General features: G+C 38.3%; 2 protein-coding genes across 2 annotated transcripts in view; one reads left to right on the forward strand and one right to left on the reverse strand.

Moving 5' to 3' along the window:
- USH2A (usherin) overlaps positions 1–32,207 on the forward strand; it is a 795,295-nt gene extending 763,088 nt beyond the window's left edge. The window contains exons 70-71 of the mRNA XM_068538548.1: positions 30,257–30,478; positions 32,118–32,207. Coding sequence (XP_068394649.1) covers positions 30,257–30,478; positions 32,118–32,207 — 312 coding nt within the window. The remainder of the gene's footprint in view (positions 1–30,256; positions 30,479–32,117) is intronic.
- Positions 32,208–39,524: 7,317 nt separating this feature from the next.
- Positions 39,525–102,753, reverse strand: KCTD3 (potassium channel tetramerization domain containing 3). Its single transcript, XM_068541820.1, has 18 exons — positions 102,604–102,753; positions 98,816–98,869; positions 98,524–98,569; positions 96,812–96,885; positions 91,635–91,693; positions 91,283–91,363; positions 90,161–90,301; positions 89,612–89,702; positions 76,993–77,183; positions 66,813–66,928; positions 58,059–58,146; positions 57,809–57,925; positions 55,741–55,911; positions 51,634–51,789; positions 46,234–46,330; positions 42,209–42,393; positions 41,983–42,121; positions 39,525–41,233 (listed from the first exon to the last, which is right to left on the reverse strand). Exons 1-18 carry the CDS (start codon positions 102,684–102,686, stop codon positions 40,672–40,674), a joined length of 2,451 nt encoding a protein of 816 aa, XP_068397921.1. The 5' UTR covers positions 102,687–102,753; the 3' UTR covers positions 39,525–40,671.
- Positions 102,754–144,179: the final 41,426 nt, after the last annotated feature.

The raw sequence follows: 144,179 nt of genomic DNA on the forward strand, positions 1-144,179 counted from the left end.
AGTGGTTTAAATTGCCGAACTCTTAATATTATGAAAATGCATCTCCAGATAGTATTAATGTGTGGGTATGATAATACTGTCCTTGGAGAAACATAAAGAATTTGGGTTTGGGGTTTTTTTTTTTTTTATTTTATTGAAGTATAGTTGATTTACAATGTTGTGTTAATGTCTGCTATAGAGCAAAGTGATTCAGTTATACATATATATATTCTTTTTCATATTTCTTCGATTGTGGTTTATCAAAAGATATTGAATATAGTTCTCCTGCTGTACAGTAGGCACTTGTTGTTTATCCATCCTATACACAATAGTTTGAATGTGCTAATCCCAAACTTCCAATCCTTACCTCCCCCATTGCCCTGCCCCTTGGCAACCACAAGTCTGTTCTCTGTGTCCTTGAGTCTGTTTCTGTTTCGTAGATAAGTTCATTTGTGTCATATTTTAGATTCCATCATAAGTGATACCATATGATATTTGTCTTTCTCTTCTGACTTACTTTGCTTAGTAGGTTAATCTCTAGGTCCATCCATGTTGCTGCAAATGGCATTATTTCATTCTTGTTTATGGCTGAGTAATATTCTCTTATATAAATATAGCACTCTTCTTTATCCATGCATCTGTCAATGGACATGTAGGTTGTTTCCATGTTTTGGGTATTGGAAATAGTGCTTTTATGAACATTGGGCTCCATGTATCTTTTCGAATTAGAGTTTTGTCCTGATATATGCCCAGGAGTGGGATTGCTGGATCATATGGCAACTCTATTTTTAGTTTTTGAGGACCATCCATACTGTTTTTTATAGTGGCTGCACTGATTTACATTCCCACCAACAGTGTAGGAGGGTTCCCTTTTCTATACTCGCCCTCCAGAACTTGTTATTTTTAGACTTTTTAATGATGACTAGTCTGTCCAGTGTGAGGTGGTACCTCACTGTAGTTTTGATTTGCATTTCTCAAATAATTAGTGATGTTGAGCATCTTTTCATGTGCCTGTTGGACATGTGTATGTCTTCTTTGGAGAAATGTCTACTGCGGTCTTCAGCCCACTTTTCAGTTAGGTTGTCTGTTTTTTTTATTATTAAGTTGTATGACCTGTTTGTATATTTTGTAAATTAAGCCCTTATCATTTGCATCCTTTGCAAATATTTTCTCCCAGTCCATAGGTTGTCTTTTCATTTTATTTATGGTTTCCTTTGCCTATGCAAAAGTTTATAAGTTTGATTAGGTCCCAATTAGTGACTTTTGCTTTTATTTTTTTTAACATCTTTATTGGAGTATAATTGCTTTACAATGTTGTGTTAGTTTCTGCTGTATAACAAAGTGAATCAGCTATATGTATACATATATCCCCATATCCCCTCCCTCTTGAGTCTCCCTCCCACCCACCCTATCACACCCCTCTAAGTGGTCACAAAGCACTGAGCTGATCTCCCCATGTTATGCAGCTGCTTCCCACTAGCTATCTATTTTACACTTGGTAGTGTATATATGTCAATGCTACTCTTTCACTTCGTCCCAGCTTACCCTTCCCCCTCCCCATGTCCTCAAGTCCATTCTCTATGTCTGTCTTTATTCCTGTCCTGCCCCTAGGTTCATCAGAACCATATTTTTTTTCTAGATCCCACATATATGTGTTAGCATACGGTATTTGTTTTTCTGACTTCCTTCACTCTGTATGACAGACTCTAACTCCATCCACCTCACTACAAATAACTCCATTTCGTTTCTTTTTTTTTATGGCTGAGTGATATTCCATTGTATATATGTGCCACATCTTCTTTATCCATTCATCTGATGATGGACACTTAGGTTGCTTCCATGTCCTGGCTATTGTAAATAGAGCTGCAATGAACATTTTGGTACATGACTTTTTTTGAATTATGGTTTTCTCAGGGTACATGCCCAGTACTGGGATTGCTGGGTCGTGTGGTAGTTCTATTTTTAGTTTTTTAAGGAACCTCCATACTGTTCTCCATAGTGGCTGTATCAATTTACATTCCCACCAACAGTGCAAGAGGGTTCCCTTTTCTCCACACCCTCTCCAGCATTTACTGTTTCTAGATTTTTTGATGATGGCCATTCTGACCGGTGTGAGATGATATCTCATTGTAGTTTTGATTTGCATTTCTCTAATGATTAATGATGTTAAGCATTCTTTCATGTGTTTGTTGGCAATCTGTATATATCTTCTTTGGAGAACTGTCTATTTAGGTCTTCTGCCCATTTTTGGATTGGGTTGTTTGTTTTTTGTTATTGAGCTGCATGAGCTGCTTGTAAATTTTGGAGATTAATCCTTTGTCAGTTACTTCATTTGCAAATATTTTCCCCCATTCTGAGGGTTGTCTTTTGGTCTTGTTTATGGTTTCCTTTGCTGTGCAAAAGCTTTTAAGTTTCATTAGGTCCCATTTGTTTATTTTTGTTTTTATTTCCATTTCTCTAGGAGCTGGGTCAAAAAGGATCTTGCTGTGATTTATGTCATAGAGTGTTCTGCCTATGTTTTCCTCTAAGAGTTTTATCATGTCTGGCCTTACATTTAGGTCTTTAATCCATTTTGAGTTTATTTTTGTGTATGATGTTAAGGGAGTGTTCTAATTTCATAGTTTTACATGTACCTGTCCAGTTTTCCCAGCACCACTTATTGAAGAGGCTGTCTTTTCTCCACTGTATATGCTTGCCTCCTTTGTGCCAGAAACGGGATGAAGACCTAATATATATCTTTCTCATTATAAATCAGTTATCACAGCAACACGCAAATAAAGCACAGAAACCTGGTCAAACTGCTTAAGTTTCAATACTTCAAAAAACAGAGATGAGGGAACGGTAGCATTGTCCACCTTCCGTATCTCTTCAGTCTTCAAGGACACAGCAATGACAGAGGTCAATGCCGTGATGCATCTGTATTGTGGCAAAGTAGCAGAATAGGTGGGGGCATGAGAGGGCAGCCGTTCCTCATAGACCCATGGACTGTGGTGGATGCAGAGGCAGCCGGGGAAAAGTGACAGGGTGGCGGGGAAGCAAGGAAGATGCCAGCCACGTCCCTCAGCCTGGCTCCCTCGCCGTCCACATCTCCCCCTCCACTCTCCTGGCTCCGTCCTCCAAGGCTCCTTCCTCTCTGAGCACAACAGGCTCCTCCTGCGGGGCAGCTGCTGAATGCAGGGCTGTTGAGTGGGCAGTTCAGGCGCTGGGGCCGTGTGCTTCTGTTCAGGGGAGAGCCCTGAGGAGGCTCTCACTGAGGGGCTGACACTGCAGAACTTTCCCTTGTTGGAGAGGAACGTTCTCTCTCCGACGAGGCCGTGCTCTTAGACAGAGGATGCACCACTGCTGGAGGGAAGTGCATGGAAGAGCCAGGCAGGCCGGAGAGGTCTGTTAGGTGATCTGGGAAATGAGTTAAATCAACCCTGCGGTGCATCGAGTGTGTGGAGAAGGTGAATGGGATCACCTGGGTTTATCGACTCTGTAACATGACGTCCAGTTACAGGAAACTTACCCACAGACCAGTAGCATCCAGGACTGGGTTCAGTGATCAGTTCTGTCCCTCCACCCATCGCTACAGGCCAGCCCCTCTGCCTCCTAGACCTTCGTGAGGAGGAATCCAGTTTTGCCCGTTTGGTTAGGTTAGTGATCAAGAAACAAGCAGGTCATCCCTGTGGGCAAGTTACACTCGACAGTTCCCTTGCTTGGAGTTATCCTGAGTCTTGTTAAGCTCTGTTTTGTCAAAGTGAGGCCCCTGAATATTGGTATCAGCATCACATGGGAGGCTGACCTGAGTCTCAGAGGAAGAAACCTGAGAGTCTGCCATTTCCAGCAACCTTGGGAAGGCTGATGCTCAGTGAAGTTTGAGAACAGCCCTGAATGAATGAAAAGATAACACAGTTGCTGTGAGCAGTGTGTACAGTCCGATGACCAATAAAGCCCGATTGGGGGTGGTGACTGCGTGACTCCACTTATATGAGGTATTTAAATAGTCAAACTCAGGGAAGCAAAGACTAGAATGGTGGTTGCCAGGGGCTGTGGGAGGGGGAAATGGGGAGGGAGTTGATAATGAACAGGTGGAAAGTTTCAGTTATGCAAGATGAAGTTCTAGAACTCTGCTGTACCACATGGTCCTACAGAGAACAGTGCTGTATTGGTGAAAGGGTAGATCTCTTACTGCAAGGCAATAAAATTAAATTTAAAAACAAACATGTGAGACTGCTGATGAGTCCTTGCAGTCCTGACAAGATCCAGGCCCAGCCCCCTGTGGGCCCGGACATAGGCTCCAGCTGGGAGGAGCAGGCAAAGGAATTCAAATTCCCTCCTCCTCTCCTCCCCTGACCACCCAGGCAAAGCAGAATGGCACCCACCTGATTGACCTCTGCCGAGGGGCCAGGACAGAGTGAGGAGGGGAAGGGGAGGAGGCTGGCTGGCTATGGGGGCTCTGGGCCCAGAGAAGGGGCTGGTCATCAGAAGGGAGGGTGCTACTTGCAGGCCCTGGAGCATTCCCAGAGGTGAAATCTGGCGTATACCTGGGTGCCAGGCAGTGTTCCCCAACCCATTGAATCACAGTTTAACTCTACCCAGTGGACAAAAGTTACATACAAGCTTGCTTTTGTAAAACCTCTTTGAAACTAAACTGTTCTCACAGTGTTGGAGAGCTGGATGATTATTAGCAAAGGTTAGTCAAACTAAAGAGAAGACACTTTGCATTAATAGAACAAAAGGAAGAGCTGATGTGGATGTCCGTGGGCTCTGGAACCTGCAGGTATGAATCTGAATAGGAGCAAGCTGCATTCACCTGCTCTGTTTCCCAGACTGACTTTCTTTTCACTTGAGTAGGTCAATGCTAGCTACCCCTACAGCGCACACACACGCGCACACACACACGCGCGTGCGCACACACACACACACACACACACACACACACACACACACACGGTCATCTGACAAGCCCTGGTTTCAGGGCTGCTGTAAACCTGTCCCAGGCACTCCTGTCCTCTGAACAGGTAAGATACTCTTTAACATCAGAGACAAATTGGTAGAAGGCTTTTCAGCTCAACCCTGAACAGAGAAAAATGGGGCAGAGGTGCCAGAGAAAGGGAGAACTTTTTCTATTGTTTAATTCTAAATGTGTTAACGTTTTCAAGATCACTCAGCATAAATTGAGTCCAGCTAAGTTTAAGTGTAGGTTTTACTTGTACAGTCAGCCCTATGAGTCTACACATTCCACACCCAGAGACACAGAAGGCTGATTATGGGACTGGAACATCTTTGGATTCTGGTACCCATGGCGGGGTCCTGCAGCCAACCCCCCTTGGATACTGAGAGACAATTGTAATGTAATTACTGGCTTGCAGATCCTTTCATTCTCTGCAATACTAAACAAATAATGCAATGTTACCGTGGTACTAAGCACTTAGTTTCTACTCACCGAGTAGTTTAAATTGCAGAACTCTTTATATATATGAAAATGCATCTCCAGGTAGTATTAATGTGTGGGTATGATTATGCTATTCTTGAAGAAACACGAAGAATTTGTTTTCATTTTTTTAAAATTTTATTGAAGTAGAGTTGATTTATCGTGTTGTGTTCATTTCTGCTGTACAGCAAAGTGATTCAGTTTTATACACACACACACACATTTTTTTATATTCATTTCCATTATGGCTTATCTGAGGATATTGAATATAGTTCCCTGTACTGTAAAGTAGGGCCTTGTGGTTTATTCATCATATATAAAATAGTTTGCATCTGCTAATCCCAAACTCCCCATCCATCCCTCCCCCACGCCCCTCCCCATTGGCAACCACAAGTCTGTTCTCTATGTCTGTGAGTCTGTTTCTGTTTTGTATATAGGTTCATTTGTTTTGTATTTTAGATTCCATCATAAGTGATATATGGTATTCGTCTTTCACTTTTTGACTTACTTCGCTTAGTATGATAATCTCTCGGCCCATCCATGTTGCTGCAAATGGCATTATTTTATTCTTTATTATGGCTGAGTAATATTCCATTGTATAAATATACCACATCTTCCTTATCCACACATCTCTCCAGGGACATCTAGGTTGTTTCCATGTCTTGGATATTGTACATAGTGCTGCTATGAACATTGTGGTGCATGTATCTTTTCGAATTAGAGTTTTGTCTGGATATATGCCCTGGAACGGGATTGCTGGATCATATAGCAACTCTATTTTTAGTTTTTTGAGGAACCTCCATACTGTTTTCCATAGTGGCTGCACCAACTGACATTCCCACCAAGAATGTAAGAGGGTTCCCTTTTCTCCACACCCCCTCCAGCAGTTGTTATTTGTAGACTTTTTAATGATGGCCATTCTGACCTTTGTTAGATGGTACTTCATTGTAGTTGTGATTACCATTTCTCTAATAACTAGTGAATATGAGCATCTTTTCATGTGCCTCTTGGCCAGCCGTATGTCTTCTTTGGAGATATGTCTATTTAGGTCTTCTGCCTATCTTTTGATTGGGTTGTGTTATTTTTATTTATTTAATTATTATTATTATTATTTTGTGTGTGTGTGTGTGTGCTGCATTGTGCAGCTTGCAGGATTTTAGTTCCCTGACCAGGGATTGACCAGGGCCACAGCAGTGAAAGCACCAATCCTAACCCCTGGACCACCAGGGAAGTTCTGGGGTTGTTTGTTTTTTCGCACTGAGTTGTATGAGCTGTTTGTACATTTTAGAAATTAAGCCCTTATCGGTCGCATCATTTGCAAATATTTTCTCCCAGACTGTAGGTTGTCTTTCTGTTTGGTTTATGATTTCATTTGCTGTGCAAAAGCTTATAAGTTTGATTAGGTCCCATTTGTTTATTTTTGCTTTTATTTCTATCACCTTGGGAGACTGACCTACAAAAAAATCAGTATGATTTATGATTTTAGGTCAGAAAATGCTTTGCCTATGTTCCCTTCTAGGAGTTTTTTGGTGTCGTGTCTTATATTTAAGTCTATAAGCCATTTTGAGTTTATTTTTGTATAGGGTGTGAGGGTGTGTTCTAACTTCATTGATTTACATGCAGCTGTCCAACTTTCCTGACACCACTAGCTGAAGAGACTGTCTTTTCCCCATTGTGTATTCTTGCCTCCTTTGTCGAAGATTAACTGAGCATAGGTGTGTGAGTTTATTTCTGGGCTCTCTATTCTGTTCCATTGATCCATATGTCTTTTTGTGCCAGTACCACACTGTTTTGATTACTGTAGCTTTGTAGTATTGTCTGAAGTCTTGGAGGGTTATGCCTCCTACTGTTTTCTTTTTCCTCAAGATTGCTTTGGCAAGTCTGGGTGTTTTATGGTTCCATATAAATTTTAGTATTATTTGATCTAGTTCAGTGAAAAATGTCATGGGTAATTTGATAGGGATCGCATTAAATCTGTATATTGCTTTGGATAGTATGACCATTTTAACAATATTAATTCTTCCAATCCAAGAGCATGGAATGTCTTTCCAATTCTTTGAATCATCTTGAATTTACTTTATTAATGTTTTGTATTTCTCAGCATGTAAGTCTTTCATCTCCTTGGTGAGGTTTATTCCTAAGTATTTTTTTTTTTTTGATGCAACTTTAAAGGGTATTGTTTGTCTACATTCCCTTTCTGATATTTCATTGTTAGTGTAAAGAAATGCAACCAATTTCTGTATATTAATTTTGTATCCTGCTACCATGCTGAATTTGTTTATCAGTTCTAGTAGTTTTTCTGTGGCATCTTTAGGGTATTCTAGATATAGTATCTTGTCATCTGCTTATAATGATAATTTTACCTTTTACCTCCTCCCTACCAATTTGAACACGTTTTATTTCTTTTTCTTGTCTAATTGCTGTGGCTAGGACTGGCAGTTCTATATTGAATAGAAGTGGTGAGAGTAGGCATCCTTGTCTTGTTCCAGATTTTAACGGGAAGGCTTTCAGCTTTTCACCATTGAATATTATACTGGTTGTGAGTTTGTCATAAACAGCTTTTATTATGTTGAGATATGTTCCCTCTATACCCACTTTCATAAGGGGTTTTATCATGAATGGATGTTGAATTTTATCAAAGGCTTTTTCTGCATGTATTGAGATGATCCTGTGGTTTTGTCTTTTCTTTTGCTGATGAGGTGTATCACATTGATTTGCATATGTTGAACTCTCCTTGTGACACTAGGATGAACCCAAATTGGTGTGGTGTATGATCTTTTTTATGTGTTGTTGGATTCAGTTTGCTAGTATTATATTGAGAATTTTTGCATCTATATTCATCAAAGATATTGGCCTGAAATTTTCTTTTTTGGTAGTGTCTTTGTCTGATTTTGGTATCAGGGTGGCATTGTCTTCATAGAATGTCTTTTGAAGTGTTCCATCCTCTTCAATCTTTTGGAAGAGTTTGAGAAGGATCAGTATAAGTTCTTCTTTGTATGTTTGGTAGAATTCACATGTGAAGACATCTGGTCCTGGAGTTTTGTTTGTAAGGAGTTTTTTGAAATTACACATTCTGTTTCACTTCTAGTGATCAGTCTGTTCAAGTTATCTATTTTTTCTTGATTCAGTTTTGGTGCATTGTATGTTTCTAGAAACTTGTCTATTTCTTCTAGTTTGTCCAATTTGTTGGCATAAATTATTCACAGTATTCTCTTATGTTTCCCCCCCACCCCATGGTATCAGTTGTGATTTCTAGTCTTTCCTTTCTTATTTTGTTTCTTTGTGTCTCCTCTCATTTCTTCTTGGTGAGCCTGGCCAGAGGTTTGTCTATTTTGTTTACTATCTCAAAGAACCAGCTCTTGGTTATATTGATTTTTTTCTATTGTTTTTTAATCTCTAATTATTTCCTCTCTGATCTTTGTTATCTCCTTCCTTCTGCTGACTTTAGGTTTTCTTTGTTCCTTTTCTTTTAGGTGGTGGGTTTAGGTTGTTTCCTAAAGAAGGCCTCTATCACTATGAATTTCCATGTAAGAAATGCTTTTGCCGCATCCCATAGATTTTGTATGGTTGTGTTTTCATTGTCTCATTGCTTCAAGTATTTTTTAATTTCTTCTTTTTCTTTCTTTCTTTTCTTTTTTTTTTTTTTTTGGCTTTCAGGGGAAAGTTTTTATTTTACTTATTTATTTTTTTATTTTTTATTTTATGTTGGAGTATAGTTGATATACAATGTTGTGTTTCAGGTGTATAGCAAAGTGATTTAGTTATGCATATACATATATTTATGCTGTTTCAGATTCTTTTCCCATGTAGGTTCTTACAGAGTATTGAGTAGAGTTCCTTGTGCTATACAGTAGGTCCTTCTTGATTATCTATTTTATATATAGTGGTGTGTATATGTTAATCCCAACCTCCTAATTTATCCCTCGTCCCACCCCCACTTTTCCCCATTGGTAACCATAACTTTCTTTTCTATGTCTGTGAGTCTGTTTCGTAAATAAATTCATTTGTATCATTTTTTAGATTCCACATATAAGTGATATCATATATTTCTCTGACTTACTTCACTTAGCATAATAATCTCTAGGTTCATCCATGTTGCTGCAAATGGCATTATTTCATTCTTTTTATGGCTGAGTAATATTCCATTGTATACATGTACCGCATTTTCTTTTTCCATTCATCTGTTGATGGACATTTAGGTTGCTTCCATGTCTTGGCTATTGTATATAGTGTTTCAATAAGCATTAGGGTGCATGTATCTTTTCAAAGTATGGTTTTCTCCAGATATATGCCCAAGAGTGAGATTTCTGTATCATATGGTAACTTTATTTTTAGTTTTTTAAGGAACCTCCATATTGTTCTCCACAGTGGCTGCACCAATTTACATTCCCACCAACAGTGTAGGAGGGTTCCCTTTTCCCCTGACCCTCTCCAGCATTTATTGTTTGTGGACTTTTTAATGAAGGCCATTCTGACCAGTGTGAGGTGGTACCTCATTATAGTTTTGATTTGCACTTCTTTAATAATTAGCAATATTGAGCATCTTTTCATGTGCTTTTTGCCCATCTGTATGTCTTCTGTGGAGAAGTGTTGATTTATGTCTTCTGCCCGTTTTTTTTTATGGTGTTGATTGTTTTTCTTAATATTGAGCTGCATGAGCTGTTTTTATATTTTGAAGATTAATCCCTTTTTGGTCACATCATTTGCAAATATTTTTTCCCATTCGGTGGGTTATCTTTTCGTTTTGTCAGTGGTTTCCTTTGCAGTGCAAAAGCTTTTTTTTTTAATTTTTATTGTAGTAGAGTTGATTTACAATGTTGTGTTAGTTCCACATGAACAGCAAAGTAAATCAGACTAATTATATCTTTTTTTAAAATTTTTATTGGAGTAGAGTTGATTTACAATGTTGTGTTAGTTTCACATGCACAGCAAAATAAATCAGACTAATTATATATATATATGTGTGTGTATATATATATATAATATATATGTATATTATATATATATAATATATATATATAAAATCTCCATTCTTTTTCAGATTCTTTTCCCATACAGGTTATTACAGAATATTGAGTACAGTTGCCTATGCTATACAGTAGGTCCTTATTGGTTATTAATTTTATACATAGTAGTTGGTATATGTTAATCCAAATCTCCTAATTTATCACTTACCCCAACACTTCCCCTTTGGTAACCTTAAGTTTGATTTCGAGATCTGTGAGTCGGTTTCTGTTTTGTAACTCACTTCATTTGTATCATGTTTTAATTAGATTCCACATATAAATGATATCATATGATATTTGTCTTTATCTGACTTAATTCACTTAGTATGATAATCTCTAGGTCCATACATGTTGCTGCAACTGGCATTATTTCATTCTTTTTTTAAATTTTTATTTTATATTGCAGTATAGTTGATTTACAATGATGTGTTAGTATCAGCTGTACAGCAAAGTGATTTAATAATACATATACATATATCTATTCTTTTTCAGATTTTTTTCCAATATAGGTTGTTACATGGTATTGAGTGGAGTTCCCTGTGCTATACATTAGGTCCCTGTTGATTATCTATTTTATATATAGTAGTGTGTATATGTTAATCCTAACCTCCTAATTTATTCCTCCCCCCACCTTTCCCCTTTTTGTAACCATAAGCTTGTTTTCTAAGGCTGTGAGTTTGTTTCTGTTTTGTAAATAAGTTCATTTGTATCATTTTTAGATTCCACATATAAGTGATATCATATGATATTTGTCTTTTTCTGTCTGACTTACTTCACTTAGTATGATAATCTCTAGGTCCTTCCATATTGCTGCAAATGGCATTATTTCATTCTTGTTTATGGCTGAGTAATATTCCATTATATATATGTACCAGTCTTCTTTATCTACTCATCTGTTGATGGACATTCACATTGCTTCCATGTCTTGGCTATTATAAATAGTACTGCTGTGAACATTGGGGTGTGTATATCTTTCTGAATTAGAGTTTTCCTCTTTTCTGGCTATATGTCCAGGAGTGGAATTACTGGATCATATGGTAGTTCTATTTTTAGTTTTCTGAGGAACTTCCATACTGTTTTCCACAGTGGCTGCACCAACTTACAATCCCACCAACAGTGGAGGAGGGTTTCCTTTTCTCCACACCCTCTCCAGCTTTTGTTATCTGTAGACTTTTTAATGATGGTCATTCTGACAGGTGTGCAGTGGTACCTTGTTGTATTTTTGATTTGCATTTCTCTAATATTAGCGATGTTGAGCATCTTTTCATGTGCTTTTTGGCCATCTGTATGTCTTCTTTGGAGAAATGTCTATTTACATCTTCTGCCCGTTTTTTGATTGGGATCTTTGTTTTTTTGATATAGAGCTGCATGAGCTATTTGTAAATTTTGGAGATCTATCCCTGTCGGTCGCTTCATTTGCAGATATTTTCTCCCATTCTGTGGGTTGTCTTTTCATTTTGTTTATGGTTTCCTTTGCTGTGCAAAAGCTTTTAAGTTTAATTAGGTCCCATTTGTTTATTTTTGGTTTTATTTTCATTACTCTAGGGGGTGGATCCAATAAGATGCTGCAATTTAAGTCAAAGAGTGTTCTGCCTATATTTTTCTCTAAAAGTTTTACAGTATCCAGTCTTACATTTATGTATTTAATCCATTTTGAGTTTAGTTTTGTGTACAGTGTTAGAGAATGTTCTAAGTTAATTCTTTTATATTTAGCTGTCCAATTTTCCCAGGACAACTTCTTGAAGAGACTGTCTTCTCTTCATTGTAAATTGTTGCCTCCTTTGTCATAGATTAATTGATCATAGTTGCCTGGGTTTATTTCTGGGCCTTCTATCATATTCCCTTGATCTCTATTTCTGTTTTTGTGCCAGTACCATACTGTTTTGATTACTGTAGCTTTATAGTATAGTCTGAAGTCAGGGAGCCTGATTCCTTCAGCTCCATTTTTCTTTCTCAACGTTGTTTTGGCTATTCAGGGTCTTTTGTGTTTCCATACACATTTTAAGATTTTTTTGTTCTAGGTCTGCAAAAATACCAGTGGTAATATGATAGGGATGGCTTGAATCTGTAGACTTCCTTGGGTAGTATAGTATATTCATTTTGACCATATTGATTCTTCCAATCCAAGAACATGGTATATCTTCCTTTCTGTTTGTGTCATCGTCGATTTCTTTCATCAGTGTCTTATAGTTTTCAGAATACAGGTCTTTTGCCTCCTTAGGTAGGTGTAGTCCTAGGTATTTTATTCTTTTTGATGCGACGGTAAATGGGATTGTTTCCTTAATTTCTCTTTCTGATCTTTCATTGTTAGCGTATAGAAATTCAACAGATTTCTGTGTATTAATTTTGTATCCTGCAACATTACCAAATTCATTGATGAGCTGTAGTTACCATCTGGTAACAGCTTTAGGATTTTCTATGTATAGTATCATGTCATCTGCAAACATTGACCATTTTATTTCTTCTTTTCCAATTTGTATTCATTTTATTTCCTTTTCTTCTCTGATTGCCATGGCTAGGACTTCCAAAACTATGTTGAATAAAAGTAGTGAGAGTAGACATCCTTGTCTTGTCCTGACCTTAGAGGGAATGCTTTCAGCTTCTCACCTGAGAATTATGTTAGCTGTGGGTTTGTCATACATGGCCTTTATTATATTGAGGTATGTTCCCTCTATGCCCAGTTTCTGGTGAGTTTTTATTATAAATGGGTGTTGAATTTTGTCAAAAGCTTTCTCTGCACCTATTGAGATGATCATATGGTTTTATTCTTCAATTTGTTAATGTGGTGTATCACACTGGTTGATTTGTGGTATTGAAAAATCCTTGCATCCCTGGAATAAATCCCACTTGATCCTGGTGTGTGATCCATCTAATGTATTGTTGGGTTGGGTTTGCTAGTATTTTGTTGAGGATTTTTGTGTCTGTGTTCATCAGTGACATAGTCCTGTAATTTTCTTTTTTTGTGGTATCTTTGTTTGATTTTGGTATCAGGGTGACGGTGGCCTCATAAAATGAGTTTGGGAGTATTCCTACCTCTGCAATATTTTGGAAGAGTTTCAGAAGGATAGGTGTTAACTCTTGTCTAAATGTTTGATAGAATTCACCTGTGAAGCCATCTGGTCCTGGACTTTTGTTTCTTGGGAATATTATAATCATTGTTTCAATTTCAGTGCTTGTGATTGGTCTGTTCATATTTTATATTTCTTCCTACTTCAGTTTTGGGAGATTACACCTTTCTAAGAATTTGTCCATTTCTTCTAGGTTGTCCATTTTATTGGCATAGAGTTGTTTGTAGTAGTCTCTTATGATCATTTGTATTTCTGTGGTGTCAATTGTAACTTCTTTTTCATTTCTAACTTTCTTGATTTGAGCCCCCTCCCTTTTTTTCTTGATTGAGTCTGCATAAGTTTTATCAATTTTGTTCATCCTTTCAAAGAACCAGCTTTTAGTTTCATTGATCTTTTCTCTTGTTTTCTTCTTCTCCATTTCCTTTATTTCTGCTCTGATCTTTATGATTTCTTTCCTTATACTAATTTTGGGTTTCGTTTATTCTTCTTTCTCTAGTTGCTTTAGGTATATGGTTAGGTTTTTTTGGGGGGATTTTTCTTGTTTCTTGAGGTAAGAATGTATTGCTATAATATTCCCTAATAAAACTGCTTTTGCTGAATCCCAGAGGTTCTGGATCATCACATTCTCATTTTCATTTTTCTCTAGGTATTTTTTTATTTCCTTCTTGATTTCTTCAATGATCTATTGGTTGTTTAGTAGAATATTGTTTAGCTTCCACGTGTTTCTGTGTTTTACAGGTTTTTTCTTGTAGTTGATTTCTAACGTAATATTGTTGTGGTCAGAAAAGATACTTGATATGATTTCAGTTTTCTTAAATTTACCAAGGCTTGCTTTGTGGCCCAGCTTGTGATCTATCCTGGAGAATGTTCCACGTGCACTTGAAAAGAATGTATATTCTGCTGCTTTCTGATGGAATGCTCTATAAATTTCAATTAAGTCTATCTGGTCTAACCTAACATTTGAGGCCTGTGTTTTCTTATTGATTTTCTATCTGGATGATCTGTCCATTGATGTAAGTGGAGTGTTAAAGTCCCCCAGTATTATTGTGTTACTGTCAATTTCTGCTTTTATGGCTATTAACATTTGCCTTATATATTGAGATGCTCATATATTGGGTGAATATATATTTTAAATTGTTATATCTTCTTCTTGAATTGATCCTGTGATGATTCTGCAGTGTTATATTTTTGTCTCTTGTAACAGTCTTTATTTTAAAGTCTATTTTGTCTGATATGAGTATTGCTACCCCAACTCTCCTTTGATTTCCATTTACATGGAATAACTTTTCCATCCCCTCACTTTCAGTCTGTGTTTCCCTAGATCTGAAGTGGTTCTCTTGTAGACAGCATATATATGGGTTTTGTTTTTGTATCCATTCAGGCAGTCTATGTCTTTTGGTTGGAGCATTTAAACCACTTACATTTATGGTAATTACCAATATGTATTTATTGCCATTTTGTTGATTATTTTGGAGTTGTTTTTGTAGGTCTTTTTTCTCCCCTTCCTCTTTTGTTCTCTTCTTTAGTGATTCGATGACTCTCTTTAGTGTTGTGTTTGGATTCCTTTTTCTTTTTTGAGGGTATATCTATTGTAGATTTTTTATTTGCGATTATCATGAGGTTTTGATATAGCAGTCTATGTATATACAAGATTATTTTAAGTTGCTGGACTCTTAATTTCAAATGCATTTCCAATATCCTGCATTTGTACTCTCCTCTTCTCATGATTGCTGGTTTTGACATCATATTTATGTGTGAGTGATTTCCTACCTTTACTATATGTTTGCATTTACCAGTGAGCTTTCCCATTTCATAATTTTCTTGTTTCCAGTGTGGCCTTTTCTTTTCCATCTAGAAAGGTTCCTTTAGCATCTGTTTTAAAGCAGATGTTGGTGCATTTCATGTTTAAGAGATATCTTAAACTGTCCTCATTTCTTTTTTTTTTTTTAATTAATTAATTTATTTATTTTTAATTTATTTTTGGCTGTGTTGGGTCTTTTTTTTTTTAAGACTGCACTGTTCCCCTTTTTATTTTTATAAACTTTTTTTTTAATTTTTAACATCTTTATTGGAGTATAATTGCTTTACAATGGTGTGTTAGTTTCTGCTTTATAACAAAGTGAATCAGCTATACATATACATATGTCCCCATAGCTCTTCTCTCTTGCATCTCCCTCCCTCCCACCCTCCCAATCCCACCCTTCTAGGTGGTCACAAAGCACCGAGCTGATCTCCCTGTGCTATGCGGCTGCTTCCCACTAGCTATCTATTTTACGTTTGGTAGTGTATATATGTCCATGCCACTGTCTCACTTTGTCCCAGCTTACCCATCCCCATCCCCGTATCCTCAAGTCCATTCTCTAGTAGGTCTGCATCTTTATTCCCGTCTTGCCCCTAGGTTCTTCTGAGCATTTTTTTTCATTTTTTTTTCCAATTCCATATATATGTGTTAGCATACGGTATTTGTTTTTCTCTTTCTGACTTACTTCACGCTGTATGACAGTCTCTAGGTCCATCCACCTCACTACAAATAACAGTTTCATTCCTTTTCATGGCTGAGTAATATTCCATTGTATATATGTGCCACATCTTCTTTATCCATTCGTCTGTTGATGGACACTTAGGTTGCTTCCATGTCCTGGCTATTGTAAATAGAGCTGCAGTGAACATTGTGGTACATGACTCTTTTTGAACTATGGTTTTCTCAGGGTATATGCCCAGTAGTGGGATTGCTGGGTCGTATGGTAGTTCTATTTTTAGTTTTTTAAGGAGCCTCCATACTGTTCTCCATAGTGGCTGTATCAATTTACATTCCCACTAACAGTGCAAGAGGGTACCCTTTTCTCCACACCCTCTCCAGCATTTATTGTTTGTAGATTTTTTGATGATGGCCATTCTGACTGGTGTGAGGTGATACCTCATTGTAGTTTTGATTTGCATTTCCCTAATGATTAGTGATGTTGAGCATCCTTTCATGTGTTTGTTGGCAATCTGTATATCTTCTTTGGAGAACTGTCTATTTAGGTCTTCTGCCCATTTTTGGATTGGGTTGTTTGTTTTTTTGATATTGAGCTGCATGAGTTGCTGTATGTTTTGGAGATTAATCCTTTATCAATTCCTTCATTTGCAAATATTTTCTCCCATTCTGAGGATTGTCTTTTCGTCTTGTTTATGGTTTTCTTTGCTGTGCAAAAGCTTTTAAGTTTCATTAGGTCCCATTTGTTTATTTTTGTTTTTATTTCCATTTCTCTAGGAGGTGGGTCAAAAGGATCTTGCTGTGATATATGTCATAGAGTGTTCTTCCTATGTTTTCTTCTAAGAGTTTTATAGTGTCTGGCATTACATTTAGGTCTTTAATCCATTTTGAGTTTATTTTTGTGTATGATGTTAGGGAGTATTCTAATTTCATTCTTTTACATGTACCTGTCCAGTTTTCCCAGCACCACTTATTGAAGAGGCTGTCTTTTCTCCACTGTATATTCCTGCCTCCTTTATCAAAGATAAGGTGACCATACGTGTGTGGGTTTATCTCTGGGCTTTCTATCCTGTTCCATTGATCTGTATTTCTGTTTTTGTACCAGTACCGTACTGTCTTGGTTACTGTAGCTTTGTAGTATAGTCTGAAGTCAGGGAGCCTGATACCTCCAGCTCCATTTTTCTTTCTCTAGATTTCTTTGGCTATTCGGGGTCTTTTGTGTTTCCATACAAATTGTCAAATTTTTTATTCTAGTTCTGTGAAAAATGCCAGTGGTAGTTTGATACGGATTGCATTGAATCTGTAGATTGCTTTGGGTAGTAGAGTCATTTTCACAGTGTTGATTCTTCCAATCCAAGAACACGGTATATCTCTCCATCTGTTTGTATCATCTTTAATTTCTTTCATCAGTGTCTTACAGTTTTCTGCATACAGGTCTTTTGTCTCCTTAGGTAGGTTTATTCCTAGATATTTTATTCTTTTACTTGCAATGGTAAATGGGAATGTTTTCTTAATTTCACTTTCAGATTTTTCATTATTAGTGTATAGGAATGCAAGAGATTTCTGTGCATTAATTTTGTATCCTGCTACTTTACAAAATTCATTGATTAGCTCTAGTAGTTATCTGGTGGCATCTTTAGGATTCTCTATGTAGAGTATCATGTCATCTGCAAACTGTGACAGCTTTACTTCTTCTTTTCCAATTTGGATTCCTTTTATTTCTTTTTCTTCTCTGATTGCTGTGGCTAAAACTTCCAAAAGTATGTTGAATAATAGTGTTGAGAGTGGGCAACCTTGTCTTGTTCCTGATCATAGTGGAAATGGTTTCTGTTTTTCACCATTGAGGACGATGTTGGCTGTGGGTTTGTCGTATATGGCCTTTATTATGTTGAGGAAAGTTCCCTCTATGCCTACTTTCTGCAGGGCTTTTATCATAAATGTGTGTTGAATTTTCTTGAAAGATTTCTCTGCATCTATTGAGATGATCATATGGTTTTTCTCCTTCAATTTTTTAATATGGTGTATCACGTTGATTGATTTGCATATACTGAAGAATCCTTGCATTCCTGGGATAAACCCCACTTGATCATAGTGTATGATCCTTTTAGTGTGCTGTTGGATTCTGTTTGCCAGTATTTTGTTGAGGATTTTTGCATCTATGTTCATCAGTGATATTGGAATGTAGTTTTCTTTCTGTGTGACATCTTTGTCTGGTTTTGGTATCAGAGTTATGGTGACCTCATAGAATGAGTTTGGGAGTGTTCCTCCCTCTGCTATATTTTGGAATAGCTTGAGAAGTATAGGTGTTAGCTCCTCTCCGAATGTTTGAAAGAATTCGCCTGTGAAGCCATCTGGTCCTGGGCTTTTGTTTGTTGGAAGATTTTTAATCACAGTTTCAATCTCAGTGCTTGTGATTGGTCTGTTCATATTTTCTATTTCTTCCTGGTTCAGTCTCGGATAGTTGTGCCTTTCTAAGAATTTGTCCATTTCTTCCAGGTTGTCCATTTTATTGGCATATAGTTGCTTGTAGTAATCTCTCATGATCCTTTGTATTTCTGTAGTGTCAGTTATTACTTCTCCTTTTTCATTTCTAATTCTATTGATTTGAATCTTCTCCCTTTTTTTCTTGATGAGTCTGGCTAATTGTTTATCAATTTTGTTTATCTTCTCAAAGAACGAGCTTTTAGTTTTATTGATCTTTGCTATCGTTCCCTTCATTTCTTTTTCATTTATTTCTGATCTCATCTTTATGATTTCTTTCCTTCCACTAACTTTGGGGTTTTCTTGTTCTTCTTTCTCTAATTACTTTGGGTGTAAGGTTAGGTTGTTTATTTGAGATGTTTCTAGTTTCTTAAGGTAGGCTTGTATAGCTATAAACTTCCCTCTTAGAACTGCTTTTGCTGCATCTCATAGGTTTTGGGTCGTTGTGTTTTCATTGTCATTTGTTTCTAGGTATTTTTTGATTTCCCCTTTGATTTCTTCAGTGATCTCTTGGTTATTAATTAGTGTGTTGTTTAGCCTCCATGTGTTTGTATTTCTTACAGATTTTTTCCTGTAATTGATATCTAGTCTCATAGCGTTGTGATGGGAAAAGATACTTGATACGATTTCAATTTTCTTAAATTTACCAAGACTTGATTTGTGACCCTAGATATGATCTATCCTGGAGAATGTTCCATAAGCACTTGAGAAGAAAGTGTATTCTGTTGTTTTTGGATGGAATGTCCTATAAATATCAATTAAGTCCATCTTGTTTAATGTATCATTTAAAGCTTGTGTTTCCTTATTTACTTTCATTTTAGATGATCTGTCCATTGGTGAAAGTGGGGTGTTAGGGTGCCCTACTATGATTGTGTTACTGTCGATTTCCCCTTTTATGGCTGTGACTATTTTCCTTATGTATTGAGGTGCTCCTATGTTGGGTGCATAAATATTTACAATTGTTGTATCTTCTTCTTGGATTGATCCCTTGATCATTATGTAGTGTCCTTCTTTGTCTCTTGTAATAGTCTTTGTTTTAAAGTCTATTTTGTCTGCTATGAGAATTGGTAGTCCAGCTTTTTTTGATTTCCATTTGCATGGAATATCATTTTCCATCCCCTCACTTTCAGTCTGTATGTGTCCCTAGGTAGTGGGTCTCTTGTAGACAGCATATATATGGGTCTTGCTTTTGTATCCATTCAGCCAGTCTGTGTGTTTTGGTTGGAGCATTTAATCCATTTACATTTAAGGTAGTTATTGATATGTATGTTCCTATTACAATTTTCTTAATTGTTTTGCTTTTATTATTGTAGGTCTTTTCCTTCTCTTCTGTTTCCTGCCTGGAGAAGTTCCTTTAGCATTTGTTGTAAATCTGGTTTGGTGGTGCTGAATTCTCTTAGCTTTTGCTTGTCTGTAAAGCTTTTAATTTCTCCATCAAATCTGAATGAGATCCCTGCTGGGTAGAGTAATCTTGGTTGTAGGTTTTTCTCTTTCATCACTTTAAATATGTCCTGCCACTCCCTTCTGGCTTGCAGAGTTTTGTTGTTCATCTCTGTTTGTTTGCCCTTTACTTCTTCTAGGTCTTTGTTAAACGTTTCTTGTATTTTCTCCATTCTGTTTCCAAGATTTTCGATCATCTTTACTATCATTATTCTGAATTCTTTTTCAGGTAGACTGCCCATTTCCTCTTCATTTGTTAGGTCTGGTGGGTTTTTGCCTTGCTCCTTCATCTGCTGTGTGTTTCTCTGTCTTCTCATTTTGCTTAACTTACTGTGTTTGGGGTCTCCTTTTCACAGGCTGTGGGTTCGTAGTTTCCGTTTTTTTCGGTGTCTGTTCCCAGTGGCTAAGGTTGGTTCAGTGGGTTGTATAGGCTTCCTGGTGGAGGGGACTAGTGCCTGTGTTGTGGTGGATGAGGCCGGATCTTGTGTTTCTGGTGGGCACGTCCACGTCTGGTGGTGTGTTTTGGGGTGTCTGTGGCCTTATTATGATTTTAGGCACCCTCTGTGCTAATGGACGGGGTTGTGTTCCTGTCTTGCTAGTTGTTTGGCATAGGGTGTCCGGCACTGTAGTTTGCTGGTCGTTGAGTGGAGCTGGGTCTTGGCTTTGAGATGGAGATCTCTGGGAGCTTTTCACCATTTGATATTACGTGGAGCTGGGAGGTCTCTTGTGGACCGGTGTTCTGAACTTGGCTCTCCCACCTCAGAGGCACAGCCCTGATGCCTGGCTGGAGTACCAAGAGCCTGTCATCCACACGGCTCAGAATAAAAGGGAGCAAGAAAAGAAAGAAAGAACGAAGAAGATAAAATAAAATAAAATAAAGTTATTAAAATACAAAATAAATAATTATTAAGAAAAAAAAATAAATGGACAGACAGAACCCTAGGACAAATGGTAAAAGCAAAGCTATACAGACAAAATCAAACACAGAAGCATACACATACACACTCACAAAAAGAGAAAAAGGGAAAAAATATATATATATTGTTGCTCCCAATTCCACCTCCTCAATTTGGGTTGATTCGTTGTCTATTCAGGTGTCCCACAGATGCAGGGTACATCAAGTTGATTGTGGAGATTTAATCCTCTGCTCCTGAGGCTGCTGGGAGAAATTTCCCTTTCTCTTCTTTGTTCGCACAGCTCCCGGGGTTCAGCTTTGGATTTGGATCCGCCTCTGCATGTAGGTCGCCTGAGGGCATCTGCTCTTCGCTCAGAAAGGACGGGGTTAAAGGAGCAGCTGATTTGGGGGCTCCGGTCACTCAGGCAGGGGGGAGGGAGGGGTTTGGATGCGGGGTGAGCCTGTGGTAGCAGAGGTTGGCGTGACGTTGCACCAGCCTGAGGTGCGCTGTGCGTTCTCCCGGGGAAGTTGTCCCTGGATCCCAGGACCCTGGCAGTGATGGGCTGCACAGGCTCCCGGGAGAGAAGGTGTGGGTAGTGACCTGTGCTTGCACACAGGCTTCTTGGTGGTAGCAGCAGCAGCCTTAGCGTCTCATGCCCGTCTCTGGGGTCCGCGCTGATAGCCACGTCTCGCGCCCGTCTCTGGAACTCCTTTAAGCAGCGCTCTTAATCCCCTCTCCTCGTGCACCAGGAAACAAAGAGGCAAGAAAAAGTCTCTCGCCTCTTCGGCAGCTCCAGACTTTTTCCCGGACTCCCTCCCAGCCAGCTGTGGCGCACTAGCCCCCTTCAGGCTGTGTTCACACAGCCAACCCCAGTCCTCTCCCTGGGATCCGACTGAAGCCCAAGCCTCAGCTCCCAGCCCCCACCCGCCCTGGCGGCTGAGCAGACAAACCTCTCGGGCTGGTGAGTGCTGGTCGGCACCGATCCTCTGTTCGGGAATCTCTCCGCTTTGCCCTCCGCACCCCTGTTGCTGCACTCTCCTCCATGACTCCGAAGCTCCCCCACTCCGCCACCCACAGTCTCCGCCCACGAAGGGGCTTCTAGTGTGTGGAAACCTTTCCTCCTTCACAGCTCCCTCCCACTGGTGCAGGTCCCATCCCTATTCTTTGTCTCTGTTTTTTCTTTTTTCTTTTACCCTAGCCAGGTACATGGGGAGTTTCTTGCCTTTTGGGAGGTCTGAGGTCTTCTGCCAGCGTTCAGTATGTGTTTTGTAGGAGTTGTTCCACATGTTGATGTATTTCTGTTGTATCTGCGGGGAGGAAGTTGATTTCCCCGTCTTACTCTTCCACCATCTTGAACTCCTCCCCGCTGTTTTGGGTCTTCTTTGCTGCGAGTGGGCTGTCTCTAGTTGCGGTGAGCAGGGACTACTCTTCGTTGCAGTGCATTGTCTTCTCATTTCGGTGGCTTCTCTTGTTGTAAAGCATGGTCTCTAGGCGTGCGGGCTTCAGGAGTTGTGGCACGTGGGCTCAGTACTTGTGGCTTGTGGGCTGTAGAGTGCAGGCTCAGTAGTTGTGGCACACGGACTTAGTTGCTCCATGGCATGTGGGATCTTCCCGGACCAGGGCTCGAACCCGTGTCCCCTGCATTGGCAGGCAGATGCTTAACCATTGTGTCACCAGGGAAGTCCCTTAAACTGTCCTCATTTCTTTTCATTCTTTTTTCTTTATTCTGTTCTACAGCAGTGATTTCCACTATTCTGACTTTGAGCTCACGTATCCAATCTTCTGCCTCATTCATTCTGCTATTGATTCTTTCTAGTGTATTTTTCATTTCAGTTATTGTATGTTCAACTTTGTTTGTTCTTTAGATCTTCTAGTTCTTTGTTAAACATTTCTTGTAACCTCTCAGTCTGTTCCTCCATTTTTTTCTGAGATCTTGGATCATCTTTACTCTCATTACTCTGAAGTCTTTTTTCAGATAGATTGACTAGCTCCATTTCACTTAGTTGTTCTGCTGGGGTTTTTATTTTGTTCCTTCGTCTGGAACATATTCCTCTGCCATCCTATTTTGTCTAACTTTCTGTGTTTGCGGTCCCACAAGCTGCAGGATTGTAGTTTCTCTTGCTTCTGGTGTCTGTCCCCTGGTGAGTGAGGCTGGTCTAAGAGGCTTGTGCAGGCTTCCTGGTGGGAGAGACTGGTGCCTGCCTACTGGTGGTTGGAGCTGGGTCTTGTCTGTCTGTTTGGCAGGGCCATATCAACAGGTGTGTTTAGAGGTGGCTGTGGACTGAGGGAGAGTTTAAACAACCTGTCTGCTGATGGGTGAGGCTATGTTCCTGCCCTGTTGGTTGTTTGGCCTGAGGCGACCCAGCACTGGAGCATGCAGGCTGTTGGGTGTGGCCAGTTCTTGGCATCAAAATGGAGACCTGCAGACAGCTCATACGAATAAGTGCTCCCCAGTACCTTGACACCAGTGTCCTTGTCCCTGCAGTGAGACACAGTTGCCCCGTTACCTCTCCAGGAGACCCTCCCAGACCAGCAGGTAGGTCTGACCCAGGCTTCTGTGAAGTCACTGCTTTTTCCCTGGGTCCCAAGGTGTACAAGACCTTGTGTGTGTCCTCCAAGAGTGGAGTTTATGGTTCCTCCAGTCCTATGGAGTTCCTGCAATCAAGTCCCACTGGCCTTCAAAACCAAGTGCTCTGGGGGCTGCTCCTCCTGATGCCAAACCCCCAGACTGGGCAGCATGACATAGGCTGAGAAGTCTCACTCCTGTGGGAGACCCTCTGTGATATAATTATTTTCCAGTTTGTGTCTCGCCCACCTGGCAGGTATGGGATTTGATTGTATCGTGAATGCACCCCTCCTACCATCTCATTGTGTCTTCTTCTTTGTCTTTGTACATAGAATATCTTTTTTGTTAGGTTCGGTCTTTTCTGTCGATGGTTGTTCAGCACTTAGTTGTGATTTTGGTGTTTTCTTGAGAAGAAGTGAACTCAGGTCCTTCTACTCTGCCATCTTGTTCTCCACCCAGGCATCTATTTCATTCTTTTCTATGGCTCAGTAATATTCATTGTATAAATACACCACATCTCCCTTATCCATGCATCTGTCAATCTGTCAGTGGATGTTTAGGTTGTTTCCATGTCTTGGTTATTGTGAATATAGTGCTGCTATGAACATAGGGGTGCATGTATCTTTTTGAATTATAATTTTGTCTGGATATATGTCCAGGAGTGAGATTGCTGGATCATATAGCAACTCTATTTTTAGTATTTTGAGGAACCCCCATACTGTTTTCCATAGTGGCTGCACCAATTGTCATTCCCACCAACAATGTAGGAGGGTTCCCTTTTCTCCACAACCCCCTCCAGCATTTGTTATTTGTAGATTTTTTAATGATGCCCATTCTGACTGGTGTGAGGTGGTACCTCATTGTAGTTTTGATTTGCATTTCTCTAATAATTAGTGATGATGAGCATCTTTTCATGTGCCTATTGACCATCTGTATGTCTTCTTTGGAGAAATGTATATTTAGGTATTTTGCCCATTTTTTAATTGTGTTGTTTGTTTGTTTTTGTTGTTATTGGGTTGTATGAGCTGTTTGTATATTTTGAAAATTAAGCCCTTTATTGGTCACATCATTTGCAAATATTTTCTTGCAGTCTGTAGGTTGTCTTTTCATTTGGTTTATGGTTTCCTTTGCTGTCAAAAGCTGATAAGTTTGATTACGTCCCATTTGTTTATTTTGTTTTTATTTTTATTGCCTTGGGAGACTGACCTACGAAAATGGTATGATTTATGTCAGAGACTGTTTTGCCTATGTTCTTTTCTAAGAGTTTTATGATGTCATGTCTTATATTTGTCTTTAAGCCATTTTGAGTTTATTTTTGTGCATGGTGTGAAGGTATGTTCTAACTTCATTGATTTGCATGTGGCTATCCAACTTTCCCAACACCACTTACTGAAGAGACTTTCTTTTCCCCATTGTATGTTCTTTCCTCCTTTGTTGATGATTAATTGTCCATAGGTGTGTGAGTTTATTTTGGAGCTCTTCTATTCCATTGATCCATGTCTGTTTTTTCTGCCAATACCACACTGTTTTGATAACTGTAGATTTGTAATATTGTCTGAAGTCTTGGAGGGTTATGCCTCCTGCTTTCTTCTTTTTCCTGAGAATTGCTTTGGCAATTCTGGGTCTTTTTAGTTTCCATATAAATTTTAGTGTTATTTGTTATAGTTCTGTGAAAAATGTCATGGATAATTTGATAGGGGTCACGTTAAGTCTATAGATTGCTTTGGATAGTATGGCCATTTTAACAATATTAATTCTTCCAATCCAAGAGCATGGGATATCTTTCCATTTCTTTTTATCATCTTCAGTTTCCTTTATTGATGTTTTGTAGTTCTCAGCATATAAGTATTTCACCTTCTTGGTGAGTTTTATTCCTAAGTATTTTATTTTATTTTATTTTTTGATGCAACTTTAAAGGGTATTGTTTGTCTACATTCCCTTTCTGATATTTCATTGTTAGTATAAAGAAATGCAACCGATTTCTGTATGTTAATCTTGTATCCTGCTACTTTACTGAATTTATCAGTTCTAGCAGTTTTTGTGTGGAGTCTTTAGGGTTTTCTCTATGTAGTATAATGTCATCTGCATATAATGACAATTTTACCTCTTCCCTACCAATTTGAACACATTTTATTTCTTTTTCTTGTCTAATTGTTGTGGCTAGGACTTCCAATACTATGTTGAATAGAAGTGTTGACCATGGGCATCCTTGTCTTTTTCCAGATTTTAGCAGGAACGCTTTCAGCTTTTCACCATTGAGTATTATATTGGCTATGGGTTTGTCATAAATAGCTTTTATTATGTTGAGATATGTTCCCTCTCTATCCACTTTGTAAGGATTTTTATCATGAATCGATGTTGAATTTTATCAAATGCTTTTTCTGCATCTACTGAGATGATCATGTGGTGTTTGTCTTTTTTTTTTTTGATGTGGTGCATTACATTGATTGATTTACGTATGTCAAACCATCATTGTGACCCTGGGATGAATCCAAGTTGGTTGTGGTGTATGATCTTTTTTATGTATTGTTTGATTTGGTTTGCTAATATTTTGTTGAGAATTTTTGCATCTATATTCATCAAAGATATTGGCCTGTAATTTTCTTTTTTGGTGGTGTCTTTATCTCGTTTTGGTATCAGGGTGATGGTGACTTCATGGAATGTCTTTGGGAGTGTTCCCTCCTCTTCAGTCTTTTGGAAGAGTTTGAGAAGGATTGGTGTAAGTTTTTTGTATGTTTGGTAGAATTTGCCTGTGAAGCCATCTGGTCCTGGACTTTTGTTTGTAGGGAGTATTTTTATTACAAATTCTATTTCATTTCTAGTGACTGGTCTTTTCGAGTTATCTATTTCTTCTTCATTCATTTTTGGTGGACTGTATGTTTCTAGAAACTTGTCCATTTCTACTAGGTTGCCGAATTTGTTGGCATATAATTGCTCATAGTGTTCTCTTATGGTTTTTTGTATCTCTGCAGTATGAGTTGTGCTTTCTCCCCTTTCCTTTCTTATTTTATTTGAGTCTTCTCTCTTTTCTTCTTGGTGAGCCTAGCCAGAGGTTTGTCAATTATGTTTACCCTTTCAAAGAACCAGCTCTTGGTTTTATTGATTTTTTCTTAAATCTCTATTTTATTTATTTCCTCGCTGATCTTTATTATTTCCTTCTTTCTGCTGACTTTAGATTTTGTGTATTCTTTTTTTTTTCTAATTCTTTTAGGTGGTGGGTTAGTTTTTTTGCAACTTTTCTTGTTTCATGAAGAAGGCCTGTATCACTATGAACTTCTCTCTAAGAACTTTTTTTGATGCATCCCATAGATTTTGCATGGTTGTGTTTTCATTGTCATTTGCCTCAAGGTATTTTTTAATTTTTTCTTTGTTTTCATCGTTGGCCCATTGGCTTTTTAATAGCATGTTGTTTAGTCTTCATGTAATTGTTTTTCTTTTTTCCTCATTTCTTTTTCTGTGGTTGATTTCTAGTTTCATGCCATTGTGGTCAGAAAAAATGCTTGAAATAATTTCTATACTCTTAAATTTGTTGACTGTTTTGTGCCCTTGTATGTGGTCAATCCTAGGCAATGTTCCATGTGCACTTGAAAAGAATGTGTATTCTGCTTTTTTTAGATGTAATGTCCTGAAAATATCAATTAAGTCTAACTGTTCTATTGTATCATTTCAGAGCTCTGTTGCCTTATTGATTTTCTGTCTAAAAAAATCTTTCCATTGATGTGAGTGGGGTGTTAAAGTCTCCTACTATTATTGTATTCCCATCAGTTTCTCTCTTTATGTCCGTTAGTATTTGTTTTATGTATTTGGGTACTCCTATACTGGGTGCATATATGTTGACAAGTGTAATATCCTCTTCTTGTATTGATCCGTTTACCATTATATACTGTCCTTCTTTATCTTTCTTTTTAGACTTTGTTTTAATGTCTATTTTGTCTGATATGAGTATTGCAACCCCACTTTCTTGTCATTTCTGTTTGCGTGGAATATCTTTTTGCATCCCCTCACTTTCCACCTATGTGTGTCCTTTGCCCGAAAATGGGTCTCTTGTAGGCAGCATATTGTAGGCTCTTGTTTTTTATCCAATCTGCCACTCTATGTCTTTTGATTGGAGCATTCTCCCCATTGACATTTAAGATAATTATTGATATTTTATTGTCATTTTAAACCTTGTTTGCCCATTGATATTGTATTTCTTCTTTGTCTCTTTCTTTTTCTTTTGTTTTTCCTTCTGTGGTTTGATGATTTTCTTTCATATTTTTCTTGTGTTCTCTTCTTTTTGGTTTTTGTGAATTTATTGTATGTTTTTGATTTCTGGTTACCTTGTTTTTCCAGTATATTAGCCCCTTCCTATATCTACTGGTTTTAGACTGGTAGTCATGTAGTCTCAAACACATTCTGGAAAAAAAATCTACATTTTCTTACTCTCCTCTCCCACATTTTATGATTTTGATGCCTTCTTTTACGTCTTCATGTTCATCCTTTTTTCATCCTTTTGGTTATCATCGCTTTCACAGAAATTTTTTCTTTTAATATGTGTACTGGCTTATTTAAGTGATTTAGTTTCAAACTGAGATTTTCTGTTTCCTATAGATTCTTGTTTCTTTCCTATTTAGAGAAGACGTTTTGATATTTCCTTTAGGATAGGCTTAGTATTGCTGTATTTTTTTAGTTTTTGCTTGTTTGAGAAATTCTTTATCTCTACTTCTATTCCAAATGATAAGCTTGCAGGCTAGAGTATCCTAGGTTACATATTTTTCCCTTTCAGGACTTTGAATATATCTTGCCACTCCCTCCTGGTCTGCAACATTTCTGTAGAGAAAGCAGCTGATAGCCTTATGGAGGTTTGCTTGTAATTAACTCTTTGTTTTTCTCTTGCTGCCTTTAGATATTTAGCAGGCCTCCTCTTTGCTCTGTGGTTGTCACTTCCCTGTCAGGGGCAGAGTCTGCTCCTGTGTTGTTGGAGTAGAAGCCCTCAGAACGGTTTCTGAGCTGCAGTGTGAGGTAGACGGGAGTGGAGTGTTCCCGCTGGGAGAGGGGCCACTGAGTCTTCCTTTGCCAGAGCTGTCTACCAGGGAGTGCGTTCTGTGGTGTCACCTGTGCAGGCTCACAAAGTACACTGTGGTTGGCACTGCCCTCGGCACCACCTCCACTGTGGGAATTCAGGCAGTTGGCCCTGGTGTCCCTCAGGCACTGTTTTCACAAAGCCACCGTTTTCACAAACCCACCAGCACAGATCCTTAGGTGCCGATCCACTGAAGTTGGGTACCAGGACTGCAGTAGTCACACATCTGGACCTGCCATGGGAGCTATGGAAGCATCCCAGACCCCAGCCCCGCCTCCACGTTCATGTGACCGCAAAGCCCACAGCTGCTGAGGCTGGACTTGTCTGAGCCATGGGAGCACCCACTGTCCTGCTCCCAGAGCTCATAGAGGCAGCAGGGAGAAAGAGGCTGTATGGCAGGCTTCACCCCTCCCTTCACACGCCCTTTAGCAATGGCACTTTGCCTCTATAGCGGGCCCAGGCTTCTTCTGCGTACACCCCAGTTGTGGCCCATACCACACTCCAGCCCCTTCAGTCTGTCTCCATGCCGCCAACCCCAGTCCTCTCCCCCGGGCTGTCCTCTGAAGCCTGAGTTTCAGCACCCAGCCTCTGCACACACCAGTAGGCATGCATCTTGGGCTGGGGATTGCAACAAGGTAGCACCAATCCTCTGTGCCCATCTCTCTCTGTTCTGCCTGCCACCAACCAGTTGTTGCACTCTCTTCCGAGCCTCTGAAGCTCCCTTTCTGTCCCAGCTGATCTCCGCGCCAGTGAAGGTGCTTCCCAGGATGTAGGAACGTTTCCTCTTTCACAGCTCCCTCCCAGGGGCGCAGGTCCATCCTGATTTCTTTTTTTTTTCTTTTGCCCTATGCAGTTATGTGGAGCTCTTTCTTGCACTGCTGGGTGTCTGATATCTATTGCCCTAGTTCAGTAAGGTATTACGTGAGAATTATTCTACATGTAGATGTATTTTTGATGTATTTTTGGAGGAGGTGAGCTCCACGTCCTTCTATTCTGCCATCTTGATTCCTCCCTCCAAAGAATTTGTTTTAAAAGATTCCTAACACTGATACCCCACTTTTGTTTTCAGTTTGACTCCGTGGCTGATGTATCTGATGTGTCAAGCAATGTTACCCTAAAAAGTTACACCATGCACTTTGAGGTACCTCTGTGTGCTGCATGAATGCATGATCTTTGCATGGTGTGTTGATGGCACGGTGAAAAGCAGAACACTTCACTGATTGGTTAAATCAGCTAAATCAGAACCCTCAGATGTTTAGAGCAGCTACACTTCCTAATGGCACATTCTAGATCCTAATCATAGAGTGCCTTTGTCTTTCTGATGTCTTTGTGTGTCCTCTTTATTTTGGAGGCTGGAATCCTATAACAAGCGGAACAATGTGGAATGAGAAAAGAGGGAAGGAGGAGTCAGGTTCCCTACATAGATCCAGGAATTTTAAAGTGAAATACAATTGTGCTCACTTAGTGACTGACCATGAGAGAACATTGCTAACTTTGCTCTGGGGAAGGGCTGTTCTCAAGAAGGAGGCTCTGTGCTGACACCCATGAAGAGACTACCTTGCTAACCCGACCCCTCACCCTACTGCTTTGCAATGCAGCAGCCCTAGTCCACAGGGAACAATAGCCAAAGCACCAGTATGTGAGCTCTTGGGGCACTAAGAATGCTGGCCATCTAATGTGACCATCAGCTTATTATCTCACCTTTACCAAGAATCCAGGGGCCACAGGACTCCAGATGAGCTAAGTTCCATAGGAGGAGATGGGGACAGCGTTCCCTTCATTGATGACATGTGACACATGATTTTCTATCCTACTTCAAGACTGTTTTCTTTAGACCTTAGTCACCAACAGTAACTTTTTTTTCAGGGCTTAGCTGATACCAAAATCCCCCGGTCTGGGACACCTGTGAGTATTAGGAGCAACCGGAGCCTATCCGTACTGCGCATCCCAAGTCAGAACCAAGTCAGCCAGACCTATTCCCAAGGCTCTCTCCACCGCAGTGTCAGTCAACTCATGAACATTCAAGACAAGAAGGTCTTGATTGACGACTCGCTGTGGGAAACCATCATGGGCCATGATAGCGGACTGGTGAGTCAATTTCCTCATCCAGAGCCTTTGCTAAACATTCCAGAAGTATGTTGATAAAGAGGTGGCACGGAGCTTCCTGTACCTCATTGAATGATGGCCGCACAGCACTCAGTGCATCCCTCTGACCATTTACCCAATTATTTTGCAACAACTTGTTTACCTGCTTGATGAGCAGGGTAGAAACTTTGTCTTGTTCTTCTGGCACACAATGGATGCTCAAAAAATAAATTCATGCATAAGTGAAGAGACAAACAGGCTCTACTTCATTATCTTGGGCAGAACATGACTGAAAACATTGGAACTGGCCTAAAAGAGGCATAAAGTACAAGCACCTGTTTTACTAAAAGGAAAAAAAAAAAGAAAAGAAAAGGAAGTGTGTTTTCCTTCTGGTTTATGGTTAGAGGAGAAAAAGAGTCTCTCAATAGGATCAATAGTTTCTTTCCAAGAAACTCAGAAAATTATGATAAATAAGGGCATTACTATTTATGAACTTTGTTTTTCATAATTTCAGTCCAGGGGGTACAAAAGAGTTAACCTCATCATTATGTAATATTTATTTTGAGCCCCTAGTGGCTGAAATGAATAAAGTCCTAGAGTTTTTAGCAACCATCACACTTCATTGTGCCAACTACCTACATGTCTGAGAGAGTACCATTCCTTTGGGATAGTTGGATAATAAACAGATGGCCAACTAAGAACTTAGCGCCTCTGCTTACTCCTCTGAGCCAGAAGTCATCACCTCCATTTCTTTCAACTATCTGCTTCTGCATTTGGACTCTCACTCATCTCTCTCTCTCCCCACTTCTCACTTTTCCTTCACTGAAAAGTTGATGACTTCCATGAAACCTTTCTTAACTAATGGCAAGGAATAAAGCAAGTTTCCTGGCTCCAGTTTCCAATCACAACAAAAAATAAAATTTACAGTCCTTCTGGTTTGCCTAGAATGATGCTAAATAATAAGCATTTAAAAATCATGGGCCTGTTTGAAGTTGTTACAACTACTGAATTCCATGATTCCATTTTGGATCTAAAGTTTCTAAATATCAGGAATAATTATATTAGGTTGAAACATAAATAATTGTTAATTGATCATATTTGACATGCAAAATGGCAGTTTCATATAGTTCAACATAATACATTGAGGGCTTAGATGAATGTGTGCCCTTACCCAAGAACACACAGCTAGTAATTTTTTCGTGGAATTGGGATCTTAGAAATATTGTCTGATTACACTGCCCCCATTCTTCACTATTATACTATATTGCCATTTTTGCTTACTTTTGACCATACTGGTAATAGGCAGTATGCAAAGCAATTCAGTGAAAGCTTTTCAAGATGCCCATACTCGGCAAATTATCTGTTCATTATAACATTATAATCAATATTACCAGCCCTATTCAATAAATATAAAATATAGTAAGAGAGTGAGACACAATGGAGCATAACAGCTTGCATTCTGGCTCTTCTGTTTAATTTTGAACTAAATCATATAAAATGTCCCCACTTTACAGATGAGGAAACTGAGGCTTGAAAGGTTAAGATATGGTACAATGTAACACTCAAATGATATATTAATACATTTTGCATACGACTATTGCCAGCAAACATCCTAACCAGTGATGATTGGTGTGTTTTTCAGTATGTGGATGAAGAGGACCTGATGAATGCCATCAAGGGTTTCAGCTCTGTGACTAAGGAGCACACCACATTCACCGACACCCACCTGTAAAGTATGGAAACCTGTAAGATATAAAGCTGGATGAGGGCTCCACACCCCATCCCCACAGGGTTATCACACATCATAAATGCTGAAAAGCCATGGCTTGTTATCCTATAATCCTTTAAAGAAATGAGGAGTGTTTTTGAAATTGTTCCTCCCCAATAGAGGTCTAAGAACTATTATTTTTCTGGCTGTCTGAAATGTGGGGTTTCTGAAATTTTATGTCCGTATGAAAATACTTATTTTGCTCCCCTTATTTTGTGGAAGCTAAATAAGCATATAACTTTTACTTGGCTCATTTGGCAGTGACGCCATTGTTTAAACGAATAATCAGTGGCAATTTCGAGTTGGCCCACAGTTGCTACCGGTAAGTGAAGTTACTAATTTAAAGGCTAAGGATTCTTCTGAGGGGATGTCGTTGCTGCTTCTCTGAGCAGCACAGCACTGCTTCTGCTTTCATTCCCCTATTTCCATGAAAGTTGACATGATCCTGTGAGGAACAGTTCTAATAATAGCTGCAAAATCAAGTCCCAATTTCAGATCAAGCTGAAACACTTAAGAGAAAAACAGGCTCTGCACTGAGGCTACACATTTGGCTGTAGGTTCTATTTGATTACAATGTTTAGGGATAAATATTTACCAAACCACATAAACTTGTAAATCAATGTCCGTTCTTACACTTATGAATCGTCTAAAAAACTAAGGAATAAACAGCTAATTTATAGATTTCAAGGAGAAAAATGAAGGGTTTTGATAGATATTTTACATAGTTTTGAAACTCCAATCAGTACTTTACATAAAATTCTCTCAATTCACTGAATACCCAGGAATACTGACATCTTCAACTTGGCACATTTCACATGGAAACTTTTATTTGCATTTTTTAACTAGCCTACGTGAAATTAAAAAAGGAAATATTTTGTGTTCCTTCCAGCCTTGAAATTATAAAATTAACATTTATATGTAAATACAGGATTACATATATGAATATATATCATATATCTGTACTATATCCCTTCATTTCAGCGAACTACTAGAATCACTTAGAGCAGATGATATTTAACAGTACCAGTTTCCATGGGTCAAAAGTTTTTGCTATTTACTTTATTTGGATTATAAAGCTATTGGTAAGTTCTACATCAGGAAGCATTTTTTTCCCCAAGTCAACATAAAATGAAATGTGTTTAAGCTTGTTCTTTATGGAAAACAATGTAAGAAAACCCCTTCTTCATTCCTAAAGGTCTTAATGACTCCAGGAAGTTATTTTGAATATGTATGTCTAAAACACAACTGTCGGACATATTTTGTGAATTACATTCAGAAATAGGTGGATTTCCCCAAAGCTGAGATGGCAAAAACTTGTAAAACAAGGAATAACCTTACTTACTCTGCCTGAAAATGATGAATTACCCTAAATGTCCAACAGTCAAAGATCATGAACTTTGGGGGTACTGAGACTTTACCCAAATCTGCAGAAGATCAGCTCCCCAGAATGACCAACTCCTGGACAAGACTTGCCAACCTTAAGTGTCAAAAGCACAGACCAGTATTAAGCAGAAGTTCTGTCCCCTTGTTAGAAATGCTACAAGCAAACGAATCTGAAATAACTGTGCATATTTGGCAGTGGATGTTCAAATTATATTTTTTCCTCGCCAAAAGTTTTATACTGTCTGAAATGGAAACAAGATTGGCTAATTTAGTTTACAGGTTTTAATTCCCACTTGTTGATTCAGTCTTAGCTTAATTTAAAGCTGGCACAGATGAGCCTTGACCAAGGCTGAGTTTCTGATGCATGAGAGCTACTTAAGGTATAGACAGAAAACTGTTCCTTCCCAGCCCTGTGCTTGCATCCTTATCCTTGGTCTACTCCTCTGCAAATGTGATTGGCTAGTCATGGGTGGATTCAGGAGAATGAGCACATCCTCACTATTGAAAAATTAACTAGATACCATTATCACATTCTAAAGCTTCAAAGGAACATAAAAAGAAAATTGCAGGGGGTTTTATCTTAAGTCTTTCTCTACTTAATCATCTATTTAGACATCCAGTTATTACATGAATTCGTTTAGCTGAATCATTTACATTTTGATCCCATGGCTCAGAGTGGACAGAAGCCCACACAGCTTCCACCCACAACCACCACCCTTGCAACACTCGGAACTCTACTTGTATTTACTTCAGAGAAGCCCAGGATGTTGTCTTGCTACTTTAAGTGGTAATGTGTGCCAAGCCCCTGTTCAACAGTTGGTCTCACCCCTGGAGATTCTGATTCAATTGGTTGAGGGTGGTGCTGAGGCATCAGTACCTTTAAAAGCTTCCAGATATTCCTAATGTTGAGTACCAGTTTTGTAAAGAACCTGGAAGAATACATGCTGTGCACAGGGACTCCAGTACTCGCCCACTTCTCCTTTACAGAGACTACAACAGGTGGCTCTCTCTAAATCTGACTTGTGTCCCCTCACTTGAAGAGGCCACATACTCAGCTTAAATTTTAAGAACTGCTTTGTTATGCCTGATACTGTTTGATAAGAGTATACACCTATGCTTTTATAAGCTCTACCAAGAATTGTATTTATAGATGATCTATTGCCATTTCTACTAAATGGAAAACCTAAATATGAATCTGTTATGGTACCTCATGCTGATCTAAAAACCATGTTGGCATCAATATAATTCAATCTGAACAACCTGTAAATAAAACATAGGCCAGGTGGAATAATTCAGTGAGAAGGAATTAATTATGTCACACATGAATAGTTTATTTCCAATGCACAAATATCATGTAAATTAATCTAAAGATGGTTTGCTTAATAAATATTTAAATGTGAGCCGTTTGATTTAATATATTTATGAAAAAATACTAACAGCTCTGAGTTGTATTTACAGTTTACACATAAATGATAAAGGTGAGGCCATTTAAGAAAAAAGGATGTTCTGAATAACCTCTCAACCATCGATGAATTAGATGAATGTTAGAATCAACTGTAACACATTTTTTCAAAACATGAGTCCCAACCACCAGAGATTCAAATTTAGCAGGTAACCTCAGGTGACTCTGATATAGAAGCCTGGATGAGAAAGCCAGGAAAAGACCATAGGCTACTGAAACAGATGTGGGTTCACAAGGTGGCTCAGTAGCTAAGGAGCCTTATGGTGAAATTATTTATCCTCAGTGGGTCTTGGTGATCTCATTTTGAATGAGGATAACAATACTTATCCTAGTGATATGAAAATACTTGAGTGTTGTTTTGAAGTGATTTCAGAATTCCTGGAAAAACTTTTCATCATGAGAATTATAATTCTGTTGTTTTTCATCAATCACACGAAGTATATACATATTTCATTTTTTTTTTCAATGTATTTGTTTTTTGAGGTTTTTTCTTGTAGTTGATTTCTAATCTCATAGTCTTGTGGTCAGAAAAGATACTTACGATTTCAATTTTCTTAAATTTACCAAGGCTTGCTTTGTGGCCCAGCATGTGATCTATCCTGGAGAATGTTCCATGTGCACTTGAGAAGAATGTGTACTCTGCTGTTTTTGGATGGAATGCTCTATAAATATCAATTAAGTCCATCTGGTCTAATGCATCATTTAAGGCCTGTGTTTCTTATTGCTTTTCTGTCTGGATGATTTGTCCATTTAGGTAAGTGGGGTGGTTCAATTACCCCTGTATTATTGTGTTACTGTCGATTTCTCCTTTTAATGTTTGTTAACATTTGCCCCATATATTGAAGGGCTCCTGTGTTGGGTGCACATATATTTACAATTGTTGTATCTTCTTGGAATCATCCCTTGATCATTATGTAGTGTCCTTCGTTGTCTCTTGTAACAGTCTTTATTTTAAAGTCTATTTTTCTGATATGAGTATTGCTACTCCTGCTTTCTTTTGATTTCCATTTGCATGGAATACCTTTTACCAACCCCTCGCTTTCAGTCTATGTGTCTCTAGATCTGAAGTGGGTCTCTTGTAGACAGCATATATACAGGTCTTGTGTTTGTATCCATTCAGCCAGTCTATGTCTTTTGGTTGGAGCATTTACTCCATTTATATTTAAGGTAATTTTCTATATGTATATTCTTATTGCCATTTTGTTAATTGTTTTGGACTTGTTTTTGTAGATCTTTTTTCTTCCTTTCCTCTTTTGTCTTCTTGTGATTTAATGACTATCTTTAGTGTTGTGTTTGGATTTCTTTTTCATGTGTATATTATAGATTTTTCTTTGGTGGTTACCATGAGGTTTTGATATAGCAGTCTATATATATGTACATGATTGTTTCAAGTTGCTGATCTCTTAATTTCAAATGCTTTTCCAATATCCTGCACTTGTACTCTCCTTCTCTCATGATTACTGGTTTTGATGTTATATCTGTGTGTGAGTGATTTCCTACCTTTACTATATTTTTGCCTTTACCGGTGAGCTTTCCCATTTCATAATTTTCTTGTTTCTAGTTGTGGCCTTTTCTTTTCCACTTACAGAAGTTCCTTTAGCATTTGTTGTAAAGCTGGTTTGGTGGTGCTGAATTCTTTTAGCTTTTGCTTGTCTGTAAAGCTTTTTATTTCTCTGTCAAATATGAAGAAGAGCATTGCTGGGTAGAGTATTCTTGGTTGTAGGTTTCCCCCTTTCATCATTTTAAATATATTGTACCTTCTGGCCTGCAGAGTTTCCACTGAAAAATCAGTTGATAGTCTTATGGGTATTCCCTTGTATGTTATTTGTTGCTTTTCCTTTGTTGCTTTTAATAATATTTTTTGTCTTTCAATTTTATCAATTTGATTACTATGTGTCTCGGCATGTTCCTCCTTGGGTTTATCCTTTATGGCACCCTCTGTGCTGGGTGACTGTTTCCTTTCCCGTGTTAGGGAAGTTTCCAGCTATTATCTCTTCAAATATTTTCTCAGGCCCTTTCCCTCTTCTCCTTCTGGGACCCCTATAATACAAATATGGGTGCATTTAATGTTGTCCCAGAGGTCTCTTAGACTGTCCTCTTTTCATTTTGTTCTTTATTCTGTTCCACGGCAGTGATTTCCACCATTCTGCCTTCCAGCTCACTTATCCATTCTTCTGTCTCATTTATTCTATTGATTCCTTCTAGTTCATCTGTTTATTCTTTAGATTTTTGTAGCTCTTTGTTAAACATTTCTTGTGTCTTCTCGGTCTGTGACTCCATTCTTTTCCTGAGTTCTTGGATCATCTTTACAATCATTACTCTGAACTCTTTCTCAGGTAGATTGGCTATCTCCATTTCACTCAGTTGTTCTTCAGGGGTTTTATCTTGTTCCTTCGTCTGGTACATATTCCTTTGCTGTCTCATTTTGTTTAAATTTCTATTTGTATTTTTACATATGTAGTAGCTTAGTTATGTTTCCAAATCTTGGAGAAGTGGCCCCCTGTAGGGGATGTCCTATGTGTCCCAGCAGTACACTCCCCTCTTGTCACCCAAGGGCCAGGGGCCAGTTGGTCTCAGGGTAGGTTCTGATCTGTGCTGTGGACTCAGTTCTACAGGCTGCAAGACTGTAGTTTCCTTGCTTCTGGTGTCTGCTCCCTAGTGGGTGAGAATGGTAGAGAGGTCTGTGTGGGCCTCCTGGTGGGAAGGGCTGGTGCCTCCCCACTGGTGGGTGGAGCTGGGTCTTGGCCCTCTGGTGGGCCGAGCCCTGTCAAGCGATGTGTCTAGAGGTGGCTGTGAGTCCAGAAGTCTTTAGGCAACCTGTCTGCTGATAGGTGGGGCTCTTTCCCACCCTGTTGGTTGTTTGGCCCGAGGCATCCCAGCACTGGAGCTTACAGGCTGTTGGGTGGGGCAGGGTCTTGGTGCCAAGGACTCGAAATGTCTGACTCCATCCAGAGTTCACAAAGGTCCCCACATCTGCCACCAGCTTTTATGATCCCCGAGAGCCACAGCTGCCCCTGCCTCCCCAGGAGACGCTCCAAGACTAGCAGGTAGGTCTGGCCCAGGTTCCTATGGACTCACGGCTTTTGCCCTGGGACCTGGTGAGTGTGGGACCTTGTATGCACCCTCTAAGAGTGGAGTGCCTATTTCCCCCAGTCCTGTGGAGCTCCTGCAATCAAGCCCCACAGGCCTTCAAAGGCAAATGCTCTAGAGACGCCTCCTCCCAATGACTGACCCCTAGGCTGGGGAGCCTGGCGTGGGGCTCAGAGCTCTCACTCCTGCAGGAGAAGTTCTGTGATATAATTATTCTCCAGTTTGTGGGTTGTCCACCTGGGTGGTATGGGATTTGATGATATTGTGAGTGCACCCCTCCTACTGTCTCATGATTTCTTATGTCTTTCTTTGGATGTAGAATTTTTGGGTGGGTTCGGGGGAGATTCTAGTCTTTTTTACTAATGGTTTTTCAGCAGTTAGTTGTGATTTTGGTGTGCCCATGAGAGGAGGGTGAGCTCAAGGTCGTCCAACTCCACCATCTTGTCTGAAAATCTCTGTTCACAGTTCTGGAGGCTGTAAGTCTGAAATCAAGGTGCTGTCAGGGTTGGTTTCTGGTGAGAGTGCTCTTGTAGGTGGCCATCTTCTGAGTCCTCACATGGCCTTTTTTCTAAAATCTTCCTATTCCTTACAATGATGGACAGTGTTAAAGATGTTCCTGTTCTCCTAAGAAGTGAAAGAAGTTCACACAGCACAGGTGAGGAAGAGAGGAGGTTGTGGCATGCAGGTGGCTTCGGAGGGTTTTTTTCCCCTTTCAGTCTCAAAAACTCCAATAAGGTAATTATCCCTGCTATGCCTAAGTTTTTTCATTATAATCTGCTCAAGGTTACAAGTTAAGTGCCAGAGTAGACTCAAATTCCTGCTATAACAACATCAAGGTTCAAGCTCTTGTTAAGTGAAAGAGAAAAGATTTGTAGTATAATGCAAATATAGTACAGAATAATGGTATAGTGACTTGCCTTTTTATGAGATTTTACTATATAATAATAATTCTTTAAAAAAAACTTCCAGTGGCCTTTTATGCTAGGAAAAGATTGGGTAAACAAACACTCAATTTGTAAAGTTTTCTTACTTGCCCACCCAACTTGTACACGAGTATGATAATGAGAAAGAAGGGTGTAAGAGATAATTACAATCCTTAGTAATAATGAAATTATGCTTTGCCTAACAAACAATATTTCCCCTCACTGGTAATACACGTTAGTTTTCATACATATAAATTGCTTCTGCTCCCATTCCCCTTTTTAATTATGGGAAAAAGCAAAGAAAGACATGAACAAACTCATGGTAGGTGCACTTCTTTAAACAGGATAACTGTTCCTTAAATAACTGAAAACACATAGTCTTAATCACTTTTATTTGACTTGACAAATAAATACAAGAGAATGGCTGTGAAACCACTGGCAATATAGTAAACTTTAAAGAATTTATTTTGACTTGATCCACTTATGTTTCTCAGAATGGGAATATATACATTATTCACCAATAAATGCTTAATGCTTTAAATTTACAATTACCTTATTATTTGCAGAAACTTGGAAATCATTCCAATTAAATGGAAAAAAAAATACAAAAATTTTTTTGTTCTTATAATTAATTCAAAATATATTTAAAATATTTCTACAGCAGCCAAAACCTTTAACCGAAAAATTCAGAACTGCAGTCTCAAGCTTAACAAAATGGCCACATTCTAATTTAATTAATTATCTTGATGATTAACACAGGAAAAAAAATATGGTGGCTCCTAAAACAAGGCAGACTAGCAACAGGTACAGTTTTCCTTTGTGGGCACTCAAAGCTGTCTTCATTATTTATTTTTATTTCATCTGTTCAAACACAGACAATTGCTCCAACTTTAAAGAAAGTTTAAATTGACTTTTGACCAATTTAATATTTAATATTGGTGATGCTTGCTAAGATTTAAGAACTCCAACAATGAGAATCAGAAAATGACCACAATTAAAATAAAATTATCCTAAAGGACTTCCTACTACACAGCGTAATCATCTGGTATTCAATAGTGTTTTTGAATTACATATTTTTTCACAAACATAGCACCTCATTAAATACCTGGTAAACCACTTTGCAATCACAATAAGGGTTGGGAGACTAAGCTCCAAAGAGAATTATGTAATTCGCTTAATATAACATTGCAAGACAAATCTCAGGCATAATCAACATTAGGAATGCAGTCTGTTGGTTCCCACACTCTAAGGGGATGCTCATCTATATGGGCACCATCTTATTAAGACATGGTACTATGCTTCCAAAATCCACAGAGTAAACATTGAAATAGACTCCTGCTTTACAAATGATCTAGTAAATGTGCCTGTAAAGCTAAAAAAAATTTCCAAAAGATCAGAAGAGATGATTGATATGGTTATTTTATCTCCTTACCGCAGGTAATTCTGTCAAAAAGATACTGAATGAAGTCCAATCTTAATTTGTAAAGTTTTGGTGTAAAAGCTAATGTATTGAAATCCAGTAAAGTTTAACTCTCATCTAAATTAATGAAACTACTCATTTTCTGAGTTTTCACAAGCTGTACTCTTGACCTGAAGAATCACTTTTTTTGTGCCGAGGAGATGGAGTAGTCTTCGTAGGAGATGGGGATGCAGTACCAGGTGAGTCAGTTCCTCCATCAGAGGTACTTGGTGATGATGCCAGGTGGGGGACTTTCTTTCTTCCAAGGAATCCTCCTCCTTCAAATCCTCCTTTCTTCCGTAACTCCACTTTATTTTCATTTTCATCTTCTGATGACCTTTTCTTGGGTTCTAGAAAACCTTCAGCTATTTTATGCACCTCCACTCCACTATCTGATTCTCTCAAACTTTTAACTTCCGTTCCAGGAGACTTTCTCTCATACACATTACATTCCCCTGTTGCCCGCTTCACTTCAGCTTGTATTGGACCCAAGTTACCATTTTCAGGGACAGCTCTTTCTACATTTCTGTTCAAGTTCACAGTCTGGAAGTCCCTGTAACTGTGAAAGCTCTCAGTCCTCCTTGCTCTTGCTAACAAGGGACTTTCTCTGTAAGGCCTCATGGAACCATAAGTAGCTGCTTCATGGATGGTTTCATGGTGCTGGAGCTGAAGACTGAAATACAGTTAATAATTACAGCTCACATTTCTTTCTGGGATTTTTCAGGGGCACATCTCATTAATTAAACTACCGCTTAAAACATAAATTTTATAATGACTACTATGTCCTTATTTATATATATAAAAATGTATTTTAAGCACACTATATACTGTATGTGTGTGTACAAAATTAACAATGCAAATAATACATATATATTCGCAATGAAGCTAGATTTTTGAATAGCTGAAAAAAGCTGGGGAAAACACCTTTAAAACCAATGTGGAACCAACACAGTTTCAGTATTTGGCCCTTAACTCAGATTTTGGAATTTAAAAAAAATATGGTTCACTAAAACAACATACTAAGGCATTATGTACTTTTAATACAATGACAAAATAAGATTAGACAAGATAATGTAATCATTTTTATTAATATGTCCCTAGGCAATAGGAACACCAGTTCCACATACCATCTAAGGGGACATGTGATTTTTCTAATTTCCTTTGAATGAATTCTTGATCACATAATAGGCATCCAAATTGGCAGCAATTCACAAAATAAGTTAAAGGGCAAAAAATGTTTTTTTATGAAAAGAAACTTATGCATATAGATGAGAAATTTAGTAAAAAGAAAATTAAAAAATTGAATAGCAACATAAAGTATGAATTTAAAATGTACTTTGAAAAATTTGGCTTTAAAGAACTATGTGATTACAATAGCTCAGCCAATTTTCCCAAAGCAATCAATTCAGCTCTTTAACCTACCTAGAATTTGATTCACGAAGACGGCTATGCTGAACCACAGAAGTTGCTGGACTGATGTTAGGAGTAGCGCAGCGAGATGTGCTCAGATCACACTGATCCAGTAATTTGAGTAGCTCCTCTTCAGTCGGACCACCTACATCTTAGGAAAACATACATCACTACAGTCAATCACGTACGTCAAAAGCCTACCCTGTGCCAAACAAACACCTTTCCATATGGAACCTACCCTTATCCTCACTTTTGTTAACCATATCCATGGCAGTGGTCAGATCCCACATCTGAATGCTGCCGTTTGTGTGGCCTGTGAACAAGTAGCGCCTTGGCCTTGAGCCCATCCTACTGGAGCCCTCACATTCTCTCACTGTAAATGAGGATATTGTAGTACAGTCAACAGCTTGGATCTCACAGATTCTGCAAAAGATATTGTACAGTTGTAAACCATGAGGAACAAATTACATTTTATAATTCAGATTTTTAAATTAATTAATTGTCTCTTTGCAAAGTTAGAGTTGACTCTTCCACATATATAAAACAGATTTAAAGGAGTCAAAGAAAGTCAACAGGAATAAAATTCAAGCCTTGTATTCTCCAATATATTAATACTCAACTTTTTCAAAGCATTTTTATAGCTATCTATCTATCTATCTTCATTGATTTTTTTAATAAAAGATAAAAGAACCTGACAAAGAACAATTATCCACATTTGACAAATGAGGAGACCAAGAAATAATGTCAGTAAATGATGTCCCAAAGCCATAGAAGGGTTAACAGAATTGTACTTGATTGAAACATTTATCCCAGCCTACTTCAAAACAAAGTTGAGGAGGCTTATTTAAAAAAAAAAAAAAATTATTAACAATTAGTGCCAGGCAAATGCAAGGTCCGAAAATAAAGGAGGAAGAGGAAATACAACTCATATTAATGTGAGAAACATAGGAACAGAATATGAAGCTTAGCTGAGCTTCCTAGCAGACAGGGAAAAAGATGGTGGGGGGTAAGGGGGGAGTTAATTCCTGCAATGCCCACATATAGCAAGTGACAGAGCCCATCCTGGTCTCATTCCCAATCTCAAGGCAAAAGCTTTTAGTATTTCACCACTGAGTATGAGGTTTGCTACAATTACTTTTGCAGATATTATTTATCAGATTAATGAATTTGCCCTTTATTAAGTGCTAGGATTCTTTTTTAAAAATCATAAATGGTTGCTGAACTGTCAAATGTTTTTTCTGTGTTTATCAAGATCACTTTACTATTTTTGTTAATGTAGTTAATTATTTTTCAATAATATCTGTGAATTGACAAAATATTTTAAAAAATCTAGATTCCTGTTTCTGTTTAAAACTACAGTCAGCCCTCCATGATGTGGAACCCACAGACACAGAGGGCTGACTGTACTACACCAGTTTATATGAGGGACTTACTTAAGTATCAGGGGATTGTGGTATCCACCTGCAGGGGGGGAAGTCCTGGATAAAGATGTCTCACTGTAAATAATAATTAAGAAAACAGTTGGACGAGTACTGGGGGATTGTGGTATCCACCTGCAGGGGGGGAAGTCCTGGATAAAGATGTCTCACTGTAAATAATAATTAAGAAAACAGTTGGACAGCCCTATGCAAATCAATGATGGTAAAACACACCCTCACATCATACACAAAAATAAACTCAAAATGGCTTAAAGACTTAAAAATAAGACATGATACCATCACATTCCTAGAAGAGAACATAGGCTAAGCATTCTCTAGCATAATTCGTACCAGTGTTTTCTGAGGTCAGTCTCCCAAGGCAATAGAAATAAAAGCAAAAATAAATAAATGGGATCTAATCAAACTTACAAGCTTTAGTACAACAAAGGAAACCATAAGCAAAATGAAAACACAACCTACAGACTGGGAGAAAACATTTGCAAATGATGCAACCAACAAGGGCTTAATTTCCAAAATATACAAACAGCTCATACAACTTAATACAAAAAGACAACCCAATCAAAAAATGGGCAGAAGACCAAAAAGGGAACCCTCCTACACTGTTGGCGGGAATGTAAATTGGTACAGCCACTATGGAGAACAGTATGGAGGTTCCTTAAACTAAAAACAGAGTTGCCATATGATCCAGCAATCCTATTCCTGGGCATGTATCTAGACAAAACTCGAATTCGAAAAGATACACGCACCTCTATTTCACAGTATCACTATTCACAATAGCCAAGACATAGAAACAACCTAAATGTCCAGCAACAGCTGAATGGATAAAGAAGATACCTGTATACAATGGAATACTACTCAGCCATAAAAAAAGAATGAAATAATGCCATTTGTACCAACATGGATGGACTTAGAGATTATCATACTAAGTGAAGTCAGTCAAAGACAAATATCATATATCACTTTTATGTGGAATCTAAAATATGACACAAAGGAACTTATTTATGAACTAGAAATAGACTCACAGACATAGAGAACAGACTTGTGGTTGCCAAGGGAGAGGAGGGATGGATTGGGAGTTTGGGATTAGCAGATGCAAACGATTATATATAGGATGGATAAACAAGGTCCCACTGTATAGCACAGGGAACTATATTCAGTATCCTGTGACAAACCATAGTGGAAAAGAATATGTGTGTGTGTGTGTGTGTGTGTGTGTATATATATATATATAAAACCAAATCACATTGCTGTACAGCAGAAATAAATATATTGTAAATCAACCATACTTCAATAAAATTAAAAAAACAAAACAAGCCTAAGTGCATGAAAACAAACATATGAATATGATTTGGCTCTTTTAATTTTTCCTATGGGATAGACTCCTTAGAATTACTTCTTTAAAAGTTTTTACAAGCTTTTTTCCCTGCCTACTTATAAAGCCCTTTCATTTTATTTCTATTAAGAACCTGAACTGTCTTTAAACAAAAAGCTTTGCTTCACATTAGCTTCATAAGGGGCTGATTTCCTATTTAATATTACAAAGTAATTTGTACAATTAGTTTTTTTTTTTGGAGGGGAGGGGAATAAAGCCTAAGGGCCTGGATTTTAAATGAGAGAAAAAAACATTTCCAACCTGGTTCCTTGGCTTATTATCTTTACAACTATAGCTTTTCCTCTGGAATCATAAACTTAAAAACTATAAAACTTGTTTTATCATGCAGAAATTGTAGTTGATTACAACACTCTGCTATTGTTTGAAGTGACAGAACAATACTTAGGGAACAACACTGGAGAGGACATGAGCACTGAAGAAGAATATGAAAGACTACATTGTTAGAGAATGCTGTTATAACAGCAGCTTTAAACCATTTGGCAGCTTCTTCACCTAACACGTACACCAACACTAAAGCGCAGTGACGCATTTCTCCAGATAAAAATTTGGCCTCCAACTACATTGTATGTTCCTAATACATTTTCTTAAAAAAAAAAAAAAAAAAGTTTAGAACACAAAAATCATTTTCTGGAATCAATTCATTTAACAATCGCTGATGACTACATGCAGTGAACTTTGATGGAAAGAAAATTTATCATCTCAAAGACTTTATCATTAAAATATTAAGAAATTAGCAATCACATGCTGAAGAAAGGATAATAGAGAAATTATTTAAAATATCACTAGCATTAGTAACATTAATATAAAAATTTGTAACCTACTTAATAACTAATAGGAATTTTACTTTTTTCACTTTCTTGACATGCAAAAAATTTTGCTTTTAAAGAGGAGAAATGTTACAGCGCAATATGTTTGAGGCTGTAAATAATAATTTTAAGAGAAGTAAAATTTTAGTCAAATGGAAAAGAGGAAACTAACTCCTATTGAGCATCAATTATAGTCAGGGACTATGCAAGGTATTTTGCATGTTTTCACTCAGTGAAATCTTGGCAAGGTAGTTAAAGTTTAAAAGAAACTGAGGCTCATAGAAACAAAGTAAGTTAAGTTGAATTTACATAGCTAGTAAGAGGAAGTGCCAGAATTAGAATTTAACTTGTCTACCATCCAATTCACTGAGTATCTGTTCTACTATCATATCACTAGTCCTTCCTAAATGTCCACAGCATTAGTGAAAATCATAAGTAGATTCTAGAGAATAAGCACTAAGTATACTGTCTTAATTTTAAGTTGAAACAACCACAAGCTAAACAATAGACTTCTCTCTCAAAGATCTGTTTCTGATACCACTCTTTTATCAGTGTCAAATGACTTAACATGTTTTGCAAGACAAATGTGACTTCTGAATATAATATCTTTACAGTAAAGTGTTACCTCTTCCCAGTAGATGAGAGTCTTACAAACAATTTGTTAGTGATGGGAACAACTTTCTGGATAAACACCTGTTGATCATCTCGCTCTCCAAAAGGCCCTTGGGTCAGAAAACAAAATGTCAAAAGTTAATTAAAATTTAACTGGTTTCATTTTTAAAAAGGAACATTAATTTTGAAAAAAAAAAAAGAATTCTTCATGCCTGTCAATGTGGCATTGCATTCCATGTCAAAATCAGACACAAAATGCAACACTACAAGTAGTTCATCTTGCATCAGAAATTTTTTTAAAAAATAAACTCAAAATGGATTAGAGACCTAAATGTAAGACTGGACACTATAAAACTCTTAGAGGAAAACATAGGAAGAACACTCTTTGACATAAATCACAGCAAGATCTTTCTTGATCCACCCCCTAGAGTAATGAAAATTAAAAAAAAATAAACAAGTGGGATCTAATGAAACAAAAGCTTTTGCACAGCAAAGGAAACTACAAACAAGACGAAAAGACAACCCTCAGAATGGGAGAAAACATTTGCAAACGAATCAATGGACAAAGGATTAATCTCCAAAATACATAAACAGCTCATGCAGCTCAATATAAAAAAAAAAAAAACAACCCAATCCAAAAATGGGCAGAACACCTAAATAGACATTTCTCCAAAGAAGACATACAGATGGCCAAGAAGCCCAGGAAAAGCTGCTCAACGTCACTAATTATTAGAGAAATGTAAATCAAAACAATGAGGTATCACCTCACACCAGTTAGAATGGGGATCATCAGAAAATCTACAAACAACAAATGCTGGAGAGGGTGTGGAGAAAAGGGAACCCTCTTGCACTGTTGGTGGGAATGTAAACTGATACAGCCACTATGGAGAACAGTATGGAGGTTCCTTAAAAAACTAACAATAGAATTACCATATGACCCAGCAACCTCACTACTGGGCATATACCCTGAGAAAACCATAATTCAAGAAAAGTCATGTACCACAATGTTCACTGCAGCACTATTTACAATAGCGAGGACATGTAAACAACCTAAGTGTCCATCGACAGATGAATGGATAAAGAAGATGTGGCACATATACACAATGGAATATTACTCAGCCATAAAAAGAAACGAAATTGAGTTATTTGTAGTGAGGTGGATGGACCTAGAGTCTGTCACACAGAGTGAAGTAAGTCAGAAAGAGAAAAACAAATACCGTATGCTAACACATATATATGGAATCTAAAAAAGCAAAAAAAAAAATGGTTATGAAGAACCTAGGGGCAGGACAGGAATAAAGACGCAGACCTACTACAGAATGGACTTAAGGACATGGGGAGGGGGAAGGGTAAGATGGGACGAAGTGAGAGAGTGGCATGGACATATATACACTACCAAATGTAAAATCGATAGCTAGTGGGAAGCAGCCGCATAGCACAGGGAGATCAGCTTGGTGCTTTTTGACCACCTAATGGGGTGGGATAGAGAGGGTGGGAGGGAGGGAGACCCAAGAGGGAAGAGATATTGGGATATATGTATATGTATAGCTGATTCACTTTGTTATAAAGCAGAAACTAACAAACCACTGTAAAGCAATAATACTCCAATAAAGATGTAAAAAAAAAAAAGAAACTGCTGTATTAAAAAAAAAACAAAATTCAAAAAAATATATATATAACATTTCAAAATTATATTTTATGCACTAAGGCTGTAAAAACTGAAGGCAATAATTTGCTTGAGGCTATACATTAAGAGTACTAGAAGGAGACCTGTTAAAATATAAGCTCTACACTATCTTACTATCTTTCAGAGTATGCTCAGTTTCTTATCACTTCAAGAAAGGGATGTATAAATGAAGTTACTTCATGTATTGATGTCACTTCTTTTGAAAACTTAACATGCAAAATCTTAAAAAATAAAGTACAACTTCATTAAATAGAATTTATCAGAGCCTGTTGTACCCTTCAAGGATTTCAATCTAAAAGGTAAATTCAATTATTTTTACTTTATTGTACTTGGCAAGGTAGGAAAATGGCCCACATGTTTTAGAAAGAATGTGAACAATATAAAGTGTTTTTATGCAAAACTTACACATAAAATTTAGTAATTCTTTTCCCACGATACTCCATAGCTAAATATCAACTCATCATTCACAGAAAGTATGTGATGTACAACACATTTTTTAAAGATAGTATATCCCAAGTTATCTTATGTGAATCATACCTAATTAATAAACAGAATAACGCTCTTATTAGTTAGCAAATACTTATGCTTACTATGTACCACAGTACACGCTTTACAAATCACTCATTTTAATCATCATAACAACCACGTAAAGGACGCACTATTATCATCTCCATTTTACAAATGAGAAAAGTAAGGCACCAACAGGTTAGTTAACCAAAGATCTCTTAGGTTCTACTTGATGCAACTGGAATCCAAACACAAGCTGTCTGGCTTTCACTAAGCTATGCAGTTGCCCAATTCCTGCACAACTCTCTGAAGTCTAATTCTATTGAAATGAAAAGACAGTCCTCACTCAATAACCCATAAACAAAGTCAAAATATTGATGACGGGTGAAATAACTAGGAAAGAGGATTACGGGACTATATCTTCCCTCCCCCTCAAACTTTATTACTGATGTGAGATTCTCACATAACTTCATACCTTAAGTAATTATCCATACCTCCCCTCTTATAGTTTCCCCAACACTTTTGCCCAAATTAGCACCTTTCCTTCAGAGAACACAAAAAAATATCCTTACATCTCTGTTATCTTCAATGGGGGAGAAAGGAAGAGGACTCAAAAATATGACCTTTGAATGTCCTCGCCTTCTAACTAGCTCCATTTCTTCTTTCTTTCACAGTTGTTTCCAGTATCTGTTACTCCATTACCCTTTACCATCTAGACTCCACCCCTACCACCCCCACTGACACTGGACTTTCTATTCTGTTCCACTAGTCTATATGTCTACCTCTTAGGATATTTTTTTAAAACAATGAACAGAAAAGAAAAACATCTCCCTGGCCCTTTTAAACATTTTACATGACTGTCTTAAGTAATTTACAGGGCTGCTTCTAAATATCTTTTATTCACATTACACATGTGCTCCCTGATCTGACACCTGCCTATCTACCTAGTCTCATGTCCTGCTATTCTCAGCTACATACCAACAATTAATGATGTTCTTGACATTTGCCAAACCTGCCAGGTTCTATTGGCCTCTATCCTTTTAACATGCTGTTTTCCCTTCCAGGAATGTCCCTGTCCTAGAACCTTCCACACCTTCACATCTCAGTTCAAATTCCTACCATCACCCCCCGCCGCCTCTCTCAGTTCAAACAATAAGACCTCTGTGAAGTGCTCTGCCTGAACATCGGTTTCTGTCAAAGTTAAGTGGGGATAATATCTACCTCATGAAATTGTCAAAAAGATTAAATGTGAGTGTATGTTACAACACCTAGCACACAGACTAGCACTCTCTCCTGGGGGCTTTCCATCCTATGTACTTGAGCAGTGTGCAAAATACAATCGTTTGCTTTTTATTCCCACCGCTCACTATAGTGTAAGCTGATGTTCACTGCAATTTTTTAGATTTCTAATGCCTGGAGCAAAAGTACTCAATATCTGTTGATGCTACACCTTTAACTTACACAATGTTATATGTCAATTGTATCTCAATAAAGCTGGAAAAAAAATTGTTGTCGAAATAAAACTTTCAGTGCTTATCATCACACTGGGAACTGGGATCACACAGCAATTGATAAAAGTGACAACACTGAGCAGTTCTCTTTCTAAAAATACTAAGACTGTGGTACTGCAATTCTCTTCAGAAGCTTACATGTTTTAAAGGTAACTATTTTGAAATCTTTACTGTGGGAGCAAATATCCCGATGGACATACATTTAATAGTTTCATACATTACAATTCTGATGCACTCCTTGTTTTCCATCAGTGCTATAATTTCTGCTTATACAAGATGATCTACAAGGTGCATTAGTTCTTCCAAATGGATCCTTCAGGAAAATGATCTATCTCCATGAAGACTGTTTGTGTGTATGTATGGTGTAGGGAGAAATTGATTTGTTATAACTAACTTTAACTTTATATATACCCTTTGCTGAAATCAGTAGAGACGTCCTACACTGTTTCCTAATGGATGCCATCAAAACCACTCTCAGTATGTAAGAACACCAGCCCTTTTCCAGCTTCAAAGCTATTTTCAGGTTAATTATTAGCAATGAAGGAACAAAGTATTTCAAGTTTCAAATGTGTACAGCCATCATGGCTTTTAATTATAAACAAAAGTGGTTAGCATTTGGAGATAATATCACTTAAATTAGGAAATGCTAGTAAGATAAAAAATGTGCTCTCAACTTTTATTTATTTATTTATTTTTGGCTGCATTGGGTCTTCATTGTTGTGCGCGGGCTTCCTCTAGTTGCGGCGAGCGGGGGCTACTCTTCGTTGCAGTGTGCAGGCTTCTCATTGCGGTGGCTTCTGTTGTGGCAGAGCACAGGCTCTAGGCCTGTGGGCTTCAGGAGTTGTGGCACGTGGGCTCAGTAGTTGTGGCTCGCAGGTTCTAGAGCACAGGCTCAGTAGTTACGGTGCACGGGCTTAGTTGCTCCGCGGCATGTGGGATCTTCCCGGAACAGGGCTCGAACCCATGTCCCCTGCATTGGCAGGCAGATTCTTAACCACTGCGCCACCACGGAAGTCCTCAACTTTTTAAACAATGAGAAATGATGCTATAATACAGATTTTCCTCAACTTATGATGGGGTTATGTCCCAATAAATTACTCCTAAATTGAAAATATCCTACGTCAAAAATGCATTTAGTACACCTAAGCTACCAAACATCATAGCTTAGCCTAGCCTACCTTAAGTGTGCTCAGAACACTCACATTAGCCTACAGTTGGGCAAAATCATCTAATACGGAGTCCATTTTATAATAAAGTATTGAATATCTCATGTAATTTACTGAATACTGAAAGTGAAAAAGAGAATGGCTATGTGGGTACAGACTGATTCTAAGCACATCACTTGTTTACCCTTGTGGTCACGCGGCTGACTGGGAACTTTGGCCTGCTGCTGCTGCCCGACATCACAAGAGAATATGGTACCACATATCCCTAGCCCGGGAAAAGTTCCAAATTCAAAATTCAAAGTACTGTTTCTATTAAATGTGTATCACTTTTGTACCTTCATAAAGTCAAAAAAATTGTATATTTTGTGACTTTATAGAACTTAATCAGAAAAACATTAAACTTCTGTTTTAAATGAGCTTCAAAGTGAAAATGAAAAAATTTATATTTAAAACTCCTTTTTAGGTTTCTACTACAGATAATATACTTCTTCGGCATTGCCTACACAGTACTTGAAAATGTCCCCCCGAAAGATGTAGCCCACCTATGTCGTTTCCAGAGGAATAGCTTCCATGGCTTTCTGTCTCCTCCAGGGACAGTATCTTGAACGATGCTAGAGGAGTAGAACCCGGCTGAGTAGAGATCATTCCTCTGAATCGTGTTACCGTCCATGTCCGGACATGATTATTATCTGCACAGACTAGGAGAGAAAGAGAGCATACAACAGTTGTTAAATATAGATTATAAAAAATATATATATATATAGATTATGAGAGCACCAACAAAATCACTTTTATAAACATATTTTAACTTTTTTCACTATAATTTACAGTAAACAGATCGTAGCACATTTTGAGTGGCAAACAGATTACTTACCTTAAAATTTCTCTTAATTTGTACCTAGCCAACAAAAATGAGATAATTGAATATGGTTTACCCTGCTGCAAATATAAGGCATATAAGTAAAATCTATGGAGCCTGTAGGGTATGAATTTAGAGAAGGCTAAAAAAAAAAAAAAAAAAAGTGTATGTAAGAGAGAAGATGCTGAATATTTTTCTGTTCTGTGGCTAAACTCCATTGTAAACAAGTTGCCTAGTTTATTTTTTCCAACCATATAAATTGTTTCTGCTTATGCTACTCCAATACCAAACAACCAAGATCAGGAGCTACTGAGAATTTACTGGCACAAATAACATTTGTCAAAATCTTATAGGAACCAGTTATTTATTGCTCATTCACAGTTACATCAAGAAAAATTAAGATTTCAATACTAAAGCTGAGAATTATTTTTATATGAGAGTCTGCATTTAAGAAACATATTCCAATTAGCTTTATTTTAAGTGGGTATATTAAGTGGGTATATATTGAGATATCTCCTAACAAGTAATCTATTTCTGTTGTTTCTTCTGTCTGAATAGATACTCTGCTAAAAAATATAAACCAAAAAAATGATATCATTAATGCAAGAACTGTACGTTTGTGGCATGCCTTAATAAAAAATGTATTAATTTGCCATTTATTATGAACTCATCAGTATCTACTAGGAAAGTATCCAAAATTTCTTATATGCACACAACATTTCCTACTGGATAAAATGTCACAGTTGCATATTTTAAACAAAACTTTAGAAATTTAATTTTGGCAAACAGCAATAAGAATAAAAAGTGTACATATGTTACTTATACAACAAAATTCTCAATTCTCAGGATGCCAGTTTTCTGGTGAAAAAGAAGACATTTACTTCTAGGCTACTGAATCAGCTTCATGGGAAATAATTTCCTAATTTCATTATTAAGCTTACTAGGATTCAGAAAAATAACAAATACTTCTAGCTGACTCAAAAATGCAATTATGGATTGGGATTGGCATATATACACTAATGTGTATAAAGTAGATAATAAGAACCTGCTGTATAAAAAATAAAATTCAAAAAAAAATGCAATTATGCAATTTTGCTAGTATTAATCATTATCTAACATTGCAAACCTACATGAAATACTTGTGTTAAAATGCAAATTTAACTATGTAGTTCTTTGACATCACATCCAACAATAACATCATTACCATCAAAATAATATCAACTGCTACTGAGTATGGCATTGTCATTTAAACATCAAAACAATCTTGCAAAGAAATAGTCTATTTTCTCACAGGACCAAATTACCTCACTTTATACAACATTTATTCATAAGGACTAGGCTAAGTGCTGAGAATAGGGTGGAGAACAAAAGTTTCTGCTGCTGTAGAAACTTATTCTAGAAGAGGGAAAGAGATGATAAATAAGAAACAAAGTGATACGTCTGTGAAGAAAACAAATCAAGATACTGATAGCAGAAAGTGTCTGTTAGAGAGAGGGCTGGCTAAGGAGGGTGGCCAAGGAGGCCTCACTGAGGAGGTATTTGAAATGGGACCTGAATGTCAAGGAGAGACAGCGAAACAAACATCTAAGAAAGAACATCTCAAATGAAAAGAACAAGTGCAAAGGTTCTAAGGCAATTTTCAGAAATAGAAAAGCCAATGAGTTAGGGTATCATGAGCAATAAGAAAAGTGACATGGGAGGCATGGAGAAGTGATTTGAAAGGTGAGCAGGATCCAGAACAGGAAGAGCCATATTAATTTGTTTATTCTATATACAGTAAGAAGCCACTGGAAATCAGATCTGCTTTGCATTTCTTTCTTTTTCTTTTTTTTAATAAATTTATTTATTTTATTTATTTATTTTTGGCTGTGTTGGGTCTTGGTTGCTGCACGCAGGCTTTCTCTAGTTGCGGTGAGCAGGGGCTACTCTTTGTTGTGGTGCGCGGGCTTTTCATTGCAGTGGCTTCTCTTGTTGCAGAGTATGGGCTCTAGGCACACAGGCTTCAGTAGTTGTGGCTCGCGGGCTCTAGAGCGCAGGCTCAGTAGCTGTGGCACACACGGGCTTAGTTGCTCCCCAGCATGTGGGATTTTTCTGGACCAGGGCTCGAACCCATGTCCCCCTGCATTGGCAGGCGGATTCTTAACCACTGCGCCACCAGGGAAGTCCTGGTTTGCATTTCTAAAGATATTTCTGGCTGCTGTGTGGAACATGTACCATAGAGAGCCAAGACAGAAACAGGGAAAGAATGGAGTAACCTAGGGGAGAAATGCTGATTTGAGCTAAGGGGCTGGCAGCAATGGACACAAAGTGAAGTAATCAGACTTGTGATGTATGTTGAAGCAAAGAAACGGGACTTACTGATGTATTACACATATGCGGAGGGCGGGGGGTGGGGTGGGCGGGTGCAGTGAGAAAAAGGGAAGAATCAAGTGTGATTCCTAGATTTTCAGCTTGGGTAAATGAGTAGTGATATTGTGTACTAAGATGGCTTTTGAGACAGAAATCAAAAGTACTATTTTATCTAGGTTAATTTAGAGATGCCTATTAAACATACAACCAAATACTAAGGAGAAGCACTGGATATACAAGTTTGGAACTCTGTGGATGGTCACAGGTGAAGGGAAAGTCTGGGAGTCACTGGCATGTAGATAATAATATTCAAATCACCAGGGAAAGCACAGACAAAGAATGGAAAATCTAGAAAGAGATCCGAGGCAATCCAATACTTAGTAACTGGGCAAAAGAGGAGGAACCAGCCATACAGAGTGAGAAAGACTCCTCAGTGAGGCAGATATTAGATGAGTACTGCTCTATGAAAGATTAAAAAAGAGACTGTTTCAGAAAGGCATAATTACATCCAAAACAATGAGACATTCAATAAAAGCATATTCATCCATCCATCCATCCATTCATATATGGACAAGGTATTTCAGCTCCATTTGGTGTTTAATTAGTGAAAGATGCATCACCTTTTTATATTAGGTAGTCCTCATATAAACGAAGTTGATATATGAAAATGATGTTTATAAAAATTTAAGTTAGGCAGGAACTGATCTACAAAAGATTTAATGCAAGATTGTTTTAAAAAAGCAAACTACTGATACACCTGACAATTCTTTTTCATAAACTCTTTCAGAAATCATCTATCATAGACAATGAATCTCACGATGGGATTTTACTTTGTGATCATTTTATTTTGTGTCAGGCTAATTTTGCTTGAAAATCTGTAACTAATTTTTTAAGTATCGAATTAGTATCTAAATGTCAGAAAAATCTATGACTATGAAGAACAACAAACCCACAAATGTTATTTTCTTCACATCTCTTTACACATTTTACTAATTTTTAACATTAGTAGTTGATGTTAGTTAGACTACTAACATTCTACTAACTTTAGCATTAAACCTTAAGACAATACAACCAAATTTGTATTAAATTCATACTTGAAAAATTTCTCTAATAAAAAATTCTTCAACAGGATTATGATAAATATTCTGAAGTAAAATATGCCATAAGAACAAAATATTAAAATAGAGAGTAAATAAAAGATATGATGCCTTCTAAATTTATTTATACTACAACCAGACAATATCAAAGAAACCTTAGAAGACAATCATAGTATTTCTTCAGTTATTAAACTTTTCTACCACTTTTTCTGGTATGTTTTTCTTACATAAAACACTAATTTTATAGTCTTTTAATTTGTAGGAGTCTAAAAAATAACACCCAAGGCAAGGTTTTACATTACATGAGGTAGACCTCCTTACCAGTACTAATAAAATCACTTTACCTGATACAAGATGCTTCTCTGATAGCATGATTTTTGTGACAGGACTTCGGTGAACTGTGAAGGTCTGAAAAAGCTGAGGGCCTGACCCAACCGTCTCTGGGTGCTGCACAATTACTCGTACTGCTCCAGAGCTCGTACCATAGGCAATCTCAATCCAGTTACCACTGACACCTAACCAAAATCAAAAATTGAAAGGTGATATAATAGAAGACAATAAAAAGAAAGCTGCCCTTGTGAAGTGTTCCCTGTGATAGAAGAGGCAGAGCTGGATTCAGCACTTGTATCAGCCCCAAATCCAGCTCAGCAAAGAAATCTTAAGACTTCTCTGACCATCTTAAATTCATTATTTCCTTTACAAATCTTTTCCTAACACTCACTCCAATATAGAATTGTTCGCTCTCTCCCTTGTACTATGTATTAGGTTCTATCAGAGGAACTGTCACACCCCAATTCTCTATTTCCATGTCTATCTACCGCTACTCTTTATTGATAAGAGACTGAATCATAATCATTTTTAAACCTATATCACCTTACAGAGTGCCTGAGACATAGCAGGTACTCATTAAATGTTTAAAGAATAAATCTGACATGCTAAGAACACCACTGACACAACACAGTATTCCTAAAGCAATACTCCATATTACTTCTAGCCTCGAATGACCATCTGTTTTACTTCTGCCACAATATTGAATCTTCTCTTTGAATAATCAAGTAATCCATCTATTATTCAACAGTTTCAAAACTGTTAACTATGGAAAAATATACCCATTATATTGCTTACATCACACTTACCTATGTTGTTCTCTTCTAATTATATAAAACTAGCTCATGATGTCAGGTTCATCTGTGGCTTTTTTTTCAAACAAGTGCCCAGATTCCATCATATATTTAAGACAGAATGGAGTTCAGTGACCTACGTTCCTTAAAAGCTTCACAGAGAACCTCTTAGCTTTGATAGCTGTTCTTTCTGATTCACCTGAAAATACTGGAATCGAAGGAGAAAGGGCATGCTATGGAAAACACTTCTCAAAACTTAAAAGGCAACTCCATTCTTGTGTCTTAAAAGAAGACACTGCCACCACAAAAGAAGTTTTATTCTCCCTTCTTAATTAGACTTGGGGGTGGGGTGGGGAGGAGGGGAGCATATCTCATTCTAGAGCAGGGGCCAGCAAACTTTCTATAAAAAGCAAACAGTTTAAACTTTGCATGCCACACTGTCTCTGTGACAACCACTCAACTCTGTCACAGCCAAAGACAAAACATAAAACTATTAATAAAAAGAGCATGGTTTACTGACCTCTGTTCTGGAGCAACATAGTTTAAATCCTACAATTTCAATCAAAATCATCTGTGCACACCAGAATCTTTCTTTCTTTCATACCCAAGATAATGATTTATCGCAATGCATTCAATGAAATGATTATACAAGTAACATATTCAAACTATTAATATTACTAGCCACATGTAAATATTTCTTAGAATTCCTTTCATTACAGATAAATTTTGAATTTCCAATTTATGTTTATCTTTCACTCTAGAATATAAAAATTCTTAATAATTTACAGAGCTAGTTTGTTCATTTCATTGCAATGGCCTTTGAAAAAGCAGTAAGTTATGGATACTGAGGTTTTCCAAAACTTAAATTTAAAATTTCCCAGAGAAATAAGCTCATTTTCCAATAGAGATTAAAAGTCTAAAAGCTTCTGTTGTTGTTATTGTTGTGAAAAAAAATAATAAAGCTCTTAATTTCAAAATGAAATCAGCTGTCATAGGAAGGTAAATGTGCAGGTAAGTGTTAAAAATAATTTTAGTTATTATTATTATAGTAGGGCTTAACAATACAATTCAGAAGAGGAAAAGTTCTAGCTTCCCACCTCAGATTATGTTTATTGGTCACGTCTGACTTCAGTATAAAACCAAACATAAACTTTAGACTAAAAGAGATGAAATCCTCAGCACTGCGGTTCACCAAAACAAAGGGCCAGATTAGTGTTAGAATAAACCAACGAATAAACATACATTCTCAAAAGAACTGCAACCATTTATAATAATTTTGCTAGGCACTAACTTGTTTTGGGTGTGAGGTAAACACTCAGAGCAGTAATAGCATCATTTGAAGGATCATGATAAAGTTCAGTTACAAGAAGATCGTTATCCTTCATTCGCAAAGGGAACTTCTGCATATCTAAAAAATAAAAAAAATTAAATAGCATTAAAATAAATAGTGAATCTATTTAAAACTAAAAAAGGTAGTATTTTCTTGTTCTCATTTTAAAAATCATACTAAATAGGACCATACTAAGTGTCTGAACACTTACCTATATAATATATTGATCCATTGTTACATCCCAGTAGAAGGAACGACCCAGCAGTGTCATAACTAGTTATAGGAACAACGTCTTGAACCTGATATAGTGAGAATATTGTTAGATGTCAGTTATCAATTACAATCTATATTTTCTGCTCAATTTCCTCAAATTTTTGAGTCTTTTAATAAATAGGATACTAATATCCGATTTAAGTAGGGCTTAGAAAATACTTTCTTTACACACACACACACACACACACACCCCTCCAAGGGGAACTCTGACCTTTTAAAGCTTTTTTAAAAAATTTTTATTTCCAACAGCAGCACTTTCCTTTCAGAATTTACTCATCTCCTTTTTCTGCACATGACTGTGAGGTCACAGCACACTTTAGGACTGGAAAACCAAGTCTGACCAGGCCCCTTTCTCCCTTCTCTCTCTCATAGAAGAGATGAAATGACCTGCCCAGGATCAGAACTAGAAAACAGATCAACCGACTTCCAGATAGCACTCGCTCCCTTGGTAATTCATTACCATTTCTTTGAAAAGGTAGTCTTCTCTACTTTCATATTCCCCACTAAATACTTCACCTCTATTTCCTAGGAAATGGCCAGACAAACAAGTTCTCAAATGCTTTTATTTTTTCAAGTACTAGAATAAAAAAATCAGTTTTCCAAGCAAATCAGTCTAGTTACAAATTAATGAATGCCTATGTGTGTGCTAAGAGAAAAGCAAAGGGCATGATTTTTACTATAAAACAAAACGAAAAACAAACAAAAAGTGTTATTGTACTGGCGATGAGATCAAACTGAATCATCCCTATGTACAGCCGGGCCAGACATGCATGTGAAAGTTTACACACAACATTTAAATGAAACACTTTTTATGTACCAGATATTACCCAGGTGAACAAGTACTGGAATGGATAAGGGATGTGAAATATCACTTTTGCTCTGTAGAAGCTTAGAAACTTGTGGGCAAGAAAGACAAATAAAGACAATTACAATGTGATAGGCACTAAAATAGGGTGTGCAATACAATCATAGAAGAGGGAGAAAGGATTCCCACCTCAACCCCAGTCCAGGGAGAAGCACAAAGATCAAGGAAAAGTTCAAAAAGAAAGTAAAGCTTGACAACTAAAAAACTAACTAGGAGTTAGGTAGAGAAAGGGAAAAGCACACTTCTGACAGAACAGCAAATATAGCAAAAGAGTCTAACTAAAAACACAAATTTAAAAACAGCTAAAACTTGGAAATAATGATTCCAGAAGCTGTTCATGTCCATGACCCTAATTTCTGTGTGTACCTTCTGGTGTCATGCATGGTTGTAAGTTACACTAGAAATATATCTGCAAAGACTCAATGACCACCCCCAACCCCAGGTCAGGTTTCTGTCTCATCAGAGCCAACAAGTTTTGTAGCAGGTAAACACCGACAACTTCTCAGTGATATGAGTAAAGATGTCTGAAAAATGGAGGGAAGGCTGCTTCACTGACCAATTTTCTTAAACCAAGTGCATCGTTTTAGCTCCAGCACTCCAGGAAGAGCTTCAGTTCTACCCAGAATCTTCACAGTCAGAGGACGGGGATAGGTAAGGCCATGAGATTCCTCTCCCTCTGGACCCATTTTTCAATGAAAGAGCAGCAGCAGCCTGGAGCTTTCCCAGGCACGTCCAAGACAGATATCTGACCTTTGGTTCTCTGGGAGGAGGGGCTCCAGGATTAGAGCCTTCCTACCTCTTTTCCTGCAACCCCTGAACATGTCCTGCTTTTCTCCTCATGTCTACCCCTCAGTACAAGGAGAACAGGGAAAGCAGAGGATAAGTAAAGTTAGGTTACAGAGGAGTTGGTACTAAGTTCTTCTCTCCCAGCATAAGCAAGGAGCCAGCCATTTCAAGGCCTCCTCTTCTTTACCCCAACAGCTTCATGTCAGGAACCTGAGACACCATACTGGTTAGTATATTTGGTTCAGTCATGGTGGTCACAAACCTAAGGTGGAAGTGGGTTTTCTCTCCTAATGTTGCATGCACTGATCATTAACTCCTATGTAAAAATTTAAATGCTTTACATTTTGAAAATCACTCTATCTTCCCAAGCAATACAAGGTCCCTAGAATCCTTTAACCACAATCTCTACCTGGATGATGATCATTTTTTTTAACATCAGTATGTTTTAACCCTCACCCATTACTTTTTAAAGACTTATTTAGATTCACACCAACACATCGACAAATTCGTTGGCTACTCATGTTTATTGTATTCCACTACTTCCTCTTCTAAGTATAAATAAACTTATCAAAGGGCATCTCTATAGAGGTCCTTCCACTGAAGGTTATAAGTGACAAACTTTGTATTATCTGAAAACATCTCTCATTCATGTTTGAATGATAGTTTTGCTGGATGTGAAATCCTAAGTTGAAAGTGATTTCCCCAACTAACTTGAGAAGAGCCTATTGTCTTCTGGATTCTACTGCTGGCGATGAAGACTCTGTTTTAAGTCTAACTACAGTGTACCTGTCATTACTCTGCGGACACCTTTATGATACTTTTATCTTCTATTATTGGCTGGCCAAAAGGTTCGTTCAGGTTTTTCCGTAAGAGCCTATGGAAAAACCCTAACGAACTTTTTTGCCAACCCAACACATCACCATGTGTGTAAGTGTGAATCTGATTTTATTTAGCCTTGATGTATTTCTTTAATCAGTAGAGTCACGTCTTTCTTCAATTCTCCAAAATTGTTAGCAATTATCTTTTCTAAATTGCCCCATCTCCACTGTTCCTTTCTGAAAGTGATTTTCTCATTTCTTTTCATATTTTCTCTCACTCTTTCTTCTTCAGTGTGAATGATTTTTTTCAAATGTTTCTGTCAATTCATTGTCTGTTTAGCTGTCCTTCTATTTAACACATTAAGTAAGAGTTTTGTTTTGTTTTTAATTTTCAGTGACCTTTAAATTTCTAATCTTTCATTTTGCTTCTTTTCTGACTGGTCCTATTCCTTCATTATAGTCTAGTCCTTCTTCTATCTCATTAAATAACTTCAGAAATTTATTCTACATTAGTTGTCTAATTGTTCAATTATTTTCAGCTTTGGGACACATTTGTACTCTAACTACTAACATTTGATGACTCTGCTAACATTTGATGACTTTCCCTCATTTGCTTTCATGTTTTATGTGTAGTTTACAAATTTGGGGAGGTTATGGGCTCACTTTCAGTAGAAAATATTTCTTCTGCAGAGTCCTGTGTGCCATATCTTGTGAAAGTTCAGTTTCATGTCCACATCTGGAAATGCAAATGGCCTAGACCAGCTTTTTACATTAATTTCTCAAATTGGAGTTCCCATACTTACCTTTGTGTTTTCAATTCACACATTTGTACTCCTAATTTGATTATTTTGGTCTCAATTTCTCATTGATGGTTTTCCCCTGCACCACCTCTCCCCAATCCAAGACACTAAACACAGGTCAAGCTTTCTTGTTCCAAAATCGTTGAGCAAAATGTTCCCATTCTTCTTCTCAGGGACTGAGGCAGATCTTTAAAGCTTCAGCTTTTTGTAGGAGGCTGGTTTACACTGTCCCATGAAGCCACGCCTCCTATTCCCGGTAGAACCCCAGACCCCAGAGCCTTTACTCTGATACGTGACATGCAAATATGTATAAACAAACAAACAAAATAAATGTAATTCAATACTTGATATAGATACAATATATGCTGTTTTAGTATTTTTACCCAATATTTCTATATGTCAGCTGATTTAGCTATGTTACGGTAAATCCTAAGTAAGCAAATATAACATACTCAGGGTAGTGGTCAGTACATAATGGACACCAAAATGTCAAGTCTTCTTACCAATAATTGATCTAATTCAGCTACGTTACTGTAAATCCCAAGTAAGAAATACAACGTACTTGGGATAGTGTTCAGGACATAATAAGACACCCAAATGTCAGTCCTCTCCAATGAATTCTGGGCCTAAGATTCCAATGCCCACCTTATTCTTGTTCCTAACTTGCAGGGGTTCATAAACCTATTACAAAAACAAAAAACAAAAAAGTAAATCCCACCAAACCCTACTTGTGACATCAGTGCTACAAGTGCATCAGAGCACAAAAGAAGAGAAGCTACATCAAATAAGCCTCCCTAGCTCTTGTCCAGCACAGCCCATAAGACCACAGAAAGTCACTTTGACTCCTTGTTCCCACAGCCAGTATTTCCTCCTCAAGCTCGTCCTCCACTGTTCATTTAGAGGCCAGGCTGTGGCTCAGATGCTGACCCCGGCTGAAGATCTCTCGTCTTTCAGAATGAACACAGACAGAGCTCTCGGATCCTTTAGGAATCAGAATACACAATGACTTTCCAGGACTAACTTCCAACACTGTCTCTCTGTTTTGATATGAGAATGAAACATGTATAATCTATGTTTCCAATACACATCTAAATTTAAACTTGAACAACTTGGGAAATAATGCCTAAAGTTACTATTCTGCCACGTAACTCAGCCTAGGCCATGTATTTGAAACACTAATTCCTTATTACTAATCTTCTGAAGTCTAATGAAGAGGAATTAAACAAGAAAAAGAAGAAAACACTGAAACTTTCCTTCTAAGAAATAATTTTCTTTTTTCTTACCCAAATCAGATACAATACTCTTGTAAAATTTTCATTAACATTTTATTGAACCTGTCCTAATAAGAAACTGCTACACCAAAATATCACAACAGCTTTTAGGCTCAAAAATGCTTGCTCTCTTGCTCTCAGGCTCGTTTGTCTCACTCAAATACCTCAAATCAATCTCGGCTATACAGCGAGAGTCGTCACAAACTACACTAGTTGTCCTGCGTACCTTCCGTGTCACTCATGGGCAGAACTGTTGCCAAAGGCCAGATGAGAACCCGCTCATCCAGTGCCACAGCAGCCAGCCTCAGGTCAGAACTGTCTGCTGAGGTCTGCAGATCAGACACTGAGATTTCATTACATCCTAGCTCTGCACTGCACTACCAAAAAAAAGAAATCATCTATCTGGGCTAAAAGTTATAAGGCTTGTTTGCTGCATGAATGCTCAACTTACCCCAGGTCTTCCTGAAATGTAATAACAAACCTACTTTGTCAGCTATGGTTTTCAACTCATGCATATACCAAACAAGAAGCAACAGGTTATACATATAGGACTAAAAGCTTAAGGAGAAGTATCCACTTTGAGGATGCTAGTATAGTTTTTGGGATCTCAAAATATGAGAACTTTTATATGCAGTTGTGACATTAGTAAAAAGACAAAGACGGTAATAAAGAAACATGTTCCTTTAGAAACCTAAATGCACCTTCGGAGTTTTATGGCACAGATAGCACAGCTTCTCAGAGCCACTAAAAGCTCACTTGACATAATTAGCCAAGTAACTTACCTGAGAGCAGATCTTCCATAAATCATTAAAATCCACATTCCTCTTTACAGAAATATCACCAGCTGAAGAACGCCTCTGATCGACTTCCCTCCACCTCAACTTTAGATCAACCTACATCAGTCCTTCCCCACATTCCTTGGCCCATCACTTTTATGGTAACAACCTTTATCATGCCTTTTCTGTGCCTATACGGAAGGTTCACTCTTGGCTAGTATCTTTTTTTCTACAAACATGACTTCCATGCCTCCATCTAGGATGAAATTTAACTTTCTCTGATTGGAATCTCTTTCATCGGAAGTCATTCATTCTCTCACCATTTCCCCAGCATCTCAGGCGCGGCCATAAGATCTTAAGAATGTCCCTCCACAAGCTCGGCCCAATCATGACATTCAATTACCCTATCTCTGCCCAGACTGCAGCTTCCAGATCAACACACCACTTTTGCTGAGGAGCTGGGCGCCTGGATCAGTTAGCTCTTTGTCCCATTCTCCATTACTGTTCCGGCACCTAAATGTTCACCCTGATGACCCTTACAGTTCTCTGACCACTGTTTCAACTACTTTCATCTTTAAGTCAGTTCAACACATGATTTAAATGGCTCCATCACTGAGAACTGCTCCAACTCCGAAACCTTAACTCCAGTCTTTGACCACAACAATTCCCACTCCTTAGAAGTCATCAACCTGCTTTCACTTCCCTCTAGCCCCTTGAATCCCTGCATCCTCCTCTGCTTACCTGGCACTCCTTCACTTCTTGATCTTACAGTTTCAATTACTTTGCCACTTTATGTTTTCTCATCCCTTTGTGTGGCATACCCATTTTATTACATCTCCAAGCCTGAATCAGGCCGACACTGTTTTCTTTTCTCTTGCTTCTGTTCCCAGTACTGAGTATTAAGGAAGAAACTCACATAACTGTACCAGCCAGGTCCATTATAAAGATTTATAATCTCGGCAATCCTTGAAACACACTTCCAATGTCCTTCTCCTCCACAGTACGCCTTCCTCACTCTTCCATCGCAGAGAAAGAAGTCTCTCTACTCTGTTGGGGCAACCCCTCCAGCTGTGTTCTAGACCCCATTTGCTTCCTTGGCACCAGCAACCATCTCTGTTCTTTCAACCTTCAAATGCTTTCTCTGTCAACTCCCCTCTCTGACTAACAAGCATGCTCAAACTTCTCCCATCCTAGAGAAGAAGTAAAATAAAGCACTGAACATCTTTTCCTCCATCTAGCCTTGATCCTTATCACTTTGTTCCTCTGCTGTCCTTCACCACCAGACTTCTTGAAAGACACTCTGAATTTGCTAACTCTAATCTCTGATCTTTTACTTCCTTAGTTCCTGCAATCTGCCCCCCCCCCATCAAAACCTAATTAACTTATTAATACGTCTGCAAATGATATCCTACTAACAGAACCAATGTCATAACTCAATCGCATCATATGTGTCACTTTGGCTCTTGGTTTCCTATCTTGTTCCCTTAAAAGCTAATGTTCCTCAGGACTTGAACTTTGGCTTTTCTTTCGCTGCAGATATCCCCTCAATGGAAAATCTTACCAATTCCCATTTTCAATTACCAAGTATTATGATTTCCAAATACTTTTTTCTAGCCCTTTTCTTCTTCCCTAAATTCCAAGGGGTGCTTCCAACTATATAGTGAGCTCCTGTATATGGATACCCACAGGAATCTCAAAGTAAACATATTTAGTCATTCTAATTATTCCTCACACTATCTACCAGCATATATGATTCTCCTCCTCCGTCCCCTATCAATGTAAAATACTACCAGCCACTCAACTGTCAGAACTAGAAACCCATCTCTCTCTCCTTTAATTTTTCTCCATCTAATCAGATACCAATCCTTATCGTTTTAGGAAGGCTTATGAAATGTTTTCCAGATAGCCTCATCTTTGCCGTCTACGCATTTTAGGTGAATCTCTGCCTCTTTTGCTGGATTACTTCCCTGATCTCCAGTCCACTTTTCATGTTAGCTAGCACTGTTATCTTTCTAAAACATGGATCTGGTCAAGTCACTCTCTGCTTAAAGTCCTTTAATTTCCCCCCCCTCCTTCAGAATCAGGCAATAACCTTTTTAGTCTTATCTCCTTCCTGTTCCTCTCAAGTACTTGAAAGCATTTAGCTTGCTATCTTTTCCTTGAACAGGCTATGTATTTTCACACAGAACTGTGCTCCCACTCAGGAGATGAAGTTGCCTGGACGACTATTCCCAAGGCATGAAACTTAAAACCTTTCAAGGAAACAAAGAAATGTCAAACCAGTTTAAAAACCCACTCATTTTCCAAAGTGACTTAAAATTCTTTAAAATGTAGTCAAACTTGTATTCAGAAACAAATTTACCAGTAGATACATTCAATATTCTATACAGTAAGTCCCCTACATACGAACCTTCAACTTGCAAACTTTCAAAGATGCAAACGTGCGTTCGCATGTCCAATCACGTAAGTTAGTTCACATGTCTGGCGTGCACCGTCATGTGCATGCATCCTCTACAAGTGGTTGTGCTTTTGTGTACTTTACTGTACAGTACTGTACAGAGTACAGTAGTACAGTACCTTTATTTCGAGCCCAGGATATCTGGAAGCAAGCGTAAAGGCAGCGGTGATGTAGCTGGTACTGCTAAGAAGAGATTCACGACACAGGAAATGGCAAGGGGATCTTATTTGAGGAGGCACTGTTAGTTTCTGAGGCACGGGACCCGAAAGTAGAACAGCACACCAAAGCTGCAGCAGCCATTCAGAATGCATCCAGTGCTACCGTGTCATCTATGAGGAGAAAAAAAGAGCTACTACCCAGACATCGCTGGATTGCTTTTTCAAGAGGGTAGACAGAATTGAATCCAGAAAGGAACCCGAAGCTGTGCCATCAAGGTCAGGCGTGAGTGAAATTGCAGCTTGCCCTCCGTCTCCTATTGCTGACGATCCTTCAGCTCTACCATCTCCCACCTCCTCTCCCTCCTCCAATCAGTAACTCTTCTTGCCTGTTCAGCCCCAGTATGCCACCTGTTGTACTGTACTACTGTACTTTTCAAGGTACTGCACTGTAAGATTAAAAATGTTGTCTTTATTTTTTGTTTGTTTTTTATGTATTATTTGTGTGAAAAGTATTATAAACCTATTACAGTACAGTGTTATATAGCAGATTGTGTTAGTTGGGTACCTAGGCTAACTTTGTTGGACTTACAAACAAATTGGACTCACAAACACGCTCTTGGAACTGAACTTGTTCGTATGTAGGGGACTTACTGTATAATCAAAACAGAAACAATATGAATCCCACAGTAAAGCAGATGCATAATCAGCATGAGTCTCAGAAATAATTTCATTTCTGCAATATGCATTAGTTAAAACCGACCTGCCAGTGCTGGGTGACAGCATTCCACACTCCCACTTTCCCTGTATGACTCGTGGCCACCAACTGGTTACCAATGAAGAAGAGAGCGTCTACAGGAACACCAAGGCTGAACACTCCTTAAGTGATAATAAAAAATAGAGGTTAATCAGTCACCATCTTTCGAATTAATCAGAACCCAGATTAAAAACATCTTTTAAAGGCATCTCATTTCTACAAATTATGTTCCAGACACTTTGGGAACCAGAAATAAGAAACTTGTAAGCTCTTAAGCGGCAGATAAAAGTCTACCCCAAGTATGGGGCTTCCCTGGTGGCGCAGTGGTTGAGAATCTGCCTGCCAGTGCAGGGGACACGGGTTCCAGCCCTGGTCTGGGAAGATCCCACATGCCGCGGAGCGACTGGGCCCGTGAGCCACAGTTACTGAGCCTGCGCGTCTGGAGCCTGTGCTCCGCGACAGGAGAGGCCGCGATAGTGAGAGGCCCGCGCACCGCGATGAAGAGTGGCCCCCGCTTGCCGCAACTAGAGAAAGCCCTCGCACAGAAACGAAGACCCAACACAGCCATAAATAAATAAATAAATAAATAAATAAACCCAAAAGTTAAAAAAAAAAAAAAAAGTCTACCCCAAGTAATCCCACTCTGATTGAACAGCTTGTTATCTGAAGCTGTGGCTCCCAAACCTAGCTCATCATCAAAACAACCGTGTAGATTTAAAGTGAACAAAATAAAACAGAAACAATCCTGGGATTCCTGGATTCATGCCAGACTCACTAAATCAGAAAACCCACTGCATTTCTATAAAATCCACAGGAGATTTAGCTGCAGCCTGCTCATGGACCCGATATTTGAGAATCACTAATCTGAAGACACAGACTTGGCCACCTCAACTATCCAGAATGTATCTAGAAATCTGGAAATAGGCAAAAAAGAGAAAAGAACAAAACAAAACAGCAAGAAGTCACACTGTATTCAAAACAAACATTCGGGCCTTTATCAGAGCTTATTAAACCTCTTGTTTCCCAACACTGCAGATCTCAATTTAATTCACTCCAAAGACACTAACTATACTAGGCCATGGGATTAAAAAATATGAGAAGATAGATAAACAACAGGGATTTACTGTATAGCACGAGGAATTAAATTCAATATCTTGTAACAACCTATAATGGAAAAGAATCAAAAACAAGAATATATATATATATATATATATATATATATATATATATATATATATATATATATATCCGAATCACTCTGCTGTAAGCCTGAAACTAACACAATATTGTAAATCAACTATACTTCAATAAAAAAAAACAAATAAACCTAAGAAGACTGGATATTACTAGGAACTTAAGATTTAAAAGAAAAAAATACAAACAACCAATTTTAATGCAATAATAACAGAAGGATGCACAGAGTACAGTAATAACCAGAGGAGTAAAAGAGGGCAGGAAAAGGAGTTTGAGAATATTTCTTAGAAAAGAAGCCATTTGAGTTGGGTTTTTTAAAAAGGTGAAAAGGAATGCATCAAATTGGGGGATCGGGAATGGGTAAGCCCAGGGAACCTGAGAAAAAAGAGAAGAGGGGTTGCAGGTGAGGGACCTTGTAAGGATAGCCCACATTAATAGCAAAAGAGCCAAGAATGTCTCGGCTCACCTTGGTATAGCATGTATGGCCCTACATAGTTGTCTCTCTTTAGCTGAGTACTACACCAGCAGGGAGGAGATTCTGGGTCGGAATCCTGGCTCTGACAGTACCTTTCTTTGCCACCTTCAGGTTCCTACTTCGCCACCTTCAGGTTCTTACTTACCTGATCTATAAAATAGGGTCCAAGCTAAATGTCTCAAGGCTCACTTTCACCTTAAAAATGTTAGAATCCAATTTTGACATTTACATAGTATTCCTTGAAAAGCACCTTATGAGAAATACCTTTTTACCTAATTATGCTAGAAAATAAGCCTCACTATAAAATATTGTTTTATGTGGATCTTTAGCTGTTTCAAGTATCAGTTTTTTTATTTTTAAAAAAAGTACCTAATGTGTGACAACACGAACAATTTTCTCAGCATCTAGCTAAGAAAAACAAGGATTCACAAGGCTTTGAAGAACTCATAGGAAGAAACAAACCAATTAAATGCAACTGTAATATGTTAAAAAGCATAAGCCAGAAAAGATAACTGATTTCTTTTGAATCTTACACGAATGAGGGATATTTCTTTATGTTCAGAAGTGTACTATATACAAGACAAGACCAGGGGCAATAAACAACAGCTTGACAATGCTTAACCAGTCTTGAAAAAGCCAGGCATCTAGCAGAAAGAAAAATGATATACACTGGACAAAAATGAAAAACAAATCTGGAAAGTATTGCTAAGAATGTCTTCCATATGTACATTTTAACTTTGATGTACTCATAAATACATATTTATACACATGAATAGATCATCTCAGCCCAATCTGTCAACCAAAATAACCAGAGCAAAATAAAACACAACACACATACAAAAGCTAATAAGCTCTCTGATCAGAACTGGCTGAGAAATTAACTTGCCACTTCAAAGCAGAGAGTAATCATTTCACACGCAACTTCAGGGAGTCTCATGTATTATGGTACTTTAATCTTGATGCTAGACAATTTTTCAGAACATGTTAAGATGACTATATTCAGTACTATGGGCTATGTGAAAGGTAGAAATAAAAACAGGAAAACCAACAAACACTGATTACTCGAGAGAAGAATGAGATTCTGTGAAATCAAGCAAGACATTCTGAATGATCTCAAGAAATTTCAAGTGTCACCCCTGCTTAGACTCAACAATGCTGACCCCTATCCACAAGGAGGACACCAGTATAAGTAATGACGAGCTCCTGTCTTAAGGGGCCCTGCTTATGGCAGCAATCCAGCAGCAATGTCTTATGTAAGTTATAATGAAGGCGTTCAGCCTCTGGGGAAGCTCTATCATGGATACACCAGCCCTAACAATTTTCTTCAGATGGTGCTGTCAGGTTCTAAAGAATATTTGTAACAACAAATAATCTCTTTTACATGAACAAATTACTATCTACCATCTCATAAGGTAGCTACTGACCACACCCTTTTTTGGGGGGAAAAAAAAAAGCAAGGCATAAAATCTCCTTCACTAATTGGTATGTTACAAGTGGCAATTTGAAAAAACAAACAAACAAAAAACCACAACTGATTTCTTTTCTGTATACTTACCAGTATATTATAATTTCAAAATTTTTTAAGTTTTTTTTTTCCCCTAAAGCTTTAGGGGGGACTTTCACTGCCAGTCATGATGGAATAAATGGCATCAGACTATTCCTCACCATAAAGAAAACCTGGCCAAAACACATGAGGCAACTGTTTTTAGGCACTAGACAACAGGGAGCAGAAGATTTGAAACACAGTAAATACACAAGATAAGCCCCAGGATCACACTGGCTTTCTGTATAAGCTCTCCTGACCACAGGGACGTGAAACCCAAGGGAAAATCAAGTGATGGTTTCCCTCAACTGAGAAAGCTGAGATCAGAGTCTAGAGCTGTTGAGGCAGCTAGAATTTATGAACAAGGTGCAAGAAAGAAAGAAGGGAAATGCAGCAGCGTGGGAGTGGAGATGGCGCAGAATCTGTACAGGGGAAGTTTCCCTCTGCCTTGGCTGAGACCAGGCTGCACCTGGGCTGGGTGAGAACCCCCGAGGAATAAAAGAGAGAGGCTGCTGTAGGCCTGGGAGCTAAGTGGAAATAGCAGAGGTCATTTGTGGGTGGATTCAATAGTTCCAGCTCAGTAAGACTCACTCTTCAGGCATTCAGTTAAGACTCCAAAAAGATAACACCACACCCTGAGTAGGAGCCATGCCCTAAAATAAAAAATAAAGGTGAAAAAGGCTACCTGTCCTTAACAAAGCAAAAAAAAACAAGCCTAGCAGGATAAAGATCCTCTGGTAATTTAATTGCCTGCCAGAACAAAACTCACATCTTTTAAAAGAAGACAGCATTGTTACTCCCTACATAATAATAATAATAATTCATACTCCCTACATAATGTATCACGCACAAGCCGAACATATAATCACAACTTCCTAGACATGTGAAGAAGCAGGAAAACGTAACTCAAAATAAATGAGATGGTGCAGATAGTGGAATTAGCAGACAAAAACTAATAAAACAGCTATAATGAATATGTTGCATTTAGCAAAAAGTAAGACATAATGAGTGAATAGACAAGAAATCTCAGCAGAGAAACAAACTAAAATAGAATCAAAATAGGCAATCTTAGAGCTGAAAAGTCCAGCATCTCAAATAAAAAACTTACTAGATGAGCTTAACTGCAGATTAAATGAATGCTGCGGCAAAAGGGCAAAAGACAGTAAAGATATTGATCTAAACTGAAGAAGGGGGAGAAAAGAAATTGGAAAAAAAAAATAGCACCTCAGTGGTGTCTAGGCCAATATGAAGTGGCCTAAAATGTAACTGAATTTCAAAAAGAGGAAGAGAGAAGAGGGAATGAGGGAGGGATGTTAGGGAGAGGGAGAGGGAAAGGGAAAGTGAGGTGGGGGGAGTTGGAGAGAAAGAGAGACGAGTCCGCCCTCAATGGTGTCAACCAAAAATGTATCCAGACGTTTCCACAGGTCCCCTGGAGGACGACATTATCCCTCGTTGCAAACCACTAATCTATGTACAGACCTATTACTAATCAACAATAGGATGACAATCTCATAAAAAGAGGGCAATGATTTTAAGACACTTCTCAAAAACACAGTACAAATGGTCAATAAGGACATGAAAAGATGCTCAATATCATTAGTAGTTAGGGAAATGCAATTAAAACCAACATTAACATCACTGCACATCCACTAGAATGGCTCAAATTAAGACTGACAATAAAAAAGTGTTGGTAAGGGTGCAGAGCAACCAGAACTCTCACACACTGCTGGCAGAAATGTAAAGTGGTAATAACCGCTTGGAAGACAGTGGTGCATTTTCTCATAACATAAACCAACACTTTTCATATGTCCCAGAAATTCCACTCCTAGATATTTAATTTAAAAAATGTCCAAAGACGCAGACGTAGAGAATGGACTTGAGGACACGGGGAGGGGGAAGGGTAAGCTGGGGCGAAGTGAGAGAGTGGCATGGACTTAAATATACTACCAAATGTAAAGTAGATAGCTAGTGGGAAGCAGCCGCATAGCACAGGGAGATCAGCTCAGTGCTTTGTGACCACCTAGAGGGGTGGGATAGGGAGGGTGGGAGGGAGACGCCAGAGGGAGGCGATATGGAGATACATGTATATGTATAGCTGACTCACTTTGTTATACAGCAGAAACTAACACACCATTGTAAAGCAATTATACTCCAATAAAGATGTTTTAAAAAAAAAAAATGTCCAAAGAAAGATTGCTACCTTCATAGCAGCTTTATTCCTAATATCTCCAAACTGGAAATAAACCAAATGTCTAGCAACAGATGAATGGATAAACAAATGCTGGAATATTAATTCAATGGAATACCACTCAACAATAAAAAGGGATGAACCACTGATAGACTCAACAACATGGATGAATCTCAAAAGCATTATGTAGAATGAAAGAAGCCAGAGACAAAAGAACACATACTAACTACATAACTCCACTCATGAAATTCTAGACAAAAGAAATCTAATCTATGCTGACAAAAAGCCTAAACTGCTGTGTAAACAATGGCGTTTATGCTGAACATCTGCTTTCCTTTTGGGAATCTGGAATCTTTGTACAGGCTAGGCAGAGGGTACTTAAGTGACTAGCCTCTAGTAATAACCTTGGGTACCAAGTCTCTAGTGAGCTTCTTCCCTGGTAGACATCTCACAAGTTTGTCACAATTCACTGCTGGAGGATTAAGCATGTCCTATGAGATACCACTGGAAGGGAACTCTTGAAAGCTTGTACCTGGTTTCCACTGAACTTCACCCCATATGTCTTCTCTCTTGTCAATTTTGCTTTGCATGCTTTCACTGTAATAAACCAGAGCTCTAAGTACCTCTATGTGCTGAGTCCTCTAAGTCCTCCTAGCAAGTCACTGAACCTCGGAATGATCTTGAGGACCAGACACAGATATAGAGGAATGAAGTCCAAGGGCTGAGCCCTGGGGCATGCCAAGATTTTGAAATTAGGCAAATAAGGAAGAACTATCCAAAGGAACTGAGAAGAAACAAAGAGCTATAATAAAAATCAAGACACTAAGGTGTCCTAGAAGCCAAAGAAAGAAAGTCTTCAAAAGGAAAAGAGTAATCAACTATATCAAATATTATCAAATGACAGTTCTGATCAGATGAAGACTATAAACTGATCCTAGGATATAGCAGAGTACAGATCATGGGTCACACTAACAGGAGTAGTTTTATAGAGTGGTTGGGGGCATAATTAGAGCAACTTCTAAAGAGAAGAGGAGGATATAGAAACAAGATCAGATAACTACTCTCACTTGCTTTAAGAGGAACAGAAAAATGAAGCAAAAACTGGAAGAGAACATAGGGTAGTTTTTGCTGTTGATTTTAAGGCAGAATTAAAGCACAGCTGTATGAGGATGGAAATGATCCAACAGAGTGGAGTAACTACTAGAGCAATGTCTCCAGTAGGTAGAAGGAAATAGGACATAGTACACAGCTGGATATAAGGAGTTGGCCTTAGATAAGATCAGAGACAATTTAATCACAGTAATAAATGTGATAACAGATTATATGAGCACAGATACACATAGATGGGCAGATATGATTGAAGGAATTTAGGAAAAGTCTCTTCTGGTTTTCTCTAAGCCCTCAATGAGGATGACAGAAGGTGTTGGAAGTTTAAGGAAAAAGAAAAAGGTATGAAACAGTCATCTAGGAGAGTGGCAGAACTGACAAGGGTAATGTAGTAGGATTTCTGGGTAGCCTTTAAAGGCCCACTTGAGAGTAGAGGTCACGGATTGAGACTATTGTTTTGTGTGCATATGCATTTCTTTTTCCTCACCACCTTTAATATTCAGGGGGAAAGGTCGATTTGGCCAGGGATGTCGTTTCTCCAGGTAGGTAAGGCAAAGGGAAAGATACAAGAAAATTGAGGCTCTATGCTAGAGTGATTATAATGATGGAATCCAAGCCTATAAAAAGGGAAGTAATGAGTGAAGATCCCAGTGGAGTTAAAGAATTTTTGAGTTGGAAAATCAGAGTTAGTCATTTCAAAGGCATGAAGGATAGTAATCTAGAGGGCAGCTGAGGACTACATCAAGCATAAATTCGGATGGTATGAGATTCGAAATGTGGGCAGGCGCAGGGATTGGGGGAGTAGCTGGGAGAGAAGGGAAGGAAAATGGTCTAGAACAATGATTCTCTTTAAGTATGGTCTAGGAATCCTTGGTCTCTGAGAACCCTCCAGAAGTCTGAAGTCAAGACTATTTTCATGGTGGTATTAAAGCACTACTTGCCTTTTTTTTTTTTTTTTAACAAACTCTCATTATCTCAAGAATGTACAGAGGAGTTTTCCAGAGGCTACATGACATGTGATGAGGTCACCATTTAGACAATGGCATCTGCATATGTGTTCTTATATTTTCTAGAATGGTTTATGGTGGTAGGCTGGGGTATAACTAACTAAGTTTCCCAAGACTAACTTAGTTTGGCCTAAATACTTCCACTATGCTTCTATTAGTTGTCTTCAGTTACATCTGCTATAATTATTTTAAAATACAAGTTTTCCTTGTGCCTACAAAGAAACACAAGAAGTACACTTTGCTGTTTTGCAATATTAGTTTTTAAAATGTTCTGAAAACCTTTCTTAATTTTTAAATTTTACCTAAAACTGTTTAAAATATTTTATTCTAAAATAAATAATTTTTAACATATTTTTCTTATACTTAACTTGCCTTTCAGCCCACAGCTGCACCACCTGAATCTAACAGTGCTGACAAAGATACATAACGACATAGTAGGGTTCTCTGATTCAAGGAAGGGAAGTCTCTGAACAAACTGGGCAAAACCGTATGTAAAAATTTTAAATAACAAAAGTCATCTTTCCCTCAACTTTATAGATATTAATAGCTTGCCTTATTGTGCCTATGCAACAGAACAATTTTGAACAGTATTATAAAGCCAGCTGTGGGTTCCCTGAGACCAAATACTCAGAGTTTAAAGAAATATTTTAAATGAAGCTGGAAAAAGCGTTTTAAAAGCCACAGATTGTTACAGATTTTCAAACTAGAAATGAAAAAGCCACTGAATCATCCTACAGGGTAAGTTATGGCATTGCACTGGCTAGAGGAGGGCACACAATCACTGGGAGGCTAAGAAAGCTTGGACGGATGGCGACGGTGCATGTCTGCTGGATGAAATGTCAGTAAAAGAAACCACAACACTGGCACTTTTCAATGACACAGTAAGTCCTCGAATTAAAGACTGGTGCAGACAGTAGGTTGTCTGCAAAACTGCATTCTTGTCTTACAAAAATGAATACACAGATGTAGCTGGACCTGGTGTTTTGTTTCTGTTCATCCAGTATCAGTACCAGACAGTCATCAGAGATCTTTTACCTGAGTATCTGGCCACAAACACACATGGTGTTGAAATATTCAAAATGTTGAAAACTTATGAATATCACACTTTATCCGAGAACATTACTGTTGATCTTTGCACTAATGGTGCAAAGCAATGTTGGGTAAAAAGGGCAAGCACCTTAGCATGAATCAAAGCAGTGGCAGTAAACTGTACTGGTAGTGATTAAATTCTTCTCTGCCGCACATTTTCAATGAAAGAAAAAAAGGCCAGGTTAACTTAAGAATTTCCTGGATGAAGCAATCTGTGTAAGAATATGTATTGACTAAGTCTCAATTTTGAGTGTATGTCTTCTGAATATTCTGTGTGACTAAGTACCATGACTGTGTCGAGGAGAAGCATCTTCCCAATTGCTGGAGCTGAGAGGAAACTAGCTGCTCTTCTCATAGCGTACCATTTTCATGTGAAAGCACGACTAACAAACTCTGGTAATTCAGATTTGGTTATTTGGTAGACTTTCCTAAAAAGCGAGAAAAGTGGACCTGTTACTTTAATGATACAAACTCAGTGTTTCAAGTGAATATCAGAATTCTGGAAAACGTTTATCTGCCACAGTGAGCGTGACAACTTCCTAACACAATAGAGTTCAGAGATGTGATCAGTGGTTATAGTAATAAAATTGATTTTTTTTTTTTTTACTCTTGTACAATGAAAGGTATCAACAGTTGGAAGATCTACATGACTCAGAATAAACCAACACTTTCCAAATGACCAATGCATCATGTTATAAAATTATGTAAGGACAAAAGATCCATTCAAAGTACAAAACAGATTGATGGATTTTAATTTAACAAAGTATGATCTGTATGAGCAGAGTTCATCGATATCATTTCAAAATTTTGGGACAGAAGCAAACACTATCCACAATTATCTGAAAAGACTATATAAAAATATGTTTTTTTCAACTATGTATCTGTGTGAAGCCAAATTCTCTTCACGTAGTTCAACCAGAGTAACAGAACGTAGCAGACTGAAAGCAGAAATAGGTATCAGAATGCAATAAAACATTAAAGAGGTTTACAAAATTGTAAACCACTGCCGCTCTTCCCACAAAAATTTTTGGAAATATAGTTATTCTTCATTAAAAATGTTATTCATGTTACCATGCAATGGGCTTATTTATGTTATTTTTTAAATTAATAAGCAGTTACTAAAATTTCAGTTTTAATTCCTATTATGGTAAATATCAATAGATAAAACCTATACAAACAAAAACTCTTAATGGTCCTGAACTAGAATGTCAAGTGAAATTCAGAAGAGATTTAAAAGCTTGAGACTTTCTGGCCTAGAAGCAACAAATGAGGAGGAACAAGAAAGTCATTCACCCCATCTTCGGGCCCAGTGGTAGGAAAGAGGTGGAGAGAAAGCAGCCACCACTAAATAGGATTCAGGAAAAGCACATTCTTCCAGAGCAGTCAGGTTTCAGTGTTTTTCCCTCCTTACCAGGTCATTCCTCGCACACTGAGCAGCCCTGTACATTACTGGACCCTGAAAATAAGATGCAGCAGCTCTAGCTAACTAACAACTAGTCCAATAACTAGTTTTGATATTTATGGGCAATCCCTCTTAAACTTCAGGACGTTATATACAACAGCGTAAACAAGATTTTTCCTACCAATTTCACTTCCACTCCCTCCGTCTTGGACACTCCATAAGATGATGCTACTCTCCGAGGCAACGGCGACCATTTTGTCTTTGTCTCCATGTGGACCTCCAACCACCTTTGCATTTAAAGCTACTCGTTCAATAGTCCAATCCAAATACGGGCTTGTAAACACTTGCTGCCATCCTGAAGATTCTTTGATTCTGTTAAGTAAGAACAGACACGTAAGTGAGACTCAGCAGCACTTAACGCAAAAAAACACAAATGAACGTTCCAAAATAAATTGAATCACAGCTATGTATCTACCTTTATATTTATTAAATATAAAATTTTGTTGATCTATATCCTCTACAAAGCCAGATTACGCCTGAGGTACCTTATATTTATATACAGAGAACATATAAACCACTTAAAAGGAGCCTAGAGTTCTATACTTCTCCAAAGAATAATTTAGCAAAGTCCTTCAAATTGTAAAAGCTTTAGTAACTTAAAAAAAAAAAAAAAAAAAGGTAGTACCTTTCACTTTTCTACACAAAAATTTGGTACTGTGATTATCGATGGATAGAAATAGTCAACAAAAATCAGAGTTTCAGGCTAATTATTATTCCTTTCAGTTACTGATCAGTTATTCAGTTACTCTTATTAACTGAAACTCAACCAATCGTTTTTTTTGAAACTTCAGATGATAGTCTATTCATGGAAACTAAGATAATGGAGTGATCTGGTATACGATATATACTCCAACATCTTGGCACTATCAAATGAATAAAATGTGGGGCTTTGGAAACCATTCTCTGAGGACTGGATTTTAAAGGTTTTACTCTAAATGAAAAAAGTCTCATGAGCCTATTCATTCCCCATATGTAAAGACTTATTATCATGACTCAGATTTGCAGTTGACTGAATAAAAATGCTTTAATATTTAACTTCTGATAAACACACCTATAAATTTTTAATAATTTTTTCTGTTCTAACTGAATTTAAGTCTTTCAGACATGTATTCTCTGTGATTATACAGTAAGCCTTCATACACTTAAAACCTACAGTTAAGCAATCATGACAATAAATGACCTGAACTTTAACTATGGAGTATCTATTTTTTAAAGTTATACCAAACAAGTGATACAAACAAAACTGTAAAGATTCTCTTTGCCTTACCTAAAGAGAACAAATAAATGTGAAGAAATTAAGTGCTCCTTTATATACTACATGACATATTCACCACAAAAATCAAACTTTAGTATTCATAAATGATGATCACCTAACAACCTAAATAAAATCACTTTAGCTTCATTTTTGTTTAAAAATGTACAATAAAGTAATACAACTATAATTCACAAAAATATGCAATTCAACCTTCTTATTAATTTCAAGAACTAATGATTTCCTTAAACTTAAAAGCAATACACAGAAATATGTATTATTTTTTCCTAGGCAATGGATGGTCTGTAATTACCCACTTCAGCCACCAGATGGGATTCATGTGTTGAAATACACAAATGGAAATAATTATCTAATAAACTCTAAATACTGACAAACATTGAGAAATGAAATAGAGATGGCTCTTAGGAACTGTCAGACTGGACACAAAGCAGGAATTGCCAGCACTTCAAGAATAATGATAATATGCTGCTATGTGGATGCAGACATATACTAGACTCATACACTGTTCAAGAAAGAGATGCTGTATCTATTTAATGAGGTGAATGATGTAATCCTGTGATCACTGAGGAATATAAATAATAAAACTAAATACGATCTAATCTTTTTAAAAATAATAAAAGTAAATATGATCTAATCTTTTTAAAAATACGATCTAATCTTTTACAAAGAGTGTACTTCTAAATAATTTTTCTCTAGAAAAATTAGGGGATTATAAAATAAAGAGAGGGCTTCCCTGGTGGTGCAGTGGTTGAGAATCTGCCTGCCAATGCAGGGGACACGGGTTTGAGCCCTGGTCTGGGAAGATCCCACATGTCGCGGAGCAACTAAGCCCGTGTGCCACAACTACTGAGCCTGCGCGTCTGGAGCCTGTGCTCCGCAACAAGAGAGGCCGCAACAGTGAGAGGCCCACGCACCGCGATGAAGAGTGGCCCCCACTTGCCGCAACGAGAGAAAGCCCTCGCACAGAAACGAAGACCCAACATAGCCAAAAATAAATAAATAAATAAATAATAAAATAAAGAGATGCCAAAAAAGAGTAAAACAATCAGGACAGCATATTTGAGAGTGATTATAACAATTACATAATTTAACTCAATAAGATATGTGAATTTACTTCTATTTTTAAGTTAAAATTAAGTACAAAGAAAAAGCAACATTTGCTCTATAATTTTCCATACGTGTAATACAAAATTTCACGTAAGTAAAACAAGACAGAACAAGCTCTGATATTACAGCACTCCATCTCCTTACTGCTGCCTAGTGAACCAATGCTCTGAAATCGGAAAAGCTATGCAAAGAGAGAACATGGTTATCTTCCACATTAAGATCTCAAAGAAACAGAGTGGAGGGGACATGCCTTACAAGATTTTGAAACTTACTATAAGCATACTGAACCACAAATCGTATGACAATAGATATATATGTCAAAGAACCTAAGTGTCTAAAATGGCAATAAGAACATACATACCAATAATTACCTTAGATGTAAATGGATTAAATGTTCCAAACAAAAGACACAGACTGGCTGAATGGATACAAAACAAGACCCATATATATCCTGTCAACAAGAGACCCACTTCAGATCTAGGAACACATTCAGACTGAAACTGAGGGGATAGAAAAAGGTATTCCATGCAAATGGACATCAAAAGAAAGCTGGAGTAGCAATACTCATATCACACAAAATAGACTTTAAAATGAAGACTGTTACAAGAGTCAAAGAAGGACACTACAAAATGATCAAGGGATCAATCCAAGAAGATATAACAATTGTAAATACATATGCACCCAACATACGAGTACCTCAATATATATGCCAGATGTTAACACCCATGAAAGGAGAAATCGACAGTAACACAATAATTGTGGGGACTTTAACACCCCACTTACGTCAACGGACAGATCACCCAGACAGAAAATCAATAAGGAAACACAGGCCTTAAATGACACATTAGAACACATGGACTTAATTGATATTTATGGAACACGCCATCCGAAAGCAGCATACACATTCTTCTCAAGTACACATGGAACATTCTCCAGGACAGATCACATGCTGGGTGACAAAGCAAGCCTCAGTAAATTTAAGGAAACTGAAATCATATCAAGCATCTTTTACTGACCACGCTATAAGGTTAGAAATCAATTACAAGGACAAAACCATAAAAAAACCCGCAAACATGTGGAGGCTAAACAATATGCTACTAAACAACCAATGGATCACTGAAGAAATCAAGGAGGAAATCAAAAAAATACCTAGAGACAAATCACAATGAAAACACGACAATCCAAAACCTATGGGACACAGCAAAAGCAGTTCTAAGAGGGAAGTTTATAGCAATACATCTTACCTCAGGAAACAAGAAAAATCTCGAATAAACAACTTAACCTTAAACCTAAAGTAATACAAGAAAGAAGAACAAACAAAACCCAAAGTTAGTAGAGGGAAACAAATCATAAAGATCAGAGCAGAAATAAATGAAATAGAGACAAAGAAAACAAGAGCAAAGATCAATGAAACTAAAAGCTAGTTCTTTGAAAAGGTAAACAAAACTGATAAACCTTTAGCCAGACTCCAGAAAAAAAAGAGGGCTCAAATCAATAAAATTAGAAATGAAAAAGAAGTTACAACTTACACCACAGAAATACAAAGGATCACAAGAGACTACTACAAGCAACTATACGCCAATAAAATGGACAACCTAGAAGAAATGGACAAATTCTTAGAAACGTACAACCTTCCAAGACTGAGCCAGGAAGAAACAAAAAATAAGAACAGACCAATCACAAATACTGAAATTGGAACTGTGATTAAAAAACTTCCAACGAAAATCCAGAACCAGATGGCTTCACAGGCGAATTCTATCAAACATTTAGAGAAGAGTTAACACCTAGCCTTCTGAAACTATTCCAAAAAATTGCAGAGGAAGGAACACTCCCAAACTCGTTCTACGAGGCCACCATCACCTTGATACCAAAACCAAAGATACAACAAATAAAGAACATTACAGGCCAGTATCACTGATGAACATAGACACAAAAATCCTCAACACAATACTAGCAAACCAAATCCAACAATACATTAAAAGGATCATACACCATAAGTAAGTGGGATTTACCACAGAGATGCAAGAATTCTTCCACATCTGCAAATCAATCAGTGTAATACACCACATTAACAAACTGAAGAATAAAAACCATATGATCACCTCAACAGACGCAGAAAAAGCTTTTGACAAAATTCAACACCCATTTATGATAAAAACTCTCCAGAAAGTGGGCATAGAGAGAACATACCTCGACATGATAAAGGCCCTATATGACAAACCCACACCTAACATCATTCTCAACAGTGAGAAGCTGAAAGCATTCCCTCTAAGATCAGGAACAAGACAAGGTTGCCCGCTCTCACCACTTTTATTCAACATAGTTCTGGAAGTCCTAGCCACGGCAATCAGAGAAGAAAAAGAAATAAAAGGAATCCAAATTGGAAAAGAAGTAAACCTATCCCTGTTTGCAGATGACACGATATTATACGTAGAAAATCCTAAAGATGCTACCAGAAAACTACTAGAGCTCATCAATGAATTCAGTAAATTAGCAGGATACAAAATTAATGCAAAGAAATCTCTTGCATTCCTACATACTAACAACGAAATATCAGAAAGAGAAATTAAGGAAACAATCCCATTTACCATTGCAACAAAAAGAAACAATCCCATTTGTCATTGCAACAAAAGGAATAAACCTACCTAAGGAGGCAAAAGACCAGTACTCAGAAAACTCTAAGACACTGATGAAAGAAATCGACGATGACACAAACAGAAAGGAAGATATACCATGTTCTTGGATTGGAAGAATCAATATTGTGAAAATGACTATACTACCCAAAGCAATCTACAGATTCAATGCAATCCCTATCAAATTACCACTGGCATTTTTCATAGAATTAGAACAAAAATTTTACAATTTGTATGGAAACATGAAAGACCCCGAAAAGCCAAAGCAACCCTGAAAAAGAAAAACGGAGCTGGAGGAATCAGACTCCCTGAATTCAGACTATACTACAAACCTGCAGTAATCAAAACCTTATGGTACTGGCACAAAAACAGAAATACAGATCAATGGAACAGGATAGAAAGTTCAGAGATAAACCCATACACCTATGGTCACCTAATCTATGACAAAGGAGGCAAGAATACACAATGGAGAAAAGACAGTCTCTTCAATAAGTGGTACTGGGAAAACTGGATAGTTACATGTAAAAGAATGAAATTAGAACATTCTCTAACACCATACACAAAAATAAACTCAAAATGGATTAAAGACCTAAATGTAAGGCCAGATACTATAAAAGTCTTAGAAGAAAACATAGGCACAACACTCTGATATAAATCGTAGCAGTATCTTTTTGGATCCATCTCCTAGAGTAATGGAAACAAAAACAAAAATAAACAAATGGGACCTAATTAAACTTAAAAGCTTTTGAACAGCAAAGGAAACGATAATCAAAATGAAAAGACAACCCACAGAATGGGAGAAAATATTTGCAAACAAAGTGACTGACAAGGGAGTAATCTCCACAATTTACAAACAGAGCATGCAGCTCTATATAAAAAAAAAAACAACCCACTCAAAAAATCGGCAGAAGATCTAAATAGACATTTCTCCAAAGACATACAGATGGCCAAAAAGCACATGAAAAGATGTTCAACATCACTAATTATCAGAGAAATGCAAATCAAAACTACAGTGAGTTATCCCCTCACACCAGTTAGAATGGCCATCATCAAAAAATCTACAAACAATAAATGCTGGAGAGGGTGTGGAGAAAAGGGAACCCTCCTACAACCCTGGTGGGAATGTAAATTGGTACAGCCACTATGGAGCACAGTATGGAGGTTCCTTAAAAAACTGAAAATAGAACTACCATATGATTCAGCAATCCCACTCTTGGGCATATATCTGGAGAAAAACATAATTCGAAAAGATACATGCACCACAGCGTTCACTGCAGCACTACTTACAATAGCCAAGACATGGAAGCAACCTAAATGTCCACTGACAGAGGAATGGATAAAGATGTGGTACTTATATACAAGGGAATATTACTCAGCCATAAAAAAGAATGAAATAATGCCATTTGTAGCAATATGGATATACCTACAAATTATCATACTAAGTGAAGTCAGACAGAGAAAGTATCATACGATATCACTTATGTGTGGAATCTAAAAAAAAAAAAATAGTAATAATACAAATGAACTTATTTACAAAACAGAAACAGACTCACAGACTTTGAAAACAAACATGGCTACCAAAGCGGAAACGCAGCAGGGGGGGGATAAACTAGGAGTTTAGGATTACATACACACAATACTATATATAAAATAGATAATCAAGAAGGACCTACTGTAAAGCATAGGGAACTCTACTCAGTATTCTGTGATGACCTAAATGGGAAAAGAATCTGAAAAAGAATGGATATATGTATGTGTATGACTGAATCAACTCTGCTATATACCTGAAATTAACAGAACATTGTAAATCAACTATACTCCAAAATAAAAAAAAAAAAGACCTGTCTCAGTAGGTGTCTCGTATAAGCTAATTAAAATCCAAACTAGAAGACTAATATTCACCTCCAAGTTGATGTCTGTCCTATCCATCTGAACTATGCCACTCCTCACCAAATGTGGTAAGCAGAATAATGGCTCCCAAACATGTCCTCCTCCAAATTGCTGAAACTGGCGAATATGTTACCTTATATGGCCAAGGGGCTTCACAGTTGTGATTAAATTAAGGAGATGGAGGGATTATCCAGGTGCAATGAATGTAATCATAAAGGTCCTTATAAGCAGAGGTAGGAGAGTGGGAGTTAGGGAAGAGATCTGAAAATGCTATGCTGCTGGTTTTAAAGACAGAAAAAGGAACTGTGATCCAAGGAACACAGACGGCCTCTAGAAGCTGGAAAGGGCAAAGAAACAGATTCTCTGCTGGAGCCTCCAAAAGAAACCCAGCCCTGCCAATATCTTGATTTTAGCCCAGCAAGATCTGGTTTGAACTCTTCTGAACTCCAGAACTGAGTGATGATGGTAACTGTGTTGTTTTAAGAAACTAAATGTGTGGTAATTTGTTAGAACAGCAGTAAGAAACTAATACACCAAGTCACCTATGTTATTTTCTTCTCATAAGTCTCTGTAGCTGAAACTTTGTTGTTCAGTTGATTTGTTTGTTAGATGTTTCCACCCCATTCCACTCCCGTAGGAATAGAAACCACAAGGTGAGGAGGGGTAGCCCTCAGACTGAGCCCACTGCCTGTCCCACTGAGTCAAAGAGTTACTAATGTTGTCAAAATTGTTTGGCATTACTAACACCAGAGACCAGGAACACAGCATTTATTCTGATGCATTCTTAGCTATCTACTGTGTGCCAGGGACATGGGAAGCTTTGGGATGGAGAGAGGTATTAACAGCTCCTGACACCCAGACCTCAATACAATCACATGGAGCAACAAGGTAATATTGATTGTAAGATGTTTTTGAGCAATTAAAATGCAAATGGAATAGCAATGTTTTGGGAGGCTGTAATTTAAAAGAAAGGCATGGTGGGCACAGTGGTGAAGAGCAGTGGCTTCAGACTCAGGATTTAGTTGAGAATCCTGTCACTTCTCTCCCAGGATGACCTGGGGTACTTTTTTCTCCAAACTGATTTCCTCACTAGTAAAATGGGGATGATGAGATCTATGCCACAGGTTGTTGCAATAATTAAATGAGAACATGTATACAAGAGCCTTTAGTGTAATGCCTGGCATAAAATAATACCCCAATAAATCATAACTTAAAAGTCCAATTCATTTCTCAATATTCAGAAGCAATTTTTATGGAACTAGATGGTTTCCCAACCTTTTCTCATCAGGAGCCTCTAGAGCTGAGTTATTGTTTTTTAAATGGAGTAAAATTGCTTTACAATGTTGTGTTAGTTTCTGCTGTACAATGAAGTGAATCAGCTATATGTATACCTATATACCCTCCCTTTTGGACCTCCCTCCCATGCCCCCCCGATCCCACCCATTGAGGTCATCACAGAGCACCAAGCTGAGCTCCCTGTGCCATATACAGCAGGTTCCCACTAGCTATCTATTTTACACATGGTAGTGTATTTATGTAAAACCTAATCTCCCAATTCGTCCCACTCTCCCCTTCCCCCTGCGTACACATGTCCATTCTCTACGTCTACGTCTCTATTCCTGCCCTAAAAATAGGTTCATCTGTACCATTTTTCTAGATTCCACATATATGCATTAATATACAATATTTGTTGTTCTCTTTCTGGCTTACTGCACTCTGTGTGACAGACTCTAGGTCCATCCACATCTCTACAAATAACCCAATTTCGTTCTTTTTTATCGTTCAGTAATATTCCATTGTATATATGTACCGCATCTTCTTTATCCATTCATCTATCGTTGGACAATTTAGGTTGTTTCCATGTCCTGGCTATTGTAAATAGTGCTGCAATGAACATTGGGGTACATGTGTCCTTCTGAATTATGGTTTTCTCAGGGTATATGCCCAGTATTGGGATTGCTGGGTCATACCGTAGTTCTATTTTTAGTTTTTTAGGGAACCTCCATACTGTTCTCCATAGTGGCTGTATCAATTTACATTCCCACCAACAGTGCAAGAGGGTTCCCTTTTCTCCACACCCTCTCCAGCATTTACTCTTTGTAGATTTTTCGATGATGGGCATTCTGACCAGTGTGAGGGGATACCTCATAACTCTAGAGCTGAGTTATCTTATTTTGAAGAGCTCTCCCTCCTTCCCACATCTCCCCACTCCTTTCCCCACTCCCAAATCCGTAATTTCTGCTCAGTGCTGAAATGATTTGTCACATCAGATTCTGTCAGTTAGGATTTCCCTTTGCCTATTTTCCTTCAAGAGATGGACCCCAGCCAGATAGAGGGATTTGGAGGTTAGTTAGGAGACTCTCCAACTAAAAACACAACTGTGGTTTGGAGAGGGTACCGTAAGAAGGCAGAAATATAAGGACACAATGATTCTTTCTTTGTGGTCAAGATGGATGAGCTACATTTGTCAGAGCAATTTTGTTTGCCTATGTTGTTGTTCTTTTTTTTTTGGTAAAAAACACACTGTATATCAGCATAAAATCCCTCACTGTTTTATTTTCTACTAGACCTTTCTCAATATAACTTTCACTGTTTTCTTTCCAACACCTCACTGCCAAGTTGATTAGAAAGGCAGTTGATTCTACCTCTCAAAGGTTAAACTGTGAAGTTAAACATATATGCATGTCTTTCTCTTTAACACATAAAAATGCTTTATCTTGTTTCTCTTCCATCTAACCCAACACACAAAAATATTCAATCTCCTATTCTGAATTCTCAGCAGATAATGAAGGGAATAATTAAGATGATCACCAGACTAACAGGCCTACGAAACAGAATCAAGAGCCCAGAAATAAACCCAAGAATATATAGTCATCTAGTATTTGACAAGGGAGCCAAGAATAGTGTATGGAGAAAAGGCATTTTCTCTTCAATTAATGGTGCGAGGAAAATTGGATATTCACATGTAAAAGAATGAAATTTGACCTGTACCTTACAGGACTCACAAAAATAAACTCAAAATGGATTAAAGACTTAAATGTAAGACCTAAAACCATACAACTCCTAGAAGAAAACATAGGAAAAATGCTCCTTGACACGTGTCTTGGTAATAATTTTTTTTTTGAAAGTGACACCTAAAGCACAAGCAACAAAATAAAAAATAAGCAAGTAAGACTACATCAAACTAAAAAAGCATCTGCACAGAAAAAGAAACTATCAACAAAGTGAAAAAATAACCTATGGAATAGGAAAAAATATTTGCAAACCATATATCTGATAAGGGGGTCAATATCCAAAATATATAAAGAACTCATACAACTCAATAGCAAAGAACCAAATAATCCAATTAAAAAATGGGGCAAAGGACTTGAATAGACATTTTTCCAAAGATATACAAACGGCCAACAGGTACATGAAAAGATGCTCAGCATCACTTGTCATCAGGGAGATGCAAATTAAAACCACAGTAAGATATCACTTCACACCTGTCAGAATGGCCATCATCAAAAAGACACGAGATAACAAATGCTGGTGTGGATGTGGAGAAAAGGGAACCCTTGTGCACTGTTGGTGGGATTGTAAACTGGTACAGCCACTATGGAAAACAGTATAGAGTTTCCTCAAAAATATTAAGTATAGATCTACCCTATGATCCAGCAATTCCAGTTCTGGGAATATATTCAAAGGAAATGAAAACACTAGTTTGAAAAGATATCCGCACCCCCATGTTCATGGCAGCATTGTTTACAATAACCAAGACATGGAAACAACCTAAATGTCCATCAACGAAAAAAAAAAAGAATCTAAAATTAGATCCAAGTATATAAAAATAAATATAAAGCAAGATAAAGGGGGCTTTCATATTCAATGAGAAAGGATGATTTATGTAATAATCAGAACATAATTAGCCACCCACTTGGAAGAAAATAAAAGATTCCTAAATCTAACACCATATACAAAAAGTAAATTCCACGTGGATTAAAGATCTAAAGTGTAATATAAGCTCTAAAAGGGAAACAATCTACACAAATACTCTTCATTAATACAAGTAACAGGTTGTAAACTGAGCAAGAAAAAAGAACTATAGAAGTAAAACCTAACAAGGTAGAAAATTAATGAATATAGGTGAAAAATATTTCACTGTGCTACTCTTTCCTTTTTTAAGGTTTTAAATTTATTGATACAAAAAGCTGTGGAAAAACAATTTATTAAAATGATTACTCTCTTAAAATAATTTGAATATTTTCCTTTCTTCTGAAATCTTTTTATTGGCATTGTGTTGAATGACTTAACTGTACATGAGAAAATCTAATATGTCCTTAATTCTTTCCCTTTGTCACTTTGCATGGGAATATCGCTCTGAAATCATCGACACTCAGTGAAAGCAAAGAAAAGTCATGGTCAAAAGCAAAAACAAAGAATGCAAAATGTAACAGCATCATCTTTCTTGTATTAGCCACGCGATGAGTGAAATTTTGTGCAATACCATGTGTACCTGTCTGACAAGTCACAATCTTTAGCACTGCTGTGCAGTAACATAAATTATGCTGTTACACCTGGATAACTTGGTATAATCGTTATACAACTCCTTTGGAATCCCCTATCAAAAAAAATGTATATAATATTTAAACAAATAAACAAAGCAAAATCTAACACCATTTCTCAATTTAGATCCATAAGCTGGTAAGTTCAAAACAACACTCTTAAAAAAAAAATTCCCTTTTTCAAATCAGTCTTGCTTCATATAAAATCATCCCTGAAAGAAATCATCCAAAAAATATTTTTCATACTACTCAATAAATAATATTAAAAATACATATCAACAGAATGCTCTCAAAATGAAAAGTGTGCACCGAATCTCTACTGCAATGAAAATATAAAGTGCAGATTACTGATATAAGAGGTCTTTTTTTTTTCTTTTAACACATATGGCAAATCTCTCATAAACTGAGGGTTTTTTTTCTTTTATTTAATACATCTGGGATCCTTTAAATATATCTGTAAACTTTAGAAGACATTTTAAATATTTTTAATCTATTGTGGCTACTTTTTCTTAACTAAATTCAATAGTGACAAAATATTTATATGTTTTTTGATATTTTGGCAATTAAATTCAATAGGATCATAGTCTAAGTTAGTACATCCCAACCATTTTTGTTCTTCTACACCATTCCCTGTCATCAACATTTCTCACTGCATACAGTGATTTTGAACTAATAATCCTACCTTTTCTCCAATTAAAAAAGAGAAATCACTGGTGTGCACTTTTCCTTGTTCCCTGTTAGTTTCTGAGAATGCAAGAATTAGTAAAACCGAACTACCTCTGTGTAAAGCTCACACATTATAGATGTTAAACTACAGCACTTCTGCCTACAACTGTCCTGCTTCACTACCTCGCTCCCAACCGTATGGCAGTCATGACCAATGTAAGGTCCTATTCTCCCCTACTATAGAGTACAAAAGACTCAATCATTATAGACAAAAAACACAGGGCTCACATTAACAATCCTGCCTCATCATTTAATACAATAGTTAAATGATTCAGAAGCTGGATATACTAAGCAAGAAGATGTAACTTCAAGATATCTCAGTTATACCACAGTTCATACTGTATATGCAATATTTAAGACATACTGAGGCTATCAGTAATATTTACCAAATTAGTTGTAAGAATAAAAGCAAACTAAATCTAATCAGGAGATACAGAAGTGGGCAAAATGTGAAGGAAAAAAATTTGATGGCTAAAATAAATAGCTCTAAAATCTATAAAAATAAAATCACAATATTAAAAAATACCCCCCAAAATAAAAAGCAAACCATTATTAATTATACAATACCTGTAACACACAGCAAAATGGGCATACGCAGCTACAATCCAGTTGTGATGGCCAGCTACTATTAGTACCTTTCGTGGATCCACAGGAAATCCTGTTGATATTAGCAAAAGAAATCTTTTACGTTCTAAAGAAGGGGTTGGCAAAACTATGACTAACAGGCCAATTCCCGTCCTCTACCTCTTTTGTTAAAGAAAGCTTTGTTGGAACACAGCCAATCACATCTGTTCATACATCGTCATCGCTGCTTTCGTGCCACGATGAAAGTTGAGCGGTTCCAACAGAGACCCTTCGGCTCATGAAGCCCAACATGTTCACTGTCTGGCCCTTTCCAGAAAAAGTCTGCCAATCTCTGTTCTAAAGATTTACAGCTAACAGAAGATCATGAACTTTTTAAATAAAAATTATGTTAAGTGAGATTCTTCAAGATATAAATGGTAGATCTAGATTAAAAAGAGATAAAGCAAAAATCACATCTTTAAAAATAATTACTCAATATCATCTAGAACTAAAAACATACGTACTTTTTAAATTTATGTACTCTTTGCTTACCTAGCCTAACAGTCTCTTCTCCAGTTCCAGAGAGAACAGGCTGTGTACCATTTCCTCGAGCTTCACCTTCTGTAAAATTTAGTCCATTTCTAGAATCAGCAGAGGATCTAGTAGTGTTGTTTATTTTACGACTAGGAATACCTATAAAAGGAAAGAAAAAGATAAGTTTACTTCTAAGTTCACCTACCAAAAATTTAAAATTTCACATTATGGCTAAGAAACAAACAAATGTGAATTTCATTATAGCCAAAACTTATCTTCCAATACACCAACTTACTGCAAGTAATTAACTACCATAGAAAACAAGATGAAATTTTTAAAAAATAAAATTCATTCAACAGATTTCTGATACTTATCATGTTATATATATAAAAAGTAAGACTAAGATTTATCATATTATACTCTGTATTTACCTAGCTCTAGGTTACCAAATCAGTCAATCACTAACTCATTCATTCTGTCACTACTCTTCACATTTATGGAACAGTTACTATGTGTTAGGTACTATTTACTAATTTAAACCGCTCTAGAACTGAATTGCCCGATACTTTCAAACATCTCTTATTTGGCAGGAGAGCCTTTTTCAAAATGAAATCTTGTTCAAAAGCCTGCTACAACACAGGTAAAGACCGAACTCTTCTAACTCACTGAAGAGGGGCAGAGATGACATGCACCTCACACTCCTCTGCCCTGTACACTGCTAAATCTCTGAAAAGCTCCTGGGGTTCCACAAAGGAGATCGACAACCAGTTCTCAAACACAGGAGTCAGCAAATCTGGCCACGGCCAAGTAGCGCCTGATGGCTGTTTACGTAAATAAAGCTGTTATTAGACACAGTCTCACCCATGCATTTCTGTAGCGTTTATGGCAGAGCTGAAGAGTTGCCACAGAGATCTTTTAGCTCACAAACCCATCTGGCCCTTTACAGAAAAAGTTTGGCAAATCCCTACCCTAATATACAGTATGACTTAACTTCTGTTAATATTAAAGTTCTCACTTTTTCTAGTAGATTTACAAAGGAAACTCAATAATCAAGAAACAGATTTTCCTACTCACACATCTGTACTTACTTAATGATAAAAAGACTTAAAAAAAAGAACTAAATAAATAAAGCAGAAGTACCTGGCGGAGGCAAGTAACCATGAAAAAGGACACTGCCACAAGATGAACGCTCCAGTTCTTCACATAAGAGAAGCCTTCTTACTAAAAACATTTCAAAGCAAACTTGTCAAGAGTACATGCAAACACAAAAATAGTACTCCATTTTTATTTTCTCTAGTTAAAGAGGATAAGGAAAGAAAAGGAAAACGTTTACGTTAAATCAGCTGACAACACGTTTTTACTATGAAAATCCACAAAAAGCAAGCACTGACTAGTCCATCAAAAATTAGGACCTGATATAAAACACATTTCATTTGGGCAAGTTTAGTGCTCAAAGGGTCAAATCATAAATATAAAATACTAGAATACATACCTAATGGAGTGATTCCATAAAATTCTGCTTCATGCCTGAGAACATTAATACTCACTCCCCTACAAAGAAACCAATGAATGATGTAAATCCTCTAACACTGGCAACTCGGATTATCATCTGAAGCAGAAAGAAAAAGTACTAGGTTCTTAATGTTCTTAATCAACAAAGTCATAGGGCTTTAAAACTTACTTTTTTCCTAAGATCCTTAATTATTTGAAGAAGTATAGATAAAAAAACTGCACACCACCAAGAACGTTTTCTTACTAAAAAACCATTTATATATGGATGAAATGGATGACTAAATGAGAGATTAGGGCTTTATAGGGTTAATACAAGTAATTATCAGTAAGTATCTAATAAGGCAAACAAGAGTGGAAATCATTCCTATGGTATTAATTGCTTTTAACCATAATTTCTATACATATTTTAACCTCCCCAATTATCCTATAAGCTCCCTGCAAGCATGTTCTCCTCTGATCCATGTTTGTATGCCTCATGCAGTGCCTACCACAGTGCTTGTAAGTAACAGTTATGCAATCCATATTTATTGAACAAATAAATTCAGATAAATGACTCTTCTCAACAGAAACCAAAAACAAAAGCAAAACAGAAGGCAGAGGAAAACAAAGATCAGCCTTAAGAAGGGGCTATGTTACCCAGATAAAGATGCTACAATAAAGTAATATGAAAATAAGAAGTAAAAAAAAAAAAATAGAAGCTTAAGAGTTTAAAATGATGCATTTTAGGTTTCAGTTATAATCTGTCCTTACTTTAAAAATATTGCCTGGGCAGAAAAGAGAGGGGACATCACTACAAATTCCATGAAAATTAAAAGAATAAAGGAATACTATGAACAACTCTATGCCTACAAACTTGATAACCTAGGTGAAATGGACAATTCCTTGAAAGACACGATCTGCCAGAACTCACACAAGAAACACTATCTCAATCGGTCTACATGTATTAAAGAAACTGAATCAATAACAACCTTCCAAAACAGAAAGTACCATGCCCAGGATTCACTGGTGAATGCCACCAAACACTGAAGGAAGAAATTATACCAATTCTCTACACTCTCTTTCAGAGAAAGAAGCAGAGAGAACACTTCCTAACTCATTTTATACGGCCCTCACTACCTTAATACCAAAACCAGACAAAGACATTACAAGAAAACCACAGACCAATATCTCTCATGAACACAGATGCAAAAATTCTCAACAAAATATTAGCAAACCGAATCCAACAATGTCTAAAAAGAAATATACACTACAACCAAGCGGGTTTTATCTCAGGTATGCAAGGCTGGTTCACTATTCTAAAATCAATTAATGTAATCTGTCACATCAACAGACTCACATGATCATATCAATAGGTGCCAAAAAAGCATGTGACAAAATCCAACACCCATTCATAATAAAAACTCTCAGTAAACTAGGAATAGAGGGGAACTTTCTCAACTTGATAAGACTATTTAAAAAAAATCCTATAGCTAACATCATATTTAATGGTAAGAAATTTGAAACTTCCCACTAACACCTGGTTACAAGACAAGGATATTCCCTCTCACCACTCCTTTTCAACTTCATACTGGAAATCCTTATTTACACAAGTCAAGAAAAGAAAAGAAAAGGCATACAGATTGGGAAGAAACATATAAAACTGATGATCACAGATGACATGATTGTCTATATAGAAAATCCAAAGGCATGGACAAAAAACTCCTGGAACTAATAAGCAATTATAGCAAGGTTGCAGAATACAAGGTTAACGTACAAAAGTCGACTGCTTTTCAATATACCAACAGTGAAAAAGAGAAACTTGAAATCAAAAACACAATACCATTTACATTAATACCCCCCAAAAAGAAATACTTAGGTATAAACCTAACAAAATATATACAAAATCTATATGAAGAAAACTACAAAACTCTGATGACTGAAATCAAAGAACTGGAAAAAATGGAGAGATATTCCTAGTTCATGGATTGGAAGACGTAGTATTGTTAAGACATTAGTTCTTCCCAATTTGATCAGATTCAATGTAATCCTAATCAAAAGTCTAGCAAGTTATTTTATGGATATCAACAAACTGATTATAAAGTTTACATGGAAAGGCAAAAGATCCAGAATAGCCAACACGATATTGAAGGAGAATAACAAAGTTGGAGCACCACCACTACCCAACTTCAAGCTTTATTATAAAGCTAGAAAAATCAAGATAGCGTAGTACTGGTGAAAAGAATCAACAACAGATCAATGGACTAGAACAGAAAGCCCAGAAATAGATCCCATACACATAGTCAACTGATCTATGACAAAGGAGCAAAGGAAAAACAATGGAGTAACAAATAGTGCTGAAACAACTGGACATCTGCATGCAAAAAAAAAAGAGAGAGAAATTAGTCTAGACACAGACCTTACACTTTTCACAAAAATTAACTCAAAATGGATCACAGACCTAAAGGTAAAATGCAAAACTAAAAAATTCAAAGAAGATAACATTTAGGAGAAAACCTCAATGACAGTGGGTATGGTGATACCTTTTTAGATACAACCAAAAGACATAATCCATGAGAGGAATAAGGATAAGCTAGACTTCATTAAAATTAAAAACTTCTGCTCTACGAAAGACAATGTCAAGGAAATAAGACAAGCCACAGAATGAGAGAAAATATTTGCAAAAGACAAATTTGATAAGGGACTGTTATCCAAAATATACAAAGAACTCTTAAAACTCAACAATAAGGAAACAAATTCAATTAAAAAATGGGCCAAAGACCTTAACCAAGGAAGATACAGAGGTAGCAAATAAGCCTACAAAAAGATGCTCCACATCGTATGTCATTAAGCAAATGCAAATTAAAACAATGAGTTACTACTGCACATTAATTAACATGGCCAAAATCCAGAATCCTAACACCAAATGCTGGCAAGGATGTGAAGCAATAAGAACTGTCATACATTGCTGGTGGGAAAGCAAAATGCTACAGCCACTCTAAAAGACAGTCTGAGGTTCCTATAAAACTCTTACCATACGATCCAGCAACTGCGCTCCTTGGTATTTACCCAAAGGAGTTGAAAACTTAACGACCACACGAAAACCTGCCCATGGACGGTTTATAGCAGCTTTATTCCTAACAGCCAAAACTTGGAAGCAACCAAAATGTCCTCTTTAGTAGGTGAGTGGAAAAATAAACTGGTATATTCAGATAATGAAATATTATCAGCATTAAAAAGAAATAACATGAATAGACACGGACTTAACTGCATAATATTAAGTGAAAGAAGCCAATCAGAAAAGGCTACATACTGTGTGATTCCAACTAGGACATTCTGGAAAAGGCCAAATTATGGAAATAATACTTTGTACAGTATTATAAAGATGCACACATGTCATTATACATTTGTGCTAACTCATAAAATGTACAACACCAAGTGAACCAAAGGTAAACTATGGACTTTGGGTGATTATGATGTCAGTGTAGGTTCACATCAATTGTAAAAAAAAAAAAAAAAAAGTATCATTCTGGTAAATGATGTTAACAGTGGAGGAGGTTGATAATAAAGGCAGGGGGGCACATGGGAAATCTCTGTACCTCCCTCTCAATTTTGTTGTAAACCTAAAACTGCTATTAAAAAAAGAAGTCTTAAAAAACAACAGACAAAAAAAATTCCGTAGGCCTAAGGAACACATGTAATTGCGATATTAAATTGCTTTTATTTGTGAAACTGGTTGTAACTAGTTTAATAAGAACAGTTAAAACTTTCTTATTCTATTTCAAAACTACTTGTGTTAACAGTACAGTAGCACTGGCTAATTATTTGTTTGGGGAAGACAGACAAATATGATAATGATAATACAGTGTGATAAGGGCAATACAAGAATTTTATGCAAAAAACAGAAGTAGAACATAGTATTCTTTTTTCAATTCCTTCCCACCTTCTTTTAGAAGGTACTACTCAGAGAACTTAAGTTTGCTAGGCTTCCCTAAATGAAATAAAGAAGCAAGTTGAAACAAAAGCAGTGAATACGAATACTTATATTTCTGCCTTTCATGGGTGATTTAGTCATGGATTAGTCACAAGGACACTGACTAGAAGTAAATTTAGGCTTTAATCAAATGCTAAAAATAATTTTACCCCAGAAGTAAGCAGTTAGTAATATACTTCCCACTTCTACCCCAGGCCAGGAAACAGACAAACAAAAAGCCCCAACACACTCTTTTATTCATTCAATAAATATCTACTGAACAGCTACTATACATGCCGTTTTAACAACACTGGGAATACAGCAGGGAACAAACCAAACAAAAAAATCTTTGCTTTCAAGGAGCGCATATTCTAGTGAATATAAGCCAAAAATTATATAATATTATAAAGTAGCAGCTTAAAGAAACAATGAGAATTCTAAAACCTGTATCTAAAAAAGCATTAATAGGTCCTTAAGTGAAAGTTCATTAGGAATATATGAAATACAAGAACAATAAAATACAAATTAGATTGTAGCTTCCATTGTAGACTGTAGACTATGGCAAAGTTAAAGAAATAGTTTAAATGGTCATTCATTTACCCACCAAAAAAAAATGTATCGCTATGCGTCAAGCACAATGCTCAATCCTACAGGTATACAGTAAACAACTTGTCCTTTTAGAATTTAAAGTCTAACAGAAGATAGACTACTGGGGTAGTGGCAGTGCAGGAAACTCTGAACACCTGTATCAGGTGGACACAGCAGAGATCACTGAAGTGATCAGAATCAAGCTGAGAGCAGAAAGGGTTGAAAGTGTTGAAGCAACAAAAATCAAGCAGGAGCTAGATTAGAGAGAGCCTTAAGAAACAACAGGAAGTCCAAAATCCTTAGCCATTAATCCAGTAACACGTAAGAGTTTTAAGCAGAGGAATAACCAGATTAGATTTATATTTTCAGAAGTTAATTTTGGCTACAGTGTGAAAAATGAATTGAAGGGATGTAAGAATGAAGACAGGGAAATTGGTAAGGAAGCTATTAGAGTAATCCAGAGGAAGGGATGATGGTGGCCTGTATCTATGACAGTTTAATTCAGAGGAAACTTTTAAACAAAAATAATCTTGGGGCGGGGAAAAAAACGTTTCTTCATAAAATATACCCAAAACCATACCTTTGAATAAAAATTTACTTTAAAAAGATACATTTCTTACCTTAAGTCTAGTTCTTTTGTCCGAAGAAAATTTAAAATGGGTGCAAACGCTGCTGGATCTCTATCAATAAATATCTGTAAATAAAGAATTACAAATTTTATTTTCAAATTACAAATTAAACTTCTAACTTTAATATCTGTAACACTAACTTAGGGAACAAATACTGAATTATTTAAACACTATATTTCCTTGACTCCACTCTTATTAAATTTTAATGTTTCTAAAATTGAAATGTAGTTATAACCGTGTGCATTTATGTGGTAGTAGTGGTGTCTTTTCTCCACCTGAAAAGCTGTTGCTAGATTGATTATATTTTAAGGTGCAGGAAAAATGGTATCAAATAAGTCCACTTTCTCATTTCTATTTAATTGATATCTTTGGTGAAAGGGACACCAAAGGGAAAATTTTTATCTGAAATATTCTAGAATTCAATAAATACTTTGAAAACATTATGCATGAATAATACTTTCTTACATCATCTGATCACTATTGGTGACAGTGACTGTGATTTACATAATTTGTGATTCATAAGTGAGTAATTAAAACAACAATGTACTTTTATAATACACACCAGGCAATCAAGAAAAGTAAACTGCACACTGGTGTCCAAACTGGAAAACAGTAACACTTTTACATGCTACTATCTCAATTTCCTCAAGGGCTGGGTGTGGGGTGAAGGGGAGGGTGACAAAAACAACAAAATTTTTTTAAATAACAAACACAGCACCACTGAATACATATGGGGAAAATAAAATGCTTAAAAAATACGAAATACATCATTGATAACTTTTTACAGGAATGTATGCCAACACTATTCTGAACCAATTACAAAAGCTCTAACCATAAAATTGAACACCTTTTAAAGCTTATGTAAGTCAATTACACAGCAGAATGGTAGCAAATAATAAACCTTCTTATATTATAATCAGTTACTATATACAATGAATGAGGTTCTTCTGGCTTCATAAATTCTTGCTTTTGTTTTTATTAGAATCAATCAGAAGTTGAAGAAAACACCACAGATTTGTAGAGGTCTAATTACTGATGTCCTTTTTATAATCTCACATGGACCTATCTGCTTGTGCTGCTTTATTCCATCTGCAAATCTCATCACAGCAAATAAACACCTCTGGTCACTTTGTTGCCTCCCAAATGAAAGTCTTATTTGCTTTTGTGAGCACTAAACATTTACTTTACATGCTATTGTTCATATTACAACTGCTTTTTAAATTTATAAACCAATTTTTTTTTAACTGAAATTTAATAGTTCTTTACTTCCCTCACTCCACCATTGCTGCAGAAGTTCATAAGGTTATTCTCCAAAATAAAAAATTGTAGAACTTTACTAATTTACAACATCTTACCATTATAATATTGAAATATTTTAGTATTTACATTCATCTACTTACTGTTCAAGTTTCAATTACTGATTAAAAGAAATATTTCCTCTCTTGACAATGTAAGCTCAGATCCTACAATCCCTCTAATCATGATTATTTAAATTGCTATATGCAGTATTCTCAGTTTCAAGTTCTCTTCTATAATTACAGAAACACTATTCACGACAAGAAATAAAAATCTTTAAGTACATATACTTTCATTTAGTAGTTATTAAAAGAGTAGTTTCCCTGTCTTCTTAGAGTATAAGGATCAAACATTATAAGCATTTTTTTATCTAATTTAGAAACATACATCAACATTGTTATACTCACAGCACCAGTTTCATCTCGAAGTGTTGAAATTCTTCCACTCAGCAAACTAGAAGTCATTAAAATTTAAGACAGAGTTAGTTTTTAAAATCTGAGTATGAATAAAATGCTTTAATTCTTTCAAACATCAAAGACCAATACAAATGAATCATCCTATCTCCAAGGTAAAATAACAATTTAAAAATTCTATTTTAAGAGTTAAGTTTTTTTATTCGATACATAAAAATATTTTTTATTGTTTTAATAAATAATCAACTGTATTTAAAAAAAGGTACTAAAGAATTATATGAAATACCTGGAAAAAAAAGAATCTGGAATCCACATAAGTGTCTGTCTTGAGGTACTAAACCTGCAATTATAAAGTATCTGGTATTATAAGAGAGGACATGATTTGAAATTTCCACGTTAGTTAACTTGCTTTAATACGCTGGCTAATGATTTACAAGTTGCTGCATAGCTATAGCTGTATCAGATTATTCCAAGAGCTCTCAACAAAATCAAATAATTAATTTGCTTACATATAATATAGCTTCCTAAAACACTACTTTCTAGCATGCCAATCTACTGAAGAATCAATAATTAGCCCACCACACCAAGTCTAAAATTCTCAACATGACATACTATCTTCAGGTCACGTTTCATCTCTCCAACACAAACTGTTTTCCCCTCTAATAAGACAGTACTTCTTAATATCCTCAAACAATCCATGCTTACACCACTTCAGAATCTCCATCCCAGCTGCATCAACCTCATGTTCAATTATCCAAGTTCCACCCATCTTTTTTTTAAAATAAATTTATTTATTTATTTTTTATTTTATTTTTGGCTGCGTTGGATCTTCGTTGCTGCGCTTCTCATTTCGGTGGCTTCTCTTGTTGTGGAGCACGGGCTCTAGGCGCGCGTGCTCAGTAGTTGTGGCTCGCAGGCTCCAGAGCGCACGCTCAGTAGTTGTGGCTCACGGGCTTAGCTGCTTCGCGGGATGTGGGATCTTCCCGGACTAGGGCTCCAACTCGTGTCCCCTGCACTGCCAGGCGGATTCTTAACCACTGTGCCACCAAGGAAGCCCCATCCATCTTTCTTGATACCTTCCAGGTTCTACCTTCTCTTTAATGGCTTTTCCAAATATACTATCCTATACTATCTTTCTGAGCTCATATTAATCCCACTGCACATAATGCATTTAACATTTCCTTTATAGTCTTGGGCTATTCACAACTGTTGCATTCACTCATTCAAAAATCACTCAGTAAACACTGTTTTGAGGTTAACTGCCATTTGATCAAGTCTGCTTATTACCACCAATTTGAGGGGAACTTTACCAAAGCCTCGTGTAACAGACCGAGGCAAAACAATCAGTAACTGATGTAAACTGGCATGACAAAGAATTCGATATAGGGCTCATCCAGTCCAGCACTTGATGTCTGAACAATTTCATTTTAAGATTCATCACACTGCACTATGTATCTCTGACTCGCTGCCCCATCACCACGTGTCCTCACACAGAAGAGAGACCAACAGACCTTTACTTTCCCTCCACATTCATTTTCTAGCATTACATGACTGTTTTAAAGTCATGTAATTAATCAGACTAAGAAAGGAGCCAGTTTACTCAAGAAAATATGGCAAATTTTCCCAAGCATATTTCTTACCAGAATCTTACGGAAAAAAAATGAGAAGTAGATTACAACTAGTTAGAGGAAACTGACTTGGTCAAATCAATAGAAGCAAACCCAGTAAATGGTAAACTGAAATATCTAAGGATCCACTGCAAAAATGAGTCACTGTGTTTTGGAGGCAATCAAATTAATTCCAAATAAGGATCACTTCTAACTTGTGACATTTCATGTTCACTGCTTATTCAGCAAATTGTTTGCCAAATAACTCAAATTTTGTGTTACTTAGAAAATTACCCAGGTCTGCTTAAAGTCATATTAGCAATTTCAATTAAAATCAGCAGTTCAGAGTGGGTTTAGTAATCTGGAATTTCTGGGCAAAGGGATTAGACTCTCATCCCCACCAATTTTTTTTTTCTCCAAACAAGTGGAAGATAGGGGGGGAAAATCCCAGAGCTCTAAAACTGGTTCCAAATATGACTTCATGAAAACTACAACATTTAAAATTACATATGACAAGCATAATTCTCTGAAATATATATATATGAAAAGCCTTTTCTATGTTTTTATCTCGTATCTACAGTGTGCCAAGAAAAAGATCACGTGCAATCTGGCCTTAGCAAAACATATCCACATTTATACTCCATGCTACTTGCCTCCTACTAAATTTACTTGGAAACAATCTAGTTAAAATTATTTATTCTGCAAAGTTACTACTGATAGATAATGCCACTAACCCTTGTATTTCCCATTTATTGCTTCAAATTTTTTTATCAATCCTGGAAGGTTGGTACTATTATTGTCATTACACATTTTAGGAAACTAAGCACTAAAAAATAATTTGCCTAAGGTTGCTGAGCTAGTCTCCCACTGGCTGGTCCCAGACTTCTCTCCTGAGGCCTCAAATCATACTCACTCATAACAGAATTAATCACAAATGGAGCCACACTGGTGTTCTTTCACTTCATTAGGGTTTTTCTGGTAAATAATAATATTAACAATTCTAAATGAAACCTCATCTTCTCTACTTTCTGAATCATCCATGAAGTGTTAAATAAATGATAAAAAGTGGTCATTTTTTTGATTAGACCCTACCTATACCATGTGCTTCTCTGCTCGTAAGAAACTCTCCTGAGTTTCACTCTATCACTTCACAGCTGAGGTCAACTCTATGCCACAGGTGGTTCTCCCAGTGGCAATTACTCAACTTCAAGGAAACTAGAAACTAGGGCAGGGATTTTAAATGACAATAATGTTACTCTTCTGAAGGCCAGCTCTTGCAGGGTATTCCATTTTGGCATCCATAAGTTACCAAAGCGGCAAAATTTTCACGTGATTTTAGTAAAATATCCATGTCTTGCATTAGGAGACACCAATCTTCCCCTCCATAAAACCGGAATCTATATAGCAGCAATAACGTTGTAAATTCTTAAACTAATAAACAGTTTTGCTTGGGGGGTGAGAGAGAAAAAAAGAGTGAACAGAGAAAGCATTACTGTTTCCTGTATTGAATTCTTCAGCACACTTAGAAAACTATTCAAATGCTATACATTTTTATCACTATGGTTCACAGTGCTGCCGTTCTGCATTTTTAAAAATACTAGTTAAAAAGTCCTAGGTGTTGAGCATAGCAAAATACACTACCTCCTAGGGCGCTTCATCGTTTATCTCCCACCTAGCCTAAAACTCAACCACCCCTTCCTTGAAACAGCTGGCAAACTCCCATTTCCGAGAGGAGTGACTCATAAGCCATAGCAAATCCACAGAAGAATGATTCTTTCCCACCCAACAAGCTTATTAAAAGACATAGTAAGGGAGTGGAAGGCCAGAGAGAGATCAGAGAAGAGCTTTCGGTCTGTTTACTAGGAGAGCGCCACAGGGTGCCACTACCCAAAGCTTCCCAGAACCAACTTCAAACTGCAGTTTCTGGACTCGCTGCCCTACAAGTTGAACAGATCCTTCAGAGCTCTGAAAATAAATAACAACGTACCGCGCATCTACGGCACTCCCTCCACCGAAATTCTCGGAGATTTCAAACAGCCCTTAATGAGGCATTATCGCCCGAGCAAATCGATCTACCTTGTTGACCAAAGAGAAAGGGAGGCAGGTGCACTTGCAACAGTCAAACCACAAGGCCCGGCTTCCACAAAATAAATTCCTCAAGTACGCGCCAGGGTTAGGTAAGGAAGGCTATTGAATGTTCCTCTCGGCCTGATCCCCTAGAAAGGGGGAGGGACGTAGCCGATATTCTAGGAAGGCGGCAGCGCGGCCAGATGAACCCTGGTCTCGGTGATTCCCAAGGCCGCCTGCCCCTCGAGATCCGCGGACCTGCTCCCGCCCGGAGGGCCCTGCGCTCCCCGCCGACTCGGCGCCAATGCTCGCCCGCTATCCCGCCCCCCCGGGGCCCGGCCTCCCCCGGAGGTCGCCCGCCCGCTATCCCCCCACCCCGAGCCCCTTCTCCCCGACTCACCTGGTCCCCCCCACGTTCAGCTGCACGATCTCGCCGCTGCCGGCCGCCGCCGCGGCGAAGCTGCCGCAGTGCCCTCCCGACATGTCCGGCGGCTCCGGCGGCACCCGCCGCCCTCCCTCCCCGGCCGGGGCCGTCGAGCCAGCGGCGGGAGCCCGAGGCGGAGGCAGCGGCGGCGGCGGCGGCGGCGGCGGCGGCGGCGGCTGCAGGGCCAGCAGGGCTGCGGGCGCCGGGGGGCGGGCGGCACGCGGAGCCTCCCCCACGTTCTCGGCGACCGGGCGGGGCTGGCGGGCGTCCGCCTCTTCCCCTCCGCTCCCGCGGCGCGGGAAAGCGGCCGGGCCTCCACCTCTCGTGGCCTCCAGGCCGCCCAGCCGCGGCCTGCCGTCAGCTCTCCGCTGCCCCCCTCGCAGCCGCTGCGGCCGCAGCGCCGGCTGGAGGAGGGGTCGCCGCGTGGGACAAAATACCGCAGCGTTCTGCCCTTCGCCCGCCACGGCCACCGAGCTTGAGGCGGAGGAAGGAAACGGGGAGGAGGAGCTTCCCAGCCCAGCGGCCGGCGCGGAGGGGAGGGTGGGGGAATGCGCTCCTGGACTAAAGCCGGGTCCCATGGGATTCTGTTTCTTCCCTCCTACCACCGCAATCCCAGCACGTTTCACTTTTACATTTCAGATTTTCCAGCCCCGGGACTCAGATTTCCCAGGTTGAGGGCAAGTCTGGGCAAGCTGTCCAAAGCATCCTTATTGTCTCCCTTCTCCACGTGGATTTGGGAGATGAAAGGAAAATTTCTTAGAGGAAGTTATGCCTAAATGTTTACATTGCTATTTATGGTGGAAACGCGGTGAAAATTTGGGGATTTTAAAACTTTATAGCGCTTATCTCAGCAAACTCGTTACCTTACCCTCTTCCATCTCATCCCTACTCTCCCAAGCAGTTTGATTTTGTTAAGCAGGGGAGAAAACAAAAGACAAAAACAAGGAAAAATGTATATATATATACCCCTAGGCAGTGTAGGGCCACACGTTTCTGGACTATAGTAAGTACTCAACTAATGTTACACACACACAAATACAATTTTTAAAAGTTTATTTTTGCTTTAAACAGTATATGTTGGAACTGGAAACCTTAATGGCTACTAAAATATATATTTTAAATGGTAATACTATAATACCTGGTGAAGTAAAATTCATATTTTATGGCAAGAGGGGAAAATTTTAAACGTAAAATTTTTCTTGGCTTCCTTCGTCCCTTTGGGGCAGAATGAGCATCTGCATTCCCCGGACCTCCTTAGGCGGTAACGTTCCTTCTTAATCTCATCAAGGGTCACAATTCTTTAGGAGATAATCTTCCTTCTTAATCTTGGGGTCGCTCACTTTGTACTTGTAGATCTGGATTGTGTAACTGTCAGTAATACATCATTTAATGTACAACCCTCTGTCTCAAAAACTTGTATATCTGTGCTTTGACCTCATAGGCAGAACAGTCCTCGAAGCTTTCCGAAAGGCTGTTCCTGGGTTATAATTTTCAATTTGGCTCGAATAAAATTTTTCATTTCTTTCTTTCTTTCTTTCTTTTTTTATCTTTGGAGATTTTCTAAATTCTTTTTTATTTAATTTTTTTTACTGTAGTATAGTTGATGTATCCTTTTCTTTCTTTTATCGACTAATTTTTTTTTGTTGACAACCTGATGCTCCACGAGCTAACAAAGACAGTATATTATGTTTCAGAAGTCGTTTGTGGTACTAAAGCCTTAGCATGAATCCTGTTTTGCTATAATTTTACCATAAAAATTCAAAATGAAGACCTACATGATAGTATATTTTTAATTTTCATTGTCATAATAATTTTTTTAATCCTCTGCTGGCAAATATGCCAGTGATATGATATCCAAATTTGACTTAAAAGAGGATAGCAGTACTTACAGATGTAAGATAAATATTATTTACCCCAGTTAATGATGATAATAATAATAGCTAATCTGTATTTATTAAGGATTTATCATATGCTAGGTGGTTTAGATATTTTCTGTCATTTTTTTCTTCACAACTATTGTTTCACTATTTTAAAAATAGAAACGTGGGACTTAAAATGATCAGAAAACTTGCTCAAAATTATGTAGGTGGCACATAGCATAGCAAGAATTTGAAGACAGGCAGTTTGAAGTCAGTGCACTATGACTCACTATATCTCATATATTCACTTGATACTAAGAAGATCAGATTAAGGGAGAAGCGAACTAGTAATTTTTCACACTTTAAACAGTATTAGCTGTCTTTGTTCTAACCCTTAATATCTATTTCTATAAGGATTTGAAATTTTGCTTTCAAATTTGCTGGATAGAATTAGATGGTAAAAAAGGCCATTTAATTATCCCTGGGCATTTAATTTTCCATTGGAAGAATGTAAAAGAGCACTTATTAACAGATTTTTGCCTTTAATGAATTCAAAAGGCAACATAGAGTTGCGACAAGGCTTCTTATCCTTCCTGAAATAAATAAATGAAACCACATTCATCTCAATGCACAGTAATTATTAACTATCAGCAAGACATCTCATCAGGAGAGGGGAGAGGACTCACTATTTTATAAACCAAAATGGTCAGAGCTTCTTGATGTATCCAGATCAATGTGAGTCTGAAGGGATTTGTTACTCATAAAACTTAAAGTTAGGATATTATTTACTTCTTAAGAATAAATTGAAACATTATTAACAAAGACAGCAGAAAGGGAAAACATATTTACAATATCTATCAGACAAATGATTAAAAATCCACAGCACTTGGTTGTATGTGTATCACTTTACAGATCAACTGAGGAGACAAAAAGGGAAAAATATGGAAAGTATATCAACAGGCAAGTGATGGGACGATAACTAACAAAAACACTGAAATGTTTGCTCAAACAACAGAAAAGGATGTAATTTTCACTCACGAGGTTGGCAAAAATTAAGAGCTTTGGTAAAAATCCAGTGCTGAAATGGTCACACTCATGCATTGTTGATTGGAATTTAAAGGGTATGGAGTTTTTGAAGACAGCCTGAGAGTATCAACTTTTGAAATGTATATACCCTTGACTCAGCTCTTGTCTTCTAGGAATAGATCCTACAGACATATTGTAGAGACGCACAAGGTGCAGATCAAGAAGTGCACATTCATTGTAGCAGTGTTTAGAACCAACTAGACTGTTCAACAGTAGGGGGATGATTTTTAGAAGTGTTGCATATTATGATTATTATGGGGCAAATCTATATGAACTGACCAGAAAAGGTCTCCAAGTATATTAGTGGGGAAAAAATCAGGTCACAGAATAATGCATTATGAGTGCAACCTCATTTATTAAAAAAAAAAAAAGCAAAACTAAAATTGTCTGTGTCTACTAATTTCTATACAAAAGTGCACGTATTAAACTGGGAAGAAACGTTAACTCTAGAACAGTCATTAGAATCAGAAAGGGGAAGTCAGCAGTGATAAATAGAGGTAGAACCTTTCAACTCTGTGGACTTTCACATTGTTTAAAGAGTTTACAGTGAGTTTTCATTCATGTATTACTTGTATGTAAGTATATGTGTATGTATGTATGTGTAAATAGAGTAGATTCAAGGTTGTCTGCATGACAGTTTTTTAAATTTATTTATATTATTTAAAGACTTATGCATGTAAAAATATAAATTAAGTGTTCTTTAAATACCGTTACTTTTTTTAGTAGATGTGTTGAATTTGAGATGTCTACTAGACCAGTAGTTCTCAAACTGTCTTAGATGAAGGACAAGTTTACTTCATTTCCAATTCATTGGAGATCAATGTTTGTTCCTACTGCACATGATTGGAACTCACCTCACACCACATGCAACTTGCCAAGCAAATTTGATAACATCTGAACTGGTCTACACCCTGTGCAATGAGATAAGACCACTGCTGGCATCAAATTGCTATAAATGTTGTTAAACTCTTTCTCTCATTTTTATACTTAGTTTGTTGCAGACTGATGACAAATGATTTGTGGATGGACCACACTTAAGGCGGCACTGTATTCGATATTGAAGCGAGATGTTGAGTAGGCAGTTATATACAGGAGTCAGAAGTTTGGGAGGGAGACCCAAACTGAAACTACTCTTATCTTTACTAAAATAAAATTTTGGAAATTAGCAATATATAGATGGTTTTTAGAGCCATGAGGCTACCTGAGATCGTAAGGGGGTAAGTGTCATATAATGAGACAAGAATAGGAATTAGGAGGGAGCCCTTGACTATACAATATTAGGATGTTGGGAGGAGAAGGAGATACAGCCAAGGAGACAGAAAGGAGTACCAGCAAGAGGAGGAAAACCAAAGGAGTATGGGGTCCTGTGAAATAAGAAATCTAGTAAAATAAAGACTGAGAATTCACCATTGGTTTTAGCAACATGAAGGAAATTGGTGACCTTGTAAGTAAGGGTAGTTCTAGAGCAGTGATGGGAGAAACAGCATGATTGGTGGGATTTTGCTGTAAAGAACAGTAAGGAAATGGATGGTAGCAAACAGATGAAAGTAATGTCAAGAGAAGGCTTCGTAAGATGATAAAAAAATAATAGTAATAACCACAAGCCAATGGAAACCATTCAATAGAGAGCAAAAAAACAGGTAATTCAAGAGAGGCAGAAGATAATTATTGGACTTCTGTCTTTGAGTAGGTGAAAGGAGACAACTTCTAGTTAACAAGATAAAGAAACTGAGCCAGAAGGAGAATGGGTAATTTGTCCAGTGTTTGCAGTTGCCATTATTATTATTATCTCCTAACCCACTCTAAGTGTAGACACACCCCTTATTTGGGGTATGACCCTAATGATATACTCTGTATATCAGATTTTAAAACAACAGCTTTTACATTACAAACAATAGGGAAAACTTCCTCAAACAGATGTGTCAATATACAAAAACATGCCTTAAGAAAGGGGTAAAGGACTTGAAGTTTCACTGGGTCTCATCGATCAAAGCTAGAAAAATACACATTCCTAGCCTGATGGTATACTCATCAAAGATATTAGTTCAAGGGAAATGAAGGACAATAATTTGGAGGCAGTAGTGAAGGGCCAGGATAACATCTACCCTCCAGCCCCATGGTATGAGGATTACAGGGAAGAAACTAGCCTACATTTGAGAGAACAGCAAGGGAATCAGTGTCCCCAAGGCAGCCCCCTTTCTGTCTGTTCCAGGAACATTCAGAAAAGAGGGTGAGGCTAAAAGGGGATTTTCCTGATGAGTGACCATGAATTCCAAAGGACACACTGGAAAAGTTATATTTTGGAGGAAGAAAATAGAAAATGAGCAATGATCTGTGCTAGATTTTTGCAGAACAATATAAAATGGGAAAATAGGTGTGAACAGATTATTCCTGAAGTTCCCTTATGCAGATTACAATAATGATCCAAAGAAGGTTTTGTTTAATTTGGAGATGGGAATGACAGTAAAGGCTTTTGCCTGGAGCAGTCAGAGTTCAATAAACACTCTGAGAAAACTCTTCCTCCAAAAAGTTTATTAAAGGTCTGCAAGGCCTGAGATGATCTCATACCCCACCTATCAACTCTCAATCTCCCTCTGCAGTCTTCTCGCCATGTTCCTTCCTACCTCTCTACTCCAATCCAGGTACCCAACCTACCTTGCTATTATTCCAGCATGTCAAATAAGCTCTTGCTTCAGGACCCTGCACCTGCTTTTCTCTCTGCTTGTAAAGTTTTTCCTTGAAACAGCCAATGGGCTCACTCCTTCACTTCCTTCAGAACTCTGCTCAGTCATCACTTACCAGAGAGGCTCTCACTCTTACAAGCCAGCAAGGGAAACAAAAAAATACTCAATTAATTAAAAAGAAGGCATAAAAAGAAGGCAAGGACAAAGAATAGATGAGACAAATAGAAAACAATTAGCAAGATGATAAGTTAAAATCCAGCCATATCAATCATCTTATTAAATGTAAATAGTCTAGGGACTTCCCTGGTGGTCCAGTGGGTAAGATTCTGGGGCTCTCAATGCAGGGGGCCCGGATTCGATCCCTGGTCGGGGAACTAGATCCTGCATGCATGCAGCAACTAAGTCCACATGCCGCAACTAAGACCCAGCGTAGCCTAAATAAATAAATATATTTTTTTAAAAATGTAAATGGTCTAAGCATTCCAATTAGAAGGCAGGGTTCATCAGGCTGGATTAAAAAAGCAAGACCTAACTATATACCGTTTAAAAGCAATCCTTTTTAAATATAAAGACACAAATAAGTTAAAAGTAAAAGGATGAGAAAAGACGAACCATATGCACTGGATTGAATGTTTGTCCCCCTCAAAATTCATATTTTGAAATCCTAACCCCCCCAGTGTGATGGCATTAGGAGGTGAGATCTTTAGGAGGAACTTAGGTCATGACAGTGGAGCCCTCATGTATGGAATTAGTGCCTTTGTAAAGGGACCACAGAGAACTCTCTCACCATCTTTCTATCATGTACACATACAAGGAGAAGATGGGAGTCTGCAACCCAGAAGAGTGGTCTCACCAGAACCTCACTATCCTGGTATTCTGATCTGGGTCTTCCAGCCTCCAGAACTGTGAGAAATAAATTTCTTTCTGTTTATAAACCACCCCGTCTATGGTGGTTTGTTACAGCAGCCCAAACTAACTAAAACACAATTCTAACACTCACCAAAAGAAAGCTGGGATAGGTATATTAATGTCAGACAAAGTAGATTTCAGAGCATAAAATATTACTAAGGATAAAGAGGTTCATTTCATAATGGTCATTAAGAGAATATAACAATTGAAAACATTAATACAACTAATATCTGAACTTAAAAATACAGGAAGAAAAAACTGATAGAACTGCAAAGAGAAATAGACAAATCCACAATAACAGATAAATATTTCAATATCCTTCTTCCAATAATTAATTGAACAAGTAGATGAAAAGTCAGTAAAGATAGAGAAGATTTGAACAGCACCATCAACCAACATAACCTGTTGATATTTATGGAACATTCCACTCTACAACAGCAAAACGCATATTCTTTTCAGGTGCTCACAGAACATTTACCAAGATAGAACTTATTCTGGGCCACAACACAAGTCTCAATAAATTTTAAAAGATTCAAGTTATACAAATTATGGTCTCTGGGCACAATGCAATCAAATAAGAAATAAATAACAGAAAGATTTTTGGATTATCCCCAAATATTTGGAAACTGCATAACACAGTTCTAAATAATGTAGAGATCATGGGGAAATTAGAAATTGTTTAAAGTGAAAGTGTTTTGAAACTGAATATAAAAATTTATGGGATGCTACTAAAGCAGTATTTGGAAGAACTATTTAACACTCAACTTGTATATTAGAAAAGAAAAAAGGTCTAAAATCAGTGACCTCAAGGTCAACCTTAAGAAACTAGGAAAAGAAGAGCAAAGTAAATTCAAAGTAAGCAGAAGAAAAGAAATAATAAAAATCAAAGTGGAGGGACTTCCCTGGTGGCGCAGTGGATAATATTCTGCGCTCTCAATGCAGGGGGCCTGGGTTCTATCCCTGGTCAGGGAACCAGATCCCCCGTGCATGCCACAACTAAGGAGCTGGCAAGCTGCAACCAAGGAGCCCAAGAGCTGCAACTAAGGAGCCTGCCTGCCGCAACAAAGATACAAAGATCCGGTGCCACCAAATAAATAAATAATTTTTTTTAAAAAAAGATAACTTCTATTAAAAAAAAATCAAAGTCGAAATAGAAAACAGAAAAACAACATAACCAAAACCCAGTTATTTGGGAAGATCAATTAAACTGGTGACCCTCCAGCCAGACAAATCAGGATAAAAGAGAGAAGACATAAATGACCAATCTCAGGAGAGAGGGGCATCACTACTGATTATACAGATATTAAAGGAAAATAAGGAGATGTTATGAACAACTTTATGCCAATGAATTTGACAACTTAGATGAAACAGACAAATTCCTTGAAAGGCACAGATTACCAAGTTTCAAGAAGAAATAGGTAACATGAATTGCTCTATTTCTTTTTTTTCTTCCAGTTTTATTGAGATATAATTGAAATACAACGCTGTATAAGTTTAAAGTATAGAGCATAATAATTTGACTTACATACATCATGAAATGATGACCACAATAAATATAGTGAACATCCATCATCTCATATAGATATAAAAATAAAAGAAAAAGAAAAATTTTTTTCCTTGTGATGAGAACTTTTAGGATTTACTCTCAACAATTTTCATACATAATATACATGATTTCATATATAGTCAATAATCTACATGATTTGTTTGTTTTTGAAATACAGTTGACCTACAACACTATGTTAGTTCCACATGCACAACATAGTGATTTGATATTTCTATACATTACAAAATGATCACTGCTGGATAGCTCTATTTCCATAAAAGAGTTTGAATTTGTAGTTTCAAATCTTCCCACAAAGAAAACACCAGGCACACTTGGCTTCACTGGTGAATTCTTCTAATATTTAAGAAATAAATAATATTAATTCTATATAACTCATCTACAAATCATAAGGATAGAGAATTTCCAACTCATTTGCTGAGGCCAGAATTACCCTGATGCCAGAATCAAAAAAAGACATTACAAGTAAACTACAGACCAATATTCTTCATGTACATAGATGCATAAATGTTTAAAAAAAATTAGCACACCGAATCCAACAAAATGCAAAAAGAATAATATTTTCTATGATAAAGTGGGATTTATCCTGGGAGTGCAAGGTTAGCTTAACATTTGAAAATCAGTCAATGTAATTCACCATGTTAAGAAATTAAAAATTAAAACCACTGTTTATGGGACTTCCCTGGTGGTGCAGTGGTTAGGAATCCGCCTGCCAATGCAAGGGACACGGGTTCAATCCCTGGTCCGGGAAGATCCCACATGCCGCGGAGCAACTAAGCCCGTGCACTACAGCTACTGAGCCTGCGCTCTAGAGCCTGCGAGCCACAACTACTGAAGCCTGCGTGCCTAGAGCCCGTGCTCAGCAACAAGAGAAGCCACCGCAATGAGAAGCCTGCACACCGCAACAGAGTAGCCCCTGCTCACCGCAACTAGAGAAAGCAAAGCAATGAAGACCCAACACAGCCAAAAAATTAATTAATTAATTAATTAATTAAAAAAAAACCCAACACTGTTTATGACACAGAAAAAACATTTGGAAAAAATCCAATATTGATTCCTGATTTAAAAAAAAAAACTCTCAGCAAACTATTAATAGAAGGATACACTCCTGAAGGACATCTGTGAAAACCCAGCTATTATCATACTAGTGGTTAAAGAGTGACTGAATGCTTTTCTCCTAAGACCAGGGACAAGATGAGTATTACCTTTCCGCACCAACTGTACTCAACATTGAACTAGAGATTTTAGTAAGTGAAATAATGCAAGAAAAACACACAAAAGACTCCAGATTGGAGAGAAAGAAACAAATTATCCTTACTTAAAAACGACACAATCATCTATAGAGAAAATCCGAAGGAATCTATTTTTTTTTAAAGCTACTAGAAAGTGCAAGTGAGTATAACAGGTTGGCAGGATATAAGATCAGTATACAAAATTCAATGAATTTTTTATATACTAATAACAGAAAAAAATGTTAAGGCACTACTATTTTCAATAGCATGAAACAATACTTAGAAATACATTTGGAAAAAGATGTCAAAGACTTGTACACTGGCCATCATAAGACACCATTGAAAAAAATTGAAGAGGACCAAAAAAATGGACAGATGTACTAATCTGTCTCTATATATCAATTATCCAGAAATTCATCAATAGATTCAATGCATCAAAATTCCAAAAAAAAAATTCCAGCACACTTTTTAAGTAAAAATTGACAAGCTGATTCTAAAATTCATATTGATATACAAAGTCCTAGAATAGCGAAAATTACTTTTAAAAAGTAGAACAAAGTTCTACTACCTGACTTTAGGACTGATTTAAAAACTATAGAAATCAAGATCATGTGGTATTTGTGTAAAGATAGACAATTGATTCAACGGAACAGAATAGAGTCCAAAAATAGAACCAAAGATTTCAATAATGGTGCAAGGGTAATTCAGTTTAAAAAAATCATTTTTTCAACAAATTTTACTAAGCAATTTGATACTTTAAAAAAGATATTTGATCCAGAATTCACAGTTTATACAAAAAAATAACTGAAAATTGACTACACCTAAATATAACTAAAAATATAAAACTTTTAGAAGAAAACATAGGAGAAAAATTTGTGACCTCCATTTAGGCAAAGATTCCTAAATACAACACCAAAAGCACTATCCATAAGGTAAAAGTTGATAAACTTCATCAAAATTAAAAACTTCTGAAATTTGAAATATACTTTTAAGACAATGAAAAGACAAACTGTAGATTGGGAGAACCCATTGCAAGTCATAGAGCTGATAAAGGACTTTTAATCAGAATATATAAAGAACCCCAAAAATCAATAATAAGAAAACAAATAATCAATAAAATATGTGCAAAAAATTTAATAACATACTTTAATGAAGAAAATATACAGTAGGCAAAATAAGCAAAGGAAAAGATGCTTCGCAACATTAATCATTAAAAAATGGAAATTAAAACCTCAATTAGTTTTCTCTATACCCAGAACAGACTGGCTGAAATTTTATAAACTGACCATACTACATGTTGGCAAAAATGTGGAACAGCTAGAACCCTCACACAATGCTGATGAAAGTGTAAAATGGTACCACTTTGTAAAAAACAGTTGGGCAATTTCTTGGATAGTTAAGAATACACCTACCATATGATCCATTCATTTCACTCCTAGGTATTTACCCCAAAGTAATGAAAGCATATTATATTAACCTTCTATATATAGAAGGCTGCTCTAACAAACTACCACAAGAGTGGTGACTTAACAGAAATTTATTTTCACAGTTTGGAGGCTAGAAGTCCAAGATCAAGGTGTCAACAAAATTGCTTCTGAGGGCTGTAAGAAAGAATCTGTTCCATGCTTCTCTCCTAGCAGCTGATGGCTGCAATAATTCTTGGCATTCCTTGGCTTGTAGATGCATTACTCCAATCTCGGACTCTGCCTTCACATGGCCTTTCCTTCTGTGTCTTTGTGTGTCAGATCTGTCCCATAAATCCTAAATACAAGATGATCTCATCTCAAAATCCTTAATTACATCTCCAAAAAAATCTATATCCAAACAAGATCACATTCACAGGTTTCAGGGATTAGGACTTGCACATATCTTTTGGTGACCACCATTCAACTCACTCTTCATATGTCCCTACAAAAACTTTCACACAAATATTCATAGCAGCTTTATTTGTAATAGCCAAAACCCAGAAACAATCCAACTATTCATCATCAGGTGAATGGATAAACAATTCCACTCCTTATAAAGGAAAACTTCTCAGCAATAAAAATGAATGAACTATTTCTATACACAAGAACCTGCATGAGGGTCAAAATAATTACACTCAGTATAAAAAGCCAAATGAATAAGAGTATGTACTATGTGATTCCATTTATATAAAATTCTAGAAAATGTAAACCAGTCTTTAGTCTTAGAAAGCAGAGAGATCAGTGGTTTTCTGGGGGAGAGAGATGGAAAGAGAAGGGGATTACAAAAGCACACAAGGATAATGAATATGTTCGGTATCTTGATGGTGGTGTTGGTTTTCTGAATGTACGTGTGTGCCAAAACTCACCAAAGCATACACTTTAAGCACAGCTTATTGCATTTTAATCATACCTCAATAAACTGTTAAAAATAATGCTTCCTCTTTATCTTGCAATGCTCTAGTCATCCGTGGTGATTCCTGGAAATAATACTGAGCTACTCTCATACTCCTCAACTTACTTTCTGCCTTTTCTTTCTTCCTGTGTGGCACGGGAAACTGATCTTAGGGACTGCATCACCTGGGTTCCCTGGCCCTCTGCTTCCAATTGGTGTCAGCCAATGGGAGGAACCAGCAAGAGATCCAGGTCACAGAGAGACAGCAGTCAGGGCATTTCTTGTTCCCTGTTTCTCCCTAATTCTGGAAGTGCCTGTGTTGTTCAGTGGTCACACACCATGTAAGGTACCCCTCTTTCAGAGTTCTAGGTCTGATTAGGCTCCTGCAGACCATGTCTTCCCCTAGTACAGGGAAAATGGCTTTCTGTTGTTCCTAGTCTATGTGTACATTAACATCTCCTTATGATCGCTCAAATCTGCCCACACTTCTCTCAACCATGCCTTTATTCAACTCCCTTACTTGATATCTTTACCCCACCTCCACCTTTCTCTCTCTCTCTCTCTCTCTCACACACACACACACACACACACCTCCTAAGGTAAAACAAAAAATTCTCGGCGATAATACTCATAATAATGACACTATAATCTCCTAAAAGTTCCTGGATCCACAGTGGAGATAAACTTTACATGGAGGAACTGTTTCAATTCTCCTTTCTTTATCTTCTTATTTCTAGACAAGTCTTTGGTAAGCTATGGCCCACAGGCCAAATCTGACCCGCCACCTGTCTTTGTAAATAAAGTTTATGGACACATAAAGTTTTATTGGGACACAGCCACACCTATTTGTTTCTGGCTGCTTTTGCACTGCAATGGCAGGGATGAGTAGTCACGACAGAGACCATATGGCTTGAGAAGCTTAAATTACTTGCTATCTAGCCTCTTACAGGAAAAGTTTGTCATCTAGGCCATGGCCAGTGCGTACCAATGCTGAAGAGATCAGTCCTATTTTTGTAACTTTCCAAGGGATAGTTATATCATCACCCTTAGACAAACAATTGGACGAAGCTTTGAAATAAAATTTTCTTTAGCTTCAATCAAATTCTTAGGCAGGACTTTTCTTCCTACATTGTCACCATAGGTAGAAAGGAAGCAATATAATGATTTCACAGTGTCCAGAGGAAATTCCCATGGTTGGGGTCGTTCTTCCCATTTATCCCTGATGTTGTGCAACATATTTAATTTAAATTTCTAATTTACAGAAATGTGGGTTAGTTATTGAAATAGGAGACAGTAGATTGGGATATCCCATAGAGTTTGAAATCTTAAATACCACCAGATATAAATACGTGGTTCCTTTTTATACAAAACTAAATACCAATAGTTGCTTTAAATGTAGCAAGAACTAAAACTTAGACTACATTGGTGATAATAACATGTCTATTTTGGAACAATTTCTCTGATGATGCTATTGATTAATATATTCAGTCTAGTACTTTTAAAAAACCTTATTAATGAGTAAAAGTCTCCTATAACCATTAGTCAATATATATTGAATTTTCACTAAAGGTTAATAAATCATTATATAAAAGTATTTGAAAACTATAAATCCAAATCCCATTCCATTATCACAAGGTTTGGGAAAAAAGGGAAGGAATCAGAACAATTCTTCAAGGGTTCAAATTGTAACATTATGCCCCATGATATGGTTTGTCCCTATAAAAGCACAAAATATAGAAGCATGTCCCCTATAATTGATACTATTTTCTTTATATCATTTAAGAGAGCATTAGTTCTGCCTCACGTTCTTGGAAGAAATATTCATGAATTTCATTATTTTAGAGGTACCACGTTTTCTTTATAGCTTTCCTAAAAGTCCAAAAATCTAAGTGTAGTGGACATCTTAATAAAAAGAATATAGAATAACTTGGGGGACTTCATTTCAGTAAGATTTTTAACTAAAATTGGTTTCTGTGATGAGGATCACTTAAAAAAAAGTACCACCATCTTATACTTAATTTAGTAGAAAATATGTGGGCAAAGAAATCTGTACCATTATACATGAAATTTTGAGAAAGCACTTCTGAATTCTATGTTTTAAAGAAGAAATAATATCACTGTAGTTTGAAACTGTGATCTCCTTTATCTAAATCAGAAATAGTCTTTCTTCAAGTCTCAGATTGAGTTCACATGATGAAGAGAAAAAGTTAGTAAAAGAAGATTTTGTAAACATATCAGCCAAACTATTAGACTACTTAAATGAATAAGTATATCAATGCTAAATATAATTTGAATATTAAAAATTCCCATAGAATCTGAAAGGTTGGTCTAGGAAAAATTTCATCCTATTTTATAACCATTATTTTGAGAACCGTTAGGTAGAGAGAAGAGTATTACTCCAAACCTTTCTCCATTCGGCACATCCTAATTATTCTTTTCTGGTTGACCAATAGCTCAGGCTTAATATCATTTTATAATAAATTATTATAACATGAGAGCTAAAGCTTCTTTTTTGCGGTTTCTAAAAGCCATTGAAGAGCCATTTTGCAGAGAACATGTAAAGAAACTTTTCTCAAATTTTTCTATAAGTGTTAGTAAGTGGTAGATTTTAATCTGAATAATATTTTCTTTTCATGGTGGTCACTGTTTACATAAGTCTGATATTCATTTAATTCTACCAATGAAATAAAAATTCTTTGTCCACCATACAGCTGTGGCAGAGATTAAAATAATAAATGACACATCAAGCATATCATAGTTTAAATTACGCTATGAGTCTCCATTCCTTCTCAACAGAGAAGATCTTTTTCATATACCACACATCCTCATTCACTGGGTGGTAACTAGAGACAGCCATGGTTCAGTGAATTCTATGTCACATCCGGTTTGTGGACAGACCATATCCCAGATATTGGAATAAAGGTTTTATGCACATCACGTTCCAGGTTTAATTATATAATACTATCTATCTACTTCCATAGGGGTGTCATATTGTTTCTTTATCTGTCCGATTCCAATACCTTGCACCTCCCTGGCACAAGGGACGATAATCCTCTTGTTATCTATTATAGTTGGTTCATTAGAGAATATTACTGAAGGCCTCACCATCGAGTCGTATGTCCTGCTACATTTAGTGTTCATCATAGTTTACACACAAACTCATTTATTTACCTTGATTTCTACCAAACCTGGTAACTGACCTTTAAAGACAGAAGATCCACTGGTGACTAGAATGTCCAATAGTCTTTCCTGGGTGAGGGGGTAATAAGCTCATCGTCAGCATTATTGAAGGGGATTGTGTTCCATTAGAGTCATTATTCAGTTAATTATTCAGTTAGAGAGTTTCTGTCTTCCCAGGCTGATATCCAGGCACATACAACCTCTGGGCAGAAGTTGGCCACTTTCTACGGTCACAGTCTGCTTTCCATCATACCCAGATAGCTGTTGTAGCCACATATCATCTTGATTTATGGCCACATAGAGTGCAAACCTCTGCTGTTCAGAATCATCTCCCTTATTCGGTAAATTGGCAGTAATTCTCTCATGCCATCTGAAAAATAACCAGGTGGTAATGTGGTCTTCACATTGTGAATCGAGTAATAGCTGTGATTGATAATCTGTAAATTGAGCAGCGGTCTTCACTACTCGAGGGAGAAGGAGGTGACCATTTACGGGGGGATTGATGTCAGGTGGGCTCATCAGTTACCAGGGGCTAATTCAGCCCTATAATTAAGAGGATTGGATAGTCATGTGAGTGAAGCAGGGCCTGTTCGAGCAGGGGATGCACAGAGAGCAAGAGAACAGCCATCTTTTTTTTTTTTTTTTTTTTTAATTTTTGGCTGTGTTGGGTCTTCGTTTCTGTGCGAGGGCTTTCTCTAGTTGTGGCAAGCGGGGGCCTCTCACTATCGCGGCCTCTCTTGTTGCGGAGCACAGGCTCCAGACGCGCAGGCTCAGTAGTTGTGGCTCACGGGCCCAGTTGCTCCGCGGCATGTGGGATCCTCCCAGACCAGGGCTCGAACCCGTGTCCCCTGCATTGGCAGGCAGATTCTCAACCACTGCGCCACCAGGGAAGCCCGAGAACAGCCATCTTGAGTGGTGGCATGACCATGCACCAGGTTACCCACAACTTCTGTCCAACCCGGCTACAAATCTAAGGTTTCCATAACCCCATCCTCGGGTTTGATTAATTTGCTAGATTGGCTCACAGAACTCAGGGAAACACTTACTTGTATTTACCAGTTTATTACAGGATGTGGTAAAGGACACAGATAAACAGCCAGATGAAGAGATACATAGGGTGAGGTCCGGGAGGTTCCTGAGAGCAGGTGCGTGTGAAGTTGGGGTGCATACCTTCCAGGTACATGAATGTGTTCACCTACCTGTAAGCTGTCCGAACCCCATACTATTGAGATTTTTATGGAGGCTTCATCACGGAGGCATGATCAACCAATTCCATTTCTGACCCTTCTCCCTTTTTGAGAAAATGGGGGGCAGGGCTGAAAATTTCAAGCTTCTAATCATAGCTTGGTCTTCCTGGTGATCACCCCACCCCTCATTCAGGAGCCATTCAAGGGCCCATGAGAGTCACCTCATTAGAACAAAAGACACTCCTATTACTCAGGAAATTACGAGGGTTTCAGGAGTTCTATGCCAGGAACTGGGAGCAGAGACTAATATGTATATATTTTCTATTATTACACACATGGTGATTGTCTTGGTTTGGGTGGCGCTGTGGGTAAGAACTAAGGGAATAGATGGGTATGGTAAAAAGGAAAAATAGAGAAATAGGATGCACATTATAAAGGGCCTTGTATGCCATGCTGGAGAGTTTTGACTTAGTGTTATATTTTATAGGGAAGAAAAGGAATTTGTTCCAAATTAGAACTGCTAAGAGCTTTGTGGCTACCACATTTCAGACTAAACTTTTTGAATTTTCTTTGCTCTTAGAAAACTTTCTTGAGAGAATAAAAACCCAAAATGGATCTTAAAAGCAGTTTGAAATTGGAACAGCTTTTACTAAATAATGTTTTGATGAATTAAGATTAAGCAAATCAGAAACATATGTCTTAAATGTTCCTTGGAATGTACATAAGTACCACAACAGCACAGTTTATTATAAATCTGGAAATTTTTTGACTTAAACACAATAAGCAACGTATCTTCATGCATACATCACATACAAAGTCACACACGCATTTACACATACACACACACATGCATCCACACACACATATCTACACACAGAAACCATCTCTTAGTTCTATAATGCAATATTGTATCATTACCACCTTCAGCTAAAATATATTTGTAAGAAACCCACCCTGATACTAGGATTGTGTCACCATATTGAATCAACACCTTGAAAAATTAATGAATTGAACATTTTGAGAAGCTTCAATAATAAAAAATAGAATATTGGACTTTATAAACTTGTTATTCTCCAAGATATATATGCAGACTTCAGAAACTGTGCCCTTGTATCAGTGTCTATCTTTTTAAAATAAATTTATTTATTTATTTATTATTGATCTTTGGCTGCGTTGGGTCTTCGCTGCTGTGCGTGGGCTTTCTCTAGTTGCAGTGAGAGGGGGCTACTCTTCGTTGCAGTGCATGGGCTTCTCATTGCAGTGGCGTCTCTTGTTGCAGAGCACGGGCTCCAGGCGCATGTGCTTCAGTAGTTGTGGCACTAAGGCTCAGTAGTTGTGGCTCACGGGCTCCAGAGCACAGGCTCAGTAGTTGTGGCCCACGGGCTTAGTTGCTCTGTGGCATGTGGGATCTTCCTGGACCAGGGCTCAAACCCGTGTCCCCTGCATTGGCAGGTGGATTCTTAACCACTGCACCACCAGGGAAGTCCCTATCAGTGTCTGTCTTGAAACTACATACCATGAATTTGTTCACATCAGCTCTGTCAGCAATGTATAGTGACTGAATAAAAGAGTAAGGATAATTTCTTATGTTCTCACGTATGTTCAAACAATAACTTTCTTTAAAGAAATATATTGCTTTGCCAGTACTACTTCATTAAAATTAGAATCATCACTACAGGAAAATAATTCACGTTGTCCCACCAAAGAAAAAGGACTAAAGTTCACCAAACAAGTTTCCTGGGACTTATTGTGAGTTCTGATTTTGACGCTGCTGTTTTATTAGCTCTGTAACTTTGTGCACATTTCTTTAACTTTCTGAGTCTCAGGTTTTTAATAAATAAAAAGATGATGAAAGTATGTCACCCTACATGCCATTGTGATTGGAGGACAAAATTTATTCATTCAGAACTATTTATAGATCATCTACTCTGTGTAGAGCTCTAAGAAGCTAATGAAAAACAAGGACAGTCCCTGCTGTCAAGAGAGTTATGGGCCAGTTGGGAGCATAGACAAGTAAACAGGCAGTCTTATTAGCCTAGGACACCATGAGAACTCATGAGGATTAACGCAAAGATGCTGTTTATCCTTTTAGAAGCTGGTATGACAATCCCTCTGGGTAGCTTACAACATGCACTTGGAAGCAATACTCTGGTAAACCACTTGATGTGGAAGGGGAAGCTCAAAAGACACTTCCCAGCAACAGTCAATGGTTGCCAGACGGACTTCTAATTAGGTGGGTTCTGTAAACTGCAGCGTCTCTTGTTGAGCTCTGGGGCTAATACAGCAGGCAGTTTGGAGCAGAGTGGAATTGCTCTCTGTAATACAGGAGAGGTATTGGTGGAGATGGGAGGTGAGACAGGAGGCAGAGACCAGACCTGTTGGTGGTAGAAGGTAGGAGGAGACATTAAGGAAGAGAAGCAGCAAAGTGTGTAAAGGGATTTCTTTCACTGAGTTTATGTGCCAGGTATGGTGCTGAATACTCTATGAAGATATCTTAGGTCCCCAACAATGCGAGGAGGTAGGTCATATTATATGCATTTTAGAATTGATAGGATCGAACAGTGTAAGTTGTTTTGGAATGGTTTATGCAGCAAATACCATCTCTTCTGTCTCTCCTATGAAATCCCCAGTTAATCTAGCATTATTCACTAATATTTTATAGAATTGGGTTTAGGGGAGGCGGCTTGAAGAGGAGTTTGAGAACACTGCTGCAATCTAGTTATACATCAAATGGGCATCTAACTCAATGTGAGAGCCTCAGGTACTGTTTCCTGGAAAAGGTGTGATTTGAACAAACTTGAGGGAAGACGAGGATTCAGCCAAAAGACTGTGGGTGTGATACAGGATATATCAGGCAGAGAGAAAAGGTTATATCAAGGCCGCAAGTCAAGCACATCTGGTGCACATTAAAAGATCCCACACGCGGCAACGAAAATCCCACATGCCGCAACTAAGACCTGGCACAGCCAAATAAATAAATAAATAGATATTAAAAAAAAAAGTCCTACTTAAAAAAAAAAAAGAGAAAATGTTAAATGTTAACTTTCACTACACGAGAGTCATGCGTAATAAAGACTATCACATAGGACTTTGTTTCTTTCTCTTTCTTTGATTCTCTCTTTCTCTTCTTTATGAAACCATGGCTCTCATTAGGGTTATACTGCCCATGAACATTCTGAATATACATAGAAGATATGGAATATATCACAGCAACCATTTCTGCAAAAGGAGTGATGGTCAAGTATCATTGCCTATTTTAAATCATTAGCCAAGGAGATCCTTCCATTTTATTAAATATATTTGGTCTGGGCTTCCCTGGTGGCACAGTGGTTGAGCGTCTGCCTGCCAATGCAGGGGACACGGGTTTGAGCCCTGGTCTGGGAAGATCCCACATGCCGCGGAGCAACTAGGCCTGTGAGCCACAACTACTGAGCCTGCGCGTCTGGAGCCTGTGCTCCGCAACAAGAGAGGCCGTGATAGTGAGAGGCACACACACCGCGATGAAGAGTGGCCCCCGCTCGCCGCAACTAGAGAAAGCCCTCGCACAGAAACGAAGACCCAACACAGCCATAAATAAATAAATAAATAAACCCAAAGTTAAAAAAAAAACAAAAACAAAACACCTTTCCCTGAAAGCGTTGGGGAGTGCCGGTCTTTAAAAAAAAAAAAAAATATATATATATATATATATATTTGGTCTGCTATTGTATCAACTCTATCACAGTTGTCTTCTTTATATTCCCCTCCTGCCACCCAAAATTGGGCCTCCTTGGTATTCTGCAGGATGGTTGAAGTGGTTTACTGAAGGGGTGGGTGAAAGAACTAACCACCAAATAATGGCACAAAACTATTGAATTTCAGTTGCAAAAGTGCTAAAAAAGAGAAGTATAAGATGCTCTATTATCAATATCACTCTGAATTTTCATTCCATTGATCAATTTTTCCACTGTTGTTTTCCATCAAAATCCTTGTCACATTGCTTCCTGTGCCTGCATTCCATTTAAAACAGACAGGTTAATCCTGTAACTTCTTCATACAGCGCTCTTTCTATCAACTTGCTCTAACTGAAGCCTGGCTCTACCCTCTCCACTCACCCCACCCACGTTATACCACTTGTCTTATAGTTCTCATGAGTAGAGGCTATGCTATTGGGTCAGAAGGCATTTTTCTTACGCACCCTCACCCCCCAGCATGCCCCAACCATGTTCTGCTTCTACTCTAAAGCTTTTCCAACTTCAATCTATAATTCTACCTTTAGAACTTACATTAAGTGTTTGGAAAGAGCATTGTATAATCAGGGAACTGAGAGAAAGCCAACGTGGCTGGAGTATTGAGTGAGGGAAGCTGTTTTTATGAAATGAGGCTGAGGAGACAGGCAGACCTCAGACCATGTAGGCCCTGTGGGCCATGCTGGGGTGTTAACCTTTAACACATGAAAACCAGGTGTGAAGAGTTCAGCTGAGTTGGAGAGAGCTGAGCTGTCAGGCGTCCTCCAATTCCAAAAATGAGCCAAAATGAAAGCAGCGGTCAAGCTTTTAATCACTGACTCTGATAGTATAAGCAAAAGGCTAAACCAGAGAAAAAACTGACTCCCAGTTTCCATTCCCCCCACTGAAAATGGAACCTGTACAAGGTGATCAGCACGGCTGTGTAGGGGTAGTCTCACTGCTGAGGGAGCCCCCAGCAAAAGGCTCCTGCGGTTTTATGAACCCTGGGGCAGGAGGAGGGGAGCCATCACCCTGAAGACACATAACTTGGGAACTCTGAAACCTTGCATGGTGGAACCAAAGCATCCTGGATGAGAGACACCTTGAAACCTGGTTCTTGGAGAGGCCTGGGACCCATCAAGCAGCAAAATCCAATGGGATTGACTGTCACCACCTCTGCAGCCAAAGCTTCATATAATATTGCCAGGGTGGCCCCCTCCAGCCAGGAGGATATCCATACATTGGGGCCTGGCCATGGTCTCACAGGACTGTGTGTGTGGGAGGCCCAGCTGCCCAAGGCCTGGAGAGAGGGTCATGCTCTGCATGCTAGTGAAGCCAGGGTTCTGCGACGGGTCACCAGTCAGGAGAGGCCAGGGCAACTGAGCAGGGTATTGGGGAACAAGGCATCTGCCTAATGCAAAGTCCTAAGCTGCTCCAACGCTGGCAGGAACTAGACTACCTTGCCAGAGTGGGTCGGGCTCAGGCTGGCTGGGGTATCTCAAACTTAACCACAAGGTCTAAGCTACCACATAAAGAATATTCCTCCTGAAGGCGAAACAAAAGGGCACTAAACTGCCCTGCCAGGGTGGGGCTCAGCGGGCTGGTCAATATTTTCTCCAATAAGAGACACTTAGGAGCCCTCTTTCTTGGAAAGCCTGGGACCCTATCAGGCAGCAAATCCAAACGGGGACTGACGGTCGCCAATTTGCACCTGCCCCCTCAAGAGTGACTCTGCAGGGTGGGTGCGCTCCAGAGTGGATGCTCTACAGGTGTTTGGGACCTAGAGAGCTACAACGGCTGGAGGGGGGGATGGGGTGGAGGTGGCGGGTGCGGTCCGGATGGCACAAGGAGTGCTGAAAGGATGTGTAATGCGCATGCGCCTGCAGCACAGTCGTGGGTAGCCAGGGCCCTGCAATTGCGCAGAAGTCGGCAGAAGCCCGGTCACGGTAGCCGGCGTCAGGGGTTCAAGAGGTAAGCCTAATCGTAGGCCTAAACTAACCAATGGGGAATATTCCCCCTAAAGGTAAAACGCAAGGTTACTTGACGGTCTTGGCTGACTGGAATATTCTCCAACAAGAAACACCTGGGAGCCTTATTTACTAGAGAAGCTCGGGATCCGATCAGAAGCAAGTCCAGATGGGGGCTGGGGGTAATGTGCCACTGCCATCTCAGAGTGATATTCGAGGCGGTGGGCTCGCTCATCCTGGAGGTTATGCAGGCGTCTGGAGCTTGGGCTTCGCCCCAAAGGCTTGGAGCGCGGGTCGCCGAAAGGCAGGCTGAAGTGGAGCGTACTGCGCAAGCGCGTCCAGCGCGGTTCAGCCTCGCCAGGGAACTGGAGACGTCAGGTCACAGGGCCCGGCTCTTGAAGCACAAGGAGCACGTGTAATCGCAAACACAGACCTCTCAACCCATTCCCCCTGAAGGCAAAATGCAAGTTTACTCGACTTCCTTGGCGGGGCGGGCCTGTCGGGAGACTGCGGTATTCTCCAATCAGAGACTCATGGGAGCCCTGGTTGCTGGGAAGCCCAGGACCACGTCAGGCAGCAAGTCCAAATGGGGACTGACCGTGGCCAGTTTGCCACTGCCGCGTCAGAGTGATTTTGCGTGGTGGGTGCCCTCCACTTGGTAGCTATGCAGGAGGTCGGGGCCGGGCTCTGGGTCCACAGTCCCGGAGGGCCACAGCTGCCAAGGCCGGCTCAAAAGGTGCATGCTGCCCATCCCAGGGTAGCCGGGGACCTGGAACAGGGCCAGGGACTGGAGAGGCCGGCTCACAGGAGCAGAGCATTGAGGGAAACAAGGCTTCTGCCTAATTCCAAACCCTCATCTACACAAGTGCGCATAATCATCCTTAAGGCAGAGCAGGTGGGCACTGTTCTGCCTTGACGGAAAACACCTGGCCAGGTATTCAAGCAACTGCTGGGAGGGAACACTAGTTGCTGGAGAAGCCCAGAGCCCAATCAGGCGGGGAGTTCAAATGGGAACTGAAGGTCGCCAATTTGCATCTGACGCATCACAGTGATTTTCACTTACCCAATGGAGAGTATTCCACCTCCTGGCAAAACGCAAGGGTACTCGACTTCCGTTTCAGGGAGGGGCCGCGCAGGCTCGCCAGGGTCTGCCTCATAAGAGACTCCTTGGAGCCGTGATTTTCGGAGTAGCTTTAGACCTGGTCCGGCAGCAGGTCTAAATGAGGACTGTCGGTTGTCAGTTTGCAGCTGCAGCCTCAGAATGATTTTCGGGGTGTTGGCGGCCTCCACCTTGGAGGCTCTGCCGGTGTTTGGAGGCTGAACCTAGCTCCACAGGCCTGGAGGACCCCGCTGACCGAGGACCGCTCACCAGGTAAGTCCTGCGGATGCGCGTGCAGGGCAGGCCAGGGTAGCCGGGGACTTTTAGAAAGCAAAGCAAAGGTCGTGAGAAAAGGGGTACCAGGAACAGGCTCTTGGGGGACAAGAGGAGAGATGGTCGCCAGTTTTTCTCTGCCGCTTCAGAGTTATTTTCCTTGGGTGGACTCCCTCCACTCTGGAGTCTGTGCTGGAGTTTGGGCCGCGACCTAACTTCAGAAGCTGGAGGGCCCGGGGTGCCCAAGGCCTGCAGAAGGGGTGCTATTGCCCCTGTGCATGCAGAGCGGTCAGGGTGCCAGAACCTGGAACAGGGCAAACGTAGCGAGACGCTGGGTCCCAGGAGCGGGGTCTCGGGAACAAGGTGCACGTGTAACCACAAGCTCTAATCTACCCAGTGGGGCCTATTCCTATTAAAGGCAAGACGCAAGGGAACTTGACTTCTTTGCTGGGGCAGAGTCGGTTCTTCGCTTTACCTGCCTGAAGGGCCCGGGTGCCAAAGGCCTCCGGGAGGGGTGCGTACTGCGCATGCGTTTGCAGCTCATTTCCGGGGTACCCAGGGGCTTGGAACGGAACAAGCATCAGGAGCTGGGTCTGTAGTGGGCATTTGCTGGAAAAGAGGTGTCAGCCTAATCGCAAAGCCTAACCTACCCAACGGGGAATGTTCCCCCGAAAGCAATAACGCAAGGTTACTCCACTGCCCTGGAAGGGCTGGGGCGCGCGTGCTGGCATGCACCTGGGAGCCATTCAGGCAGCAAGTCCAAATGGGGACTTACGGCTGCTAATGTGCATCTGCCGCCTCAGAGAGGGCTCCCTCCACCCTGCAGGCTGTGCAGGTGTGGGCCAGGACCTGGCTCCGCAGGCCTAGATCAAGGCCACATCATCCAAGGACTGCTCAAGGGGCGTGTACTGTGCATGAGCATGCGGTGCAGTTGCGGGAAACCCGGGACCTGCAAAGGCAGGGAGGTGCCGGCTCACCGAAGCAATCCCTTGGGGGACAAGGCATATGCCTAATCACAAGACCTAATTTACCCTTGGGGACTATTCCCCCTGAAGGAAAAAGGGAAGATTGCTCTACTGCCTTTGCAGTGGCGGGCTGGCGGGCTGGCCATGATATTCCGTTAGATGCTCCTGGTTGCTGGAGAAGCCTGGGACCTGCTCAGGCAGCAAGTCCAAGTAGGGATGATGGTGGGCAATTTGTTACTTGTGCTTCAGAGTGATTTTCGCGGTGTGGGCTCTCTTACCCTAGAGGGTGTGTAAATTTGGGGGCCGGGCCCTCTTTCTACAGGCCTGGAGAGCCCCGGCTGCCTAAAAGCTGCTGAAGGGGGTGCGTACTGCATATGTGTGTGTAGCACAGTTCAGGGTGGCCAGCGACCTGGAACAGGTCGCCAGTTTGCAGCTGCCGCCTCAAAGTGATTTTTGTAGTGTGGGTGCCCTCCATCTTGGGTGCTCTGCAGGTGTTTGGAGCCTGGACTTAGCTCCACAGACATGGAGGACCCCGGCTGCCCAAGGCCGTCAGTTCGCATGGCTGGCGGTCAGGGAAGTCAGGCACCTAGAACAAGGCGAGGACTGACTGTAGCCCGTTTGCGGATGCCGCTTTGCAACCATTGGAGGGAGTTGGCTCCCGTCTCTCTTGAGGCTGTGCAAGAGGTTGGGGCCTGGTTGCCCAGCGTGTGCTGTGTGTGCCTGTGCCAGACAGTTCAGGGCAGCCAGGGACCTGGAACAGGGCGAAGGTCAGGAGTGGCCAGGTCACGGGAGCAGGATCTGGGGGAACAAGGTGTCTGTCTAATTCGGAGCCCTAACCTATGCAAATGGGCATGTTGACCTCGAAGGCAGAGCTTAGGGATTCTGTACTGCCTTGCCAGGTTTCGTGGGGCAGATTGGGTTGGTTATTTCCCGTAAGAGAAATGTGGGAGTCCTGGTTGCTGGACAGTCTGGTTGCCTGAGCCTTGATGTTGGAGGTCTAACTGCTCCTGTGGGCTAGTGAAGCTCTCCATGTAAGGGTAAGAGGATCCGACCCTGATACCTATACAGGGCCAGGGCCCATTCAGGTGTGGTGAGTTTTTTTTTTAACTTGTTCACTTCCTGCGAGATATGCTGTTTGTGTTTTCCAGTATCCATTTCGTCATGTTTAAGTAGCGGGAACCCAGCTTCCAAACATATCTCACACATACACCCCAAATTGCCCTGACAGCCTTTAGATGCAGTATGCTGTCAGCTTCCGTGTCAATAGGTCATTACTGGAAATAGCACATGTGCTACTCTGCAGTTTTAAATTTCTCACAAAATTCAACACAATCAGAGCCTAATTCTTAAAAATGACTTATTGGCAACACAGTGAATGTTATCTTTGTGTGAATTATAGCAGCTTTTGTTAATTGCCTAAAATCTGCAAACCTGCGGGAAACATTTGCAATAAACTGATTTTTCCAGATGTTGCCTCAGTAATAAGTAAGTAGGTCTGGTGATTAATAAGTGCCCCTTCTTTTGATCTTGTTCCCTTGTAATTAAAAAACCTGAAGACAGTCAAGAGACATCTCAAAACTACATCCATCAAAATATCACAGTAAGCACACCAACCAGGGCTGAGGTCCGAACTTGTTCTTACCTTAACTTCCACTGTTGAGACTCTTTCATTTGCAAATGACAGGAACAGAATTTATATAAAGTAAGCAAATAAATCTTAGGGCTGTGCAACTGGGATTTTTAAAGGAGATTTTGTTTAATTGAAATATAGTTGGTTTACAGTGTTAATTCCTGCTACACAACGAAGTGATTCAGTTTTATATATATATATTCTTTTTATATTCTTTTCCATTATGGTTTATTACAGGATATTGAATATAGTTCCCTGTGCTATACAATAGGACCTTGTTGTTTATCCATTCTATATATAATAGTTGGCATCTGCTAACCCCAAACTCCCGCTCCATCCCTCCCCACCTCCCCTCCCCCTTGGCAACCACCCACAAGTCTGTTCTCTGTGTCTGTGAGTCTGTTTCGTAGTTTCATTTGTGTCATATTTTAGATTCCACATATAAGTGATATCATATGGTATTTGTTTTTCTCTTTCTGACTTAACTTCATTTAATATGATAATCTCTAGTTCCATCTATGTTGCTGCAAATGACATTATTTCATTCTTTTTTATGACTGAGTAGTATTCCATTGTATATATGTACCTCATCTTCTTTATCCATTCATCTGTTGATGGACATTTAGGTTGTTTCCATGTCTTGGCTGTTGTGAACAGCACTGCTATGAACATAGGGGTGCATGTATCTTTTTGAATTAGTTTTCTCTGGATATATGCCCAGGAGTGGGATTGCTGGATCATATGGTAATTCTATTTTTAGCAACTGGGAATTAATACAGTTTCAGGTTTGGTTGGATCAGAGATGTGAAGGAAACCAGAATATGTCACCCCAAAGTATTCCTCTTTGACATAAAACTATTTTGAACTGAAGGCAATTAAAAAGCAGCAAACCCAGGAAAAGCTCCCCCTTTTCTGCAGGAAATAAATTCTCCTTTTACTGGGGACACATTTATCAGCCCAGAGACCTTCCGGAGGAATCTGCAAACAAACCTTCCTTTAGTAGTTGCTCCCATGTATTTGTCTCCCTTCAGTATGCCACCCTTGGAAGCCTGAAACTGCTGTGCTTTGTCCTGTCATTTCTCTATAAAGTATTGTTCTGTGTTAAGGATGTTATGTAAGCTGGAATCTAAGCAGCACTTTGATGAGTTACTTTTCCTTTAGTTTTCTTCCACGTGATAGGCACAGGCATGTTGATACACTGCTTGCTCTTCTCTTGTTAATGTCTTTTTGTTAACAAGTTCCAGCTGAAAACTGAAGCAGGGTAAAATTGTCTCCCCTGCATACCTTTCTCCCCCTTGGTCTCTTGGTTCTTATCTCTCCTTGGAATCTTGCACATGTTTTCCTTTTAGTTGGCAAAGAGCTAGCCTCAGACTAGCCCTGCCCACATCATTCCTATAACTCGCGGACTTAGACAAGGAAAGATTATCTTTCTCCTAGATTCCACATATCAACTTTCAGGGCTGAACACTGAAGTCCACGTTGTATATGCCCACTTAGGATGTGGGCCGAGGTGGGGTTAGTGTTCCTGAGCATCTGAAATATGCCAGGTATCGTCCCAGGTACTGGCAATGTGATGTGAACAAGAGAAATGCAGCCCCTACTCTCCTGAGGTTTACGTTCTGGTGGGGGTGATGGGACAGAAACTGAACAACCAGCCAACCAATTTCCAACAACAATAATAATTTTACATCATAAATGTGCTTTGAAGGAAATTAAAGCAGCTAAAAGGGATGAAAGATCATGTGGTATTTTGGTGGTGGTATTGGTGGCTAATTTTAGATTGTGAGGTCAGGAGAGAACTTTGTAAGGAGGTAACATCTGAGTGGCAACAGAGCACGGCTTCACATACTGTGGTGTGACTTTTTGTTTACTCTGGGTGAAAAGCCAGGAGGGAGACATTTGTCCTCTGGGCTCCTGGGAATATACATGGTAAGAAATCTCCCAGACACGTAGGGTTGGGTGTATAAAAAGAGTCAGGGACTTTCCTGGTGGCGCAGTGGTTAAGAATCCTCCTGCCAGCGCAGGGGACACGGGTTCGAGCCCTGGTCCGGGAAGATCCCACATGCCGCGGAGCAACTAAGCCTGTGCACCACAACTACTGAGTCTGCGCTCTAGAGCCCATGAGCCACAACGACTGAAGCCCGAGTGCCAAACTACTGAAGCCTGCATGCCTAGAGCCCGTGCTCGGCAACAGGATAAGCCACTGCAATGAGAAGCCCGCGCACCACAAGGAAGAGTAGCCCACCACTCGCCGCAACTAGCGAAAGCCCGCATGCAGCAATGAAGACCCAACACAGTCAAAAATAAATAAAATATAAATAAATTTATTAAAAAAAAGACAGAGTCAGATGTAGGAAGGACTATTTCCTCTTCTTGGAGATGTAGCACCTTACCCAAGACACATGGCTTCTCTAGATGGAAGTGTGTATGATTCCCAAGGTCTCTTTCAGCTCTAAATTCAATGATTCTAAAGTCATTCTATAAGTAATTCATTTTCATATTTTCCTTTAACATTCAATAATGTCAGAATGAATGATGCAAGCAGGACAAAACTGAATTGTAGAATCATCATTTAAATTTGCCAATTTATAGAAGGACATTATAAATAACCTTACCTAAAAAAGATAAAAGTTCTATTCTTTAATGACTCTATGTCAATATTTGTAAATTCTATTAAATAACTTTAAAAATGCCTAGTGACAGAGTCATTACTTTCTAGCTTCCAAGCAACTGTGATTAGATTAACATCTTTTTGATCAGTAAACAACCTCTAAGTATAGTTGATATAACCTTGGCAGCCAGTAGAACAAATATGTAAAGAAAAACAGTCGTAAGTATTATATTTTGTGTCTATACCTATTAGTACTACATGATTTAATGAGGCTAAAAGAACTCCCCAGAGAAATGTTACCTATAAGAAGTGCTTCCTTTTTTATTTTTTAATATTTTATTGATTTACAGTGTTTCACATTTACAGCAAAGTGATTCAGTTACATATATATGTGTGTGTGTGTGTATATATATATATGCTTTTTCAGATTCTTTTCCATTATAGGTTATTACAAGGTATTGAATATAGTTCCCTGTGTTATACACTAGGTCCTTGTTTATTTTATATGTAGTAGTGTGCATCTGTTAATCCCCAATTCCCAATTTATCCCTGCCCCCCTTTCCCTTTTGGTAACCATAAATTTGTTTTCTTTGTCTGTGATCTATTTCTTTTGTAAATAAGTCCATTTGTATCATATTTTAGATTGTACATGTGATATCCTATGATGTTTGTCTTTCTCTGTCTGACTTACCTCAGTATGATAATCTCTAGGTCCATCCATGTTGCTGCAAATGGCATTATTTCATGCTTTCTTATGGCTGAGTAATATTCCATCGTATATATGTACCATGTCTTTATGCATTCATCTGTCGATGGACATTTAGGTTGCTTCCATGTCTTGGCTATTGTAAATAGTGCCGCAGTGAACATTGGGGTGCATGAGAAGCTCTTCCTTTTATTGACCAATCATGCTTACAAAATAACGATAATAGTCTCTAAATAATTATTGTGTTAAGTAATAACAACAACAATGGTAGTAGCTAAAACTTATCAAGCACTTACTATATGTCAGGCACTTTTCTAGAAGCTTTACATGTTTAGTTTAATCTCAGCAACCCTATGAAATGCTGCTATTGTTAACCTACTTTTCAGATGATGAATTGAAATGTGGAGAGGCACCTGCCCTAGTTCACACACCTGGTTGATAGCAGAGCAGGGTTTCAAATCCAGGTGTTCTGGATCTTCATTTAAGTTCTTAACCACATATGATACTTTAGGTATGTTTTAAATCTGAATGGGAAATGTTATTTTGTCTGGGTGGCAAATTATATTCAGAGACTGAGATTGTCTTTGCCATAGGTTGTCTATGCCATAGGTTGTCTATTCCTTAGGTTGACATAGCATAGGCTTGGTGTGGGAATTCTACTAATTTCACAAGCCAGTAGCATGCAGGATAATATCTCTTACTAAGCCAATAAAGAAATAACATACTCTTATACTAATCAAACATGGAAATTATGCTTCTAGGACAGTGTGAACGTTTTAAAGTAACAATGTAAACATAATACAAGTAACAAATATGGAGACACGGGGGCAGGTGGAAAGGGTGAGACACACTAGGGGTGAATGTTTTCATGCTTCATAGAGGGGCCTTCAATACAAGATTGAAATTTTAAGGCTTCATGTTAAAATAGTACCTTTGGAATGATCCTATTTTTATAAAACGATTTTTAATCCTTCTATCTGTATTTGTATCTGCATGTATGCTTAGAAGTATATTTGGAATGACATTAACCCAGTGTTCATGATGGTTATTTCTGGGTGTTAGGATTTCAGCTGATTTGTTTTTATACTTGATTTTTGCCCTATTTTCATTATCTGACATAAAAATATACATACACACATACATGAATATATGTGTCTGTGCATTATAAAAACAATGCCATGCTTTAAAAAAAAGACTGAAAGTAAATATGGAAAGTTGTCTTAAAAAAAAAAATGTACTCCAACCCAATACTAGATTAATCACACTATTGTTCCAGGCCAGGGGAAGAGGAAAAGAATTAAAATCCAGATTTAATTGAGATGTATCTTTGGCGAGCTGATGTCCAGCTGCTAGCACAAAAGTGAAAGTCCTCTGTTGCTAGGGCACGTTACTAGGGAACGAAGATGCCAGTGTTGGCAGGCAAGATGCTCTCCTTGTGCTGGTGCATGGCTTTCACCACTACCTGGCAAAGGGTCGTCTTGCCCAGGCAGGAGCTAATGCCCCGAGGTCTTTGGATCAGCAACCCTGGATGGAACACTTTTGGGTTGCTGGTCAAACCTCTTGGCATTTGGAGCTTAATGTCCCCCAGCCATAGCTGCACCCCTACATGTTCTTGTCCATACGTGCCCATCCGTGCCGATCTGCTCAGTGCTTGACCACAGGTGTGGGCGGTGACATCCTGACACAGCTTCCTCAGTGTAAACAACTTCACTCAGAACAAAACGACTTCATTCTTAGATTAAAAAAAAAAAAATCAACCCCCAAAACAAGTGGATTTGAAATAATATAAACCAATATTCAACAGTGTTTAAATCTAGTTTAGGAAAAATTGGGCCGTAAGTGACATTTATGTACTGCCATTTTCTCTTTTCATCTCTACTCAGTTGCCCACTGCCCGTTTCCCTCCTGTAACTCCCAGGGCTCTTTTGCTCTGTTCTATCACCCTTAAAATGTGTGAACCCAAAAAGAAGCTAGTATTAGTTGATTGTAATTTAGTATCATTTTAAGTAAATGGTTTGCATCTTTCTGGGGGACTTAAAATTTATACTATATCTTATGTAAGAACAAAAGGCTTTTTTTCTGCTAAAGGGATTTCAAATTGAAGCCAGGGGACGGGAGGGAGATTTGGAGGGTCAGATTGCTTCTGCAGTGTGGTTTGAGAGCTTGGAAGTCCATCTTCTACCCTACCTACATAAATTGTTTCCCAGTATTTGACACTGTAGGAAAGGGTATTTAAACTAATTATATTAAATACGCTAAAGTATGGACGGGCAAAGGATGACACCATTACTTTGACATCGTTCCCCAGGATGATTTTAGACTGCAATGCATATCGAAAGGTCTTTGAAAAGAATCGGAAGAAAATGAAATAAAATTCTAAAGTTCAGTGGCCTTCTATTGTGATGAGACATAAAACGTTTTGCTCACGAAACAAGAGGGCTAAACACCTCGCCTCCTAGATAAGTGTTTCTGGCTTAATTGATTGTTGGTCAGTCAAATTTCCTTTCCCTGAGCAATTGTGTAGGTGCCTCGGATCTCAGCTCCTATCCCACCTGAAGGGCAGGAGGGGCGATGTTGAGTTAGGCCAGCCCTCAGACAGTTAAGAACCCCTCAGCCATTGCACTTTTAAACCCTGGTTTGTGGGGTCTCTGCCTGTGTATTTTCTATGTACTTTGCTTCCTTTATCTTCCGAACGCCATGTGCCTATCCAGGTGACTGTGTTTTCTAGTGGGGGACCGTTGCCTCAGATGCTGAACTTCGGGGAAAATCAGAGGCAAGCAGAATTGGCAAAGCTTCCACTCTCTCTCTTTTCCCAGTCCCTTTTTTCCTTTTATGATTCTTCTTTCAATCCTTCTCTCCCTTCTTCCTTCCCTTTGACCTCCCTCTCTTCCTAACTAATGCTCTGGAGCGCAACTGCCTCCCTTTGAATTCTGGCTCTTATGCCTTCTTGTTGGGTGCCCTCGGGCAAGTTCCTGAACTTTCTGTACCTCAGTATTTACCTCACAGGGTAGTTGAAAATATTAAAAGAATTTAAAAAGTGTAAAGCACTTCAGATAACGCCTGACACATAGTAAGTAGTCAAGTGTTTATCATTCTCATCAACATCACGATTACTATTCCCTTCCATAAACATTTACTGGTCTTACCTATGTTTTAAATGCTGTGCTAAATGAGCAAATGAACAAAATATTTCAGTTGAGAACTCTTGGACTCAGTGCTGAGTCCCCCAAGTCACACTGTCTATTTCCTTAGAGCATCTTTACTCTTTTCCATGTCAAATCATACCTGTTCTGTTTTCTCAGTCCTTAGAGAATCTCATTGCCAAGTGGCAGTAGGTGGTAAAAATGTTAGTTTGAATCCAGTAAATATGCGTATGTTTCCAGAAGGCTTTCAGAGAACCAACCTTGTGGTCATAGTTTCAGATGTCACAGCTACTGTACTTTTAGGACTTAATTTTATTCATGTTGGCCATTCAATGACACTCAAGTCACATCCTAGTCTATTAATTATTTTGCTTGCACATTTGGACAGCTCTTGCTGCTAACTTACTTTTTCTTTGGCCATGCTCTGCGGCATGCGGGATCTTAGTTCCCTGACCAGGGATCAAACCTGTAGCCCCTGCAGTGGAAGCACAGAGTCTTAACCACTGGATCGCCGGGGAAGTCCCCCTGCTAACTTTCTTTTGTAATTGACATAAAGCAGATAATATTGAGGAAGAAGGAGATGTTCTCTACTTGCTTTTCATGGTGTTTTTAACTCTTGGAGGTTCCCAAAGTTCTTTTTGATAAATTTTTTTGTTTAGAATTTGAGGGTTCATTTTAATTCCTACTAAATAATAAGTAGTTCTTGCCACCATGCTTCAAACCCTTTTTATCAGCTTAATGAAAAGAAAGTTTGTAATCCTAGGGCCATTTTCTGTGTCCTTTGTTAGGTTATTTATAATTCCCGTGGTAAAAATGATCACAATTACTGGTCTTCAGAAAACTACGTATATCTATACTTTACTAGTTCACTTTGGTTGAAGCATTCCCTAAAGGGAAAGTACATATTTTCATTTTTTTCTTTTATTGATTGGTTCATGGATATGCAGTGAGGGTCTGAATGTCCAGTGCACGTTGCGAGATACATGAGACACTCATTGGGTTCATCCCTAGCGATGGCATTTATGCTGGAGGGTTTTCCCCTAACTCTCCTTTTCTTGTCAAACAACAGAATATCCAATTCTGGTCCCTGTTTTACTCAATTCACTAGAAGCAGCATTTAGGGAGGATGACTAATCTGGAAGCCAAAAGAAGCTTGTTCTACTAAACAGAAGCAGCCTCTGACAGAAAGTGTAGGGCATAGTAAGAGGACGACGACAAAACCTGCTCTACACACGTAGTCTTGATTTGAAGGCTGACACTTAGGTGATCTTCCTGCCTTTGGGGCTTCTGCCTGTACAAATTTTAAACAATTAAAAAAAAATACATTACCCTGAAAGTGAGTTATGCAGGCAAGTGGATCTACGTAACACACACTCTCAGCTGCTCAGTTTAGATGGTGATTTCAGACGCTTCCTGAAATTGTATTACATCCCGTTTCACTGATTTTTTTTTTCCTTCGATTAACAATTCAGTTTTGTGTAACCTGCCTATGAGTCAGAAGTTTCATTTGAATTCAGTTATTACCAGTTTATTATGGTGACTGTGTCAGGCAATCAGGTACGCATTCTACCTATAACTATAATTAACCCCTTTTATAGCTGAGAAAACCAAAGTTCAAAGAGCCTTTAACTAAACTTCCCAAGTCACACAGCTAGAGAGTGGGTATTACACCCTGGTTTACAAAATGTTTTGAAATAAACTCTTTATTATGGTATTTTGAGTTTCAGATTGTCTATTAATTTCCCTCTAGCTACTTCTGTGTGTGGTTTTAACTATTGATGATTTCCTTTAAGTACCTCGTGAATTCACATTGTTTCCCAGGAGTCCAGATTGCCTGTTACTCTTCTTGTTGCATATTGACATAGTTTACCTCAGCAGGAGGGGTGACAGTGGTCCCTCACAGGTGTCCATATCTAATCCCTGGAACCCGTAACCATGTTACCTTACAAGGCAAAAGAGATTTTACAGATGTGAAAATTGAAAGAGGGAGGCAGGAGAATCAGATATGAGGACGGATGCAGAGGTCAGAGTGCTGCAGCTGATAGCTTTGAAGAACCATGAGTCAAGGAATGGAAACCACCTTTAGAAGCTGCAAAAGGCAAGGAAACCAGTTCTCTCCTAGGGCTTCAAGAAGAAACACAGCCCTGCGTGCGGACACCTTGGTTTTAGCCCTGTGAGACCCATTCCAGACTTCTGATCTCCAGATCAAGTTTATGTTGTTTGTAGCCACTCAGTTTGTTACAGTGGCAATAGGAAGCTTATGTACTCTATTTGCAGTGTTTACAAAGTGTCCCACCTTTTATTTTAATGCTCCTATGAGTTAGGGCAGTTAGCTTTTTATTATTTAGATCAAGTTTCTGATCAAGTTGTTTGCAGTGATACGCCTGTATCAACCCTTTTTTATCATTTTTTTTTTTTTTTAAATCGGTAAAGACCTTTGGGGTGGGTTGATTCAGTATGTGAGTCTGGGAGAAGGAAGGAAGGGAGATGGCAGCTTGACACACTAGAGATTGTAGGGGATCTTGAAGGGAGGAAATGGCTTCAATTTGAGAGTTTCTCAGGAAATCCTGATTAGGCCTGATGAGGGCCTTGTCTCACCCAGTTTAAAATCATTGACCCAATGGGACTAGAGACAATTGAGCAATTCTGTGCTAATTGCGGTTCTAAGAGCTTTATATATTGACTTATTTTTTCCTTATACTGTAACAGCCCTGTGAGGTAGATACTATTGATAATATCTCCTTTTACAAATAAGGAAAGTGACATATAGGGACATAAGTTTTACTTAATTAGACATTTTGCTTATAATATAATAGAATTAATACTGAACTGGTTGCCAAATTGTAAAATACAAAAAAAAAAATCACAGAATTATTTTATGTTCAAATTTTAAGGTTTTAAGCTTTTTTTCCCTACCGCTTTGTAATTAACTAGCTATTGGGTTACGAGTTTGCCATTTAGCAAATAACTGTTAAAGGTAGGTTAAAAACAGCTGTTTTAAGCATCTTGTCCATCAAGGCGTTAAGCAAGAAGCTGCCTTTGCATAAAATGTCCACTGGGTGGCAGTTTTTCATAAAAAGTGCACAGCATAAGATTTCATATCATAGTTTCCCCAGATTTATAAAGACCAAATGAATCATTTATTTTGGGTTGTTAAATAGATAATTTTGGGGCTTCTTAAAGGGGGGGTGCCCTTGTACTGTATTTAATATCCTTTCAAACTAGAAACAGAGCCTTAGCAGCTCCACACATTTGAGATATATATCCCTTTAAGTAAGAACTTACTTTGAAATGCATTTTACACATAAACTAATTATAACATACTCAGATAGCACTTGAGCCTATGGGCAAACTTGTAAAACTGTTCTTGATTTTTTTTTTAAATGAAACTATAATGATAAGCCTATATATGGTCTTACATCTAGTAACTTTATACTAGAAAACATAATTTTTTAGGAAAGACTAGCAAAAGATTATACACTATGAGCCTATTTACATTTAACTGCATGAATTTCTTTCCTGCATGCTTAAAGTTCTCACACAAAGGACAAATGTCCTCCCACTAAGAATTTTCAGGGTTACAATTTGAGGCCAGATCAAAGTTATTAGCTTGTTTAGTGATGTAATTCAGGAAAAAAGGTACTTTGAAAGCTACTTAGTGTACCTTTAAATACTATTCTATAAAAGTGTGCTTGGTGACATTGTCAGCAGACGCCCCCTGCCTGCCCCCCTCTTCGCCACTGTAGGTAAGAAGGTGGCCACCAGGGGGCGCTGTACCTGACACCAAGGTGTGCCCACTTCCACATTCACCTATGCACAGCTTATTGACAAGTAGCTTTGTCCTCCTCCTCCTCCTCTCCTGCTGCTGCTGCTTTAATCGGTTTTCTTTTGGACTGTGTATCAGGTTCTTAGCACAGTAGTCTAGGTGTTTCTAAGACATCACAGACTCTTCTGTCTTTGGTAGATGCTATAAGCTCTGGCTCACTAGCTTTTAACATGTAAATATGCCAATTTGTGAATTTTAAACTCTACTTTAAAGTGATCAGTTCAGTAGTTTGCCCTAATCATGAAAAAGAAAAAAATTCTGCCACTATGCCCTAATTTAAATGTCAGTGATTACACATTTAATGGCTCTTATCTATTGAACTGAATTTGTGAACTTAATTTTTGAGGTACAAATATTCAAATACAGTTGAACTTTGAGCCTATCATAGCACATGTGACACCCAACACAAGTAACATGAAGCCTACCAGAGTATTTTCTACATCAATTAGCTGTGCCACACAGCTAAAAGGTGAACTCCCCTGTGGCAATTTATTCATATTGGTTTGGACAGTTCTCAAATCTGAAGCTTAAATGTAAACATCAGCACTTTATCTTACTTTATACTGGTACTAAATTTAAGCAATGTTTTAAGTTGAAATGTCATGATTTCCTTATCAGAAAAAATAAAGGAAATGAAAAAATCAATTATTGATGCCAGTTGACAGAAAACATCATAATCAGTTAGGGGGATATTGAGTATCCATTCAATGTGGAAAATATAGAAGATACTCAACTAATACTCCTCTGCTGGTTGGTTGATAGTACTTGTTTCTGTCCACTAGCCTGAGGCATTTGTGTTTTTTTTTTAAAAAAGTCACTGCAAGGGAAAATGTAAGCAAACAGCGGTAATTGACTCTTCTTTTTAAACTTTTAATTTTATATTGGAGTATAGTTGATTAACAATGTTGTGTTAGTTTCAGGTGTACAGCAAAGTGATTCAGTTATACATATACATGTATTTATTTTTCAAATTATTTTCCCAGTTAGGTTGTTACAGAATACCGAGCAGAGTTCTCTGTGCTGTACAGTAGGTCCTTGTTGGTTATCTATCTAATATATAGTAGTGTGTATATTTTAATCCCAAACTCCTAATTTACCCTTGTTGTTTATCTATTTTATATATAGTAGTTTGTATCTGCTAATCCCAAACTCCTAATTTATCCCTCCCTGCCCCCCTTTCCCCTTTGGTAACTACATGTTTGTTTTCTATGTCTGTGAGTCTATTTCTGTTTTGTATATAGATTCATTTGTGTCTTTTTTTTAAGATTCCTCATGTAAGCGATATCAGACAATATTTGTCTTTCTCTGTCTGACTCATTTCACTCAGTATGACAATCTGTAGGTCCTTCCATGTTGCTGCAAATGACATTATTTCATTCTTTTTAATGGCTGAGTAATATTCCATTGTATATGTGTACCACATCTTCTTTATCCATTCATCTGTCGATGGACATTTAGGTTGCTTCTATGTCCTGGCTATTGTAAACAGTGCTGCAATGAAAATTGGGCTCCATGTATCCTTTCGGACCATGTTGTTCTCCGGATATATGCCCAGGAGTGGGATTGCAGGATCATATGGTAGCTCTATGTTTCCTCAAATTGGCTATCATCAAAAAATCCACAAACAATAAATGCTGGAGAGGGTGTGGAGAGAGGGGAACCCGCCTACACTGTTGGTGGGAAGTACATTGGTACAGCTGCTGTGGAGAACAGTATGGAGTTTCCTTAAAAAAACTAAAAACAGAGTGATCTACTCTTTTGTTTTTAGCCAACTATGTTGTCTCATTGCCTGGAATTCTAGAAAATATAGGTTAGCGTTAACTTTAGACACAACTGTAGGAAAACATTTAGTAGAGTCCTTTATGCATTGGGCAGTTGTTGAGTTTTTTGCTGTGCTAAGTCTGAGTTGTGCTTTTGCTTTTTTTTTTTTAAATTACACGGCTCATTGACTACCATCAAATAACTCACAATTTTTGGCAAAACAAGACATACATGAACTGGACAGCTGGCTAATGAAAGAGGACAAAGTATAACTAAGTGTTAAAATGTATAATGTCCTAAAACTCACAGAGACAAGCGTCACAATGCAAAGCAAATATCCAGGTAGACCACTTTGCTCTACAGAATATCTAGGTCTAATTTTCTTTAAATAAAACACTTATGTGTTGTCATTTTTTTAAACTCTAAATGAACACAAGTTCTAAATGTAATTTTAATGCCTAAGTCTTTTCTACTTATGATTTTGAAGTACAGAATAATTAGCATTTTTCATTTTTTATAGCTCCCCTGGAGAAGTTACCACATCATATAATACATGGAAAATACATTTCAGAGAAATCCTCATCAAACTTACTAATACTTAGACTTAATTTTACCCTGCAGACTGGTTATAATAATAATAAAAGTCAGCACCGAAGGCCATATTTTATTTGGTCTAATTATTTTTTTTCGCATTCTGTAACTCTCCTCCCTAGTTTTATTTGGTGCTTTGAGCTTTTCTCACCCGTTTTGTGGCTGGGTGTAGGCCGAGGGCTGGGGAGGCCTGGCAGGAGGCAGAGATGGGCAGTGCTCTCTCCCACTCTCCCGATGTGGCAGTAACATTACGTATAAACGACCGTCAGAGGCAGGATTCTGGTTCTTCCCTCAGGATTTAATGGAGAAGATTAGTACGTATTCTGTAGTTCCACAGCTCCAGGATGGAAAGCAAATGGCAGAACCCCCAGTGTTGTCTGTTGGCCCACTCTGATGTTCCAGCACAGGATCAAGAGCATTAAATCAGATGCCCCCCGCCAAGTCATAAAGAAGAATTAATGAAACTCCCTACATTTGAATTATTTTAACTTGTGTTTAGAATCACCATGCAGTGTTACTGTTGCTCCAGACCCACAACATTTTATCTTCAAATGTGTGTATAAAATGCCACATAACACTAGAAAATAACCGATTATTCCATTTTCATAAGAGCTCAGTTGAGGTCCAACCCTACTGAGGCAAAATCAATATGCAAAGCACAAACTTGGTTCACACGTTTCATTTATACAGTCTTTGTTAACCTCATTCTCATTTATGCATCTAGCTGTCTGGATACTACAAAGGTAGAATATCTTTGGATGTTATACTGGAAAAAAGCAAAAATGTTGGAGAAAGGCCAACCGTGGTTAAATCCTGCCTCTTTCACCTGTTTAACTAGGTGATCTTGGGCAAGTTGCTTGAATTCTTTTAACTTTTTTCCTAATCTGTAAAATGGGATCAACAAAACCTACCTTCTGAAATTGTTGTGGGAATTAAGTAAGAGTAGATATTAAGTTCCTATATGGTATATAGTCAACAAGGTAGTTTTCTCTTTTCTTTTATATAGTTAACTCCACTCATTAAAAATAGTGATACACATACAATTATACATTAAGCAGAGAATCTTAGAATTGAAGTAAGCCTTTAATATTTTCTAATCAACTTCCATCTCAGTTTTCTTTGTAACATTATTGGAAATTTGTGTGCAGACATCAGGGGGTCCCTGGATAGCATATTGTCAATGATATTTTCAGCTGGAAGACTCAAACTGGTTTAAACAAAAGGAAATATCACATTATGAAAGGTTCATTGGTCAGGCAGTTTAGCTATTAAATTAACCAAGGACCCAGACTTTTCCCCATCTCCGCTTTGACTTCCTTGGCCTGTGGATTTTACTCTGACCCATGACGTCAAGACGCTTCAGCTGTGCTCAACATCACAGGCAAACAGTGACTACAGCCAGAAGAAGAAGACCTTTTCTCAATGTCTGTTAACGTATTCATTTAAGAATGAGGAATTCATTCCTGGAAACCCGCCTCCTCCAGATTCCCTCTCATTTTGACTGGCTGAAATATCCATTTCCAAATCAATTACTTGCAAAACAAACAAAAGATCAAGTGAGTTTACTGTGACTATTGAGAATAATCATGTGGAGAGAAAGATTGATGATGAGTCAAACTTATTATTTTGCTGCTTTTCAAAGCAGCTCCCTGTCAGTAAAGAGTTTGCTAGTTCTCACCAAGTTGTCCTCCTTTGTTCCAGTTAAGACAAGCAATAGGTCCTTTAGAAAGGCAAGGTCAGCTCTGAATGATTGTTGTAAAGATTCTGTAATGAGCAGCACACAAATGTCATGGTGCACAGTCCAGACATCCTAATGAAGGATGGTTCGCGTTGCTGCTGAACTTGTGATTTACTCTTAATCTCTTAAGTTTCATCGGTGAGCTCCCTCGACTTTAATTTAGAGAAAGATTCAGAAAGTTGCTAGAGTGAATTTTGGACCTTATCTTTCCATTGAAGCTCAACACATTATCTTCAAAATTATCTTTGGATCTTCTAATCACTTTTTGTCATGCGTAGGGGAAAGGGTAGTAAGTGAGAATTTAGGTATGAAAGAGGCAGCTTTATTTTTTGGGTAGACAGTGGCGGGAAGCAGGGTGTGCTTACCGTTCCTTTTCTACTGGGGTGTGGTACAGCCCAATCCTGTTCTGTTTCCTGGCAAAGGCAGCCCTTAACCGGAGAAAGAGCAGCATCACTTATGCTTTCTTTTTAAAATTGAAGTTTAGTTGATTTACAGTGGTGTTAATTACTGCTGTACAGCAAAATGACTCATTTATACATATATGCATATTCTTTTTCATATTCTTTTCCATTATGGTTCATCACAGCATATTGACTATAGTTCCCTGTGCTATACAGTAGGACCTTGTTGTTTATCCATTCTACATATACCAGTTTGCATCTGCTAATCCCAAACTCCCACTCCATCCCTCTCCCATCCCCCTCGGCAACCACCAATCTATTCTCTATGTCTGTGAGTCTGTTTCTGTTTCATAGGTAGGTTCATTTGTGTCGTATTTTAGATTCCACATATAAGTGCCATCGTATGGTATTTCCCTTTCTTTTTCTGACTTAACTTCACTTGGTATGATCTCTAGGTCCATCCATGTTGCTGCAAATGGCATTATTTCATTCTTTTTTATGGCTAAGTAGTATTCCATTGTATATATGTACCACATCTTCTTTATCCATTCATCTGTCGATGGACATTTAGGTTGTTCCTATGTCTTGGCTATTGTGGCTGCTACGAACATAGGGGTACATGTATCGTTTTGAATTAGAGTTCTGTGTGGATATATGCCCAGGAGTGGGATTGCCGGATCATATGGTAGTTCTGTTTTTAGTTTTCTGAGGAACCTCCTTACTGTTTTCCACAGTGGCTGCACCAACTTACATTCCCACCAACAGTGCAGGGGGGTTCCCTTTTCTGCACACCTTCTCCAGCATTTGTTATTTGTAGACTTTTTAATGATGGCCGTTCTGACTGGCAGTGTGGCATCGCTTACACTTGAATGAAAGAATTACTGCACTCTGATGTGAGTCTCTGCTCCGGGCTGTGAAACAGATGGAGGAATGAAGAGGGGGATTCTGCTGTTTGCTGTTTTTAAACAGAAAAAAAAAAAAAAAAACCAGGAAGAAAAAAATTACTTGAAAGAGAATTATATGTGGACTGTTTTCCCTTTAAATTTATTTCTAAATGGTAGTGATAATACTGGTT

Source organism: Eschrichtius robustus, chromosome 3 (genome assembly GCF_028021215.1).
Source record: "Eschrichtius robustus isolate mEscRob2 chromosome 3, mEscRob2.pri, whole genome shotgun sequence".
In the NCBI taxonomy this organism is placed as follows: domain Eukaryota; kingdom Metazoa; phylum Chordata; class Mammalia; order Artiodactyla; family Eschrichtiidae; genus Eschrichtius; species Eschrichtius robustus.

Coding starts and splice junctions, on each gene's coding strand:
- KCTD3 (XM_068541820.1), bottom strand. CDS start 102,686: ATGTCGGGAGGGCACTGCGGCAGCTTCGCCGCGGCGGCGGCCGGCAGC. Junction 91,694..96,811: donor ACAAAAGAACTAGACTTAAG/GTAAGAAATGTA, acceptor GTTTCTTTGTAG/GGGAGTGAGTATTAATGTTC. Junction 89,703..90,160: donor AGAAGAGACTGTTAGGCTAG/GTAAGCAAAGAG, acceptor TAATATCAACAG/GATTTCCTGTGGATCCACGA.